The 123,755-nt window shown below is 46.4% G+C and overlaps 2 protein-coding genes across 3 annotated transcripts; one reads left to right on the top strand and one right to left on the bottom strand.

The window, feature by feature from the left end:
• Window positions 1-18,624: 18,624 nt before the first annotated feature.
• On the top strand, window positions 18,625-76,689 carry PLCD1 (phospholipase C delta 1). 2 transcript variants are annotated; one of them, XM_059481860.1, is made up of 15 exons: window positions 18,625-18,802; window positions 31,288-31,452; window positions 45,302-45,530; window positions 50,969-51,098; window positions 55,227-55,455; window positions 56,647-56,848; window positions 58,668-58,812; window positions 59,811-59,960; window positions 68,362-68,523; window positions 69,852-70,008; window positions 70,296-70,412; window positions 72,105-72,283; window positions 73,176-73,308; window positions 75,006-75,155; window positions 75,470-76,689. In XM_059481860.1, exons 1-15 carry the CDS (start codon window positions 18,769-18,771, stop codon window positions 75,559-75,561), a joined length of 2,274 nt encoding a protein of 757 aa, XP_059337843.1. In that variant the 5' UTR covers window positions 18,625-18,768; the 3' UTR covers window positions 75,562-76,689. The 2 variants fall into 2 exon arrangements, with proteins under 2 accessions (XP_059337843.1, XP_059337833.1); XM_059481850.1 differs by lacking the exon at window positions 18,625-18,802 and adding an exon at window positions 26,981-27,183.
• A 3,036-nt stretch (window positions 76,690-79,725) lies between these two features.
• VILL (villin like) lies at window positions 79,726-117,360 on the bottom strand. Its single transcript, XM_059482651.1, has 20 exons — window positions 117,121-117,360; window positions 105,416-105,497; window positions 103,735-103,809; window positions 101,558-101,754; window positions 98,430-98,538; window positions 97,623-97,733; window positions 96,010-96,209; window positions 95,850-95,928; window positions 94,371-94,469; window positions 92,698-92,851; window positions 91,580-91,680; window positions 90,782-90,919; window positions 90,080-90,238; window positions 87,281-87,460; window positions 86,197-86,342; window positions 85,354-85,498; window positions 84,774-84,962; window positions 83,020-83,088; window positions 81,848-82,135; window positions 79,726-80,224 (listed from the first exon to the last, which is right to left on the bottom strand). The coding sequence occupies exons 2-20, from the start codon at window positions 105,482-105,484 to the stop codon at window positions 80,111-80,113; spliced, it is 2,622 nt and encodes an 873-aa protein (XP_059338634.1). The 5' UTR covers window positions 105,485-105,497; window positions 117,121-117,360; the 3' UTR covers window positions 79,726-80,110.
• Between the last annotated feature and the right edge of the window lie 6,395 nt (window positions 117,361-123,755).

The following is a 123,755-nucleotide window of genomic DNA, read 5'->3' as shown; positions in this document are numbered from 1 at the left end:
TCTTTCTTTCTTTCTTTCTTTCTTTCTTTCTTTCTTTCTTTCTTTCTTTCTTTCTTTCTTTCTTTCTTTCTTCCTTTCTTCCTTTCTTCCTTTCTTCCTTTCTTCCTTTCTTCCTTTCTTCCTTTCTTCCTTTCTTCCTTTCTTCCTTTCTTCCTTTCTTCCTTTCTTCCTTTCTTCCTTTCTTCCTTTCTTCCTTTCTTCCTTTCTTCCTTTCTTCCTTTCTTCCTTTCTTCCTTTCTTCCTTTCTTCCTTTCTTTCTTTCTTTCTTTCTTTCTTTCTTTCTTCCTTCCTTTCTTTCTTTCTTTCTTTCTTCCTTTCTTTCTTCCTTCCTTCCCTTCCCTTCCCTTCCCTTCCTTTCCTTTCCTTTCTCTCTCTCTTCCCTTTCTTTCCTTTCATTTCTTTTTCCTCCCCCTCCTCCACTCTTTTTGCTCAGTATGAAGGAAGCTGCTCCATCACTTATGGGGTCATTTGGCTCTGTTGGTGAAGTTGGGCAATGTTATACCCTGAACAGAAAATAACTATGGCAAAAATAATTGGAATTTACCAACAGGTGTTTTTCCACCAGCAGATAAGCCAAAGGCTGTGGGTGTAAACCCCACAGCAGCCATGGGGGTGGTTGAAATTCAACTTGGGGTTTTTTTTAGGTATATGGCACATGGGCTTGAGACTACAGAGTGTCACAAGCTTCAGGTCCTCAGCTCTCCAGAGTCTGCATTTGGAATAAACCACCAAATTAAAGCCAGAGACATTGATGTGGTTTTAATTTCCCTGTGAAAAAGGAAAGCTTGCCCAAGAGAAGGCTTGGCAAATCTGCAATATCCTGTTCCAAAGATTAAGGCAGAGAAATCACAGATGTCTGACGAGGACAGGACAAGGTTCACAGCTTTCATAGAATCACAGAATCACTAAGGGTGAAAAGATCTCTAAGATCATTGACTCCTACCATTACTCCACCTTTGCTGAGATCACCACTAAAGCCTGTCACCACGTGCCACATCTACACACTTTTTCAAGTGGGTTTTGAAGTCTTCCAAGGGATGGTGACTCCCCCACTAGCATGAGCAGCCTATTCCAATGCTTGATAAACCCTTCAGCAGAGATATTTTCCCGAATATTCAACCTAAACCTTCCCTGGTGCAACTCAAGACCATTTCCTCTGGTCCTGCCCTTATTCCCTGGGACCAGAGCCTGACACCCCGACTGTCGCCTCCTGTCAGGAGTTGTGCAGAACCAAAAGGTCCCCCCTGAACCTCCTTTTCTCCAGGCTGAGACCCTTTCCCAGCTCCCTCAGCTGCTCCTTGTTCCAGCTTGTGTTCTCAAACAATTTTGTTTCTGTGCAGGCTTGTAGGTTCTCGCCTTTAAAATTCACTGCATGCACATTTTAACACATTTCCATATTAGAAGTCCAACTTTTCTCATCATGTGCTATTACAGTTGATTTTAACATCTGTTTGCTAACTGGAACATTAGTAAAATCCAGCATTTTAAAAAAGAATTCTTTCCCAGCCTTTAAAATGGTGACAGTAAAGCAGATGTTTTTGTTTAAAACAGTATATAGAAGCACATGAAATCTGACCGTGGAAAAAACTTTCTGTACTTTCATCTTTACTGTCTTTCAGTAACTTGCCAAGCACATCATCTCAGCTTAGAGGCCGGATTTTGTTTTTCTAACTACAGTCTATAAAATCTGGAAGTGAAGGTGAGATCCATCTGCCCAGAAGCCAACTTTAGGATTAGAAGGAGGGGTGTAAACCACTGCAATGCACAATTGTTTCCCATATGACAATGGGATATTTTTCCTTGGATTTCCATTTTTATGCCATCATCATTTACTCAGATAAACTTAAAAAATAAATGCCACAGTTCCTATTGTAAACCTGTTTAATTCACATATCTATATGTCACAGACACACATTTTCATAAACATATGATGAACATTAAGAACAATTTGCATCTATTTTTATCTATATCATCATTATAAAATATTTAAGTTCCAAAGGCTGAAGAGAGACTCATGCATGAAGGGAATGGAAAAAAAAAAACAAAAAAAACTCAAACAACAACTTTATAGGTACAACATGTATAGGTATAAATATTTATATGTGTAAATGTACACACCTTCTCTAACTGCTATGTATGACTTCTAACAGGTGTTTCACCTTGGATTTCCCCTCTGTACCATGTAAGGCTGAATTTTATGGTGGGTTTTAGGTTTGGATTGGGTATGTGGATCTGAACAGACTCCCAAAGGCCCCACCTTGATGTTTGTTGCAGCGTGGAGCACAGGGGGATTTTTCTTGGAGGAAATTAATCTGAAACTGAACTGTCCAGGATCACCTGACCTGCTCCATCAGCAAATGGGCTCAGTCTACAGGACCAGGAACAAGCTAATTTGAAATAAAATATGCCCAAATGCCTGCCACAGACCTCAGAGAAATAATAAATTTTGCTAAAATACAGATTATTCCACTTTTTAAGTGGAATCAGACTTTTGTCTTGTCAAGATCATATTGCTTTTCTGTATTTATTTTCACACTCCCCAGGTGGTCCCTACACATTCTTTGTTCTCCCATGGGGACTGTTCAAAGTTCCTCTGTTGTCCAAACTCCTTCTTTCTTCTGGTAGCCACATGATCATAAAAAGTCATTCCACTTGTAATGTAACAAAATCAGAGTCCAGGAGGTGATTTGTTCAGGCACCCAGGTACCAAATGACACCATGATAGGACAAGCCCAGCTCCTTCTTTCTCCTTGTTCTAAGACTGAAAATAACAGAACATTTTTGCCTATAAAATAGCTGGATGTGATTTAAATACAAACTGGGAGCTCAGTTACTGAGCAAGAGGTTATGTGTACATAACAGAATTGCAGAGTAGAACTGTAGCTTACATTTTTTACAAAAATATCAAGTTTTATTTACCTTACTCCTCTTTTATCAAAAATATAGATAGGTGTTATGTCCTGGATCTGTAAGTCAGCCAGTACATTTCTTATTATTTCTGTATTTATAACCAATGGACTACTATGTCTAACTAGAATCTTAAATTATTGTGAACATGTATTCCTTAAATGTACAAACACTGGACTAATAATAACATTCTTTCTATGCTTGGGGAAGAGTTCATACATTTATTTTCCTAGTGATCCCAAAATCTTCACTAATATCAGTGGACCTCTTTAGAGAGGGACCACTCATTATACTGATTCCACTCAGTGTTTGAAAAGTTTCTTTGAAATGATTAAATTTATGACACTTAAAAATAAAAATCAAATATTTGCCCCCTTTGTGTTAATACGACAGTATGGATTAATTTAGAAATATGTACCTATCTCAAATGTAAACATAATTCAAATTTATTTATATATATATATATATATATATATATATTTATTTATTTATACACATATACGTATATACAAAGATATACAAAATAGCCTTCGCTTGTATATTGATTTTTTAAAAAAACACAAATTCTTGGAGTTCAGAATGCATCAAGACTCCACTTTTTTTTAAATATATTTTTAGCATTTTCTGGCATCAAGACAAGTCCTGTAGGCTTCAGGTGGCATTCTTTAGAAGTGAAAAATCAAAGGAACTGACACTGCAGTGCTGCCTTTTGCTCTGGAGGCATTGCCCTGATTTGCATACTTGCATCTGGGCAGCAGAAAATAATTATTCCTAATTATTTATATTTTTTGCCAAGGTTTTTTTTGGGGGGGGTGGTTCACGAAGTAATTCCTAAAAGTGCAATGATGAATGATTCACTTTGACATTGCTGCCCTCCAGTGGTCCTGTTAAGGTTTCCATGTTTTCAGGAAAGCCTTTAAAAACAAACATTGCATTAAATCTTTGTTTTGCTCAGGCAACTGAGCAGGCATTAATATTTCCATCTATGCAATCTGGCACATTCTCTTACAGGGTATTGGGTAAAATGCTTTTCACTGGCAGAACTATGTATTAACTTGTAATTACTGCAGATGCAGCCAAACAGGTATCACTGGAATGCAGTTCTCCTTTGCATGTTACCCTGGAAGTCACTCCTTCTTCCTTCTTCTTGAAGAAGAGCTAAAGCCAACATCCACAGAATGACTTTAAAACCCAAATAAAATTTGCAGATAAGGAAAATGGAGAAATAACCTTTCACTTTTAGGTGAAAAGTGATAAAGAGCTCAGTTTCTAAAAGCTAGCTTCTCCCAGTGCACTGTTTTCCTGTCCTGCTAAAGTTGTTTTTTTCTTCACGTGTCCTGGTATGGAGACAGTCTGTACCTTACAGATGTGACCTTGCTGGATGTGCTGTGGTCATTTCCAGTTCTTCTGGAGGCAGTCTGAAGTAACCTGCAACTGGAAGTTCCCCCTGGATATTTTTCATTATTTTGTCACTCTTTCCTGACATAAGCCAACCATATCACTTGCTTCCAGTTTACATTTCCTGATTTTAAGCATTCCTGTGTTTCCTGCACTTCTTTCCTGTACCTAGAAGTCAGTCCCTCTCTAAAACATGTCAGTGGATATTGCTGTGCTTCTGCTGAAATACTTATGCTGTAATTTCACTCAGGCCACATGGGATTTACAAGCCAGACACACCCAGCAAGTAGGAGAAGCATGTGGAAAATGCATACACAAAGGGCCAGTCATCCCTTTTTGGCAGTGTCTGGGCAGATACATCACTCTAATTAAACTGGAAATGGGCTACGCCTCCACACAGAGATCCTGGGATCCTGCATGAAACCATTCCATGCAGAGATCTGGATCCCCATGAAACCTCTCCATGCAGAGATCCTGGGATCCTCCCTGAAGCCACTCCTTGCAGAGATCCTGGGATCCATGAGACCATGCAGAGATCCTGGGATCCTCCCTGAAACCACTCCACGCAGAGATCCTGGGATCCTCTGTGAAACCTCTCCACACAGAGATCCTGGGATCCTCCATGAAATCACTCCACGCAGAGATCCTGGGATCCTCCATGAAACCACTCCACACAGAGATCCTGTGATCCTCCACACTCCCCTCCACACAGAGATCCTGGGATCCTCTGTGAAACCTCTCCATGCAGAGATCCTGGGATCCTTCATGAAACCTCTCCACACAGAGATCCTGGGATCCTCCATGAAACCATTTCACATAGAGATCCTGGATCCTCCGTGAAACCTCTCCATGCAGAGATCCTGGGATCCTCCATGAAACCGCTCCACACAGAGATCCTGAGATCCTCCATGAAACCTCTCCATGCAGAGATCCTGAGATCCTCCATGAAACCACTCCATGCAGAGATCCTGGGATCCTCCATGAAACCTCTCCACACAGAGATCCTGGGATCCTCCATGAAGCCTCTCCACGCAGAGATCCTGGGATCCTCCATGAAACCTCTCCACGCAGAGATCCTGGGATCCTCCATGAAACCTCTCCATGCAGAGATCCTGGGATCCTCCATGAAACCTCTCCATGCAGAGATCCTGGGATCCTCCATGAAACCTCTCCACGCAGAGATCCTGGGGTCCTCCACACTCCTCTCCACACAAAGATCCTGTGATCCTCCATGAAGCCTCTCCACACAGAGATCCTGGGATCCTCCATGAAACCATTTCACATAGAGATCCTGGATCCTCCGTGAAACCATTTCACATAGAGATCCTGAGATCCTCCATGAAACCTCTCCATGCAGAGATCCTGGATCCTCCATGAAACCTCTCCACACAGAGATCCTGAGATCCTCCATGAAACCTCTCCATGCAGAGATCCTGAGATCCTCCATGAAACCACTCCATGCAGAGATACTGGAATCCTCCATGAAACCTCTCCACACAGAGATCCTGGGGTCCTCCACACTCCTCTCCACACAAAGATCCTGTGATCCTCCATGAAGCCTCTCCACACAGAGATCCTGGGATCCTCTATGAAACCTCTCCACACAGAGATCCTGGGATCCTCCATGAAACCATTTCACATAGAGATCCTGGATCCTCCATGAAACCTCTCCACACAGAGATGCTGAGATCCTCCCTGAAACCTCTCCACACAGAGATCCTGAGATCCTCCATGAAACCACTCCATGCAGAGATCCTGGGATCCTCCATGAAACCACTCCATGCAGAGATCCTGGGATCCTCCATGAAACCACTCCATGCAGAGATCCTGGGATCCTCCATGAAACCACTCCATGCAGAAATCCTGGATCCTCCATGAAACCACTCCATGCAGAGATCCTGGGATCCTCCATGAAACCACTCCACACAGAGATCCTGGATCCTCCATGAAACCACTCCATGCAGAGATCCTGGGATCCTCAATTAAACCACTGCATGCAGAGTCCCTGGATCCTCCATGAAACCTCTCCATGCAGAGATCCTGGGATCCTCCATGAAGCCTCTCCACGCAGAGATCCTGGGATCCTCAATGAAACCACTGCATGCAGAGTCCCTGGATCCTCCATGAAACCTCTCCATGCAGAGATCCTGGGCTGCTTCACACTCCCCTCCACACAGAGATCCTGAGATCCTCCATGAAACCACTCCTTGCAGAGATCCTGGGATCCTTCACACTGCCCTCCACACAGGGGTCCAGCTGGAGGATGCAGTGCAGGTGTGACACTGTTGGTTTCAGGCAGAGCAGAACAAGGGGTTCCCACTCCACTGACACGTCCCCCAGATCCCTGGGTCAGAGAGGGTTATTGGATTACAGAGTCTAACCTCCTTTTCTCAAAAGTTATTACCTCTAACCCAAGACAATTTAACCCAGTGACATCTTTTGTTAAAATTAGAGATTTTCATCTTGTGGTCCCATGACAATATTGAGTTCCATCAATTATTTATAAGGAGTCATGAAAACTAACAAGGAAATAGATTTAAAAGCTAGTATTTGGCTTCTTCTTACAGATACACCTTTTGTCCCCAAATTGAAGAATAAGGTTAGCATTTTCACACTCCAGAAAATTTTCCCCTGTGATCATAGAGGCTCTACTTAGTGCTAGTTTTGATAGAAATCAATTTCTTGGCACCTGGTGTGGAGGATCACAGCCTTTATCTATCCAGATCTTAAAGATTTTGCTGTAGAAAAATGTTTAACTGATACTTAATAGTATTCATCCACCCTTCAGGGGCATCCCTGGGGAGCTGTATGTTCCCAGATTCCAAGTTTGCACATATATATATATATATATATATATATATATACATACATACACACATATACATGGATTAGGTTTGTATGAAGCTCTTTTGTCCTCGAAGCAATCTGACATGCCATGGCAGAACTCCACAGGAGCTAATTTATGCTGCTGGGAATAACCCAATGATTGACACTTTTTTGTAGGAAATATGGTCTTTTCTTCCTTTCTGGGTTTCATTTCCTTTGGAAGTTCTTTCTACACAGCAGCCAAGATTTCTATAAATGCAAAAATAAACCTTGGAAGAGGAGAAACTTGCAGTCTGTTCCTTCTGCTTTTCTCATCACCCTTGGGAGCTCCTGTCTGAAATCACTCTGCTACTTACTTTTTATCCTCTTGTGATTTACCTGTCTGGGCTCATTCACCCAGGCTGTGGCTGTCACAAAACCATGGCTTGGGCCTGTCTTGTGCTGTGCCAGTGCCTCAGTACTTTACCAGATTTCCCCTCTTGTCTTGTCATCTTGTGCACAAGGAATTAAACTTCTTTTTTCTTACCTTTATCTGGCAAGTGTTTTCTCAGCAAACTGTCAGACACAATTGATTTGCAGATATTCCCCTGCTCTCCTGGTTTGGGTAAGTGAATCAGGTGAATTAGAGGGAAAAATGCAAATCATTCTTCTATGCCTGATTGTGCTCCAGGTGTCTGTAATGTGCCCTCAGTTGGTAAAGGATGGGTTGAGGTCTGACTATTTGGAGTAGGAGATGGAGAAAACTCAAAATCTGCCTCCTGTAAAGTGCAGAGCAATGAGGAACTGCCACCTAACTCAGAAGGGAAAGGAATCTCAACCCTTCTAAGAACATCTGGAAAAAATCTTTTTTACATTTTACCTTGAGTTATTTTCAGCTCCCAGAAAACTGCTAATTTAGGCAAAGCTCCAAACAATATCTTTCCTGGTGATGTTGTTTCAGGGTGATGAATAGGGTAGATTTAAATGGATTTTTATCCCTTTATCCCCAGGAACCTGGGCACAGATGAATGACCCAGAAGGCCAGCTGAGTTAGGGCTGCACAACTGATCAAGAATATCTTGCTCTATTTCAAAACATCATCTCAAGGAGGCTTTTAATTCACTTTTGGACAACATGGGTATGGCTTGCTAGAGCTATTTCTAAAAGCCCTTGCAAGGGTAGGTTGAAGCATAAGTAAATTCATCCCAGGAAACACAATGTCACCTGCTGCAAAGGGTTGGAGTGCAAGGAGAGGACAAGGGGAAGGTATGAATCTGTTGCAATCTGGAATTGGTGACAGGAATGAAAAGGAAGGGATTTGAATTTGCTAAAGAGGCCTGGTTTCATTTTTAATTTCTCCAAACTGTGCCTTAGCTCCTGTGGATTGGGAGGAATCTCACTGGAAAGTGTTTGTAGCAGTCAAGATAACTCTGTATGACAGAAAGAAAATCCATCCCACTGGGATGGGAGAGAGTGAGAGGTGGTGATGTCCTGAGGGCAGGCAGAGCCTGTCATCAGCAGAATGCACAGCTGTGTTATCACCTTGCTTTCCCAGTGTATTATTTCATTTTTGCTGGTAGGGGAAGATAAGGCTGGCTCAGCCAAACCTCCAGGCTTGTATGTGCTTTTCCATGTGGGCCCTGCAGCAGATCAAAGGCAGTGAGTTCACCAGCCAGAGGAACTGGGACCTGCCTAGAAAATCAGCATCTTCTTTCCTGCCCAGGATAGCAGGACACAATCAGTGGTACCCTTTTACCATGCCCAGGAAATCATGAACAAGGTATATGTAGATGTCATTTTCCTTAATTTATTGCCACCTAATTGGCCTTCACTGCAGGCACTGGGACAAGGAACAGCCCCGGTGTGGAGGTCCCAAAATGACTGATTTTCTCCCCATTATGCTTTGCCCACACCTAACAACCTATCTGTTAAGCTGATTATGTTTGTATCATAACATATCTCTGGGCAGGCTACTCTAGGAGATACTTACATCATATTTTAACATTTTAAGGCTTATTTCTAACACAGGAGTTCCCTTAGGGGTCTGAGTAAGGAAAGGTCTCCCAAGGGAAGGTTTTGCTCTTGGGACAGCGCTGTCTACAGTTGCCCCCATGTCATGTAAGGTGCCCAAAGATAGATACATGTACCAGGGTCTGGCACAATCCATACATTGATCCAGCCTCTGTAGGGATTGGCAGCCTTGAGGAATAAAATCAGGTGGCCAGCTGGGACAACCTGCAGCACTTGAAATGACACAGAGACTTTTGTGTTTACACAGCCAAGTACTGTTTTTACAGTTGTTAAGTTTGAGGATCAGCACTTTTCCCCCCTCCAGGAGCACTCAGAAACTGTCAGCAACTGATTAAAATCAAAGTATGACCTAAAGTTCTACACTTTCACATTAAATTCACTACAGTGTTGATTTTCACCTGGAAAGAGCCAGTTACCTAATACAAGATGAAATTTTTGCATTTGGAGGCTCCTCCATTTTTTTATTATTCGATAGAATGGACAAATTCTTTTTTGATAGCACTTGGCCTTAAAAATACAAACTCCTGCATCCCCCCAGCAGCACAGAATTATGCCTGATGCATTAGAAAGTGTGAAAAACCCTTCAAAAGCTCATTTTAACCCAAACTGCAGCTGGCACCTTGGAATGAAATGCATCAGGTCTTCATCCTGATTGGAGTTGAAGAATACAAGGCACAAACCAGTGAGAGCAGGTCCCATCACGTCCTCCTGGCATGGTGGTGTGCTGAAACTCCACAGGCTTTCAACACTTTAAAGTGAAACTGTTCATTAAGCAGCCAAAGCTGGTTTGTTGGGTTGTCTTATGCTTTGGCAGGGCAGCCCTTTTTACCTTTCATCCAAAGGAGATCCAACACTGATAAAAAGCAGGAGTCTGTCTGCTGTCACCATCATATTTTCTGAAAAATCTCTTTGCCCAGGATTCTTCTCCTGGGAAGCTGAGAAGCTCAGAGAAAAAGGAAAACAATATAATCTCATTTGCTTCTCCTGTGTTTTGCTGCTTTGGAATGTGGTTTGGAGATTGTTTACCCAACAGGTGGTTGGTTGATTGGTTTCATGTGATTTGTTTCAACTTAAGGACCAATCACAATCAGGCTCTGTCAGGACTCTGGAAGGAGTCACGACTTTTTTATTATTATCTTTTAGCCTTCTGTCTGTATCCTTTCTCTATTCTTTAGTATAGTTTTGTATAGTATTCCATAATATGATATGGTATGATGTGATATGATATAATATAATATAATATAATATAATATAATATAATATAATATAATATAATATAATATAATATAATATAAGCCTTCTAAGAACATGGAGTCAGATTCATCATTCCTCCCAATGATGGGGGACTCAGAAAATACCACACAAACTATTTCTATAGAAAAATAGATGTCTGATGGGGATTCTCCCCTTCTGCTCCACCAAGCAAGTGGCCAGAGACAGCAAGGAGGGTGAAGCTTTCCCAATTCAAGCATCACACGGTGGGCATAAGGGTAGGTAAGAGCATAATTCATACTAGGTGGATGAGGGAAGCCCTGAGGAGCTTAGGGAGGTGCCTGAGGTGCCACAAACTCCAAGGCAAAGCCCAGACAGCAGTTCCAGGGTTGTATCCTCTGGTTCTTTTGCAGCCCACGGGCTCAGAGCTGGGATCCCACAGCAATGCTCCCAGCAGTGGGGCAGCTCTGAGTGTGACTTTCCGGGAATTGTTCCCGAGGCACGTCTGCGTGCATTGCACAAACCAGGGCTCCTCCAGCCACAGGGGGGACGTGTCTGTGGGAAGCTTCGATGGTTGAGGTGCCTGACAACAGGAGCAGGAAGGAAATGAGTCATTCAACCTTTCTGCTTTGGCTGCACCGGGCTTGCAAAACTGATGAGGAGGCACCAAAAGCCAATAAAATACTTTCTCAGTGGGCAACTTGTGTGGTTCTTTCTATATCCTGATATCCCCTCAGTGTTTTCTTTTCCAAAACCCAAATAACACCACTGGCCAGAGGAATGAGGCTGCATTTCACTCTAGCAGGTGTATGAATGTGTGATTTTGGAAGTGGCAGTTGTACTTTTATATATAAACTTTAGTTGTACTTTTATATATAAACTGAGTTCTACTTTGCCCTTAAAGCAAAGGTTCATTATTCCCTTTGTAAGAAAGATACAGAGTGTGATCTCAGACTTAAATTACCACCTTTCTGAAGGGTATTCACTCTATTTTGAGATACTTCAGCATCTTAATTTGGTCTGCTTCATCCTTTTCAAAGGCTCCTCTCTCTTCAGTGACAGTTTATTGAACTGTGCTCCTAACCTTCATCTTATGAAATGAAACTAGATCCAATAAGAAGCTAAATCAGAGGTGATGAATACTCTTTTTGAATGCACTTGATGAGATTTTACAAGTCCATCCTTTTATTAATTTAGAAAATATCTTAATTGAAAAATTAATCTAGTAATAAATTGCCATCTAGTCTGGGTTGTTGGGTTTTTTTGGCTGAAGTTTCAGGTTGTGTTGTTCTCTTCATCTCATGTTTGGCTGTTCAAAGAGCATGGCTGATTATAAATTAACACAAAAAATGCTGGCTGACAATTAGGACCAGGGAGACACAGGAATTCCTTGCATACCTTCTGCATATGCATCTGCTCTTGAGATGTTAGGAGCTCAAGAACATTTTCTGATTCTGTATGACTTATTCAGATGGAGGTGGAGGCAAGTCTGATGTCACTGTGTTTTTATGTCATGCATAGTTTTAACTCTTTAGAATCAGAAATAAAAGTGCATTACTTGTAACATCCCTGACTACCCATGTTGCACACTCTGGAATCACAAGATCCTCATGTGCAGTTTAAACTTGTGGGGCATTCTTATATCTCGTAGAATTTTCCATAATATACGTGTAATTCAGACTTTCCATCTTTTCTGCAAATTTAAAAGTCACATGAACCGGTTACAGGGAAAAAAGCTGCAATTAGGTAATGATCTGAACAATTGCATCTAATTATTGTGATTATCCCAGTTGCAGGGAATTAAGCTGACAGATGAAGTATATTAAAAGGAGCCATTATGACATTAATCATCAGCCCTCCCCTATACTTAACCTGTATACCCCAGTGCTGTGGGCTGGAAAGAGGCCATGGTACAAGAAAGAAGAGACACATGTCAAGCATTCCTGACAGCAGATGTTTGGCCTAAGGACTGTGATCTTTAAAGGTCAGAAATCAGTTTGCTGACCTGGATATCAGTGGCTGTGGAGCTTGGGGTCTGTGCTCAGGTGTGATCTGGGATCAGAGAATCAAAGAATCACTAAGGGTGGAAAAGCCTCCAAGATCATTGAGCCCAACACTGTGTCCACCCCTAAACCCTGTCCCTGCCCCCTGCTGCACATCCACATGGCTTTTGAACACTTGCAGGAATGCTGATTGCACAGCTTCCCTGGGGAGTCTGCTCCAGTGCCTCACCACCCTTTAAGTGAAGGATTTTTTCCTTATATCTAATCTGAACCTCCCCTGGTGGAACCTGAGGCCATTTCCTCTCATCCTGTCAAACACCAGAATCAGCCATTAATGGATAAAAGTGGCAGGACCCTGGGGCCCATCTCCTGCTGTTCTTTCCAAACAAGAGATAATCACTCCATGTCATGTTTTCATTGCAGCAAGTCTAGTACATCATTAGTTTCCCCAATTAGGTTATTGTTTCTCATTCATGCAACAATAACTTCATGTTAATGGTCAGATTCACACGCTCATTCTCACAGTTATAAATGATAGCATTGTGGGGCTGATCCGTGGTGTTTACTGATGCACGGAACTGAGAGGCTGATGAAGTGAATGCACCATGTTTGCTTTGAGCTTCTCATTCACTGTTCATAGATGAGCTTTTCAGAGCTTTAAAAGAGGTCTCTGGTGTTCCCTTCCCCCAAAAAGTCTTCCTATAAGTGTTTTAGACTAAATGTACTTTTCTGTAGAACTCTCTGGTAAAGACATTTTTGTTCTCCCAGAATCAAAATATTTAAAGCCAGGGAATTTAACATAAGAGAGTCTACTTAAACCTACATTTGTTAAAGCATGGAAATGCATAACTATTACTCTCAGAGACTCAAAATCTGTTCTGTATTGGGAGAAATGAGGTAAACAAATGTGAAATAAAACTTTCAGCACAAAATTAGTCTGAAGACAAAATTGGAGAGATGTCCAAATACCAAGCACTGGCAAACTGATGTAAAATTTTTTAACTGTCTCCTTTCTACTGAAATTCCAAGAGTTATAAAGAACTCCTTGGAATAAGCAGAGGAACCTAGGGCTTTAATTTGTAAATCTTATGCATAATTGTGCTTTTATTTCTATTTTCCTATATTTTTTTAACCTGAAGTCAATGTGAAACTTGTTGAACTGGCAACTCTCTAAGTATTTAATTGTGACCATACAGTAATAAATTACTCCTTTGACTGATTTATTGCTTTATTTGGTGGTTAGAACTGCTCTTGATTACTTAGTCTAAGTGGAGGGAAAACCCTTCGAGATACTTGAGATACAGTAAGTCAGGTAGGTGTATTTCTGGCTTAGCAAGTCAAATTTATCTTCTGCTCAAGCAGAAATACCTCATTAATTTTAATGGGGCTCGTACAGGATTCTGCCAGCAGCAGGTTTAGCTTTGCACATCCCGGCATCTGTTGCATCCTTTACCTGTGGCCATGTAGAGCTCTCCTAAATGGGAGTAACTGCTGCAATAAATGGTTTAAATGCAGATGTATACATCAATATAATTTACTCTGAAGGTACTTTGGCACAGCAGTGCATGGTGATAAACAAGGCATCTGCCTGCCTTTGCCATTCCCTGAGCTGCATGGTACTGCTGGTAATTCCATTCCAGCTTAGTTTATAAACTACAGTGAATTAATCTGTCCCGTGACTTGTCCATAAACTAAATCATCTCACTGTTCTTACAGTCATGAATCCCATTCATGAGCTTTTTTTCAATTTATCTCCTAAGGGAAGCTGATTTGCAGAGGTGCTGATCTCCACCAGCTCCTGCAGACCCACGAGGCTGCTCTTATCCACAATTCTGTGTGTTCCCTGCAAGTGAGAGACCTGCACCTGCTGCAAACTGGGAGTGCTGGGAAAATGTACAGACAAGTAAATATTGGGTGGAGCAGACTCAGGGGCAGGATCAGTCCTAGGAACCCCAGGTCTTGCATGGGCAGAGAAATTTTAGCAACAAGAGCTGTGTCCACCTAATGAAAGACAGCGCTGATAACCAAAGAGTAATGATTGCCTTTGTGGCAGGTGAGTCACCAGGGCACTGGAGCTGCCTCCATAGGGGTGTTCAGGCTCCTTGGTGAGAGTTCTGGCTGTTCCCAAAATGTAAAAGGCAATTGACAATTTGATATTTTGCTGTCTATCCACTATAGACTCATTTATTCAGCCTAGTGGGAGGTGTCCCTGCCCATGACCAGAGGTTGGAATGAGATGAGCTTTAAGGTCTCTTCCAACCCAAACTATTCTGTGATTCTGTTAATCTATTTATATGAGAGTAGGATTTAGAGAGACCTGATGATCTGAGGATAGTAGCACACCTCATCTAAACCAGTAAACAGACTGGGAAAAGACATAAAAACCTCCATTTCAGTGAACAGACAGACCATAAGTAAAGTGTTTGAGAATTCCTGTCCCACTTCTGCATTGACATGAACTCTATCTAATATGACATTTTCTTTTGTGTTGGTTTTTGTAGTTCTCCTGCTGACAAAAACAGCCCCACGTGGCTGCCAAAGCTCCCTGCTGGCCCTACAACCCCCAAATGCTTCTCACACTGTGTAACCATGGCAGGAATCCTGAGTCCTTTCTGCAGAGCAAACAAAGACCTTTGCTGTTATCCTTTGGAGAGGTGCTTGGGAACATTTCAGTGGGGTGAGGAGGGTGTGTGTGAGATTCTGAAGGGCAGAGGGAGCCAGGAGGCATCTTCTCCATTGGAAACACTCGGTGTTGGGGCGGTGCAGCATTCCTCTGAGGTGAAAAGCTGCTCCTTCCACTGTGTGCAATTAAGTCAACACTTGAGTCATGCTTTCAGAGTGGAGACAGGTAAACTGCTGTGCTTTAGTTTTGCTGTGATTTGTGGTTCACTGTGGAATTGAACCCTGCAAACATTTTTGCCTCTGAGCTCTGTAACTGCTCTTTGCTGCCTGGGCTGGGCTGTGTGTGCAAAGCAGAGAATGAAAAGGGGTGTAGGAGTGTGAGAAATGGGAGAGCTCCTTGACTTTGCAGGGCTCCAGCTCAGCTGATGATCTTGGCACCTTTGCATATGGACATCTGTGTTGGAGGGTGTGTTACAGAGGCTCCTCACCCAGCCTGCCTGACATTTAACTCCTTCCAGCCTCACCTCTCTGGCTGGAGAGCAAAGGGGATAGTCAGGATGTGTCCTGGCTTTAGGCCTTGTCCCTCAGTGAAATATCACAGCTCTGACCTTGTACTTTTGGGAAGGCAATGCCAACCCCCAGCCCATCTCCAGGCCTAGAAAAGCCTTGACTTTGCTTCTCTGTGAGCACAGTAGTGATGGTGTGGACAAGAAAAAAATGCAGATTCACATGACATTCTTAAATTGTTATATTATTCTTAGAATATTTTTAATTAGTAGGATTTCTGCAGCTCACAGAAGCTCACGTCCCTTTGGTTTCATTGTTATTGTGGATGTATATTGTTTTCAGCAATGCAAAGGAAAGGGAATTCAAACACATGCAAAATACAACTCAAAGGACTGCAGCTTTCTGAAACAAAGCTGTGATGAGACCTGTGCTGTGGGATCTCCAGTTCTGGGTGTCTGCTGCAGCATATCAGTGCTCTGATGGGGACTGCTGGACTTGCTGATGAATGCAAGAAGTGCAAGACTGCCTGGCTTGAATGCAAGAAGTGTCTGTTACTGCCTGGCTTGCTCTGAGCACACACACAGCTCAAGCCCATCAAGGATTTAGAAATGGTGATGACTTAGTTTAGGGTGGCAGAAATGTCCCCAGGTGCTCCCAGCAGACTAAGTGGTGATGCTTCTGGATGTGCACAGAAGCAGGGAGAGTAAACAGAATTGCAAAAAGTGGAAAGCACAACAAGGTTTTGTGAGACCTCCTGACAGGCACCACTTGGATGTGGCACTTGGGGATATGGTTTAGTGGTGAACATGGTGGTACTGGGTTAATGGTTAACTTGATGATCTTGGGAGGTCTTTTCCACCCTTAGTGATCCTATGGCTCCAGCTTCTGCTTCAGCTGTGACCATGGAAAAGGCAGCACAAGGAGATACAGTGGGCTCTCATGAAGGGTAAATGCAGGGGATGATCTTCAAGTCTCAAGGGATGATGGCAGAGAAGCTCAGTTGTGTTTTCCTGGTGAAACCCTGTCCAGCCTGAGGTAATGATGGCTGTGTTCACAGCACGGTGATGGTGCCATTGTACCCCTTGCTGCTGTGAAGAGGTTCTAACCACAGATGGTCCATGTCATTTCTGGGAGTGATGGAGCTCTCTCACCCTGTCCCCTTGGCCACAGGGGACACAGGGACACTGACCAGTCCATCTCTAAGGATGGATTTGTGCCAGGCAGTGTGAGGGCACAATGGGGTGTGACCCAGAGAACAGGGAAGGAGTTACTACAATGCCATTTTGTGTCACCACTTTCAAACTGCCCTTCTCTCCTTTTCCTCTCTTGTGAAAACCATCATGTCCTCACCACCTCAGCCTTACTGGAGTTTCCAGTCTGGCTGGCTCCTCCAGCAGCCTTCCTGTACACTCCCTCCAGAACTCTTCCCTATCAGCTGAAAGGGTGACAGGCTGTGAAATCCTCCCAAAATCCCTCTACCTTGAAGCTTTTAGGGCTGCGCCAGGAATTTTCTGGTCCTGCCTGCCAGCAGCTCCCAGTTTGCCCGATCTGAATCAATGTCTGTGGGTTTGAAACAGGAATGTTCCTTCCTGGGTCCTTTGGAAAGTGTCTAGCAGGAGATGAGCCCTCCCCATGCCAAGCTGGTGACTGTGAGGTAGAAGAGTGGACTTGGGAGGAGTCATGGGGTGAAATCTCTGCTCTTTTATTGCTCCACTTGTCTGGCTTTGTAAGTTTTGTCCTGGCATGAAGACTTTTGCTATTTTAGGGCTGTTTTCCTTGGGTGGTGGCAGCAGCCTTGTATTTGTGGACTGTAAAACTCTCTGAGAGCAAGGTCTGGTCTCTCAGAGGAGCAGCCCAGTTCCTGGCAGGGAGGGACAAACTCTCCCAAAGTATTTTTCAACACATCTTTTCTAGATCTGTCACCATCAGGAAGAGACTTCTCTGTTCTGTCAGTGGAGCTGCTGAGGAGAGAGGGCTTTGAATCTGCCAATAACTCCATTAAGTGTTTGCATCAGGATAACCTAAATAACCAGAAACATACATAAACAATAACAAACCAATTACTAAAAACATTCAAGTAGACGGAAACTTTACTTTCCCACACTTGCTTCCTTTCCTTTTCCTCTCCCTGTTTGCCATCACCATCTTTCTACCCTTCAAAGATACCTAATTCAGGAGGAGGGAACAGAGTGGAAGAAATCAGTTCCACTCACTAAAAGCCTCAGGACAGTGCAGTTTTTTCTGTCCCTCTGTCTCAAATGCAAAGCTCAACTTTTTTTTTCTGCCCTAAGCTCATGCCTTTGTGAGCGTTTGTGGTTACAGTTTCTATTTCTGCACTGGCAAGTTCTGACTGGGTTCTTTTTTAGTTTGGGTTTTTTTTTTTTTTTTTTTTTTTTTTAACTTGTGTAGAGAATTATGAAAAGAATTATTACCTAAAATAATAGGTAATAATTAAACTCTGACCTGTGGCATCTCCTTAAGACCCCTTCCTTGATTTGCGGACCACCGAGGACGGACTCAGAGCAGAAAAATGCGGCAGCCACAGGAAAAGCAGCATCGCCGGGAAGCTCCAGGGGCAGGAGGAGGCCGGGCCAGCGGCGGAGACGCCAAACCCGAGCAGGGAGGAGCCAGGAGCGCTCGGCCGCGCTCGGGGCGCGGGGCAGGCAGCGGCGGCGGCTGCGATAAATGAGGAGGCACAGCCGGGACGGGATTCCAGCCACGGGCACGGAGCTGCCCCTGCCGAGGGAGCTGCCTCCCCTGGCGGGCACCGCTGCGGCGAGGAGCGGGGGCAGCCGGGCGGCTCCGGCCCCGCAGCAGCGCTGATCCCGGGCACGGCTGCTGCCCCAGCCCCGATCCCGGGCACGGCGCTGCCCCGGCCCCGATCCCGGGCACGGCGCTGCCCCGGCCCCGATCCCGGGCACGGCTGCTGCCCCAGCCCCGATCCCGGGCACGGCTGCTGCCCCGGCCCCGATCCCGGGCACGGCGCTGCCCCGGCCCCGATCCCGGGCACGGCTGCTGCCCCGGCCCCGATCCCGGGCACGGCTGCTGCCCCAGCCCCGATCCCGGGCACGGCTGCTGCCCCGGCCCCGATCCCGGGCACGGCGCTGCCCCGGCCCCGATCCCGGGCACGGCTGCTGCCCCAGCCCCGATCCCGGGCACGGCGCTGCCCCGGCCCCGATCCCGGGCACGGCGCTGCCCCGGCCCCGATCCCGGGTACGGCGCTGCCCCGACCCCGCTGCTGCTCCTGCTGCTGCTCCTGCTGCTGGCGGCTCCCGCTGCAGCCATGGCATCCAATGGCACTTTCCTCGCCTGCAACAGTAAGTTTGGACGAGCCTTCTTGTGTTTCAGCTCTCTTATCTTGTCCAAAAGCTTTATTTTCCCTCCTCTCTTCTCCTCCCTTCTCCGCTTCCCCATTCTCTCGTTTGGATGTAATGGGGCATTTCAGCGCTGGTGCAGAGAGAGGTGGCGGAGTCACCATGCCTCGATGTGTTTAAAAAAAGACTGGATGTGGCACTTGGTGCCATGATCTAGTTGAGGTGTTAGAACATGGGTTGGACTCGATGATCTCAGAGGTCTCTTCCAACCTAGAAATTCTGTGATTCTGTGATTTTTCTCTGGTAATCTGTGGTGTCTTGGCTGGATAAGCATCTGCAAGTTCAGAAAAGTGGATCCAGATCTCCTCCCCTTTATGGGAAGCCGAGAGCGGGATGGGTGCTCTGCTGGATAAACTCTGGTGGAGCCAACAGAGCCTGGATAAACACCTGGGCTCAGGGACTGTCCCCAAGCACAAAAGTACAAAATAAGTACAAAATAAGTGCGTTTCTAAAAAATTATTATCTAAAATATTATTGCAAAATTATTATTAAGTACAAAATAAGTACTGTTTCTAAAAAAAGAAGTTCTCTCTGCCCTTGCAACAAGTGAGATTTAGGGAGGTTCTGTTGATGCCAAGCTGGGGAGGCTTGTCTGATGGGGTAATAAAATATCCCCCTTTATTCCCTCACCTGACTTTATGTATTACTTTCTTACCACTTCATTGTATTTTACTTTGAGGAGCAGAAACAACTCAGGGCTGTGACAGCTACAGGTTGAACACCTGGGCTCAGGGGCTGTCCCCGAGCACAAAAGTACAAAATAAGCACAAAATAAGTATGTTTCTAAAAGGATTATTACAAAATTATTATTAAGTACAAAATAAGTAATGTTTCTAAAAAAAGAAGTTCTCTCTGCCCTTGCAACAAGTGAGATTTAGGAAGGTTCTGTTGGTGCCAAGTCTGGGAGGCTTGTCTGATAGGCAGGGTAATAAAATATCCCCCTTTACTCCCTCATCTGACTTTATGTATTACTTTTTTACCGCTTTGTTGTATTTTACTTACTCGGAGGAGCAGAAACACCTCAGGGCTGTGACAGCTACAGGTTGAAATGGAATATTTTGATCCCCAAGAAATGGGAAAAGCCTCCAATATTTCTTTTATTCCGTTAAATGGGTGCTTTCTTACTACAGATAAGCTATAAACAAAAATAAACGGATAGAGCAATAAGTGATTACCCATGAACAAAAATCATTTTAGTGTTAGCAGCAGAAATGTGAAAAGATTCCCCCAGGCTGATGAAATCTTCACTCTGATTTTCCCAGATGGTAGAAATCTGACAGGAGGGTGAACCAGAGGTTAATGTTCTACTTTTTGTAGGTATCTCATTCATTATACAGCCACTGGGAAAAGAAAGCTAAGAAACACATCTGGAACTGTTAAAACATTTCCCATTTTGGCCTGTGGGTTATTTTTCAGTGAATATTATTTAGTCCTCTGGGTTTAGGAACCAAGAAGAATTCAGTGGCTGGTAATCTATTATTTTGTCTGAAGCTGAAAAACACACAAATGTTGAATGAGCCAAGAATTGTAAAAAGTATTTACTGAAATTCCTTGACATGTAACACACACACAAATGCCAGGGTCACTGCAAATGCCAGACTACTTAGATAAGAGGGGTTGTTCATATGTGGAGCAGAGTTTGCTATGTAGTTTGTCAGAAATTTCTGATACTGTGAGTTGTGGATATGCTTTGTCCCTGGCTCTGTGTTGAAACTCAGCTTTCTTGAGGTTGAAACCTTTCTTTCAGGTTCTCTCTTCCCCCCGCCAAAAAGAAACCCCACATAAAACAACAGCTGTGTTTTCCATGTCAGAACTAATGTGGGCTATTAATACTCTTTCTCTTGCCTCATGAAGTTGGTTTGTTTCTGAACTGGGAGCCCTTGTGCTCATAGATTGTAGAATAGCTGATTTGTACTATGCCTTATTCTTATACACTGACTTTTCACCCAAGACACTGTGTGCATTGTGAGAGGAATGCTCTCTGCCACAGTCCAGGGGGAGAATCAGCTTGTAAAATCCCACAAGACAGTCCATTTCCTTGTTTGCTCTGCCAGAAAGTCCTCAGGATTAACATCTATATTGAAATTTCCAAATGAATCATCTCCACCTGCCCTTGTGAGCACTGAGGAGGCTCCTCCTGCACTTCATGCTAGGAGCTAACACAGCTGGGATCTGCTCTGGAGCACTTGGTGACTTTGATCTCCTTTCCTAGGAACAAAATGCTCCCAGCGCACACCTTTGATCTTTGATGCAGGCTGTGCTTGATCCACCATGTGGGAGTTTTGTGAGCCACAGCTCCCCATAGTCCAGGGAAATTTGGGATACTGCACATCCCATTGCACTGAACATTGAACACGTCCCTTTCTCAGACAGGACAAGTAAAATTCACTCTGGATCATTTTTTTTTACACAAAAGCTGCTAAATTTTCCATCTGAGCTATGTATTTTAGTAAAACTAAAGCCCACAGTTGGTTCTGAGATTGTTGCCAGTGTGTAAAGCCCCATCAGGCCCAAAAGTAACTAAGACAGGGCCAGAGGATGCTTGAGGAAAAATAGATTTTAATGGGGAAATGAGAAAGAAAGAAGAGGGAAATGCAGTCACTTGGAAAAGTGCTGCAGGTAGCAGAGATGAAAGGATTCAACCAACCACAGAGAAAAGCAGGAGAGAGAGGTGTGTGGGGAAGAGATGGTTTGTGTAGGAATGGAAACTCAGCTGCCTGGATAGGCACTGGGAGCCAAAGTTACCAATAATTTGTGAGCAGGGTAGAGTTTCCTGTACAGGGACATCAATTAAAAAAGGTATTTTGGAAGGAAAGCTGCAGATAAACACTTGGTGATCACACAGGGTGGGATTCAGCTGCGTCAGCACCAGTATCTTAAGAAATTTTAGGTTTGTAGGGATCTAGGCAGGAGGATTGTATCCTACACAAACAATCTCTTCTCCTGGCCCCTTGCTGGCACTGTAGATAATGAAATCCTGCAGACTGACCCTCAGCCATGTGTCTCTGAGTGGGTGGAAGGACTGAGTCCTCACCAGCCAAGCCACCACACCAGAAGGCTGCAGACCTTGGTCAGACACAGAGGTTTCTTTTTTCCTTTGTGCAGGAAAAGATTTTGACATAGTTTCTTCTAAACTGAAATACTTCCACACCTTAAATGAGCCAGCCTAAACACTGTGTGTGGGGAAATTCTCACACCTCAGGCTTTCCCTCACATGGTACATTTTAAAGCCCTGTACCATGGTGCCTTTTAAAGCCCACACAACAAGTCTCAATGGCTGGTTTTGGCTAGAGTTATAGAAATTCCAGATAAATCTCTTTGGGGGAAAAAAAAATTCCCTAGTTTTGCATAATTCAGTTGTGCAATTTAATTATTGCACAAATTTTGCCCTGCTGCAGAATGTTGAGAATGACCTGTGTTTTGTCTATGGAAGAAATTTCAGCTCCTGAAGAAAATGTGGAGGAAAAGCTGTTAAGTGGCTTTTAAAAAATGAGGTTGGGACCCACCTACAACTGACTTTGGGTTTATGAAGAGAACATCTTCATCTGCATGTTCCCAGAAATGTGACCTGGGAGTTGGGCAGCTGAGCTGCTCGAGTGCTCCTGGCTGCTGGTCCTGGTCCTATCCATCAAGTTGATATCCTTCTTTTCAATTATTTTATTTCCACACCAGCTACTGGAAAAGCTGTAATTTATTGCAAGCCAGTATTTTTTTTTACACTTTCTTTGCAGCCAAATCTCTCTGTGCACTGTGATGAAGGGGCCAGTGGAAGCAGCAAACCAAACCTTCAGTCTGGTTTTGTGTTTCCAGTTTTAGCTGGGTGTTCTGTTTTACCTGGATTTCATCAAGAGCTCGGGGCAGCAGCTTTTGATGGGTCACAGCCTGTTCCCTGCACTGATCCAAGCTCCCTGGGAGGGACCTGGACTGGCAGGAAGATGTATGAAGGTTTTCACTAATAAAGGTCAAGATTTGTCTGTCTGTGAAGTGTCTGAGCAGGCAGCCTGGCTTTGTTTACACCACACAGGGCCAGGGCTCTGCACTGTTTAATTTCCAGCACATTCCCCAGCCTGGTTTTGATCCACAGCAAGCTGGCAGATGGCATGGCCTGGGTGATGGGCTTGCAGCCCTTCCCAGTGGGCACTGTGATATAACCACATTAATACTCTTTCTCTTGCCTCATGAAGTTGGTTTGTTTCTGAACTGGGAACCCTGTTTTGGGGAAAGATGGGCTGGATGGACATGTCAGAGATGGAGGTGGGACCATTCTCCTCCCAGAGACTGTAGAGACAAAATGAGACAGCCAAAGGATACAAAATGGGCTGAGAAATGCTGGGCAGTGCTGATCCCATCCCACAGCTCCTGGCCAGACTGCAGGCAGTGGGGGGGAGGCTTTAGGCAGCGATCTGGAGGAGAGCAAGACTTGGGAGAACTCCTCCTGTATGAAATTTAAGGTTTAATGTGTATGGTTTCTGCCCCAGCTCAGCAGGACCTCTCAGCACTCAAAGGGAGAGGGCCAGAAAAGCCAGTGTAAGGTTTGCTGCTGGAGAATCCCGTTCTCAGTGTGACCACAAGGTGGAACTTGGTACATACCACATGCTCTGCAGAGGCACCTGCTGGGAACCAGCAGCAGCATCCTTGCCCAGGGATGCATCTGGACTCAGCCCCCACTCCCTGACCTCACTTCCCCACAGGGGGAAAGAGGGAAAATGCTGGTGTAGAGGATCCACAGGCATTTTTTTGCTGGAGGTGAGAAGCTGTGCCAACAGCAGGGCTTGGTTCCCAGAGGATGTGAGGGGTCACTGGGGAGAGTAAGCTGAGAGCAGTGAGTGGTGTCCTGGAGGAGAAGGAGGAAAGAGGTTTCTGCAGGTGGAATTTGTCAGGGCATGGATGAAGTGAGGAATGGATTCCAGAGGGAAGCACAGGGCAGGTGGGACCCTGCAGATGTGGAAGGCAGCTTTCTGTCACATTCTTTAGTAAGAAGAATGACATTATGTAAAATGGACCATTTTTTTCTCCTCTTGGTAACAAATACAGGGCAAGACACAGCCTTTAACCTCTTTAAAGGGAAAATCTCCCCTAAACATAACATTTATTGATATGTAGTTCCCATAGGCATTACTAGTTCTAATTTGCATCATGTGCATGATGTGATGGGGAAATGGTGAGGTCATCACCAGCACAGGTATTTTTATTCTAAATTATCACAAGTCTGGGCAAATCAGCAGCTGACTTTTGTCATGTCATTTTTGTCAATGTGCCCTAAAGAGACTGTGATCAGAATTAGGGTTGCATCACTTTTGGTGTTGCCTAAATATGATGGTGGTGAGAGAACAAGTGCAGCCCTAATAAAGAACTCAAAAGCCAACCTGCTTCCCCCAGTGTGAAGTGGTAATAGTGTTTCCTTAGCTCCCATGTGAAATAATGTGATGGAGATTAATTAATTTTGGAAAATCATCTGAAGAGCAGCCTGTGGACTGTAGTGTTCTCACACAGCCCATTTCCTACCAGACACTGCAGCCACTCCATCTGTAAGTGCCTGTTTCCTGGATATTCCCTTTCCTGGATATTCACATCACTCAAACCCTTTTCTAACTTTGGGACCATGTTCTGCCATCCTCATTCCCACTGATTTCCATTTGCTCTGTGAGTAATCCAGCTGGAATCAATAGGGGGATGAGCACAGCAAATCCTGGGCATGGGGACGTGGATAACTTCACTCATGTGACCAGGGCCATTTATTTAATTGGGATTGGTCACATGGGTAAAATTGCACGACCCACTGAGGTGCAGTTACCTGCAGTGAATAAGGCTTGAAGAATTTTTCCACGAGCCATTTACAGGAATCACTTCCTCCCATGCCAGAGTGTGACAGCAGCATGGTGTCACAATACCCATGTCATCCTTGCCCATCAGGCTTCTTTTGTGAGATGTGACATTGTCTTTAAATTACCTCAAGACTACAATAAATCCAGCTCAGTCATTTCCCAAAGCAGGGAATTTCTGTCCCGATAATCTCATCTTCATTTTAAAAACAAAGTGATTTGAACTGCTTTGCATCTCTGAAGCCTTCACAACAGCAGAACTTGCACATTGCTGTTCTGGAGAGGTAGCTAAACTCATTGCATGCTGACCCTGTGCTTAGTCTGTGAGCAAACTTCAGGGCTAAAATGCTCTCCCAAGGGCATGGAAGGCTTTGAGCAGAGCTGTCACTGGCACTGCAATTAGAAATTAATGAGAAAGTGAAGCACAGGGCCTCTGTGTGTTCCCAGATCAGTCCCTATGGGATGCTGGTTGCTGCTGGACAGGAGAGCTGGTGCATAGAAGAAAATTGTTTTGCTAAGGCAATTACAGGAGACTTCCCCACTCCTTTAATTAGATCAGTCCTCTCCAAAGTGCACAATGTGAAATATGGATGTGCTCAGAGACTGATAGCTAATAAATATCATCTAGCCATTACATCATGGTGCTCACCTACTTGCCAGGGCAAAACAAAGCTCCCAGCTCCCAGGGGAGTGCTATGGAGATTACAGCTCTGAATCCAGCCCCTGGATGTTGTTCTTGTTCCCGATGCCTGTCTGTGCAGGGGGCCCAGAGAGGCTGGAGGTGTTTCCCAAACACCCACTGACAATCTGGCTAACATGTTCAGCAATGTCCCATCCAGAAACTGCCTTTATTCTCCTTTGCTGTCTGTGATCTGCAATGGCTGTGTCTAAATAAAGAGTTATTAGATGCACTGCTGTTCAAGGCCATGCAATGGCACTCTCTTGTCCCCTGAGAGTCTCTCACCTGTGGTGTATGGCAGTGATTAATGACTCTGACCCTGTCCTTGTGCTGGTCAAACAACCCAGTGCTCTCTGAGGGCTGGTAGGGCTTCCTTCAAACTGCTGAGAAAGAAGGGGAAGATGTCTGGATTGATAGACACCAGAAACAGAGATAATGTTTATAAAACCTATATTGACTGTGATGAGGGGCTGGTGATGGACAGCCTTCATTTAGGTTGAAAACAGTGGCTAAAACAGTGTGGTTTGATATCAAGTTTATTGGATATGTGCTGATTCTGCAGTAAGGGACATTCACCCCTGTTTGACCCATGTCCCTGCAGTACCTTCACCTTTACAGCAGCAGCTTGCAAAGGCAATGACAAAAAAAAAAAAAAAGACCAAAAAGAAAAAAAACCAGTATGTGACAAAGTGTGTGTGTATAGCTGCTGTTTTTCTCTTCAGAAAAGGTCATGGCTAGGGAAGCAATGGATTTTAGCCCCAGCCATTGCCAGGACAATGGGGAATGGCTGTCAGTTTCAGCAAAGGAAATGTATATTGGTCATAACATAGAAATTCTTCTGAAAACATCTGAGCTCTTGTGTGGGTATGCGAATTGGTTTTGGAGTCTCTGTCCCTAGAGATATCCAAACTCACCTGGACAAGGCTGCAAGCAACCAGATCTACCTTTGAAGGTGACTTCACTTTGAATGGGTGGTTGAACAAGAGAGCCCCAGAGGTTCATTCCAACCTGAATTATTCCGTGATTCTGTGTAATCAGTCACTTGTTAAATCCCTGAAGAGTCTTGTTCTTATACTAGAGTGCAGGGCAAATCTGAATGACAATAATACACCCAAAGCTATGCAGAAATGTGGGGTCAGTGATTCACCCAAGTCACACACAGGAAATCGGTGGCAGAGAAGCCGCTCTCCGCACTCTTAGGAAACCACTCTTTCGTTGGTGGAAAAGGAAGAGGATTAAAACTGAGTTTCCGAGCATCGTTTGGGTCCCGTGTGCCCTGGCTAGGAGGTGTTTTAGGCACCCATTCAGTGCTGGGCAGCTGCTCAGAAGAGAAAGGTGGAGCCAGGCTCGCTGCGGGCAGCACACGCTGACAAGCCCAGGACACTGATTAGGAGCCGCAAACAATATCCGCGATTTCTCCACCCTCTGGAAAAGATGCGTAAAATCCCGCTGGTGGAAAACTTGTTCCCGATACCTGGGCAGCTGCCGGCAGGCTCCTCGGCTTGAGTTTGCGTCCAGCGTGTGCAGCAGGAGGAGAGACTCGCCCGGTCCCACCCCCAGCCGGACTCTGCCCTGCCCTGCCCGCCCGCGCTGCCGCTGTCCCGCTGGCCGCTCCTCGGAGCCCCGTGTGACACCGCCGGAGCTCCTGGATGAGCAGGGACCCCCGCAGGGGTGGCACGGCCCCCCCAGCCCTCCCGACGGCCGCCGAGCCCCAGGCTGGATCATGCAGTGCATCTGCAGGCAGCCCAAGCGCACCGCGTCCCAGGAGAACATCCTGCTGGAGCAGAGCCGCAGAGTGGCCGCGCTGAACGGCATCAGGCTGGGTAAGGGACAGGGACAGGGACAGGGACAGGACAGCGTGGGCACACCCGGCAGCCGCTTCCCTTCTCTCTTCCCTGCGCAGTTGAGTGCTCCGCCCTGAATCCAGCGTTATTTTTAAATTCCCAAGGTTTCCTTTGTTTTCGTTTGCTTGTAATCACACGCCAGATGTGTGAACAGCTTCGTTGGAGGCATCAAAATGTGGGCAAAGGCTTGGTTCCCAAATCTCTTGCTGGGTTTCTGCCCTGCCTCTGATTGAGGGTGTTTGGGGCGGGCAGTGCCATTCTCCTGCCCGGTTTCAGCCCTCGTTGCTGTAAGAGCCCAGGGAAGCAGGCAGAGGCTGCCGGTGAAAGAGGAAACCCGGGGAGTTTCATAACTTGTGTGCCTGGCTATGAACTCACTGCTGGTTCCTGCTCTCCGGAGGCGCAGCCCGAGTGGATGCCAGTGGGACGTACAGGGTGGATGCAAGTGGGAAATAGCCATTTACTCACCCGAGTTCCTTAGATTTTACAAGAAGGGCTTTCTGCCCTTTTAAACCAGCAAGCTTGAGTTAAGTCTGGTCTGTAAGCAGGCAGGAGGAGACTTGTTTTATAGCAACTGTAATTAAGTTCTATCAGATCAGCAGATTTGTGAGAACGGTGCAACAATACAGATTAACACTGCCATCCTAACGAGCTCCTCAGTGAGCTCCTAGCATGACAGCTATTGTTTTATTGGGCTTCCTGCTTGCTGTAAGCCTGAGCTACATAAACCAAAGGTTAACATTTCTGATATCTCAGTGGCTGAAGCTTCCTAGTGCAGTGTATCAACACGATGGTTATTGTGGTGCTGTGTGTGCTCAAGGCACTCCTACCTTGGCCAAACATGATTTTTGCTGTGAACATCACTGTGTGCTGAATATATTCTGTTCAGAAAGTGTTTGATTGATGTTTTGTAAGTAGGGGGGGTCCTGACCCTTGAAAGGCACTCTGGAATTTTGCATGCTAAGTGTGTATTTGGTATTTTACAGAGGATGCTAAGCAAGACACAGTCTTGCCACATGCTTCAGGCAGGATTTGCATGTCTATTTTAGTGCAGAGATTGTGCTTCTTATGCTAAGTATTGTTATATAGTTGGGAGTCAATATCCCTGTCCTGCTGCACAGTGTTTTTAACATTTACATGATGCATGTGTATAGTATGTATGAGTCTGGTTTTCATTGCTGTGAGATGGAGCTCTGGACCACAAACCTCCTCAGCTTCAGGCTTTGAGCAGTCTGGTCTAGTGGAAGTGTCCCTGCCCATGGCAGGAGGGTGGAATGGGATGACCTGTAAGCTTCATTCCAACCCAAAACATTCCATGATTCTCCATGGGGTTGTTAGGAAGAAATGTTCAGGTTTCTGCTGGGAAAAGGTGGTTTGTTTGTTTTTTTTTCTACTGGAAAGCAGTTTAAATAACCAGCTGAGAGAGTAATGTCCCACTGACACATCAGGGTGTGTTTGTGGTATCAGCAGATCAGAGTGTCTTATGCTGCACTATGGCCCAACAAAAAGCAGGTAGGAACACAGAAGTTAAGTGACTCACCCAAGGAAAGAGTCAGTGCCAGTGCTTGCTTGGGCATGGGAGGCAGAGCCTGAAGCACTGAGGAAGAAGAAGGGGAGTTTTGACCATGCTGTTACATTGACTGGGCTGTGCTGCTGAACAGGATGAAGGGCTCTGAGCTCCAGCTTGTGTCTGAACTCTGTAGTTCAAGCCTGGAGGAGAGGAATCTACCCTTGGCCTCCACCTGTGCCCATCCAGATTTGTGTTTATTGCATTGGTGCAGCTCTTTGGGATGTCCTGGTAGCAGGACACATTACAGATGCTGCACACAGGGTCTGTGGAACAAAACATGCCCTGGTTAAATGGAGTCCTCATTCCACACTTACAAACATCAGCATCCAAAGGATTTGGTGGGTTTCCTGCTCTCCTGGTCATTCCACCCCAGGATGACTTGTCCTCCTCCTAGTCCTGTAATGACTGACAGTGGCTGGGATCTGAAGGAAAAGAAGGAATTGAGCTGGGAGCTGGGATAGAAATGTGGGTGAATATGGAGAAGGGAGAAGTTGGTTTCCTCTCCAGGGATGTTAGTGAGGCTGCAGTCTGTGCACTTGGAGGACATTTGCCTTAGAGCAGAGCTCTAAGCCAGCTCAGGAGACCAAGAACCTGTGAAGCTCTTGTGGTGTGTCTCCTTCTTCCAGATGATCTGGCCTCTCATCAGCCCCTGGGAATGCTGTCCCAGGTCCCATAGCTGGCCTCACCTTGTCACCCTTCTGTGCTTTGCAGGATTCAGATTTTTTTCTTCTCTCCATTAATTTTTTTCTGAGGTTTTCTGTGGGGGAATCATTAAAATTCCCCTCTTAGGAACCTCCAGACCACTCCTGAGCTGGGGAGCCAAGCAGTGCTGTAGCAGGGAAGACAATTAATGAGATACCTATTTTAACTTTGAGGAGAGATAGAAGCTAAAACCACCTTTGCAGGATCTCCAGCTTCTACTCTGATGCTTTCAACTCTGGATGTTTCAGCCTGGCTCCGCTGTGGGCATATTCCTTGAGCTCTGCAAAACCAATAAACAGTGTGACCTGCTCACAAAGTGGACAATGGACACCCCTAATATTTTTCTCTGGTGTAAATCTTAGGCTTTGGCAGCCTAAAGTGCTCTCTTTAGGCCAGTGTATCCCAGTTACAAACTCACAGTGTAAAATGCTCTCTTTAGGCCAGTGTATCCCAGTTACAAACTCTCAGTGCTGGTTTTTGCTGCTGCCACCATGACCCACACTGGTGCTTTGCAGCACCTGGCACTTCAGTTTCCTGTGTGGAATGTCAGGAGACTGGGAATTTGGCCACTTGGATCTCAATTGGATTTTGTTTTCCAAGCAGGACTGAAGCGATACCTGGTAGTTTCTTGTCTTGTCTTAAGATCCAGTGATTCAAAGCAACTGTGTCTCCCAGAGAAGAACCAGCCCAACGTCACAGGGGGCACTGCACTGAAAAAATGTTATTTGTGAGACTCCACATTATATTTGTGTAATGAGGAATGTCCCTGGAGTTGAGTGTCAGGTGGCCAAGTGGCTCCCTGCGCTGTCAAGGTGAGGTAAGAGAAGTTTTTCCTGAGTTGAGAAGTGCATGGTCAGCTCTGCAGAGTGAAATGCTGCTTCACCAGCTCTGAGCCAGCCTCTCGTGCAGTGCCACAGAGCTGCAAGGTGCCTGTTACAGACAGCCCAGGATGTGTTTCTTGTGTTTCCTGCTCTCTCCCTTCTCAGCCTGCATGCTTCAGAGCTGTAATTAATGGTTGGTTTGGGGGACAGATTCTCCAAGGTATTTAGGTATGTGGAAGTCATGCACTGCTAGGACACTTAAAACCATGTAGAGTGTCAAATCTGTTTTCAGAGTCTCAGTAGGTGTCTGTTTCCTCTCTAGATGTCTCAAGTGCCTTCCTAAATCTAGGCTAAGTTGTGAAATCTGAAGTTCCCACAACCAGAAGGTTTGGTTGCTATTTCTTGACATTGCATTGGCCTCGTAGTGTAACAAAGACAAAGACCCTTTGGATGGTTGAGCAATGAGGATGAGCAACTGGCTGATCCTTGCTGCTGTCTTAGTGATCTGCTGCTGCCTGTCACCAAATCAAGCTTCATCTGATCTGCAGAATTCCTACATGGATAGGAAGGCACTGCTTGCCAGAGGAGGATGAGAGATATCTTTGTGTATTCCTGTTTCCGCAAAGGAAATTTTGTTGCAGAAGAGATTTGAAATCACTTGAAAGTTCCTGACAGCATTCCAGTTACAAGTTATGCAATTTTCCTTTCTCTGCTTTTACTTCTCTGTTGTTGGTTTTGTTGTAATTTTTTTGCATCCTAACAGTATTTTACCTTTGTAAAACACCTGAGAATTACAACACAAAGTATTCAGACTCAGTCTGAGAAGCACACAAGGCTTCAACCTCTTTTGTGATCATGAAATGGTGTGGAGGATTTCTGGGTCTCTGCTCTGCTCTCCTCCCCAGACCTCGCTGCCCTTGTGGAAGGGAAAACTCTTTGAGCATCATTTCTTGAGCTGTCTCTTAAAACATTCCCACTTCTGTTTCTCCACAGGCCTCAAAGATGACAAGGACCTGAAGTTCCTCCTGAAAGGCAGCCAGCTGCTAAAAGTGAAGTCAAGCTCCTGGAGAAAGGAGCGGTTCTACAAGCTCCAGGAGGACTGCAAAACCATATGGCAGGAATCAAAGAAGGTGCTGAGGTCCCCAGAGTCACAGATCTGTGAGTAAAGTTTGCTTTGTCAGAGGTGCCTGGGGTGAACCAGAACCATTATGTGTTGTGGAGGGAGGGTTTGGAGCATGTGGAAACCCAGGGCACTGGGAATGTTTCTGTGTCTGCTCTGGGATGCCCTGACCCCCAGGGCAGCACTTACTCTGACCCTCATCCATGGAGAAAGTCTCCCAGACTTCAAGACAGACTGGAATCCACAAAAGTGTGAAATAGATTATAGAGAGTAGTGTAGATGCATCACTTGCTGAGAGGTTTTGGGATTTTTAGTGTGTTGTGGATGGCAGCAAGATGGAGGGCACAGGGTGTCATCCTGGGTTTCTTCTTCATGCTTCTTCTTCCTCCTTCTCCATGGGTTTGGGTGGCATTTTGTAATTGGGCAGAAAAGTCCCCATTGCAGCTCTGTGGGATCAGTTATTGGGTTAAAAGGGAAAATAATCCAGGTGTCAGTTCTTAATGGGATAGTTTAGTCTGAAAAGACCTTGTAAGAAAAGATTGTTGGCCATTTTGTGCCTTGCTGCCAAGCTCATGGTTGTGAGACTGTTTTACTGATAAGGAATAATAAACACTTGAGTCTGAACATGACCTATTGTCACAAGTGCCTTCAATTCAGACCCAGAGAAACCCAGAACTGGTCCTGCCACAGGAGCAATGGGAGCAGGTCCTTCTTTCCTCCTGTGATACACACACTGAGTGATGCCGTCACCCCTGGGACAGCCAGGAGGAATCTGCCGTGTCAGGAATGGTCACATTGCCCAAGCTCAGGAGCTGCTGCCTCAGGTGGTTGTGGGGTGGGTTGTGCTGGTCTCAGCAGCCCTGCCTGCCTTGTTTCCTCCCCAAATTGTTCAGGTCACTCAGGTGCCTGAGCCCTGATGCTCAGTGTGAGCACTTGTGGTGTGGTGTGTGGCTGCTGCTCCTTTCCTGCCTGCAGCCCCAGGGAAAAATTGGCATTTCAGCCTCACAAGGGAACTGCAGAGATGTGGAAATCCAAGGGCTGACAGGAGATGTCTCTGGGAAGGACAGCCTATTCTCATCCTTATCTTGGAAACCAAGGATCTGCCCTATTATAAAAAGTCCAGATACTACAATCACCATTGTATGGCACAGGAAGAACCATTCTGTTCCAGCAGCACCCAGCTTGGCACCATAACTGGGACCCCAGTTGAACCCAATTGTGCAGTCAAAGTGGAATCAGGCAGGGTGTGTCTGTTTATATCTTTTTTTTCCCTTCTCATTCCATGTTTTTCTGACACATTTCTCTATATTTTCTGACTTTTTTTCTCTCTTATTTCACTAATCATTGTGATGTTGTAAATCCAGGAGATAAATTAGCAACATGGAAGATGCTTTATGGCATGTTGAAATGTGCTAATTACACAGGTTTTTTTTTTGTAATGATCACAATTAACTAAATGAAGGGTGGGTCTTTGAAAGTACCTCCCTTCCTCCCTCAAGCAGTGATAAGATTTCCAGTAGGAGGAGTAAAGTAACAGGGTAAAATATGTTTGGTTTGTAACCAAAGTTTTCTCACATGACCTTGGGCACCTCATTTAATCTTTTTGTGCATCCTTCTCCACACAGTTTCTTTCTCTTCCCTTGTCATGGTTTAGGCCTGGCAAAGCCAGAGCCCCTATGAAAATACACCTTCTCTGGTGTCTGCTGTGAGATTTTGACCAGGAATAAACAAAGCAGGCTCTCACTTGAAAAAAAGAAAAGTTTATTAACTAAACTACAAAAACAATTACTAAACTACACACAAAAGAAAAAAAAAAAGAAAACACAAGGAAAATGAAAACCTCACAAAAAACACTCGCCTCCTCCTCCCCCCTAAATTCCCAATACAATACATCTTCCAAAATCACCAGTTCTGGGTCCAGCACCACCCTTTAGAATGCTCAACTTTCAGTTCCTCAAGAGGAGAGGGAGTCCTTCCATGTGTCGTGGTGGCCTTTTCCGTCCTTGTTCTGGTGCTCTCACCACTGAACAAGAATCAGGGCTGCTTCCAGGGTTGTCTTTTTAAGGATGCTTTGCCCAGTTCCTGAAAAGCACAGCATGTCACCTTTGGGACATCTGTCCCCCCCATATTTTATATACCCCCTGGGGCCAAGGGGTACCCACACTGAATCTTCTTTGGCTCTGGGACATTTCTCCCCCTGGACTCAGTCTCTGTATCACACGGAAACATGGCTCTGTCCATGGCTACACAAAAGAGTCCAGCATAAAATGCCACTCCATCTTCTCCATTTTCCCAACATCTCTCACTCTCTCTCCCTCTGGTCCAGACCTTCATCACTCGTCTAGGAAGGGTTAATGTTCTGTAAGGTTTTCATTGTCCAAGAAGGGTTAAAACTCCTCCAAGCGGCTGGACTCCTGGCTGCACCCCCCCCATCTCCTCAGCCGGGCTGCCTGCTGCCAGCACATGTTTACTAAATTTCAAGGTAACGGCCACAAACACAGGCTGCACTCTCTCTCTGTCTGTCTGTCTCCAAGGGGGGGGAACAGGCTGCCCATTGCTTCCTGGCATTTCTTTACTTCTTCCTTCCACCCTTGGGGGGGCCAGGCCTACCTCTCCCGGGCCGGGCCGCATGGCTTTTCCCCTGCCCCCGCCCAGCCAGCAACTGGGCCGGGGGAGAGACCCAACTCCTTCCCGCCGGAAATCCAAAGAGAAACTGCCAGGGGGAGAGCCCTGCTTTCACCCTGTGTTCTTGGAGGTGGATCCAATGCCCAGTGGTTGGGCCAGATGGCAATATTCAAATCTGAGCACTCATTGGCCCCATCCACAGCATCCTAGAAATCCTGTTTCCGGGTCAAACCATGACATTCCTCTAACTGTAAAAGGCTTTGGATCATAGAATCAGAAAGGTTTGGGCTGAAAGGGACATTAAAGATCATGGATCAGGGAGTTCCAACTCCCTGCCATGGGCAAGGACACCTGGACCAGGTTGCTCCAAGTCCCATCCAGCCTGGCCATGGACATTTCCAGGAATGGGGCATCCACAGCTTCCTTGAGCAACCTGTGCCAGTGTCTTGTCACACTCTGAGAAAAGAATTTCATATTAACATCTCATCTAAATTTCTCCTTTTTTAGTTTAAGATAGTTCCCCCTTGTCCATCACTATCTGCCCTTGTAAAAAGTCCCTGTGGCTCCTTTTTTACAAAAGGGGAAGGCTGCAGTGAGACCTCTCCTGAGGCTTTGGGCTGGAGGCTGTCCCCTCCTTGGTGTTTGGGTCTCAGCCTGGTGGGGTCCTGAGCTCAGCTGGGCTCTTCAGGTCCCCCAGGCCAATAACCCATCATAACAACAGCAAACAGAAAGTCCTCAGTGGATGTTTGCTCCTGCTCTGCTGAGCTCTGTCCCATATAAAACCAAAGTCCTTTGCCACATAATATATATCTTTCTCTATATAATTTATCTTGCTAATATATCTCACTCTAAATCAAATAAAGGTGTGAATTGAGAAGAATGACTTTCAGAGCTCCCTTTCCTGTGCTCTGAGCCAGCAGTTTCCAAATTATGGGGTCTGAGAGCCCCTACAGGAACAGTCCTGACCCCACCCAGTCCTTGGAAGTGAATGGGAAGGATCCTTGTGGCTCCAGGTATTCTGATGTTTGTCTGGAGGAGCCCTGGAGGATCCATGGCTGTGGAGCTGGCAGGGAGAAGAGCTGCAGCTCCATGAGGGGTTGTTTTATGAAGAAGAGTGAGATAAATCCTTTGAGTGACCCTGATATAGTTTAGAAAGTCTCTTTTCCCAGTCTGGTGGTCAAAGAAGGAGTCAGAGCTCTTAATTTCTCAGTCTTAAGGTTGTTTTTTATTTCTTATCTATAAAATTCTTTCTCCTGTCCAGCTGAGGTCCGTCCAGCAGGACAGTTCCAGGCACTCTCCCTGCCCCCGGGGCAGTGTTATCTTTTTATACTAAAAACTACCTGTACAATATTTACAGTTACTTTCCAATACCTATCACCTATGTTAGACAGTGAGCTTCTACTCTAAACCAATCTAAAAGTGCCACCATCACAGCAGAAGATGGAGGCCAAGAAGAAGAAGGAGAAAGGCTGGACACACCCAGATTCCTCCATCTTGCCCCCTAAACCCCCATTCTAAAAACCCCAAAAAATCTATTTTTCCACCCCGTGATAAATTCACTATCATTCTACTTAAACTTTCGTGGGTTGTAATTCTTCATATAAAAGTTGGTAATTGTTTTTTCCAAGGGCTAAATCAAAGGCACAGGGGGGTCTCAGGGTCTGTGCCAAGGTCTCTGAGCCCCCTGAGAGGGTCTCACATCCTCCAGGGCAGCCAGAGGAGTTTCCTGGGTTCCCAGAGGCTCTGAGCACAGGCTGGGGCTGTGCCTGAGTGGGTGTGGATTTACAGCACTCTGATGCACTTCGGTAGCTGGATGCAGCCAGCATTGCCACACTGTGGTGCCAAGCTCTTGGCAGGGGTGGAGGGATACCTGTAGGTGCTCTGAACACATCTGACCTGGAAGTCAATGAGAGAGATGAGTAAAAAGTACTCCTAAAAAGTCCTAACCCATGACATCCAAGAGGTCCATTTCCATAAAATCATCGAATGGTTTGGGTTGGAAGGGACTTGACCATTTCCCGGGATGGGGCAGCCATGGTTTCTGTGGGCAGCCTGTGCCAGGGCCTCACCACCCTCACTGTAAGGAATCCCTGCCTTGTAGCTAATCTAAACCTGCCTTCTGGCAGTGTGAAACCTTCCCCTGTGTCACGTCACTCCAGGCCCTTTGACAAAAGTCCCTCCCCAGATCTCCTGAAGGCCCTGGGAGGAGCTCTGATGTCTCCTGGAGCTTCTCTTCAGCTTGAGCACCCCCAGCTCCCCCAGCCTGTCCCCAGAACAGAGGGCTCCAGCCCTTGGAGCAGCTTTGTGGAATATCTTCATTTGTGGTGTCCTCTGGGCTTGCTCCAGCAGATTCACATCCTTGGAGGCACTGGAGCTGCTGTGCTGCAGGTGCTGATCATGAGAGCAGAGGAGAGGGACAAAATCACTTCCCTCAACCTTCTGGTCATGTTTCTCCTTGCCTTTCTCTTTTATTGATCCTCTGAGACCTTCCATTCATGAGCTTTCAGAGTGATTGCTGTGCTTGAGTTTCATTCTGGAGCTTTTGACTTTACCAGGCTGCTCTGGGTCCAGGTGCAGGGTGGGTTACCCCTGGCTCGTGCTGTGGCCTCTGGCAGGCTCTGTCACCCCATTTTTCTTCTCCCTTGGTCCAGTGAAGGCTGTCACAGCGGAGGAGGAGTGCAGGGTCATGGTTTGAGACCCAAAATCAGGGTGAGTCTCTGCAGAGGGTCGCCCTTCCTTGCTTACAAACACTGACTTTGCTCTCCAGGACAAAGCCTTTCCAAAGCTGCAGATAAATTCCCTTTTCAGGATGGAAAAAAGGATGAGCAGAATGGAAACTGGGAGATTTAGCAGCAGGTTTAATCTTATCTGCAGCATTGCTGACAGCAGTGGATGCACCTCAGAGGAGGGAAGTCTGGGTAATCTAAGGGTTATGGGTTTTTTTTTTTTTGTTTGGATAATTTCTTGTTATTCCTGTTGTTATTCTTATGACCATGTGGAAAAGCTATTTGTAAACCATTATGTGATGGAGTACAGTAGATAAAGCTGGGGACTGCCAGGGTTAGACAGGAGAATCTCAGATGTTTGAAGTTCAAAAAACCCCACTTATCAGGGTTGTGACGGGAACAGATGTTGCCTGGATCAGATACATGGGGTACAAGCAGTACCTTCCTCTGTTGTCTTTATTTTAAACAACTGGGAATTTAAATTAGATACTGTCTTCATAGCTGCATCCCCCTTTGGGGATAAGCTGTCCTTCCAAAATGGTTTCTCCTCTGGTAGAATAATCAATTTTTTCCTTATTGTCAATAATTCCTTATTTTTCAGTATGTTCCATTTAGGCCCCAGGGCAGTTTTTTTTCCCTCACCCTCAAAAGCCCTTGAAGCATCTTAAGCCAGTTTTCCAGCTAGCATGTTGTGCCCTGTGTGTACTCTCTGGTTGCCTCCAGCAGTGCTGGGCACCAAGGGCAGCTCAAAAGCACCTTTAAAAATCCATTTTTCACCACAGGTTGTTCTTTCTGTGGCTGAGCTGCAGCAGACCCACAAACACACTGCTGCTCTTGTTATCCTGGCTGATGTGTAGGGCCATGGGAGGGTGGAGGCTTCTTTGGCCCATGAGGCTTTCACACTGCTTTCTCCCTGGCCTCCAGAAACAGAGTTAAAGTGGCTGGATTAACAGTTTTGGGGGCAAAGAAAAGATTTATGTGAGGGAGCTGGAAAACAGTTCATTCTGGGGCAGATCACTGTGGTGTGAGGGAGGATAGCCTGTCACTAGCACTGTCTAATTTAGCTGTGGTCAAATACCAGAACTCATGTAGGTGAAAAAAAAAAAAAAAAAAAAAAAGAGCAAAAAGGCACTTGCTGCTTTCAGTGAAATTGATTTTTGAAAGTATTTTCTTAAACCAGCTGTAATCCCTAGTGTGAGCTCATTTAAGCCAGACTCAATCCCTTTAAAAACTCTCTCAACTTGGGGATTTGTGGGAATGGTTGAAAACTTTCCAGTGAATCATCCTTTTGAGCAGCTGGTGGAGAAACAGACGGTTCAAAGGCAGAAGGAAAAGGCTGAATGAGTCTGTTAGGCTTAGGGGTGCTGCAGTGGGGCCCCAGGGGTGGTGCTTTGGTACCTCCTGCACTGTGTCTCTCCTGGAGACCCAGGAGGTGATGTTTTCCATGAAAAGCTTCACACACTGGAGCAGGGATGATTCACTGGGGCTGTGCTGTTGAGTCACGAGCAGTGAAGTCAGGAGAGAACGTCAAGAGTTGTAGATGAAATGTTTCCCTTTCTGGCCAAAAGCTTTACGTAAGAACTTCTATTGTTGGGTTATTTCTTTTTCTGTTTTTTGATTAAAATAATCGGTTTTGGGAGGTGAGCTAAACTCGGTTGGACTGCTTGTTGCAAGTGATGACTATGTTATTGCTTAAAGTCATGAAATAAATCTTTTGATCTGATGATTAGTTAGTCTCACTATTAAAAATGCACAGCATTTGCTTCTGTTCCTCTGCTTTCTGGCACAGTTATAGGATATTTTTTGCTTGGTTTAAACATAGTACAAAAGGTTTATGTTTATAGCCTAGTACCAGTGTTCAGCAGAAAACTTCCTCCTTTGCTTTTGGCTTGCTGGGAAATCTATGAATATCCTTAAAATATCATGCAGTGAACATATCATACCACTTTTGTAGAAGAATATTGTCTCCATTGAATTAATGTCCTGAACTCGCTTGCAGAAGAACAGGAAGGATGTAATATTGCTTTGTGTTTGCTGGAGTCACACAGCAAAAGCTTGAAATTGTTCCTGGTAAGTGTCTAAAGTCAACAGAAACTCTCAGCAACCTGTGTGCACACAGCAGGTAGCTGGCTGCACCAACAGCTTCCTTCTGCAGCTCCTTGAGGAATCATTGCTTTCATGGTCAGACAGGTATTTATCCCTGGAAAAATATTTGCTGATGCCAATCAGTTATGCAAGGCAGCCATCAGCTGTGAAAAAAAAACTGTCTGTGGGTCCCATCAGTTTTTATCAGAATCACTCAAGCCATCACCCACACCATTTCAGATGCAGAGCTGCTGTCTCTTCGACTGAATTTTCAATCAGGCCACCATGGGCATTGCTGGGACAGTTTTCATCACAGGCTGACAAATATTGACCTTATTCTCCCTTGCATATGTTAAATGCAAAGGCAGAAGTGTTGAGAGCCTCAGATCCAAATTTAGCAGTGCTGTGATGGCAGGGCAAGTAGGAACCAGTCACCAAAATAGTTTGTGGGGCCCTGGTTGTGTGGAAGGAATGTAAATAGAGATCATTCTCTTTGCTTCAGTGCCCCAAGTCATGATGGGCAGACTGAAAGGCTGGGTGAAGTCCTTATATGAAAGGGTATTTCCAAACAACCTGTAAAATTGCATGTGCATTGCATCACTGGTTGTCAGCTGGTAAACACACTCCAGCAGTGAGGGCAGGCTGCTGTGCTGCAGATCTCGAGTCAGAACAACCTGCTGAGCGTGTCTGTGGAGGGGAGAAGGGAATGGGTGAGGAATCAGCAGCTGGGACCTGCCACAACTCACAGGGAGATGAAAGGGCAGTGGCTGGGAGGGCATTGTCACAGACATATTTTATGAAAAATCCTTTCATTAGGATCTTTTCTTCTGAGAAGCTGAGAAGCTTCAGCTTCTCCATGTTTTGCTGCTTTGGAATGTGATTTGGAGAATTGTTTACCCAGCATGTGAAATTGTTTTTACTTGATGACCAATGACAGCCACCTGTGTCGAGGCTGTGAGTAGTCCCAGGATTTGATCATCATTCCATTCTTTCCATTCCTTGCTAGCCTTCTGATGAAATCCTTTATTCTATTCCTTTAGTATAGTTCTAATATATATTTTTCTTTTAATATAATATATATCATAAAATAATAAATCGGCTTTCTGAAACATGGAGTCAAGATTCTCATCTCTTCCCTCATCCTGGGACCCCTGTGAACACCGCCACATTTGGTGAGCCCTGAGTGAGGAACATTGCCACAGCAGGGCTCATGCTGAGCCCACCCTGAGCCATGGTGTTAAAGCATCCCTCAGGGATGAGGGTGATGGATAGCCTTTGGTATTCCCAGCCTGGGGGACTGACAGTGCTCCAGCTCCTGCTGCTTCCAAAGGTCCTGATCCCAGCTGCAGGCCCTGATCCCCGCTGTGTGTGGCCATTAGCATCAGCCACCTCTGGTGAAACCAAAATGAGCTGAATGGCACTTGTCAGAACCCAGGAAATTCCTCTGGCTGCCCTGGAGGACTTGAGACCCTTCCCAGGGGGCTCAGAGACCTTGGCACAGAGCCCCGGACCCCTGTGCCTTTGATTTAGCCCTTGGAAAAAACAATTACCAACCTTTATAAGAAGAATTACAAGTCAGGAGAGTTTAGGTAGAATGATAGTGAATTTATCACAGGGTGAAAAATAGATTTTTGAGGTTTTTAGAATGGGGGATTGGGGTCCCAAGATGGAGGAATTTGGGTGTGCCTTGTCCTTTTTCCTTCTTCTTCCTAGCCTCCATCTTCTGTGTGATGTTGGCACTTTTAGATTGGTTTAGAGTAGAAGCTCACTGTCTAACATAGGTGATGGGTATTGGGAAGTTATGGTAAATAATGTACATGTAGTTTTTAGTATAAAAAGTTAACACTGCCCCGAGGGCAGGCAGAGTGCATCAACCCAACCTGCGAGACAGACCTCGGTGGGTCAGAGAAAGAATTTTATAAATAAGATACAATAAACAACCTTGAGGGCGAGAACAGAAAAGTCCTGATTCCTTCTTTCACTGCCGGGCTGGGAAAAAGAAGTTTGTACATATCTCAGAGTCACTCTGAGCAGCAGAGATCTGAGAGGCTATTCCTGGGGTGAAACCAGAGCGAGGAGCAGCACACAGGGCACACTCAGGTGCTGTGAAATCCATGGGGTGTCTCTGCAGGATGGTCCTGGGGTCAGCTTTCATCTGCTCCTCACAAGAAGCTGAGCTGAGGTGCAGCTGGTGAGGGTCTGGCCTCTCTGTAGATGTGCAGGATGAGATGTGCAGGTGTCTGACCTCTCTGCAGATGTGCAGGATGGTGTGCAGGCTCTGCAGGGCTGAGCACGTTTCTCATCTGCATTTCTTGACAGTAAACAGAAGTGACTTACTGAGCTAATTAGAGTGGGATGGATTAATTCAATGTGACTGAGTGCCACATGGCACAGACCGCCTGTCACTGACAGGGGTGGGATAAGGAAGGGATCTGAGGAGCTGTTCTTCAAGGGAGGCTGTTTTGGCAGTGCCCACACAGTGACCCTCCTCTCCCCTTCATCAGCAAAGGCACAAGAAAGGAGAGACACCTGCCACTCCTTGTCCTTTACATGCTAAGTAGTTTGCAGGAGGTGCAGGTTCAATTTCATACTTTCTCTCTTGACAAATACTCTTGGCAAAATGTCTCATCTCAAAGGCCTATCAAGCAGGAGGAAAACAAAGGGGTTGTTGTCTACCTTTGTTCCTCCTTTCCCTCTATTCCTCAGGATTAGCAAAGAGTTTAATTTTACTGCTCATGCTCCCAGCACAGTCTGGACATTTCAGTTGTGGAGCAGTGATGAGAGAAGAGATGGAGAGGCCAGGGCTCCTCTCTGACAAGTGCTTTCATCATTAGGAATGTTGTCAGGCTCACCCAGAATCATAGAGTTGCTTGGGTTGGAAGGCACCTTAAAGATCCTCCAGCTGATTTCCTTTAAGAGGTGTTCCTTCTGCATGAAGAGATGAGTTTGCAAATGTAACACCAAGCTTCTTGAAAGCCATGCGGAGAGAAATCCAAATCAAGAGAGATACCCAAAATTTACACGTTGGTTGCTTGAAAATACCATGGGCTGTCAAAAGAATCCTGAGGGCCTGAGTCATCCCTGCCAGGAGTAAAAGAGGAGAAGGGTGCTGGGCTGAAAATCAGCAAGGGAGAAGCACAAGAGCAGGAGCCAGTGATGAAAACTGAAAAGAGGGCTAGAAAGAAAGTTCTCAACATCTCCCTGAGAGTGGTTCAGACAGGAGGAATTCCACTGGCTCCAGGGAAGGCTGCTGTGTGTCCGTGTCAGTGGGGAGCCTCTGGCTGTGTGAGCAGCATCCAGAGCAGCCAGGAAGGCTGACCAGGATGTAACCTGTGTGAGTTGGTGTCTGGAGGTCAGGAGGAACACAGGCTGCCTTGTGCTGTGCGTCATCTTTTGGGCTCTCTACAAACCACCTCCTCAGCAGACGCAAACACTCCAAAGGAGATGCAAACTTTCCAAATTCTCTTCTGCTTGTGGTTATCTCCTCGCTGTGGCGTGATGGAGAAGGAGCAGGGAGGCTGCAGGGAGCTGTGATTGATGGCTGTTTGCTGGGAGTGCTCCTCTGCTGTGAAACATCTCTGTGCCCCAGTTATTTTTGATTTCTCCTTGCAGATACACACAGTTTGGGACTCCTAATAGAGTACAGTCGCTGCCTGGGAGCAGCTGATAAAGTACTCATGCTGGGTTAAGATTTTCCAGAAAAGAGATAACTTTAGCAGATGGCTTGGGCTGAGTACTTTGGCTTCAGCTTTTTTATTGATAGATGAAAACAGTACACACAACCAAGCTATGGAAAGCTATAAAAAGTGTCCTTCCTTACCCTGCTTTTTAACAGTTCCTGTGGTGATAGTTTCTCTCCTCTCTTGTGTGACTACAATAGACACCAGTTGTGCTCTTCAGCCTTCCTTGTACCCTTTGTGTACTGAGCAGCTCTTTTATCTCCATCATCCTCTGAAAAGATCAAGGCAGCCCTTCCAGACACAGGTTTTCAATCTTTTTTTTCCTCCCACACAGCTCTCTTTTCCAGTGGATTCATGCAGCCACGTCATGGTTTCCAAAGAATCCATTCTAAATTTCCAATATTTAACATCAGATTTTCTGGTCTTGGAAACAGGAGGCTGTTGCCAGCCCCAAGTTTAGGGGCTGATTGCACAAGCAGACTGAGGAGCCATTCTGCAGGACAATAACTCTTGTGAGCCAAGCAGTGGTGAGCAGCTGGCAGGTGGAGAGGAATAACAGGATGAGATGATCCTTCCACTTCACTGCCATAAGCAGAAGAGATCTGGAGAGGAGGAGAGTCCCACATTTAAGGACAGTCTGCATATGAGATGCTCAGATTGCACTTCCCTTCTGGTCAAGGGTCCACTGTAGCCATGGGTTAAGGGTATAACTTATCCTGAATCTTTTGTTTGAATAGGACAGAACAGCTGTGTTCCAAAAGCTGTTTTATTTCCCACTGGCTATAAAAGAAACCTAAATAAACTTTAGACTTTTTGATTGAACTGAATCTGGCCAAACATAGTAAGATGCTTTACATTAAAGGTGAAGTTCCACCTTAGGCACAACCACTATAATTTGATTAATGTCCTGGTTAAAGGGCAAGATCACCAGGAAGGTTCAGCTGTGGGGGAATTGCAGCCCTTTTTAATCTGATTTTAGTACTCAAACCCATAAACTTTCACTCAGAGGTAAATTGGCCAGATATCATAATTCCACAGCAGCCCATCCCAACCCAACCTTTTCCTCCCCTCCCCTCAGCCGATCAAATGTTGGCCTTTGCAAAGTGATAATCAAAGACCACACAGAGCTAACAGCTCATTATTGTCAGGGAAGAGCTTTGCCAGCTCCAGGGAGCTCCTGGTGTGTTCTTGTATAGGAACCAAACCAGCAAAGTGCTGTGGAGGGTGTTTGACCACCCCAGCATCTGGTGAGAACTTGAAGCAAATGTGAAGTGTTGCTTTTGGAAAGTCACTGATTTTTGAAGACTGAAATTTTGGGTGGTTTTTTTGCAGTTTGTTTTTTTTTTTTTTTTTCCCAGCAGCTGAGCATTATCATGACTGCTCTGGGAAAACAAGGAAAGTTTTCAAACCTCTAATGAGCATCTGATGAATTTTGAATAATCCCAAGCCAAGCCAAAAATGTGCAGGTGGATGCTGAGTTGGGTCTTTCTACAGTGTTGACTTTGAATAAACTGGGCATTTTAATGGTGAGATAGATGTTTAAAGGCAATTTTCTCCTATTCAGCTAAACTTTGAGGGTATTTCATACTCATGCACTGTTTTTTAACAAAGCTCCAGACCAGGTTGCTCCAAGCCCCATCTGACAAGGCCTTGAACACTTCCAGGGATGGGGCACCCACAACTCAGGGCAACCTGTGGCAGTGTTGTGTAAATGTATTAAGTGACCCATGAAAGACAAAAAGAGGCTGTGGGTGCTGCTGGGAGCTCATCTGATTTCAGCCCAGTTTGAGGGCTCTGCTCTCAAGAGCATTTTTAGGACCATCTCTGTTACTTGCATTTGTTTAATAAAAGTCTCTTCATGCACTGCTCCTTCTGGATTGCCTTGTGTGTGCACTTTGCAAACTTGGAGCAACTTCAGGGTTCATTTCCACCAGCTGAAGGGCAGAGATGGAAGTGGGGAAGGATGATCTTGAAGACAGTGTTTTGATTTCTTACAGCAAGGACAATAAATTCTACCCTTGACAGGGGTTAGGACTGAGTATGGGTGACACCAGACTGCTGTGAAACTTTGGTCTTTGCCTCCTTAATTTGCACTGCTGTGGCTGAGAGGAACGGATGGGATCTTAAATTTTTCCTTCTCACTGTTTTTGCAACCTAAAGAAGGACAGTTTTTTCCCTTACCCTCCTCTTATTGAAGTCGCCTCTTATTTTGCCCAGAGGGACTGTGGACTTCTCATCCCTGGAATTGTTCAGGGCCAGCTGGATGGGGCTTGGAGCAACCTGATATCATGGAAGGCATCTCTGTCCATTTCGGGGGTTGGTCTTTAAGGTCCCTTCCAACCCAAAGCATTCAGTGCTTTTAGGATTTTCCTGTGGGTGATGTTCACAGGGAGGCACAGCTCCACCGTCCCCATTCTCAGGGGGAATGAGTCAAGGGATGTTCAAATCAGGGATGCTCCAAGGACTTGGAGCCAAATCTTGGCCATGATTTCTGGCTCATAAAGAGGACATCACAGCATGGCACCTATGGCATATTCTGTGTCTTTATTAAATAAAGAACATAGGGAAAGAGATTTTAATATTTCTTGCTCTTTCTAGCCCTTTTGAGTTGAGTTTTCTTTAGTACCAAAGCCTGGAGAAGAGAGGGAGAGGAAGGGAACCTCCAGAGGCTTCAGGAAAAGGAAAAAGAGTAATTTTTTAATACCCCTCACCAAGGAGAGATAAGGCTGAGTGAACCCCTGCTGACAGCAGGCTCTGCTTTCTTTCCACAGTCTCCATTGAAGATATCCGGGATGTGAGGTCAGGCCATAAAACAGAAGGGATGGAAAAATACGCCAAGGATGTCCCAGAGTATCGCTGCTTTTCCATCATCTTCAAAGACCAGAGGAAAAACCTGGACCTCATTGCGAGCTCAGAGGATGATGCCAACCACTGGATTGCTGGCCTTGGGAAAATCATAGCCCACAGCAACTCCATGAACCAGAAACAGAAACTCCAACAGTATCCTTTGCCTTATAAAGTGATTAATCACGGACAAAGATGCACTTGTCTTTCCATGTGGGTGGGGATAGTAGACTAACCTCCTTTTTTCCCTGTTCTGGGTTTTCTCTTGCATTCATTTTGCACCCAGGCAAGCTCCCTGGTTTCCAGTGCTTTTCCCCCCTGTTTTACAATGATACCAGCAAGAGTGGAGTCAGGCTTAGTGTGGCTCCTTAAGCGAAGAATTCCCTCTTTCATGGAGCTCCAGATAAAACAATCATTATTTTTTTGTGTTCTTCAGGGGTCTGTTTCACTTGCAATGCAGTAAACTCCAGGACAGGCACTTCTTGGCAAGGCATGAAAAGCCCTCACTGTTTACCGTGATTCTCAGTAATACAAGGAGAGGGAACTGATTCTCCTCTTCTCACTGCCAAATTTACTCCAGGGTAGCTCCACTGACTTGAGTGAAATTACTCCTTATTAGCCTCAGCATGAGAGGAAGTTTTGCCCTGAAAAACTAGTTGCTCTAGTGACAATGCAGAGAGCAGAAAGGAAAAGGCACAGAGCAGGAAAGGAGAGTGAATTCATTATGAAATGGAGAGAGGGTGGTTATTGGGTGAAATCCTGGCTCTGTTGAATTCACAGGGAATTCTCCCTGAGGCTGCATTTCACTCAATAAGTTGCTTTGCAAGCAGAGGTCTCATGTATAAAGAGAAGATATCTGTGGGTGGAATTTTTGGGTGGATTTTCTTCAGTCCCTGTGGAGACTCTGACCATGACATCTGAAGCTGTTGGCTGATTTCACCCTGATTTGACAAAGCCACAGTAATGGTAAAATATTAGGTTCCTTTAAGCTTCCCAAAGGGAGATATTCAGCTATCAGAGAGGAAAACAGATACCACTCTTGGGGAGAGAAAGCTGCTTGGGCTTCATGGCCTGTGTGACACCAAACATCAGAGAGGAGGGGAGATGCAAAATCCTCAGCTGGGAAAAACCACAAAGCGGGAGCTCAAATCTGAGAAGGCATCAGGAATGTTGCCCTCAGTTAAGTGGGTTCTCTGCTGGGTAATAATGCACTGATGGAGAAGGAGATGGTGCATAAATGCTGAACTTTTATCAGGCTTTACTCCTCTGTGGATTCTCTGAAGCTTGAGAAGCATTTTCACAGCCACAGTGCTGTTCCCTTAAAGGAATCAGACTCCATTAGTTCTGTTGTGCTTGGGATGTCCTGTTTATCTCCTGCATTATGAATGTCTTTTTTTGGAGGATTTTTCAAGCTCTGGGCTGTAAGGTCACTCCTCAGCCACCCCACAGTGTGTAGGGGAAAATCTGGGCTACAGAAAGTTGTCCCAGGAGCATATCAAGTTAAATATATTGCTGAAAAACTTGCCTGTAAGAAGAGACAAGATTTTTTAAGGGGGGGAAAATAACAATGACATTTGCAAAGGAAGAAAGCTGTAAATTTCCAGCATGGAAAAGTGCCTTTCTGTCTTTGGAAAGCAGAATTGAAGCTAAATAGGGTGGGTAGGCAAACCATATTTCTGGAAGAATAATTACTGTGCAGTGCTGGCTTCCAATCTGGGCTTGTCTCAGGCCATTTAACGTAACCTGGAATTACAGAACAGCATGATTTCTCATTTGAAATTTGATGATGTTTAATTAAAGCCTGGGATTTTAAATTTAGTCTGCCTTCACTGGGTTTGCTTGGCAGCGTGGGCTTGCTCAGATCTTCCTTAAACCTCAGGAGTGTTCTCAGCATCTGTGAGCACAGAGGGGGAAGAGTCAGGGCATGAGAAGTGTTGTGTCCCCTGCCTGTCCCCCATGACTGGAGAGTTGCCTTGCAGGGTATCTTTTTCAGCCTCCCAAACCCTTGCAAAACAAGTAAGGAATGTGCAAGTTTTTGAAAACAAAGATTGAAAGCAAAAAACTCTGCTAGTTTCAGATGGGGCTCGTTCAGTTTGGAATTCAGTGGAGTTGCCTGTGATAGAAAGGGACTGGGATCAGTGTCTTATGTATTTTTCCAGTCCTATATTTCTACACAGATAAAACTCCCACATGCTTGATGAGCATGTCTAATGTTCTTACACACAGAGCTCTGTTTTATTAAGCCTCAGATTCAACCTTGCAGCAGGCTGGCATGTGTAGTTTAGCAAATATTGCAGGTATGTGTGCAGGGAAGGCTTCAGACCAGAAAACACAGAGGACTTTTCATTTGAGCAGGGTGGCACTGTCTGCTTTGGTTCTGGGGTTTATGTGTGAGCTTTTCTTCTGGTTTGAAAGCAATTACCAGAAGTTCTGCAGCATTTCTGTTCTGAGCACACTCATGGGATATCTGCCAGATAGAAACCAGAGGGGGATGACTGAAACTGAGAGAAAGCTGGTAGCCCTGGAGCTGGCACAGCCTTTAAAAGCCAGAGGCTCTCCCTGGATGCACAGAAATGGGAGAAGCTTTCCCAGAGAAATGGGAGCAGCTGCTGCCCAGTGCACTCAGGCCCACAGAGGGGCACAAGGTGAAAGGAATGCCCACAGCCAGGGCTGGAAAATGGTGTTTGTACCAGATGAGAGGACTTCCAGTTGGAGTGTTTTGTTCATCCAGCTCCTCCAACCTCTCCCAAAGCTGAGGGGATGCAGATGCACGGGGAGCTTGGGTGTTTTGGGGGCAGAATGCTGCTGTTCACTGAGATTCCAGTTGTCTGTACCCTCCTTTTTATCTCTTTGCTGCTTGCCCTTGCAGCAAGAGGACCCACTGTGTGTGCCTGGACTTTTCCTGGGCTCTCTGATTTCCGTCCTGCATTTCTCAGCCTCCTGGGAAGGCATCTAAGAGAAAAACATCCTCCATTAACAGGTAGGACCTGGGCATACTCTCTTGCAGATGCATTTACTGCCCACATTTTGCCTTCCAGAGAGGAGTTTGGGTGTGTGCATGACCTCTGGGTGCCCATTATCAGAGGAAATTATGCAGACTTTTAAAGAAATGTGGTTTTTTTGCAGTGGTCAGCACAAAAGCAGTAGTTTCAATGCTCAAGAGTAGTTTCTATCCACCCTTACTGCTCACCTCTGGCTGTGGCAGGCTGGATTTCCTTTTGGCTCACCACAGTTGGGTTTTCCTCCTGCTTGTTGTTTTTAGGGAAGGCTGGGAAGGGGACCTGAGGTGCAGGGTCAGGTGTGAGTGGGTGGCACGAGGGTGACATTCTGACAGTCTGGTGACAGTCTGGTGACAGTGTGACAGACCTTGTCTGGAGCAGAGCTTGTGGAGGCTTGTCTTGGTTTGGAAAGACGGGAGTCTGCTAAGGAAGGCAGGAGCCCCCCCTGAAATGGAGAATATAAACCCTCCCCACCCCTCCAAATTGCTATAAATTTTAAATAAAGGGGCTCTCAGGCAAAAATATGGAAGCAGGAAATAACAGTTCTTTAATAGGGAAAAGAAAAAAAAAATAAAAGGATAAAATAACCAATGCAGTACACTAGAACAACACTGACAGAGTCAGAACCCAACCTGACACCCTGTGGGTCAGGGTGTTGGTGGCAGTCCCATTGGAATTGTGGCTCAGCCCTCCTGCAGTGTCAGGGGTGGTTCTGCTGGAGCAGGGATCCTGTAGAGAAGGATGGATTCTTCCTCTGAAGATCCAGTGGAAGGAGAGGCAGCTGCTGTTCCTCTGGGGAATCCAGTGGAGAAGCTGTGCTGGTGTCTCAAAAACCTCTGGATTATATCTGGGTAGGAATGTTTGGCTCCTCCCTCTGGGCTCACATCTTCCAATGGGATGCTGTAGTTCTTATCAGCCATGCAGTGACATTCAATAGCTGTTATCAGCAGATGTCCCCTCCCGAGGGAGGAGTGATTGTGGTCACTCAAAGAGAGAGATAAGGCAAACTGCCCACTTGACAAAGGTAATCTGCCATACAGATGGTAATGGAAAACAACTTGCATTGCAATCTTCACCAAGAGGTTGTTCCGCACCCCAGGGTAGGTGTGGTGCCAGCACAGCATCCTCTCCTCTCGGGAGCTTCATGATTCAAACTGGGTTTTCTGGGAAGATTCAGGCCAAGCCAGACCCTGGTTCATGGCTCTGGAGTGTCCTTGGGAAATGCAGCCTCTCTTTATTTTGGTTTCCATGTCTAAAGAAGAGGAATATTAATATTACCAGGCTGAGACGGATGTGGGGTGAGGTCATTGCTCAGCACCTGCCAAGATTTTTAAAGTCAGAAAGTTCAACTTTCCATGAGACAAACAATTCTCACTAACAGTTTACAGATATCTCCATCACTGGGAAATACTTCAGTGCAGGGTAGCTCTGGCAAACACTGTTTCAGGGCTATGTTTACAGCCCCTAAGGCTGTTAATGCCCTTTTCTGGGGTCATTTTGAAAGGCCCTGTTTAAATGTTATAGCACTATATGCCTCAGCTGGTTTGGCTGATCCTGAGCTTTACTCTGATTAGCATTCATATTGGGCATTTTTTTGGAAGTTTTTCTGGAATTTGGAAGCATTGTTTCCTATGTGAGACATGGAAGGTTATTATTAGAGATCAAATTCTCACTTTGATCATTATTTTTCCTGTTGAAAAGCAGATATTTTTCTGGATGACCTTTCTTATTTGACAGTAAAACAAATTAGACAGACAGTTCCATGATGCAAAAAGCGGGGTTTTTTTTTTTTGGTGTTTAAAACTGCAGTGTGTCCCAACTGTCTAACATGATTTTAGAGACTGAAAGAAAATAGAAGTCTCAGTTCAAAATATCTGACATCACATTAAGATCATTCTTGTAGCAGCTACTCCTGATCCAGATACGCTGAAGTGATTAAAACCCAAGCTGTTATGAAATATTATCACAGTGCAGCATAGTAACAGACCCTGTGCATTTCATCAGGGGAAGAAGGCAAGACCCACAAAGTTTGGTTTGATTCTACTCACAAGAAATTCTTAGGAGATATTGGTAGAAATCCCTAAAAATATGCTGATGATGAGTTCAAAAATTATTATTGATACTTCTTCTGGAGTTCAGTGTTCACCATGACACACTGAATATTGAGCAAATCCATGACAATGAGTTTACCAAGCTTCTCTTGGGAGCTTTTTTCATTCTTTCCTTTATCCCCTTTTTAACCATCTGGAGCAGAATGTACTTTCTGTCATAAAAGAGAAATCAAACTGTTTCTGGCTGTGGCCAGGAACTCCTACAGGGTAAAGAGAGCTGCTCCAGCCTTGGCCAGATGGTGAAAAGCTTCTCCCAGGTCAGCATCAGTTGTATCCCAGCACATTTTCCTCCTGCCAAGGCTCCATTGTGCTCCGTGGGAGCAGGAGGTGAGGTGGTGGCAGCTGCTCAGGGTGATTTGCAGCAGCTGGAGAGGTGGCTCAGAGCCTTTAGGAGAGGATTTCCCCCCTGCCACGTGCAGCAGAAGGTGTTTGGGTGTTCAGGCTAGGCAGTGACCTGGACAGGTTTCCTTACATCGCCCTGCAGCTGGATTCACACCTGCCTGCGCAAAGCTGACAAAAACAAGGACAACAAGATGAGCCTGAAGGAGCTCAAAGACTTCCTGAAAGAAGTGAACATTGAAGTGGATGACTACCATGCCAAGAAGATTTTCCAGGTAATGGGAGCAAGCAGAAGAAGGGTTTGCTCATTGGTGAGGTCAGGGTGTCCCACAGCTTTCAGCTTGGCTTGGAGACCTCACCTAAAGTGAACTCCTGGTTTCTTTTCCTGTACCAAGGAAGGGCTCTCAGGTTTTGGTGCTCAGTAATTTATTGCCCAGAATAATTGATTCCCACTGAGTTAGGCCAGCACAATGCTTTTGATGAGGGTGTGTTAAGATCTTTATTCATAATCAATGACTAATTCTGCCATGAAGCAGAAAATAAGATGCAAACATGGATAATGCAAGAAAAAGGGAAACAAAATTGAAGTCTCAGGGGTCTCAGGAGTTTTGTGTGCCACAGCTGCATGTCAGTGCCTAAGTCTGGCAGAATTTTGTTTGGTTACAATTGTGAACCCAGATCCTCACCTTCTCAGAGGAGAGGGTTGCAAAATATCAGGTATAAACAAACAAACAAAAAATACAGTACAAATTAAGAAAAAAAACCTTTCCAGATTCATGATAGATACACAACATTGCACCCAAGCCTGGACTAGTCTGATTGATTTAATACTCCCAAGGCACATTTAATCTGGTCAGGGATGTACACTTCTAAATTCTCAAGATTCAGCTTGTTGGCTGAGCCTATCAGAAGATAAGAAAGGGATGAAAATTTCTCAGTTGTTAAGCTTTGGGTTTCTCTCTAGAGAATCCATCCTGCTGAGGTGAGATAAAACATCTGGATAATTTCCAAACTTCCATCCTGTCTGAAGCAGGATTTGAATTAATGTGTGTGCAGTTTCAGAAATGTTTTTTTCTGATCAGTGGTAAACACGTGGGTGGTTTTGGGCACCAGGCAGGAGTTCTCCTGCTCCTCCATGTGGGCAGGCAGCCTTCCCCAAAGGAGGTCCAAATTTCCTTGTCTTTGCTTTTTAGACATCTCTCTACTCTTCAGGAATCAGGGGGAAGGTCATCAGCACATCTTAAAGAATTTCAGCTCACAAAATATTCCAGTTGTTGCCTTCTTTGGCTGGTGGATTCCATCCCATCCTTTATTCTCAGGAAGGTTCTGGAAGAGTGGAAATAAGGCTGGGAATCCCCTGGTTGAGCTGCATGTGTCCACTGGAAGGAGTTGCCAACACTTCCTTTGCAGTCTGTGCAGGTGAAGCCAGTGGGGAGCAGGGTGTGAATCTCCTCACCCCGAAGGATACATCTCACATATAGGAGATGAAAAATTCCCACATCTTCACACATCAACAACCTGAAAAAAAATCACCATTGTTTTGGGTTTTTTTTTAAATTTTCCTTTTTTTTTATTTTAGAGGCACAGTCTCCTCTTATTTAATGAACCTCTTCTGCTGTCCCAATAGTTACAAGGGAGCTCCAGGAGAGGAAACTTGATTAAATTAATCCTTTTTGCTTAAAGGCTCCAAGTAATTGCTAAACCTTGATTCAGCCCGTGGAAATGCAGGGAATTAGTTGAAGTACCATCATTAAGCAAGTAATTTAAAGTTTCCTGTATAGCCCCTGGAAAGAGAGGCACTTTGGAGGTTAATTCAGATCTCCTGAGGGCTGATTTGCCTCCAGGAAGGGTCTGTCCTGCTCTTAAAGCAATTACATTTTCAGTTTGCATCCTGCCTCAGCCTGGATGGACCAGGGCATTACAGCCCATTAAAGGGTGATCTTTTCTGTCTCACAGAGTTTTTCTTCATTTAGTCACAGGAAGGAAGGGTGAGCAGGGGCTCAAGTGGGGGCTGCAGGGCATGTTCTCACATTATTTTTGCCTTTCCTCTCGTGACTCTGTGTCCACATCCAGGTTTGGGACACTGGAGTAAAACATATTGCAATGCAACCAGAAATGATGCAAAGCTGCTGCCATTGCTCACTTCATTTCAACCTGTACATTCATTCTGATGCATCAGAAAGGTGTTTTTGCTGCCAGGCCAAGGGTCATGCAGGGCTCATGGCTTGTGATGCATACATGGGAGGTAAAACACACTATTTTGGGTTGAGATTCTCTAATTTGGACCTCTTGTAGCCAAAGCAGAAATAACCCACTTTTTTACTGAGCATCTGATCTGTCCTGGAGTTTGACTCTGGTGCTGTTGCCCTGTTTTCATCACAGCCTTTAATGGCAACTAATGAATAAACTTCCCCAGGCACACACCACTTAAAATGCCAGTTTTCTAGGACGAATATCTTGTCATTTTCCCTGTCATGTCTTAAAGAAAAGAACATTTGTAATTCACAACATCCCTGCTGTCTCCACCAGCTGCTTTCCCTCTTTATATTCCTTTTGCAGTTGCTAAGCATCATGCTCAGCTCAGCTTGGGGGATCTGCCAGAGCCACAGAGCAGGATCACAGACATGGGAGGCAGTGAGGGAAAGGCAGTTCTTGAACTCTCAAACCTATTTTGGAGGTGCTTGTAGTACTGAGCGTGTCACAGGTTGTCCCATCCCTGAGATGAGCCTGTAGCTCCTGCCCAGCAGGTTCTGAAGTCAGGACAAGTTGAACTCTGTCACTTCAATTTGTGAAATGCTAGGCATCATGATAATGTTCTTTGGTTTTGTATGTGCTCCTTAAACAGATAGTGAAAGATTTGCAGGGGATGAAAGTCCCTTCTTATCATCTTGGGACACTGCCAAAGCCACTGTGACCATTGCTGAGATCACTGGCAGGGCTAGGCTGAGATTAGTGTGATTACTGGTTAAACTGAGACAGGCATTTTCATCATAAAAGCCAGGAAAATAGCTCTGTCACAGGGGATCAAAGATGGAAAGCAATTTAACTCCTCTGGTTTGACAAGCTGAAGAATTCTGCTAGGAACAAACAACAAAATTAATATCGGGATTTGCCACAGGGAAAAAAAAAAAAAAAAAGCTGTTTCTGATGAAAAATTGAACCTGGGAGTATTTAAAATAAACTAGAACAGCTTGTTATTGGAAAAGCTGTGTCCTTGATGGAGACACTAACATGTCTATCTCAAGCTCCCCATCTTTCATGGTCAATCAAGTCCTTGGCTGTGGTGCTCTGTCACAGATGGTATCTACTGGAAAAGTTCAAACCCCAGAGGAAGATGGAGAACCTGAATTACAGCTCCTTGTGAGAAGATTATATCTGATTTGAAATCTGTGGGGATTTTGTTACCTGGCAGGTTTTGGATGAGAATGGAAAATTTCCATGCAGAGGTGGATTTTTTCATACCTAAACATGCACATTTGGGGGTTTTAAGTTGTTTTTGATGCCATCTTTGCAAACAGCCCTACTGTGAGTCTCGACAGCCTCTTGAGGCCTGAGCCACTAAGGTCAAAGGAAGGGTTCTTTTCACTTCCTGCATTTTTGGCTATACTCTCTGTCATTATTTAATAGAATTAATTGTTTACCTTTGTTTCCCCTAAGATTAAGATTCTTTTGACCCTTGATTTGTGCTTGGATTATTTTGAGCTGTCCTGACTGAAGCCCACCAAATTATGGAACTCGAAGCTGGTTCTTTTGAGCACATTGCCAATGTATAAATAACTGTGATTTTTATGACTATTGGCCTTGCCAATGAGAACCATTGTCATTGACCACGTACCCCTCAATGGCTTGCCAGTAACTGGATTTTTTCATACCTAAACATGCACATGTTTATCAGTTGTGGGGGGGTTTTAGTTCTTTTTGATGCCATCTTTGCAAACAGCCCTACTGTGAGTCTTGACAGCGTCTTGAGCTCTGAGCCACTAAAGTCAGAGTTCTTTTCACTTCCTGCATTTTTGGCTATACTCTCTATCATTATTGAATGGAATTAATTGTTTCCCTTTGTTCCCCCTGAGATTAAGATTCTTTTGACCCTTTATTTGTGCTTGGATTATTTTGAGCTGTCCTGACTGAAGCCCACCAGATGATGGAACTCGAGGCTGTTGCTTTTGAGCTCACTGACAATGTATAAATACCAATAACACTGACAATGTATAAATACCAATAACTGTAATTTTTATGACTATTGGCCTTGTCAATGAGAACCATTGTCATTGACCACGTGCTGGCCAGTAACTCTCTGCAATTATTTTGTGTTCTGCGTTGTGTAGCCCTGGTGCAGATTACGGCTGGCCTATGCCAGAAGGAAAGAAGGTTTTCACTCCTTCTCCCCTCTACGTTTACAGCACTGTGACAAGTCCAAAACAGAGGCTCTGGAGGATGATGAGATAGAGGAATTTTACAAGATACTGACAGAGAGGAAGGAAATAGACAGCATCTTCCAAGTGTACTCGGACCCAGAGGGGTTCATGTCCTGCCAGAACCTGGTGAGGTTTCTCTATGAGGTGCAGCAGGAAGAAGATGCTGTTGTTGCTGCGCCTGCCTTAATTCAGAGATATGAGCCCAATGAAAGAGGTAAGTTGAAAACCCTGGCTGGTTTGCCTCAAAATCTTGCTTTTATTGATGAACTATGAATTGCATTGCTGTTGCTTTTTTCCCTGCAGTTGTGTGCATTATTTTCTCCCCACAGCTGCTTCTGAAAAACCACTCTCCTAGGGGAGCATTAACATATTTATTTATTAAAATAAAATTGAAGAGAGAGATTTCCTAGCCTCTCCTCTGCTCTCCTCTCCTAGCATCTCTAGGAGGGGAGGGCAGAGGAGAGGCTGGGAAATCTCTCTCTTCAATTTTATTTTGGGTGCACTGAACAGCAGAAGGGGGATTGATACACGTTTGACAAGAGGATGATGAAAACCCCGAGGGAAAGACTCACATGGGTTATTCAGGTGCCCAGACCTCCTATGGCTTTTCAAGGCTGAGAATGGAGCAATATTTATGTTCTCCAGAAGCTGGGGTGGAGGCAGATGTCCTTGATGGTGGGCACCTGTGAAGCCATCTGCAGATGGGATCTCTGAGCAGAGGCCAAGGGGGTGACAGCTGTTCAGGAGGCAGACACTGAGCTGTCTGTCTGCTCAGATTGTGGGTGAATCATCAGTCTGGAGCACCTTGGAGGATGGGTTCCAAGAGCCAACTCAGAATCTTGGGCTGGTTTTCCACTATCCTGATATTCCTTCAGGAGGGGGACAAGGCTTTGCAACTGTCAGGCTTTAGGATTAGGCTGAGATCTAGTTCAGTCCCTCAAAATGGGGAGTAATTTTGTAATTCCTCTTTGCAAATCATGTATTTAGTTGGATAATCTAGACAGGATTTATCTGGCTGTGTTTAGACATCTGACAGCTTCTCTGGGTTGGTGCAAAGAAACCTTGAAATGCTCAAGCAGAGATTTTCATGCTGTAAATCTCTGGAGACAGATGAGGTAAGGTCTGTCTTTGACACTTTTAAGATGTTATCAAGGACAAGGAAAGTGTAATGAAAAGCCACGTAAGTGTCATAAAAATCTGTGCTTGGGAAGGGCTTTGAAAGCATTTTCAGGCAGCTGAAGGTGTCATCCTTGTCTGGAGAACATTGAGGTCTTTGCTTGCACTGAATTCCTGGGGATCACATTTTGCCTCTGGGGTCTCCTGGAGGGCAGCATGGTGAAGGTGGCAGCACAACCTGGTGGCATCTCATTTTCACTGTGGGTTGTTCTGTCTGTGTGTCTGACAGCCAAGAGGGGCAATGCCATGACCAAGGATGGCTTCCTGATGTACCTGCTGTCAGATGAGGGGAACATCTTCAACCCCTCCCACAGGAAAGTTTACCAGGACATGACCCAACCTCTCAGCCACTACCTGGTGTCATCCTCACACAACACCTATCTCATGGAAGACCAGATCACAGGGCCAAGCAGCACCGAGGCCTATATCAGGTAAAGAGAGTGGGTGTTTCTGTGTGTTTGGGAGTTAATCTCTTTCTTTCAGAAGACATAAGTGTCTGTGCTGATGGATGCAAGGATCAAGAAAATTCCCACCAGACCAGGTAATATGGACTGGCCCATGTTTCCAGGGTGAGCTGTTTCCAAACCAGCTCCTTGTCACAGCTCTTTGACCTGAGTCTCATCTGGTGTCCACCTGAGTGTAGATGTATAATTACTGCATTTGGAAGCAGAATAAAATATCTGCAGTCACTGGAGGCTGGAGTACAGCTCCCTGGCCTGGTGTTTTCTAAGCATGATGCTGAGGGGGTGTTGCATTCCCCAAAATATGGCACAAGAGAGTGCAAGGAGCTTACAAGATGGAAAGATTCCTCCTGGGATAGGGCTGCAGGTCTGGGAGAAGCCAAAATGATGCATAGTGCCATGGTGCTTGTGCTCTGTGCTGCCTTTTGGGAGAGGCCCATGGCAGGGACTGTCCCCACAACCATGCTGGGGTTTATTTTGGAGAGTCCTCATTGGAGGTGGAATATGAGCAGGGGGAGTGATCAACAGAATTTACACCTGATGCCTTTTTATCATCTCAGATATTCCCACAGCACCCTTGCACTTTAGGTGTTGTTTAGAGCTTTAGGTGTTGCCTGTGTCTGCCTTTAACAGCATCTGATGTCTCACGGCCAGAGGGGTGCAGTGACCTTTAGTAATTTGCACACCCACAATACATTACTGCCTGTTTTTATCAGGTGAGACAGTGTTTCCTCATGAGCCAGTCAATGGCTGCAGTTCTGCCTTTGTTTATGACTTATTCTCAGGAGCAACCTGACTGGAGTCACAAGGTCAAAAGTGTTGAGAGTGAAATCTGGCACAGGTTACTTCTCAGTAACTCTTTGAATTCATCCTACACAGTCTTAAAATTATAAATGTATGGATTGTAGAAAAAAAAAATCCCATTATTCTGGAACAGGTTTCCCAGAGATGCTGTGGATGCTCCATCCCTGGAAGTGTTCAAGGCCAGGTTGGGCAGGGCTCTGTCCCTTCCCATGGCAGGGGGTTGGAACTGGATGATCTTTAAGGTCCCTTCCAACCCAAACCATTCTGTGATTCTATTGCAATGAGTTAAAGGAATTGTGTGATCTGAAATGTTTAGGGAATTACTGTAAGAGAGACAAGATCACCTCCTAGATAGATGTGAGGGAATCTACATTTGAAAATAAGTTTAAATGGAAGTATGGATATGTAGAGGGAGGAATTTCACATGGAAATTTAGTCTGTAGACTTGGTTTAGGAAACTGGCCCTCAGCAGTCTCCTCATCCACGGTGGAGTTCCCAAAACTCCCTCCTTGCCTCTCTCCCAGCTCTGAGGATTGATGTCATATCAGATCTAGATGAAGAAATCACATCACCTAAACTTTGTGACCTGGCTTCTAAGGCTGACTGTCATTCTTCCACTGCAGCCTCTCTGGATTTTCTCTTCTCTTCACCATCTTTGGGGAAAGGCTTGGGGCACAGTCATCAGTGTCCTTTCTCATCTGACACTCACTCTATCTTACTCTTTGGATAATTCTACCTTGGACTTTCACTACCTTATTTCTCAGATCCTTCTGTGCTTTCCTTGCTCAGGCTTGAGCTCTCCTTGCTGACACCAATTCCACCTGATCCCATCCTTTATCTCTTTCCTGCTTTTCCAATCTCCTTTCTTCTCCCTTGCTCCTGAACTTCCCTCCAGTGTTCCCAGGCAGTGCCTGTGCCTGATGTAGCCTCACCTGGAGATGGAGCAGAAGGTGTGGAACCCAACCAGTCCCTTCTTTGTTTCCAGAGCCCTGACCAAAGGCTGTCGCTGTGTGGAGCTGGATTGCTGGGACGGCCCCAACTCGGAGCCGGTCATTTATCACGGCTACACCCTCACCTCCAAGATCCTCTTCAGTGATGTCATTAAGGCCATCAAGAACTATGCATTCCAAGTAAGGAGGAGGGACTTTGTCTCATGTTGCACAAGCAGTAGAGCTCTTTCCTCCCAGCAGAGAGCAGAAGCAATGACAGCTTCACCTCATGGGGACAAGAGAAATTCCTGCTCCTTCTGTCTGAGCATCCATGCTCTGCTTCCTGCAGAGATCCATCCCTGGGGTTTTTGGACAGGGAGAGCCCCATCCAAGGATGAGTTTGAACCTGTGCCAGCACAGCTTCATCCTGGACCGTCCTGTGCATTTTCACTACAATGAAAATTATGCTCATAATCTTGAGCATACCTGGTGGGAAACGCCAGCAAGCCCATGATTTGTGTGGCTTTGATGTGTAAGGGTCTGTTTCTTGTTTAGAGGAACCCTTGTGCATGTTTTAGATGTGAAGGGCTGCTTTTATTCTGCTTTAAAAGGGATGAACAGGGCTGGATTCTTGTATGGCAGCAGGCTTCAGAAAATCTTAGGTCTGTCCAGACTCACTGGACTCTGCTGTTTTCCTTCAGTGCACTGGGGAGCTGGTGCCAAGTTTTGTTTGGGCCATAAAGGAGTGACAGTGACAATAATGACAATGCCTTCAGCACACAGAATGACCTGGGGAGCACAGGGAACTAGACCAGGCCTATGCAGGAATGAAAGATTGATATCATTTAAGGGTTTGAGCAAACCCTGTGATTTCAAACCCCCTTCCCAGTTCTTCCTCTGAAGGTGAGTAGGAAGGTGCTCTGGCCCATAGTGGAAAATGGAGGCACAGGGGCTGTGAGAGGCAATCCTGACCCATCCTGGTGCCTTCTCCATTGGACCATCATCTCTGGAAGGCATCAGTACAGATCTGAGTAACTACTTTAACAAATTCCATTTTTAACAAATCCTTGCTTTAGGAGAATATCAGACCCTCCTGTTGACATCCCAGAGACAGCAGCACTGGGGTTCAAACCTGTTGCTGTAGACTGGTGAAAGCACAGGGTTCACTGATGGTGTGTGTTGCTCTCTTGCTGTTCCAGACCTCCCCATACCCTGTCATCATCTCCCTGGAGAACCACTGCAGCGTGGAGCAGCAGAAGGTCATGGCCCAGCACATGACCACCATCCTGCAGGACATGCTCTTGGTCGCCCCGGTCGATGGAAACAAGTCCCAGTTCCCCTCCCCAGAGGTAAGCAAGGCCACTCCAGCACTTTCTGCCTTCTGAGGGTTGGGCAAGAGGGGAAGTTTTTCTTCTTGCTGAGTGCAAAGCTCAAAACTCAAGGGGAAAACCACTGCAAGGAGCCTGAAGGTGTACTAAAAACAAAGTGTCCTGCCATTGAGAGTGTCCTGGGGGAGTTACTGGGAATGGCCTGGGTTGGTGGGGATGGAGTTGTCCATGGACGAAAAAGGGAAGCAGGAATCTGCCTAGAGATGCCCCTTTTATTCCCAGGAATAAAATATTCCCTGGCAGCTGACAGGCTGGGAGCTGAGACCTGGCCTTGCAAGAGGAAAGAGATACACACACTCAACAGTGGTTCACCAGTATAAATCATTAGAAATCGTTAGCTGACAGAAAAAACTGGAAATGGAATCTTGATATGGAAAATATGTCTCCAAAACAGGAGCCAAAAGGAAACACTAATCTATTTCCACCCATGTGGTTTGTGCTTGCTTTTCTTTCTTTCTTTCTTTCTTTCTTTCTTTCTTTCTTTCTTTCTTTCTTTTTCTTTCTTTCTTTCTTTCTTTCTTTCTTTCTTTCTTTCTTTCTTTCTTTCTTTCTTTCTTTCTTTCTTTCTTTCTTTCTTTCTTTCTTTCTTTCTTTCTTTCTTTCTTTCTTTCTTTCTTTCTTTCTTTCTTTCTTTCTTTCTTTCTTTCTTTCTTTCTTTCTTTCTTTCTTTCTTTCTTTCTTTCTTTCTTTCTTTCTTTCTTTCTTTCTTTCTTTCTTTCTTTCTTTCTTTCTTTCTTTCTTTCTTTCTTTCTTTCTTTCTTTCTTTCTTTCTTTCTTTCTTTCTTTCTTTCTTTCTTTCTTTCTTTCTTTCTTTCTTTCTTTCTTTCTTTCTTTCTTTCTTTCTTTCTTTCTTTCTTTCTTTCTTTCTTTCTTTCTTTCTCTCTGTCTTTCTCTCTGTCTTTCTCTCTGTCTTTCTCTCTTTCTTGTCAAGTCTTTCTGTCTTTCTTTCTGTCTGTCTGTCTGTTTTCCTTAGCACTTAGCAGAAACAGACTCCTGTAGGGTTAGCTGTAGGTTAGTTCCCTTTAAATTGCATTTCTTTGCTCGTTCCCCAAAACTTGGATGAACATGCCTAGTCAGACTTGGAAGGAGTTTGTGGGTGAGATAAAGCTGGCAGTCAGCAGGGGAGAAAGGAGAGGAAAACAATCCACCCAGAATATTTTCTATATTATTTCTCCTTCCTTTATCTCCTTTCTCTTTCTGACTTTCCCCTTTTCTTTAGGAGTGTCATGCCTCATTTGATGCAATGCCTGGCACAGAGGGAAGCTGCTCTGGGCTGGTCCCTAAGCACCAGGGCAATAAATTAGGATGAATTGTAGTTTTTAATGCTGCTGCTTCAGCAGGATCTTGGCTCTGGCACAGACAAGGTGCCTCCATGGGAGAAGTGACTCTGCCAGGGTGAGGACTCTCCCAGCACAGAGATCAATCTTTGCGGGCTCTCACTGAGCTGGAAAAGCACGTCTTGAGTGTCCCCTTCTGACTTGTTTTTTATCCTGGTGCAGGATCAGGAAAAGTGCTGATGGCTTTTCAGCTGATGGCACTGATAGGATGAGAGAAAGGAGAAACACCAAGCGAAGCAATGTGTGATTTGTGAGTGGAAGGGGATGACCCCAGCTTCCCAAAGATGTTTTTTCCATGCCTGTGCTCATCTAACCTGATTGTGATTGCCAAAAAGACACTTGGCCCCAGCTGAACACAGTGCCCAGATCCACCCTAGGGGATGGATTGGGGCTGATCTGCTCCATTGCAGGGATTGATCCATTTAGTTTAAACACAGAAAAATTGCCAATGTTGCAACACCTATCCTTTTCCTTCTGGTACTTTTCCTCTGCCTTCATGCTGTGTGAAGTAGGACAGTGCGAAGGGCTGAAATGCTGATTATTTGGGGGTGTAAAATACATTGAAACTGAAATATGAGGGAAAAAACAAACAAACAAACCAGGAACCTCTTGGCTTTTCCCTCCCTTGTTGACAGGAGGAAACCAGGGACAACAAGGGTATTTTTTATATCAGGAAAAGGGTGGGATCTGCCACTGGGCAAAGGGCTGGAGGTTGTAAACACAAACAGTCGAAGGATTGCTGCCGATTGTGTCAGCAGGGCAAGGTTAGTAATTAAAGCAAGATTGACACGGTTTGGATTGGTGCTAACGATTCACACCACAGCCCGGGGCAGGAATCTGATTTATTCAGCTCCATTCAGGAGCAGCGTTGGGCTACACAGATTATCTAAATACCTCCCCCAGGCTGCTGTCTTTGGGTCCCAGTAGTGAATTATGTGAAAAACCACAGACAGGCAGCACCAGGGTTGGAGGGAGGAGCTGCTGGTGGGTTCTTGTCCTTCTGTCCCATCCCTGATCTTCACAGGGGTGTGCCAGGGCCCCTTGGCCCTGTCCCTACATTCCAGCTAGAAATGCTGCAAAGTCACAGTCCTAGAATGAGACTAAAACTGCTCCCAGTGCTGGAACTATTCAGTGTATCCACGTGTCTGAAACCCCTACAGTTCTGTGTTCCTGGAATTCCTTGTTTATGAGGGCAGTGGCTTTGGGCATTACCCACACATTTTGTGTCAATGTGGCTTCAGGTCCATCTGCACATCTCTGTTTCTCCATCTTTAGCCCAGTTTGTCTGCAGTGCATCTTCCTGCATAAGTTCTTGAGCAAAACCTCCTTCAGTAATGTGTTTGTTCCCCTTTTCCTGGAGTCTCTCTTCATCCTCTGGTGCCACTCAGTGCTGGTGCAACACCTCAGTTTGCAGCTGAAGGACAAGCACAGATGGAGATGTGACACCAGTTAGTGCATCTGATTCTCCTCAGGAATGTGAACATGTTATTCCTCACAGCTTCCAGAAGTCTGCAGAGGTGGATATCCTGGTGAGGAAAATTAATCCACAAACACCAGAAGTTTATGTCCAAAAAGGAGACAGAGGAGTCCTTTTACTTTATTTGAATAAAGGGAGAGGCCATGGGGCATTCCTCTGGGATCTCTCAAATTTTTGGAGATCCCTTCTAATCCCGATTTCCTGGCAGCATTTCCCTTCTCTCTTTCCTCATTTCTGAGGTACTTGAGAGGTACAGACTTCCCAATACACCTGATACCAGAGATTCCCCTCTAATGTAAAACCCTCCCTTTTAATTTTTAATTCTTATGGAATTTAGGGATTTTTCTTCTCCATTGTTTCTTTCATCTTTCAATGTCTAATTTCATTTATCAGCAAACCTAAAGGTTATTTGTAAAAGCAAATATCTTTTTCCATTCGTCAATCAGTGGAATCCTTCCCATTGTTTTTTTTTATCTCCTAGTGCTAGTTTTATCTACCACAGCTTGTTTGTAAAGACAAATCCATGATTCTTCTCATCCTCATCCTGAGGGTGGGATGTCAGTGCTGACCCTGTGTATCCATGTACCTCACTTAGGGCTCCTTTGGAGAAACAGTCTGAGGAGTTGGAGGTGTGGTCAGCCTCCTCCTCCTCAGTGTTTGTCCAAACAGAGGAGGAATCACACCCTGGGACTGTTTGGTTTTCTCTGTTGACTCTAAAGGAGGTGCTGAAGCCACAGAAAGTTTGCTGAGATGGATCACTTTACAAATCCTCCATTCCCACTGAGGTGAAAACTGCAGCTCTCAGGGTGCTCCTAGGGGCAGGAAGCTTTCAGGTGGGATAAATCTCTGTATGCATGACTTTTAAAATCCTCTGCTCATTACAGCTCTGCTGCTTCTGATAAAGTCAGTGTTTCCTTTAAGATGGTTTCCATATCCCAGTGTTGTCAGAACCGTTTCACCTGCAGAGCTGAGCTTGTTCAGTGTGCACTGGAAGAGGTGGGAGAGCAGATGAGCTCCACTTCAGGGGGACCAAGGAATGCCATTCATAGGGCAAGAGCTGCATCTGCTCCAGCAGCCCCTCCACTGTGTGTTCTCAGTGCAGTCCAATGTCCTTGTAGCCCTTCCTGAGGTTGTACTTCACCTTGGGCTTCCCACAGACAGCTGGAATGGCTTTATGGTCCACTTGGAGAATGTTTATTGGGTATTTCAGCTATTGCTTCCTCCTAAGACAAGGGATCTGCTCAGCAGAGCTGAATTGATGAGCTGAGTGTGTTTTGCCTCAGGCCAGAAATACTTAATATCACATGAAGGGGAACCAGGAGAGATGGAGCAAAGGCACTGTGTATTTGTGACTGTCTATATCAGCTTATTGAAAACCTCAGTAAAGAAGATAAACTTGCAGATTTAGGATTTTACTTCCTCTGCAGGGGGAATTCACTGCAGTGCTGCTACAGGATAGCAGCTTTTGCAGGAGATTGGGATGAAAATGCCTCTCTTTGGGGTGAGACTCACCCTTTTTTTTGACAAATAAGCAAATGGATCTCCTCTGAGTTAGGTGGCACATTGCCTGCTCTCCCTTGTAGGCATAGGAGCAGTGCCCATGGGGAGCATCTGCCCCATATCCAAGGTTTCCCAGAGGAACCAGAGGCTGGATAGGATAAACAGCAGCACTGAGGACCTGCTGCTGCAGCCCTGGAATGGGTTGTGGTGAGGAGACACAGAGGAGGATGTATTGCTGTGCCTTCCCTCGTGATGTTCTTCAGCCCTGTAGGGTTGGTCTGTGCCAGGAATTGCACCTCCCACTTGTGTGCAGGCTGAATGGGAGTGATGCCTTGAGAAGGCTGGCCTAGAACAGAGCCTACACAGAGCTAAAGAGTAAGTTAGGTATTTATTAAATGGCCTCAATGGATCCACCCTGGGCAGCACAAGAGCCCAGCCCAAAGTGAACCAAAATGGTCCCAAAATGCACGAGCGCTCCCGGGGTCTCTCCCTGGGATCAGTTCTGCTCCATTTGCACCTTGCAGTTCATTGTCCCATTCCAGCTTTAGCCCATGAAGTCCCATCCTTGTTTTCTCTCTTCAGTTCACGTTGTTGGTGCTCTTGGGCCTGAAACTTGTATTGGTTGTCCTTGGTTCCCACCAAGAGCAGGAATTGTTTTGTCTCCCTACTCTGTGCAGAGAGCCCACCATCCCCTAAAATGAAGCTCAGAACTACACACTAAAGCAGCACAGAATCTGGAAAACATGGAAGCTAAAACTTAAGGCATCATTTTCCCCCTTCAGGGGCTTGACAAGATTTAAAAAGGTTAATTACCTGCTGGTAATTAAGAATCAAGTGGGCTGACCCAAATACCTTATCCCTAGTTCTCCACTGCTGAGCTGTTTGGGGAGGCAGTAACATTTCTTTCAGGGCATTAGAAAGCAGAGTAAGATAAAACATTAAACACCAGGATGGATAATATACTAAATACCAGGATGGTATCTGCAGCCTGCAGGGGACAAGAGGGGCTGCTCTCAGCTTCTCCTGATGCTTTGCCAAGGCTGACCTAGAACAGAGACTAGATAGAGTTAAATTATAAAATAGGGATTTCTAAAAAGGCCCCCATGGATGTACCTTGGGCAGCACCAGAGCCCAGCCAGGGCTGCACCCAAGATGAACCAAAATGGCCCCAAAATGCACGAGCGCTGCCGGGGTCTGTCCCTGGGATCAGTTCTGCTCCATTTGCACCTTGCAGTTCATTGTCCCATTGCAGCTTTAGCCCAGGCAGTCCCACCCTGCTTGTTTTTCTCTCTCCAGCCCACGGTGTTTGTGCTCCTGGGCTGAGATTTGGGTCATTTGTCCTTGGTGCCCAGCTGGAGCAGGAATTGTTTTGTCTCCCTGCTCTGTGCACAGAGCTCACCATGCCCCGATGTGAAGCTCAGAACTGCACACTAAAGCAGCACAGAATCTGAAAAATAGAAAAGCTAAAACTTCTAGGCATCACTCCTTACTGTCCCCAATGCAATCCTTCCAGGCTTCTCCATCCCAAGTGCTGAGCTGAGCCCAAAAGCTCACCCAGAACTGGATTTTGTGGTGGAAGAACAGAGCAGAGCTGGGTGTTGAGGCAGGAGGGTGGAACATGAGAGCAGCAGGCTGAAGTCAGGCTCTGAAGCTGAGCCAGCTCATCTCCCAGCCATGGATGTGGAGAAGCAGAGCACAGCCCTGCCTGGGAGGGGGCGGTGGGGACTGGGAGGAGGACATTGCTGTGCTCTGAGTGCTCCTTTTGAGTGACAGGGAAAGTGCCCCACTGTGAACAGCCCATTTATAGCTGAATAAAAATGCTCTCAGCTGCTGCCTCAGGGGCCAGGGTTGGATTTCTGCTCAAGCCCAGCTTCACCCACAGCTTGGCCAGGTGGTGAGGAGTGGGGCTGCTCTCTGTAAGGACATGATGCAATTTGCCTGAACCCACAAAGGGTGCAAAAGGGGGAATTGTGTCCTTTGAAAAAGATTCAAATTTCCCCTGTGTTCTTTCATAAAAGATTCTTGGTTTTTCACAGTCCTCTCATTTGAATGTGGTGGGGTTTTGTTGCTTTTACTGCTGCAGAAAGGGTAAATATAGGGTTGCTGAGGAAAGGGGAACGTGCTACACAGACTGAGGGGCTGTACTGCCTAATTCCAAGATAGCATTTTTCTGGAATAACTCATACCCTCCAAAGCCAGGAGTACCAAACACATCCAGGTGGCAGCAAATCTCCTGTTCCTGGAAGCTGCCAGGCCTGGTGGTGCTCTTGATTTTGAGGCATAACCCACACACCTGGAGATCACCCCCAGTCACCTTTCCCAATACTTCTCCCTGCTCCAAACATTGCTGTTGCCTTGTCTGGGCTCTGTCATCCCTGCCCAGGCTCCAGCCTTCCTCCCACAGCCAGGGCTTGTGCAAAGGATACACCAGTGGTCAGGGGTTGTGGATTCTTTGCTTCTTTTTTTGCCAAGGTCAGGATTAAATGTGTGAGGTGGTATTTCTTGTTCAGATTCAGATGTTTATTAGTTCTTATCTGTGTCACAGTCTCACAAACCCCGAGTTCTGCAGCACTGCACTCCAACAAACTAAAAATGGAGCCCCATCTCTCTCTACAAGGCCTTTGAAGGATAAACTGTCCAATTAAGAAATGACACCTAAATTATTTTTACTTTTAACCCAATAACCAACCACACATGGCTGCAATGGGGACTTTTTTATCCAATTACACAAAACCACCCAAACCCGTGGAGAAGAAGGTGAAGGAGAAGATGAAGAAGACGAAGAAGATGAAGAAGGTGAAGACGAAGAAGGAGAAGGAGAAGGAGGAGAAGACGAAGGAGGAGAAGAAGAAGAGGAAGGAGAAGAAGAAGAAGAAGAAGAAGAACCAGCCTCCACCCCAAACCTCCATCTTGCTTTATATCTATTACTGTGTTCTAAACCCTGAAACTCAAAGTTTCCCACCCTGTGATATCACACACTTCTATCCAAACTCCACACCCACAATCCCAGTTCTGTCATTCCATTTTGGAAGCTTCTCCACGGCCTCAGGTCAATGCAGTGTTCTCCTGGGGGCCAGTGCCTGGCAGCACAGAAATCTGAAATTCTCACCAGCCAGGGCTACAACAAGGGCTTTCATGTGCACCTTGAAAGAGGCTGGAGAGAATTAATTCAGCTCCCTGGACTCGCTGTGCACCCAGCTGTGGTGCACTGGCCCATGCTGCTGGCTGTGCTCAGTGTTCTACCATCAGAGCAGGGGCAGGAGAAGCTGTTCCTGAAGAGGAGGCAGCTTTGGAAAGGGTCTGGGAAATCCTCCTGAGACTGTCAGCACCCTAAGGCTTCGCCTACAAAATGCCAAATGTAATAAAATTCCGTGTCTGCTGTGCAGAACTTACTGGAGCTCCATCCACATTAAAATGTCTGTGGAGCAGAGGCTGCAGTGCCTCAGTCCCTGTTGGATCTCAAACAGTTTCCAGAGTTTGAGATCCAGATTCCAGAGTTCCAGTGCACAGGTTTATAACCACACACTGCAGAGTGAGCGGTGATTCATAAATTTATTAATAATTTTATTTTTTAATATATAATATATATATAATTTTATTAAATAAATTATAATTAATAAATTTATTAAATAACAGGCTACACAGAGGGGTAAAAATGGTGCCACAAATTTCTTCCAGCAGCCCAGACCTCCAGGCTCAGCCTTGTTTGCTGAGCAACATTTCAGTCATGGCGGGGGGGAAAAGTCTATTTTAATTGTCTTTAACAGCGCAACTGTTTGGGTTGTCTGGTTGAGGGGATGGTCAGGTCTATAGCAGAGGGGAATCACTGAGCTCTCTGGGGTTTTCATGGCTTGTGGTCTCAGAGGCTGGGCAGGGCCCCAGTGTAAAAATAGACTTATTTTTACCTGACTTATTATCACTTTATTATTACCTTTGTGTAATAACCAGTCACTGATGCAACTGTCAAAGCACTGGTTACTGAGGGACTTTTTCAGGATGGGCCAGAACCTTCTCTAATCAGGTATTTTGTCCCATTTTCCTTGTGCAGCAATTGAAAGGGAAGATCCTGGTGAAAGGCAAGAAGCTGAGCAGGCAGGAGGACCCCACCAATGGGAACAACAACCTGGAGGCTGAGGATGTCTCTGATGAAGATGAAGCAGCTGAAATTGAAGATGAATCTGTGAAGACCAAGGTAGAGCAGAAGGGAAAGGTGAGTGAAAGAAGAAATCACTGAGAAATCACTTTTTTTAGGTGGGTTTTGTACCACACCTAAAAAAATAAATAAAGAAAAGCAGTTGAAATACAAATTTTCATGTGCTCCCAGCCAAGACAGGTCTCAGTGTGGTTTCAGCTACTCAGCTGGGGATATGTAAGGGTGAATTGTTGAAATTGCTGGGGCTGAGGATCCTGGTGCTTGCTCAGCTTAATGATCTCTGTCCCAAGCACAAACAGAGATCTTGCAGAGCCAGCCAAGCACAAAGCTTGGCTTCTTTCTCTAAAATGAGACTGGAGGACCTTGCAGCAAGGGCAGACTGTGGAAGCAGTGGAAAGGCACATGTTCATTCTCTGTCTTATTTCCAGAAATCTGTTTGTCATGGGACAGTCATGACTTTGGCTTTTCCAGTCACATTTTGGGATATGCCTGCAGCCTCTCTGGCTGTTTGTTTCTGACATGGAGGAGGCAGGGAGGGAGGGAGGATCTATGGGGAAGGGGTGGCCAGTTACTAAAGCAATTTGTATGATGATTGCTGGAAGGAAAAGGCTGACCTTTACACAAGTGTTCTGCCCCTTCATGTGAGGAAATGGATTTTTCCAGCGTGCAGGTCCTTGTGAAGACCATATCTGTCACAGGGTGGCTTCACAGGTGACACAGACATTCAGCCCCACTGAGGGGCAAAGATGTTTGGTGTTACCTCTGTATCAGGACTGACCTACATTTCCCTTTGATGAGCTGCTGACTCTTTGCAGTTCTTATTTATTTCTCTGATCTCTTGTCAGTAATGTGTACATGATTTTGACATTCTGACATCTTTTGACTTTCTTTTCTTGCCCTTGATGGGAGCTGGGGACTCTCACTTGCACCAATGAATGTGGCTGTGGAGTTAGAGTCATCAAAGCATTGTGACAACTTCCTAATTAAAGGGGAAAAAAAGCCCAAGCTTGTGGAGGCCAAAACACCCTTTTATTCCCTTTATTTCCAGGTTTGCATGCCTGGGACCAGGACAGTATGGAAAAGTCATTGCTAAGGCTCTGCTGTAAAGTTTAGCACCTGGAGACAGACGTGGGTGCTGAAATAGAAATGATCTTGCAGGGAGCAGCAAGGAATGGTGTCCCACCAACAAAGGGGGAATTCTTTTCCAGCCTTTCCTGCACAGGGTGACACAGAGGGCACACCAGCAGCCACTGAGAGTTTGCATCTTTTCCTGGTGGAAGTGATGGAAAAGAGAAGTCCCAGGGGTCCTATAGGGAAAACACAATTGCCACTTTTGAGCACGACAGCAAAACCTCCCCACAAACCTCTCGCTGTCCTGTTTTTAGAGTGACACCTTGAAGCTGGCCAAGGAGCTGTCAGACACAGTTGTCTACTGCAAGAGTGTCCACTTTGAGGGCTTTGATGACCCCAGCCATCCTCGGGCTTTCTACGAGATGTCGTCGTTCTCGGAGAGCAAAGCTCTGAAACTGGCCCAGGAGTCTGGTGAGTGTGTCCTGCCCTCCTCTGTCCCTGCTCCCCAGAAAGGGACAGCTGCTGGTGGAAAAGGCAGCCCAAAGACATGGGTTATGATCTCTTTGGTCAAGCATATCACTGAGAAAAGTGGGAAGAACTTAATATCCTCAGGAAAGGCATTTTTGCAGGTGGTTCCCATTCAGCCAGACTTGCCAGGCAGAGGAGAACACACAGCAGCAGCAAGAAGAGATAAAAGCAGCCCCACCACTGAAAGGGATGGGGGAAAAAAATCCTGATTTTTTTCCCTGTCTCTGTAGGAACCAGTTTTATCCATCACAACATCAGGCACCTGAGCCGTATCTACCCCGCAGGCTGGAGGACGGATTCTTCCAACTACAGCCCCGTGGACCTGTGGAATGTTGGCTGCCAGATTGGTGGGTGTCTCTGGGGCTGGAGGGGGTCACCTGGCTGGGGAGGGGCTCCAGCTGAGGCAGAATCTCAGCCCTTTGCAGCCAGAGGCTCAGCAGCCACTGGGAGACACCAGTTTTCCAAATAATGCCCAGTGTTGTGGTGTTGTGAGGTCCCCAGGATGAGGTGAGAGATGAGGATTTGACTCCATTTTGCCTCTCAGAAGGCTGATTTATTATTATATGATATTAAAAGAAAATTATATACTAAAACTGTACTAAACTATAGAGAAAGGGTACAGACAGAAGACTAAAAAAAATTATAATGAAAACTCATGACTTAGAGAGTCTGACACAGCTGGACTGTGATTGATCATTAAATTAAAGCAATTCACATGCTGGGTAAACAATTCTCCAGATCACATTTCAAAGCAGCAAAATGGGGAGAAGCTGAAGCTTCCCACCTTCCCAGGAGAAGAAATCCTGGCCGAGGGAGTTTTCATAAAATATCGCAGTGACACAGTGACTTCCCATGGACCATCTTCTGTCTCACAAATCCATCAGGAGAGATTTTTCTGCACATTAATGTGCAAACCCCTGCAGTTTCACTGTCAGCAGAGTTATTGCCATGTAACAAAGGAGGAGGGAGTATGAGCTCCTTGGGTCCTTCAGCCCCATGGGGACACAGGTAGCACCCCTTGTCCTGTCTGGCCTCAGGACAGTCCTTGGGAGGCACCATCAGTTCCCTTGGTGTACACAAGGCCAGACCTGAATCCACTATTTGGGCACTCAAAATAAGATTTTCTAGAAGCCCTGAGTACCTCCAGCTCCCAGGAAAACCAGCGTGCTGCAGTTATCAAAGTCTTGGCTGCAGGTGGAAAAATAGGGGAGGGCCTTAAAATGTTCTCAGCCTTCAAGCATGACCAGATATGAAGGACATGCAACCAGGATAAATTTCTGTGTCTTAAGAGATGTCTTAGGTGTTGCTAAAGAGTTTAAAATCATCCTTGAGGAAATCAAGGGATCACTGAGGAGCTGCTGGGTCCATGTGCACTCCCTGAGGTTTCAGTGAGGCTGTTCCAGGTTTTACATCAATGCCTTTAAAAAAAGGTATTGACAAATTGGGAAAAATACAAGGAATGTGCCTGGTGTTAGGACAGCAGTGAGGCTTAATCTGTTTTGGGCAGTAGACAGTAAAGAGGTGATTTAATCACAGCTTCTGTGCTGCCACCTGAGGAGTTCAGACAGTGAGGAGCTCTGCAGTCCAAACAGCAGAGGCATCAATGCCCCTCAGGATGGCAAATGAAAACAGGCAGCTCTGGGCTGGAAAGGAGATTTTATAATGAGGCTAAGTAGCCAGAGAAATGATCTGAGATGGATTTGCTGGCCTCACTGCAGGAGAGAGCTCCTTCAGCATAGAAATGAAGAGGTTTATCTAAAAGCTGCACTTGTTCTAGGTGGCATAAATTCCTTGCAGGACAATTTTTGATCATGGGAAGAGCAGAACGGCTGCAATGGCTCCTCCTGTCTCTGTCATCTCTGAATGCAAGAAATCCTCAGGGCTAGCAGGCTGTGAGGGTCAGAGTTTACCACTGCTCTTTGAAGCGTGGAAAAGCCAATGTTTATGTCCATGAAGTGCAGTTTCATGTGAACAGAATTAGCATGAAAAGATTCCTATTGATTTCTCTGAGTGACTGAAGTTATTTATTTATGTTGCAGTTGCCCTGAATTTCCAGACAGCAGGCACAGAAATGGATGTGTACCAGGGCCGCTTCCAGGACAATGGGTTTTCTGGCTATGTCCTAAAGCCAGAATTCCTTCGGGATGAACAAACCAAATTCAATCCAAAATCCATCACAGAAGGAACTTGGGGGACAAAGAAGAAGCTGCTGCTTAGAGTAAGAATAGAAATTGGGAAACATCTCAGTAACATCCACTTCTTGGGGGGTGTGGAGGTTGTACCTTCTCCTTCTTCTGCTCCTGCCTTCAATGTTGTCTAACCCTACTGATTTCTCACATCTGGGGGCTCTCATGGACTTGGATCCTCCAGGGACCTGCTCACATGTTTAATGTTGAGTGTGACGGTGTTCACAGGGGTCCCAGGATGAGGGAAGAGAAGAGGATCTGACTCCCTGTTTCAGAAGGCTTGATTTATTATTTTATGATATATATTATATTAAAACTATACTAAGAGAGTAGAAGATAGGATTTCATCAGAAGGCTAGCTAAGAATAGAAAAAGAAAGAATGATAACAAAGGTTTGTGGCTCAGCTCTCTGTCCGAGCCAGCTGGGCTGTGATTGGCCATTAATTACAAACATCCAACATGGGCCAATCTCAGATGCACCTGTTGCATTCCACAGCAGCAGATAATCAATGTTTACATTTTGTTCCTAGGGCCTCTCAGCTTCTCAGGAGGAAAAATCCTGAGGAAAGGATTTTTCATAAAAGATGTCTGTGACAGTTGGGTAACAGGTTAATGACAATATTTGCTGTCCTTCCAGAACTGTGCAGGCAGACATGCAGCCATCTCTGGTGTTCCCAAGCACCAGCTGAGCACTCTGGGGACACTCAGAAAAGTTGTCTGTCCCAAAGGCAGCTGGCTGGGCTGAAGCAAGGTTCCTTTGGTGCATCATGACAGCTTCCTCTGGAGGATGTCACAGCAGCAGCTCTGAAAGGGCAGCACCAGCCTCTCACAGCAGATCCTGCACCCCTGGGGACGGAGAGGAAATCCTCCAGGGAGCCCCCTGTCCCAGTGATGTCCTGACCTCCTCCCCTGTTCCCTCCACAGATAATCTCTGGCCAGCAGCTGCCAAAGGTGAACAAAAGCAAGAACTCCATTGTGGATCCCAAGGTGACGATAGAGATCCACGGGGTCCAGCAGGACAACAACAAGAAGCAGACCAAAGTCATCGAGAACAACGGTGAGGGGCTTTCCTCCCAGCTCTGCTCCCATGAGCAGGAACCTTTTCTGGTCCTTGGCAAGGCTGCTGCCCTGTGGACAGACCCACCCAGGGCATCCAATCCTGCCCACACTAAGCAGATACTTGAGGTGTTGCTATTCTTCTGTTTGGAGACAGAAATTCCCTTTAAAACAACATCAACCATGTGGGTTGTTTGGGGCTGGCTGCCAAATTTGCAGAGCTAGAGCTTTGGAAGTGCTCTTTACCTCCATGCAGTTGGGTTTGAGCTGATGTGTAGGGGTTCTCACCAGGATCTTCCCAGAGGAAGCTTCTTGTGGGGCTGATTGTACTCCAAAAGTGTGACAAACTCACAAAAGATTGATGCAAGGAAGTTCAGAGGTGTCTGTTCCAGCCTCTGCCTAAAGTAGGGCCACACAAAGTTTATTCAAGCTGCTCAGGGTATTGCCCAGATGAATTTTGAGTATCTCAGAAGCTGAAGAACCATTTCTTACCAGTCAGACATGGCTGTGACTTCCCTCTGTGCACTGAGGGTTTGATATCATGGCCTTCTGCACAAACACACTCTGCTTTTCTGTGTGGAGTAAGAGCCAAGCACTGCAAAGCTGGTGCATATTTTCCTGCCTGCTAACAATGTTTTCCTTTTCCTCTTTCCTGTTTGAATAAATCTGGCCTGGCTCCTAAAGCTCGTGGCCATTTCCGTCACCTACAATAATTTTTACGGCCTGTCAAGTGAAAGTTGTGTAGGGAACATTTCAGCCCTGCCAGGCCTTTTCCTCAGGGCTGCTGAGCACTCCCAGCCCCTTGGCCAGCCCTTCCCTAGCTGGAACAATACTGGAATGATGCTGAAATTATAAGTGCTGCCTTGTGGAAAGCAGATCAAACAATAAAGACACCCCAGGCCCATCTCAGCACCTCCAGATGAAAGATCCCTTTCTCCTGCTGAATTCCTCACAAACCCTGCAGGACCAGCAGGCCCCAGGTGACATTTTGCTGTCCTTGGTCCCTGCTCTGCACAGGCAGTAGGGTTTTTAACAGGATCTCCTCTCCTGTTTGCTCCTGGGGAGTGGTTTATTGACACTGCACTGCCGTGGCCTGGAGAGAGGGCGCTGAGCTTGCTCTGCATTTCATGTGTGTCGGTCTCAGCTTTGTTTGCTTTGTGATTCTGGACCACGTGACCCTTATCCAGACTTGATTATGCTTTTTGTAATCAGACACTCCTCATTAACTTTTCTTGCAGACAGGGAAATTGGGGCACAGAGTGGTGCTTAGATGGATTATCTCAAGCAGTTGAAGAGGCTTAAGGCCCCAGAAGGCTGTCTCAGCACAAAAGCACAGCTTTCCTCTTCCCTCTCTTGGTTTAGGGCTATAAAAGTTTGCATCTGGTCCAGTGGCAACCAAAGACATCCATGCACCACCCAGCAAGAGCCTGTGGAGCAGAGCTGAGTTCCTCTCCTGCTCCTCCCTCCTTGCTAGGACCAAGGTCTGCAGTGAACAGCCCAGGCTGAAGGATTTATTAATTCCAGGCGGTGGCAAATCACAGTATCAAAGCTGGGAACAAGGCTCTTGGCACCTCCTCAGAGCCTTGGTCTAGGTCACATTAGATTGACAGGCAGGAAAAGTCTCCATCCATGTGCAAACACCTCAGACTACCATTACTGCTGACATCTCTGACCTCCATCCTTGTCTGTGTTGCCCAGGCTTTAACCCAAACTGGAATGAAGAGTTTACATTTGACATAGAGATCCCTGCACTCGCCCTGGTCCGGTTTGTGGTGGAGGACTTTGACATGTCGACCAAGAATGACTTCATTGGGCAGTACACCCTTCCCTTCACGAGTCTGAAGCAAGGTAAGGCCCTGCTGCCAGCTCCTCACAGCCACTGAGCCCTTTGGGAAGCTCCAGTGTCCTGGATGAGTGGTCCAGATCCATCAGAGTTGGGGTCAGAGTGGATTTTTGGTCACCTGTGGTCACCAAGGCCTTGGGCACGCTGTGTTACCCAAGCTCAGAGCTGTGCCTCTGGACCTGCCTGTTCAGCACCCTGTGGGAAATGGGGACAGAATGCTCTGAGACAGGGAGATGTTTCTGCGGGATCTTGGCAAACATCAGCAAACACTTTTCCAGATGGACTAAAGGCCATTTTCCATCTGTGTCTCTGCTCCCAGGTTATCGCCACATCCATCTCCTGACCAAGAACGGAGACCCCTACTCCTCCTCCACCCTCTTTGTCTTCGTCAACATCCAGGACTGTGAGTAGCAGCCTGGCTCCCCCAGGCCACAGAGAGCCTCCCTACGGACCTGGAAGGAATTCAGTGTGTGAGAGCCCTGCCAGTGCCAGGGTCAGTCCCCAGCACCTGCCCTGGAGCAGCACTCGGTGCTCCATAGGATCCCTGGTGTGAGACAGCCATCGACCTTCTCCCTGCTGCTGGAAACATCCTGATGCTGCTGATGAGATTAATCCTTTTGTACCTGTTCAACCGATCCAGCTGTGGTTTTAGTTCACTTTATTTCACTTTTATTTTTATTTTTTTAACGTTGCTTTTAGCGAGAGGACAGGGACTCCTTTTTTAGCGAAGTACAGCTCTTGGGTTGGGCTCGGTCAGGCATCTGGGCAAAGCACCCAACATCTGTGCAAGGAAAAGTCTCCCTCAGCACTGCAATCAGTGGCCAGATGGCTCCTTGCAGCTGCAGGTGTCACCCATCTTTCACCATATGAAGCCCTAAACGGGGACACCATTCCCCTCCTTTCTGTTACTGATTAAAAAAGAAAGCTGCACTACAAAGCCCCGTGTTATGTAACCTGAGTTTCCTTTTGTGTTGTAATAAAAAATACATGAGCACTACTCTGCCTGTGTGCCTGGCTCCCAGCCAGGCCACTTTGCATTCAAAGCCTAGCTCTCATTCTGTGAAGGAGAAAGAAGCTGCTGAACAGCAGATTTCCCTCTGACCCAAAGTGAAACCCACTCAAAGGGACTTCAGAGAAGGTCTTGTGCCAAAGACAGAGGGAGCAGGCTCAACTGCCAGCAGGGCTTTTTTGTTTTGTTTTTTAAATACAGTAAAACTTTGTGTTTTTACAGAAAAATGTCATTTTCTAACAGACAGGAAGTAGATGTTGGTCCCAGTTGCACTGTAGAGGTAACCCAGCATGAGAATGTTTTGAGAACAACACAGTATTTATGGCAACGAGTGACTTGTCTTCAAGTAGAGCTACAGAGTTAAGGGAATATTGTTGAAATAAAATAATATATATTTTGAAGTGCCAACTGTGTTGCTAACAGTATGTTAGACTATTAAAAGTTTAAAACAAGTTCTGGAAGCGTTCAAGTACTTGTCACTATTTGCTTCTTTGTCCTACTTGAATGCAACATGCATGAATCTGGAGATAGACCTGCTTGATTTCTTAAATTATCAGGATTCCTGGGGGTTCTGATCCCTGGTGGTGAAGACAAGGGGCTGATACCAAAGATGTTAATGTCCTTTTAAACATACTCTGGTCATCTTAATTTTTAGTCCAAAATAGCCTGGATTTAGTGATTTTTAGGCCCTCTGCAAAGCTGGGACTCTTTTAGCCCTCCCTGGAGTTTGTTATGCTGCAGTAAACATTGGACACATTGATTTTTCCTCTTGACTACAGTACTGTGTGATGTTGTAAACCACTGCCAGATTAAATGTGAATTAAACCCACACCTCAAGGGCTGATATTGCATTAACCACCAGCCAGCTGGAAGAGCTCAGGAGTGGCCAGCGAGGCAGAGCAGTGACACAGTCTCTCCAGGTCACCTCTGGGATGGGGCACATTGTTGGGGACACATTTGAAGGCCAAGGATGGAACATCCTGGACTCCCACCCAGGGACAGCCTGAGTTTGGTCCCTGCTCTCAGCACTTTGTTTTAGGGAGCCATGGGATGAAAAGCAGAGGTGAGGGTGATAAGAAGTGCTCCTGCCCCCTCACTTGTACCACCACCAGCTCATGTGGGGCAAATTAGAAAGAAATTCTTCCCTGTGAGGGCAGTGAGGCACTGGAAGAGGTTTCCCAGAGAAGCTGTGGATTCCCCATTGGTGGGAATGTCCAAGGCCACTTTTGGGGCTCTGAGCAGCCTGGGACAGTGGAAGGTGTCCCTGTCCATGGCAGGAGGTTGGAACTGGATGATCTTTAAGGTCCCTCCCAATGCAAACCATTCTGTGATTCTGTTCCTCTGTGAGTCAGATCAGCCTGCTGGGTTGGCTGTGAACTTATTACTTGCATTTTTTGGGCGGCAGGATTAGATTTCAGTTGGATTATTGAGCTAAAGCCCTCACCTGCCTGCTGTGGCCAGCACCAGAGAAGTGGGGGACCAGGTGGCCAAGGTCAGGGTGGGCTTGGAGCACTGCACAGAGAGGCTGGGGTTTCCTCTGCCTGTTTTGCACTTAAAGGTAGGCAAGATCCATGGGATGAAAAAACATCCTTTATCAAACAGAAACAGCTGGGGAAAGCTGCTATAGCCAGGTGGGAAAGGAGCTGAGATGGAGATGGGGTGGGCAGAGCATGATGACAATGCTGCAAGGTCTCTCTCCCCAAAGGAAGAGACATGTCCATGTTGTTACCACTTGAGCTTATCTCTGAACAGATCAGGAAGTGCTGCAGCCCCACAGGAGGGAAGAGCAGCAGAAACAGGACATGGCCACTGACATCACAGCAAAAGGCACCAAAGGAGGAGTGGGAGAGGAACTTTCTTTCAGAAATCAGAGGTGGGGAGTAAAAGCAACTCCCCCATGAGGAGTGCAGCAGCAATTTCCATCAGGCCCAGGTATCAGAAGGCTCTATGGGCTGTGAAATCCCAGGCTGGTTCCTGAGTGCTGGCAGGAGCACTCCACTTATGCTGGTGAGCGTGGTGGCCACAGGAATTAAAGCAAATTGCAGCAAACTGACCTAATCTCTGTAATTTCTCTGTATTTTGGCTGGTCTTCATCTGACTGTGTGGAGCTGGTCAGGCCCACAGGTAGGTGGCATTCCTGCATCTTACTGAGGAGCACATACAATTCTTCCATTTGGGAGCTGGCAGCAGCACTCCTCAGCAAGGCAAGGCAAATATTGCTGATTCCAGCAGGGCCAACAAAGGTTGAAATGTGGGTAATGTGCACTGATTGCATCTCTTGTGAACACAACAGGAGCAATCACACAGGTAATTCAGCTGATTTGTGTCTCTGCTTGATGCTTAACTTACTCTGCACAGGGCATTCCAGTGGGTTTTGGGCTGTGCCCTCAAGCAGAAATGGGATGAAGTGGTGGTAGGAACAGGGAGAAAACAATGGGGTTGGGGTTTATTTGAGTTAACTACCAATTCTTAAACACAAAGTTCTGCAGCCCAGCCAGACTGTGACACTTCTGCAGAATGATGTGGTCCTGGATGTGAATGAAAACTCTTTTCCCCTCAATCCACAGCCTGGAGCTCCCCAGCTCCATCCCACATCAGGGCAGGGCAGTCAGGCGAGGTACTGCTGCTCACTGCCACTGGGGCTCCAGGAGCAGGGTACATGGGCTTGGGGGACAAATGGCCTGAGCTATGTGGAGCTTGGGAAGAGAAGGGGCCCCACTTCCTCAGTTTGTTCCTTTCTTTTTAAAAAAATCCAAAATTCCATTGATGACCAGGTGTTTGAAGGATCTGTGGCCCTGCAGAGCTTTTATCTGCTGCCATCCTACCCCCCCATGCTGATGAAGGACACTTACAGTGCTGCTGCTGGATGTTTATTTGGAATCACTGATCAGGTTGGAAATGGAGTAAAGCTGCAAACCCACACTGTCTGAGTTTTTAAAGGTGGTGTTTCTTCCTTTAGTTTACAGTTTTGTCCTGTAGTCACTGATTGCTCACATTTCCCACTGCCCTCCCCAGTCAGACTGATCCCACAGTGTGGAACCAGCACTCTCATGGACATCACAGGGATGGAGTCCTGGTAAAAGCTTCGGTAGGACACCCTCTGCCTCAGGTCACACCCAAACCCCCCTTGGCTTCCTCAAGACTCTGGTCTGTGGCCAGGTGGACTCTGACATTCACCTGGCCACAGTCAGGGAGGCCAGGTGAGATTGCAGATGCTGTCTGAATGAGGAAAAAAATAGAGTCTTATCTGGCAGTGAAAAATCAATATTTGTGTCTAGCCTTCAGTGTCATCATCCTCTGGAAACATCAGCTAATAAATATGCTCATAATAAGTGCTTTTATCCCCCAAACCAGGTTCTCATGTGTTTTACCTGCCCTGGGCTATGCATGTCAATCTGGACATGATTCTTGCTGGTTTTTTTGTGAGAAGGGGCAGAACTGTCTGGTGTCACTCCCCAGAGTATCTCATCAGGCATCTGGCTTGTTCCTGACCTCAAGGCTCCCCCTCCATCCTCTGAGGGCTTCCCCCTCCTCTCCCCACCCAGAATTCACACAGCAGCTGCAAATGGCCTTTGTCTTGACTAATTTTAAACTTGTACAAATGAAGGAAGATCATGGCCTGGTGCACGTGGCAATTTGCAAAAGGGAGAGGAAAGATGAGGCTACAATGCAGATGTGGCACACACTTGTCTTCATGGCTATCAGAAATAAAGTGTTTCAGGAAGAGGCAAAAAACATCTTGTCAAGAAGCTGTTCCTGAAAAAGATTTTTCCTCCTGGGGTTCTGGGTCTGCAGGGAGAAAGGAGCCATCCCCTGAACAGTGGCTGCTGGAATAACTGAGCTGGACTGGGCTGCTGGGTTGGGATCACTGAGGAAATGCCTGCACTTCTTTCCTGCCGCTCCTAAGGGAGCAGGGGTTGGTCCCAGAGTCATCAGATGCCCCCTGCAGTCTCAGAAGAGTCCAAATTGCTTCTTCTCGTTCTGCTGCTTCCATTTGGGCATCTGGTAGAACTCGTCCTTGGACTTCCCAAAGATATCGTGGAAATCAGCATCGGAGAGATAGCACTGCAGTGAGGAGAGAGAAAGGACAGGTCAGCTTTGGCTTTTGCAGAGCCTGGGACACCCCCATGGCTGCATCCCCTCCCCACTGTGCCAGAGCTGACCTCTGACTCCAGACCAACAGCTCCTGCTCAGCTCCCTGTCCTCGTGCTGGGAAATGCAACATCCCAGCCCACTGCTCCTCATCCCACTTCCCAAAGCACCAGGGAATAAAAGCCCCCCAGCCCAAAGAGGTGTTCCAGTTTTGAGGAGTTAGCATGCTCTGGCTGGAATTTAGCCCCTGCTGATCACACTGTGGCCAGGACACTTTATGGCCCACCAGGGAAGCTCTGCTGGCCAGAGTTATGGGCAGTGATTCACAGTGAAAGCATCTCCCCCTGCTCAGTCCCTTCCCCTAAAATATTCACTGGAATTGTTCACTCCCATTGCTGGAAAGAAGGGTTTGCAGAAAGAGGGCTCATCAGAGATGCTGACAAAGGTCCTGTGGGAATGGGAGGTTGAGTTTTTTCCTGGTATTTTGGGTAGAAGAACCCATGTAGAGCCCAGCTGTGGGTCATGGCTCTGGCCATGGGTGCTGGCCTTTGCCAGATCTGTTGGGCAAGACATTGGTCAAACAAGGATTACAGAGGGTAGAGGGAATCAATCCTCTGTCCCTTCCATCAGCTTGCTTGGATTCAGCTGAAGACACTGCCAAAATCCTTGGGCTGACTGGAAATCCAGGATATGAAATTTCTTCTGAAATTGAAAATTGCTGAAATGCAAACTTTCTGACAATAAAAAAAAACCCCAAACCATCCCTTCTGGGAGGAGTTTCAAATGAAAACATTCACCTAAGCTTGAGTAAAATGCAAATTCTGGCTTAGTTCTCAGCTGTGTCACCTTGTCCCCCTTTCCCTCTGAGGACAGAAGTTGGATGGCAGAGCAAAACAATTCCACCAGAAGAAAACATTTTTTAAAAATTACTACTTTTATTTTTTCTGCCCTAGAAACCCCATAATTACTTCAACTAGGCTAAAAGCACCACAAGGCGTCCCTGTCCACAGCAGAGGGTTGGAACTAGACCACCTTTGAGCTCCCTTCCAACCCAACCATTCTATGGTCCTATGAACTTCCTCACACAAAGCTCTTGCTTTTGGTGACACCTGGTTGTCGCACACATCTTTTCATGAAAAATCCTTTCCTTAGGATTTTTCCTCCTGAGAAGCTGAGAGGCCTCAGGAACAAAATTTAAACAATGATTATCTGCTGCTGTGGAATGCAACAGGTGGATCTGTGATTGGTCCATGTTGGTTTGTTTGTAATTAATGGCCAACCACAGTCAGCTGGCTTGGACTCTGTCGTAGACAGAAGCTTTGTTATCATTCTTTGCTATAATTAACTGGCCTTCTGATGAAACCTTTTCTTCTATTCTTTTAGTATAGTTTTAATATAATATATATCATAAAATAATAAATCAGCCTTCTGAAACATGGAGTCAGATTCTCGTCTCTTGCCTCATCCAAGAACCCCTGCGAACACTGTCACACCTGTGTGTCCTGCCAGTGTCCCCTTGAGTCTGAGCAGGACTTGGTGGTCTAAAGCCCACTTAGCCAGCTGCAGGTCAAGTTAGAAAGGCATCAATGCTGTCACCTCTTTTTTAGTGGGATCCACGCCTTCGGGAAGCTCATCCACGGTCCTGTGCATCAGCACCTCTCGGGAGTAAATCCCTTCCCCGTTGGGCACCATGGCAGGGCTGCTGTGGCTGTTGTTGCTGTTGTAGTTGTTGCTGTTGCTGTTGTAGTTGTTGCTGTAGCTGTTGCTGTTGCTGTCACTGTGGCTGAAGTGAGATTTGTACTCCGAGGAGGCATTGGCTGCAGCTGAACCAGCCAGGTTGGTGGTGCTGAGGGTTCTCTTGTTCAGGCTGAGGTTGTTCAGGTCCTGCCAAATGGAGGAAAACATGTCATGATGAGATGCTCTGGCAGAGCAAGTTGGGGATGATGCCAGGATCTTTCTGCTGGGGTTGTGGGGGACTATTTCTGGCACAGGCTATCTGTAGCTCCAAAGCAGCAAGGGGAAAGTCCCAAATGAAGTGTTAGTGCAGTGCCTCCATAAATGCTACACCTTGGTGTTAGGACTGCTAAAAGCACAAACTAGTGAGAGCTCTTACAAAGAACTGAAGATACTTACAGCAGTCTCATTCTTCTCAAGATAACATCAGGGGAAGGCACATGTGGGACGACAGAAGGTGAGGTTAGATGTCTACCATGTCTAAAACATCTAAATTACCTGCACACCCCTCCTTGATGAGCCATCTCTCCTCACCCAAACCTGCCACTTCCTTCCAGCCCTCATCCTGACCCTGCCCAGGGCAGAACTGACCCTGTGACAATGGCATTTGGGAATGTTGGGACATCATTAACTTTGGAGGATCCCCCACTGGACCATGCCCCTCTTGACCAGGGGACTCATGTTTGAGTTCTCAGGGACTCCACTGCTGTAAACTATTCACAAAACACTTAACTACACCCTCTTAGAGCTGCACACACCTTAATTTGTTCTGCATTAGAGCAGCTGTGTCCTGCTCACAGATGCCTCTGGGCAGGACTGGAAAAAGTCCAGAAGGTCTAGGTGTATTTATGGGTAATTCATCACATCTCCCTCTGCTCCCACAGAGCAGCACAGCTCTGATGCTGGCAGCCTGAGGTTCCCATCCCTGCCCTAATCCTGATCCTGGTGTCCCCTCCTTGGTGCAAACAGGCTGGGGGATGTGGAGGTGTGTGAACCCAGGTGTTTCCTACTTGCATGGCCAAGACACAACTCACCACTTTGATCTCGGATATGGCCGACACATCTCCCAAGCTGTTCTTCATTTCCTCGTAGGATTTGCCATCCTAAAGGGAAAGAGAGAGCTGTGAGAGCCATGGGCTGCCTTTAGCCCACACTCCTGGGTCAGGAGATCCCGAATTTTAAAGCCCAGTGATGGCCACTGATGTGGCAGCTCCTGCAAACCTCAGCCCCTGCAGTCAGAAAAATTTGAGCTTTCACTTGAAAACAAAGAAAAAAAAACAACTGGACTTCAGCCTTTGCAGTTGTACAATAACAGGTGGAACTAGGAAATTTAAAGACTTTGGAGCAGAAGGAAAATGGAGAGAAATAATATTTACTGCTGGATTTAAATTTTTACATTTTGTTGAATCTTGCAATGCCTGAAAGTACTCCTTTTTTCCAACTTTCCTACTTCATTTAGCTAAAATAACATATTTTTTCAAAGCCTCGAGTCCTTACTTCTTGTAATTAGGTGCCATGTATTACCAGATACCTCTTATTTTCTATTAAAAAATAAATGGAAGATGCTAGATAAATTGGCAAAGCTCATGACTGTGTTTTCCTAAGCAGCCAGGAGATGTCAGTTCTTAACAGAAACACCCAACAAAGTTTCCCAACAAGAACAAGCAACATAAACACATGGACTGCAGAGAAAACAGATTTAGACCCAAAACTGAGCGAAGAACACACACCAGATGTTTCTGGGATGTCAACAGTTTGGATGGCTTGTCTGTAGTTGCTGAAGCTGCCTACAGGGGATATTTTTAGAGGCACATATTTTATGAGCTGTATCCTTGTTTTTCAGCAGTTCCCCGGGAAAAAAAAATAAAACAAACCCACAAGTTTTGACCTTTGTTCTAAGCATCAACATATTTTAAGGGTCACTGTGAGTTGCTGTCTTATCTCTGCAGATCCAGCTGTCAAGACTGCATCCACCACCACATGGATTGGGAAGAAAGACAATGCAAACCCAGATACAGGAAATAAAATATCTCTGTAATAGTTTTCCTGCAGTGTGGAGTCCTGGGGAAAGAGGGGAGAAAGGAATTTTTCCTTCCCAGTCATCTCTGGGAGCAGGTTTCCATTTCTACATAGGGAGGAGATGGTATTTGCAACTCTGGTTTTGAAGGCTGGTGTGCAGGGACCAAGGGTGACCTTGCTCAGGAGCTCCTGAGCCCTGATGGGCTTTCCACAAACCTGAACATGAGACCTGTCTGCTCACATATTTCTTTTCACCACAGTTTGCCCTTAAAGCTGGCTCATAAATTTGCCTCTGTGCCTGCACTTTCAACAAAGAACTTCTGTTGCTTTGGTTTGTTTTCTTTTTTTCCTTTATGATGTGGGTGGGTCTTTTTTCCCTCTGAACTTGATTTTTACTACTCACAGTCCCCACCTCTGTCTGGCTGAAATCAAAAACTTGATTTGGAACGTAATATTTATGAAAATATGAACATTGTGAATTTAAGCACATTTGCAAAAGCCTCTGCTTCACCAAACAGGGTCTTTTTTATTGGTGAAGGAGCTTCAGTCAGCACCAGGAACTCATGTCCTCATATTTTGAAGGACCCTGCACATGGCAGGGGGTCGGAACTGGATGATCTTTAAGGCTCCTTCCAACCTAAACCATTCCATGATTTTGTGAAGCTCAGGACATTTCCTAGTGAGGTTTCACTCCATGCACCCTATATTCACTGACAATAACACCCTCCAGGCCCCCCTGAGTAGCCTCAGGGCTTTTCCAGCAACTTACACTCCATTTGTAGGGGTCCCAGGCGTTGAACCACCCTGTGAAGTTGAGGGGTTCATAGCCCTGCTTCACTAGGATGATGGGAGTTGCCAGGTCCCTCCCAGCTGGATGGGTCTTGAGATACTCCTTGGCTGAGGCAACGGCCTCGTTCCTCTCCTGTGTGTTGGAGGCTTTGCCAACCCAAAGGAAAATCTGCAAGGGGAGGAGTTGAAGGTCAGTGAGGCATCAGAACCTGTGCAGACACAGCTGTTTTTTCTCCCCTCCAGTGGAAGCAAAGACAAGACTGGAAATGTGTTTTCCCAACAGTCCCCTGTGATTCTGAGCCCAAATTTACCCCCAAACAAGGAAGATTTTGCTTTTGAGACAGGCATGGAGCATAAATATTTCTGGGGTAAAACCTGAAATGGTTTTTTGGAATGGAGCATAAATATTTCTGGGGTAAACTCCAAAAGGTGACAGCTCTTGTACATTTCAAGGAAGCTGAACCCAGTCACAGGCCAAGACCCAACTCAATAACCACCAACAAAAGCCATAACCTGCTTTAAAACATGTCTGAGGAGAAAGGGAGGAGGCTTTTTCTGACCTCTTCCCATGTGTCCAGCAGCATGACATCATCTTCATCCAGGTCCTCCTGGCAGAACCCGACCACCTCCGTCATGATGAAGCGACCTGTCTGGTTGGAGCACTCAAAGAGGCGAGGCTGGTAGTGTGTGACCTGCTCCTGGAACCTGCCTCGTGCATGGCAGGGCAGGGAAAAGCAAGAAATGTGGAAATCTTTCCCTCCTGGCTTACTGCAGGGCCCTGAAGGTGCTTGTTGTGGCCTTGAGGGGAGAGGTGGAACATGGCAACACCCATCTAAAGGCCTGGAAGCCAGCAATGTCAGGTATCAGGGGATTCTCGGACCATTTTAATGCTTTTCAAAGGTAATTTTTTTTTCTCCACCCAAAAAGGCAAAAGCAGAACCCTTCCCTCATTGTGGCAATGAGTTTCATGTCAGGTGAAAGCCACACCAGATCACTTTTTGCAGAGGAAACCACCACCAACCCAGAGGGCTGGAGAAATCCATGTTGTCCAAAAGCAGATTTGGTCTCATGATTCTCCTGGGGCTGCGGCTGGTAATGGAACTGGAAATGGAGCATGTGGTTCCTGCAGCCCTCAGGACAAGATACGGGATAGTTTTACTGGGCAGAAAGGAGGATGTAGCACACCCTTGTCTGCAGGCTTTGGACCTGTAGCTCCCACTTCAGGAGAACCCCTGGCCCAAAAGCCAGGAAAGAAACACCTTGGTGTGGTTTCTGACCAAGGCCTTGCTGATATTCTGGCCTCGTGCTCCCTTTATTGAGGACACAAAGTATTCACTTTCCTGCAAAGTTTTGACCCCTTGCCTAATGTCCCCTGGCCAGAAGAACAAGCAGGCCACTATTACCTCTTTTCACTGGCATAAGGTGCTTTGCCTCCCAGAGCTTCCCAGAACTCTGCAGGTTCCTGTCCTTCCAGGATGGTGTGTTTGTCCCTTCTGGAAACGATGTCAGCCACCATTTTTGCCATCTCCCGCTCATCTCCGCTGCATCCCTGTGCCCAGGATAAAAGATACAGGTGCAGTTAGGGGCAGACTGGCAAAAATTATCCATGGGGAAAAGCTGACTTGGTCCTCTGGAGAGCTTCAGACCTGCTTGAGTGCTCTTGAGCTGATCACTCATGATCAGAATAATTTCTAGTCCTTGAAGGGACATTTAGTGCAGCCAATGGCACCTAGAGCAAAACTGACAGAATGACAAAATGATTTGGGTTAGGAGGGACTTTAAAGATTATCAGGAACACCTGATAATCTTTATCAAACAGGATGCTCCAAGCCATATCCAACATGGCTCTGAACACTTCCAGGGATGGAACATTGACAAATTCTCTGCTTTGGTTTGATGTGCCATCTCATCCTGACACACAACTGACACAAGATAAATGAATTTGCTCTCACCCTGATTTCTTACAGCCGGAAAATCTGGGATGATTTATTGATCTGAATGAAAGTTGTATGAACACCTACAATGAGGTGAGGTGAACCCCAACATGGGTTACATTTGTAGAGAAGGCTTTTACTGCTGACCCTCCACAGACAGAGCCCTTTCCTGGGTGCAGTTTCCTCACAGAATCATTGAATCATTAAGGGTGAAAAAGACCTTTAGTATCATGAAGTCAAACCATCAGCCCATCACAAAATCATCAAGTGATGGTCATCAAGTGCCGCATCCACACATTTTTGAATACTTTTGACTCCACCATTGCCCTGGGCAGCCTGTTCCAGTGCTTGACATCCCCTTCTGTGATGAAAATTTTTTTAGTATGTACTATTAACCTCCCCTGGCACAACCTGAAGCCATTTCTCCACTGAATTAACGGGCCACCTGCCCAAGGATTCATCTCCATGACCTAGCAGAGGCAGGAGACTCAAGCCCCACATCACCATTTTCAGATCCTTTTGGCTGCCCCCTCGTGTGTCTCTGCAGACTCACCTTCCCACACCACAGGTAGCAGACCTGGCTGGTGCTCAGCAGGAAGACATCGTTGGAGTTGAGGGAGGAGGCTCGGGCTGGCACCTCTGTGGCCTTGGTGTTCACCTCATCTGTGCCCCTCACCTGGAAGAGGCGGATCGCTGGCTCGGGGCTGCTCTGCTGAGCCCGGCTGGTGCCGCCCTGCAAGGAGAGAGGGAAGGGCAGCCGTTGTGTTGTGATTTCAGGGTTTACCCCAGAACCTCAGGTTTACCTGAGTTTACCCTCCCTGATAATTCCTTGCCAAGTGTGTCAGTCACCTCTCCTTCCCCCTCCCTTGCTCCCTGCCGAGCACTGTCTGTCCATCCTGGCATTCCAGAAGGGCATGGAGTGATTTGCAGATTCAAAGGATGCCCTCCACCCGAGGGGGCATTGGGCCATCCAAGTGTCCTTTGTCCCTTGAGACCTCCTCTCCTGTACCTGGTTGGTGGCTCCCTACCCCTTCCCTCCCCGTCTTCCCCAGGTAAAAGGAACAGCAACCATGCTGTGGTTCAGGAGTTCTGTTGGAGCTGTTGCTGGATTCAGAGGCCTGTGGGCCAGTATAAACCTCTGGATCAAAACCCTCCATCAGAACCGACTCCTTTCCTTCACCATCATCTTAAATCTTCTCCACCAGAGGTAAATCTGAGCTCCTGCAAGCCTGGACTTGCCCCCAAGCCCCCACCTGCAGCATCCAGCCAGCCAAAGGTGTCTCTGGGGTAAAATACCACAGTTGCTGCTATTTGGGTTCAGCACCAAGGGCCAGACAAACTCAGGCTCATCCTGTCCAGCTATATTGGGATTATTCCAATAGGTAGCACTGAGAGGTGAGGAGGACACACAGATCCAGGATGTGACTGATCTGAGGAAGGCTCTGGGCAACCCTGCCCACTTGCAATTATGTGTTACTGTCATATTTACTGAAAAATCCCTTCACCAGGATTTCCTCTCCTGGGAAGATGAGAAGCCTCAGAGAAAAATGAAAACAGTAACTATCTGATTTGCTTCTCCTGTATTTTGTTGCTTTGGAAAGTAGTCTGGAGGTTGTTTATCAAAAAGGTGATTGTTTGATTGGTTTCATGTGAATTGTTTTTACTTAATAACCAATCACAGCCAGCTGTGTCGGGACTTTGGAAGAGGGAGTCACGAGTTTTCCTTATTCACTCTTTTTCAAGCCTTCTGTCTGTATCTTTTCTCTATTCTATAGTATAGTTTTAGTATAGCATTCTATACTATACTATACTATACTATACTATACTCTAATTATAATATAATGTAATATAATATAATATACTATACTATACTCTAATTATAATATAATATAATATATCATAATAAATTAGCCTTCTAAGAACATGGAGTCAGATTCATCATTCCTCCCCTCGTCAGAGTTGCTTACAAATTCAACAATAATGAAGCATGGTTCTGCACTGAGCAGGTAAGGAAATACAAGTATCTTCTGATTCCAGGTCAGAATGAAACCTACATGGCACAACTCCCACATTTCTCCCTGATTATGGAGTCCTGACCAGCTCCCATCAAGATGCTCAAGGTCCATGTGACCAGATCTTGATGTCTGTAGAGGATGTGCCATGCAAACTGGGCAGGGCATCTGTACCCTGATTTCCAGCTGTGCTCATCTTAACTGAACACCTGCCATGGAAACCAAATGGTGGGACCAACACCGAGAGCTGAGGGCAATTCCCCTCTCCCACAGCCACAGGTGGAATTTCTCCACCACATATGTCAGCAGGCAAGGCAGCAAGTGAAGTGGGTTGGTAGTTATGTGATGTGATTGAGGCAAGGACAATGCAAATCTTGTTTGTAGGATAATTTGAAGGACCCTCTCTGGATAGCAGCACTGGTAATTCACAGGATGACTGCCTTATTCTAACTCTGCAAAATATTTTGGGACAGAGTCGTAATGAACTCCATACATCACTGCTGAAGCTCAGGGGTGGAGAGCTCAGTTGAGTTGGGTCAGTCCAGGTCTGTGTTTACTCCAACAGTGCTCAGACTGCTTGAGGAGTACTAGAATGTCCAGTCTGCCAGTCTGGGCAGGGCTGGCAGGCTCCTTTCCTGAATATCAGCCCATTTTTATTGGGCTATTTCCACTGCAGGGGCCAAGCCACCATTGGTGCTCCCACCCCCCAAAGCCAGGTTGTTGGAGCCCAGGACATTCCTCTGGCTGCCCTGGAGGACTCAGACCCTGGCAGGGGGCTCAGAGACCTGGGCATGGAGTCAAAGACACCTGTGACCTTGATTTTAGCCCATGGAAACAATTAGCAAATTTATGTGCAGAGTTACAAGCCACAAGAGTTTGAGTAGAATGATAGTTAATTTGTCACAGGGTGAAAAAGTAGAATTTTGGGGTTTTAGAATGTGGGTTCAAGAGGCAAGATGGAGGGATATGGGTGTATCCTGTCCTTCTTCTTCTTTTTGTCCTCCATCTTCTGCTGTGATGGTGACATTTTAGGATTGGTTTAAAGTAGAGACAGACTGTCTAACATAGGTGATAGGTACTGGAAAATTATTGTAAATAAAGTGCACGTAGGTTTTAGTATAAAAAACTAACACCATCCCAAGGGCGGTCAGTGTGCCACAGCCCAACCTGCTGGACAGATCTCAGCAGGTCAGAGAAAGAATATATTAGATAAGAGAAAATAAACAACCTTGAAAACCAGAGCTGAGGAATCCTGACTTCTTTGGTCACAGGTCTGGGAAAAAAGACTCTTTAACACCTCAGGAGCCATTTCAGCAACACCAAACCTGAGAGCAGGTTACCTCGTAGATGACCAGCTTGCCCTTGAAGATGGCCAGGAAGTGCCTGGGCTCCTTGCCCATGGTCACCCGCACCTGCACGGCCTCGTCCCCGTATTTCCTGTCCAGCTCGATGGCATTGAGGGCACAGGCAGTGATCTCATCCACGGAGGCGTGGCGGCCCTGGGGGACAGGGGGTGACACACACAGCGTGATGAGAGCAAGGGTACAAACCTACAAACCTCTTCACAATTCAACACCTGCCAGTCCCAAAGTGTGTAATACCATGAGATCAGAGTTAAAACCTCCAGATATTTAGATTTCACTGGCATTCTGGTTTTGCAGACTTGAGAGTCCCATTTTGAAGCTTCTCTCTGCATGAAGATATACTTCAAAAAGGGAAGCAGAGATATCCATATAACTACAGAACTCTAAGAACTGAGGCTTTAAGGGACAATCCCACTCCAAACTTTGACCTCAGCACTGTAAGCCCCACCATTCTCCACTCTTTCTGTCTGATTTTGCTGATGCTCAGGCTGATGCCACTTTGGGATCAGTGTCCATGCTACCTACAAAGGACAGCTTGGGATGTTTGAAATTGATGAGCAAAGTGTATCTGAGTTCTTCTGGGTGCTTGGGTTGGGATTTTTGTGTGCAATTGCTTCCTTCAGCTTTAGGCTTGTACAGCAGGCACAGCACAGTGCCCTCTGCTCTGCTTTGACCTACCTGCCACATGTAGATGATGTAGTGGGGTCTGCCTGACCTCAGGTAGGTGTACAGGACCAGGTAGCAATCACCCCCATAGAACTGCCCATACATCTTGGGATTCACTGGCTGCATTTCCAAGTTCTCAATCCTCCACACCTAGGGAACAAAAAACATCTTGGTGAGCAGCTGTGGAGTCAAGGTGAGGACAGAGCACAACCTTTTGGCTACCACACCACTGAAGCTTCAGGTGTTCCCTCAGGTCCCACCATTGGAGGGAAGAGATCAGTGCCTGTCTGTGACCGTGTTCACAGGGGTCTCAGGTTGAGGGAAGAGATGAGAATCTGACTCCATATTTCAGAAGGTTTGATTTATTATTTTATTATATATATATATATTACATCAAAACTATACTAAAAGAATAGAAGAAAGGATTTCATCAAAAGGCTGGCTATGAATAGAATAGGAAAGAATGATAACAAAGGTTTGTGGCTCGGCTCTCTGTCTGAGCCAGCTGGGCTGTGATTGGCCACTAACCACAAACATTTAACATGGGCCAATCACAGATGCCCCTGTTGCATTCCACAGCAGCAGATAATCATTGTTTACATTTTGTTCTTGAAGCCTCTCAGCTTCCCAGAAGGAAAAATCTTAAAGAAAAGATTTTTCATAAAAGATGTTTGTGACACCTGCCCCTCATGAGGAAGGTGTGAAGAGCCATGAGCTCCATCCTCAGCCTCTCCCAAGCTGAACAAACCAAGAAATGCTTGGAAAGAGGCTGATCACTGCACCCTCTGCCAGCCAAAGGAGCTGTCTCACCTCGATCTCCCCAGAGGCATCATCGACCATCCTCTGCTCAGCCGCCAGCTCAGGCCTGGCGTGGAGCTGGGTGGTGTCAAACTTCACCTGCTCCACCTTGGCTGCGTCAGACAAAACAAAAACAAGAACAAAAACAGAATAAAACAAGAATCCAGTGACTGCACCACACAAACCCTTCCCATCCTCACCCACAACCACTGTACAGCAAGCAAAACCCAGTCCAGGTTTGCAAAAAGCCACTCCTGCCCCCAGTAAACCAATGCTGATTTTGGAATATGCAAGAGCAAACCCACTTCAGTGTTGACCTATGACAGGCTGGAATTGGCCACACAGCATGTTCCAGTGACAGCTAGCTGGTAAAAATATTACTAGTCTCCTGACTGAAAAATCTCAATTTTTTTCCAAATCTATAAATATCTTCCTCCTTTTAAAATGCTGATTTCAGAAATAAAATGCCTACATTTCTCCAGTTCATGCCAAAGAAAGAGAGCATTTACAGACAGCACAGAGAGAAACAGAGATGGAGAGAAAAGAACTTCCAAGGGAAAGAGATTCGTGGCTCTCAGGCTGTTATTGATGGAGATGTTCAGCATCTCTGTCACCTTCCCATCATTCATCAACAAATTCTCTCTATTTGGAATTGTTTAGTCTTTGGGGTTAATGCATTGTAATATTCCCTTCAGCAGTGTGATAAATACACCATTTACACCCTGTGTAAATACAGCATCATTCCACTGACGTCAGGAGGGGACTGGATGGATGCCAGTGTAAATGAAAGCAGAGCTCCTTATCAGGCTCAGCATTAGCCCTTTATAAAGGAAATTTGGGAGATTTGCAAGATGGAAATTTTGCATACAATTCTTCAGAGAGGAGTGATTCTCTCACATTTATATTCAAAGTGGCAATTTGGTTCATAGAAGAAAATTCAGCAGAGCTGAATGTCCTTCAGTTCATGAATCCTTTCCATCAACTGAAGAAGATGGAAAATAGAAGGCACCAGGAGAGTGTACATTAGATTTTTGAGATCCTGAAGGCAGGAGACAGTTGATGTGAATGATGTTCCCTCAGCTATTGCTTAGCACAGGTAGGAAAGACAAACCCAGGACCAACATGCTCACCAATTTTGCCTGTAGTGTAGACCTTGCCCAGCCCTTGTGTTTCGTTCTTTTCTGTCCACCTCTGGAAGAGCTGTTTGAACATGGCTGACTCTGCTCCATCATTGATCACCTCCACGTTGGTGGATGAAGGATAGCCTTTGGCTTGGATAAAACCCTGGTGGGGTTCACAAAGGTCATTAGTGAGCTTTTTGCTTTTTACAGACATGATAAGAGGGGTGTGGACCTGGACCAGCCTAAAGAGTGTCCCTCACTGAACACAGGGTGGGATTCAGTCCAAGATTTGCATTTGCACTAATCAGAAGTAACTGAAGACTCTTGCTGTAGTACGATGTTTACTTCTGTCTTTAGGGGACTGAACCCTACTCCTATCTCTTTTCTCCAAACGTTTTGTCCCTCTCTAAGTCAGGAAAACTGCTCTTCCTGGTAGAGAGCATGGGAGTGAAGGGGTGGAGGCAGCTCAGCACGCCCAGAGCATGAAGTCTGTTTTGAAGGGACTCACAAACATTTTTTCTTCTTTTTTTCTATTTCTTTCCTTAAACCTGTATTATTTCTTTGTAATAGTGCTACCATCAAGTTAAAAGATTATTTCAACAGAGGTGCTTGATACAATATGAGTGGGAAGAAAATGTTCTGTGTTCAGCCACAATGCCAAAATCCTCGTTCAGTTTTGGGAACTGCTCCTGTGTTTATCTCAGAAGGCTCCAGGATGACCCGAGGTGCAGTGCTGGCAGCTGTGGGAAGGAGCCTGATTGTGGCTTTCTGAGCATCCAACTTGTGCTGTAAAAGCTGCAGCCACACACTGCCCTCAGGGAAAAGCAGAGCAGATGGTTCTCCCGTCCCTCCCACCTGCCACACTGAAAGACAGACATATCTTTTGTTCTACATGTGTAGCTCAGGGCCAGAATTTGCAGAGATGATTGCCTACTGAAATGAGTCTGAGTCAAGCTCTTGAAAGGAGCACAGAGGACAGTGAGATAAGTTTTAAGGCATTTTTAAGCTTTTCTTCTCTGAGACAATAGATGCAATCCTATTGAGGCTGGAGTCCCCAGGTAGGACCTTACTGAAGGTGGACCCACTGAAGTTCAGTATGTCCTAGTTAGGTCTCATGGAAGATGAAGCCATTTATGGTCTTCCCATAAGTAAATGTCTAAATAAAAGCCGTGTTCCCTCATAGTCTTCACTTCAACATGCTAACTTGTAAAAAAATACCAAATTCCTTACTTGCTCAGGCTCCCTTGAGGCTAATTTTTTTCTGAGAGGAAGAGCTGGTGAATGCTCTGAAAATAACACATGGATGTCAGAGCCCCTTTATTATCTGTTTATGCACCTTTTTTGGTCAAATTATTGACCCTGCTGATCCTCTCTGATTCCACCATCCCTTGAACCAACAGTTCCCAGAAGTTCACTATTTACCACTTAGAAAAGTATTTTCTTTTATACTTGATTTTCTTTATCCGTTTTTTTCTTCGTTTTAGTGGCAGGTCTTAGTCCTAGCACAATTTGATGACTAACAATTTTGTATTTATGTCATCATGCTTCCCCTAGACACTCAACTTCTCTGTTATTACACAGGCCAGCTCCCCAAGAGCTACACTTAATTGTAATTAGTGGTCAGATCTAGATCAGCACATATCAACCGCCCACGACATCATTTGCACTCTATTACAACTCACCACAGCTCGAGTGAATGCTGCTTTTTTCTCTTCTGGGCTGGAGGCCTTTCCTCTCCAGACATAAATTTTGAAGCCACCTTGGTCTAAAATGTAGCAGTCCTGAGGTTAAACCAAAAAAACAGGAAACAGAAAAAAAACCAAAAGTGAAAAACTCTGTGCAGGAAAAGCTCATCATTTGTAGCCCAATCAGGTGGATCCTTGTTGTAGATTTAAGTCAGATGCATATCCAGCTCATTTCTCTGCTTTGCAGAGCTCTAATCCTGGTGCAGCCATTATCAGAGGTGACAGAGAAATAATTTCTTGGTATATACATGGAGTACAACTATTAATTAATTCATTTCCATAGTTTATAAATGGAGTGCAACTACCACCAACCCCACAGGGTAGAGGTTCACAGGTGTGGGCACACCTGGCCCAGGCTGTTGATTTATAATTTTAACTAGCTAAAGTATGTATTTTTCTTAGGCATTGCTCAAAACTGCCTATTACCGCCTCAGAGGATGTGTTCTCAAACCAAAAGCTCCAAAAGGGGCCAGGAGAAGTGTACACTGAAATATCTACCCTACCCTGCTGCTCCCTGCATTTATGCCCAAATCTGCTTCTAAAGGAGCAGGAAAGGTCTGAGTTAGACATGTTCTGCATGAATATTTTGTCCTCATTGATATCCCTGATCTGGAACTCAGTGTTGCATTGCTGTGAATGCAGCAGGATCCCAAACCCAAAGGGGATGAGGGGTGTGCTGAGCCCATCCCCACCGCAGACAGCTCCAAACACACTGTGGGACCAAAGGCTGCTCCTTTTTCAAACTGAACTATGAAAGAAGAAAAAGGGCTTCACATGTCTGCAAAGGGAGGCTGAGATTTTAACAAGGCTGACATCAGGATGCAAAGGGGAGTGGGAGCCTTGTGGCACAGTGCTGTGCTGGAATAGGCTGCTCTGCACTGCAGAGAATTAAGGATGAGCAATTCTCTGCCAAATTTCAGTCAGAGGAAAAGCCTCTGTTTTCTGAAAAACTCCGCACAGAGGGTCTGTCAGGAAATCTCCTTCCAGGGTGGGTCACTGAGACCAGCCACTTGCTATGGCAGGAAAACAAATCTCCCTGGTTTCGTGAGCAGAATATTTATTTGCTCTGGAGTCAGCAGAGGGAAGGCTATCCTTGAACATCAGGTATTAAGAAGCCTTCATTCCATCTGGAATTTATTCCTGGTATGCAGCTCTCCCTCACTGTGATTGCCAAGCTAATATAATCCTTGGCTCAGAGCACCAATTTGCCATCTCTTCTTGGAACAGCTTCAGCACACCACCTACCTCCGGCTGCTGAGATTGTAGCAGGGCTAAGCTGTCCTAACCTAACAGCAGGGCAAAGCTCTCCTAGTGATGGAAGGCCTGATAATTTTCAGGAAACAGGTGCTCAGCTGAAAACAAAGTGAGCCACAGCCTCCTTTTCTGGCTGCAAAGGCCACTCTGGCATTGTCTCACCTCGTGCTGGAGCAGATCCTGCGTCAGGGGCCGGGTGGCGATCTCCTGCACCACCAGGTCATTGTCCTTCTCATAGACACTGCAAGACAGAGCCACCGAGCTGAGTTAGACCCCACAGAGCCCCTGGGACAAGGGACAGGGTTGGGAGCACAGGACTCACTGGTAGAGCCTGACGTTGGCTTTCTGCAGCTCGTCGGCTTTGGTGTCGGGGACGGCGTCGCGGAGCTCCCCGCGCCTCTCGCCCAGCACCATCCTCATGATCTGCATCAGGTCTGGCGAATCCCTCTCGTTGTCAATGATGCCAATCTGAGCACGGCCGCCCCTCTCGCTGTCCCTGATGCTCCGAGCCAGAGCAAGACCCTGCACAAGGACCCACAGGGGTAAGTCCTGACACACACCCCACACCCAGCGAGCTCCAAGCAGTGACTGAGAACCAACAGCCCCAGCCACGTTACCACAGCTCCCTGAAGCTCCTAGTGCCTTCCAAATTTAGCTATTAAAGAAGCAGATATGTTTGTAATGCCTGATTATTAACTAACTCGTAGGAAAATACTGCTAATTGCAGTCGCTGTTGATGCTGCTCCCACAGGGCACATGGGAGGAGGCATGTGGGAGCCACAGGCGTGTGGGAGCCACAACAGGCACTGCCTGCATGGGACTGTGCACCAGCAGGTCCAGTGGTCCTCTGGGATGGTCTGGGGGACAGATGAACACATGCTGAGGCCAACGAGGCAGGATGTACAGAGCTGCAGGACCCCGGCCACCCCACGGTGGCATTTTACATTTAAATGTTTTAAGTGTTCAAAAAACGTGGATGTCTTCTGTGAAAAAAGCAGCATGAAATGTCAAGCAGCTAATTAGGCTGAAATCTCCATCTTCAATTGATTTTTTTTTTGTTCCCATGACTCCTACTGCAATAGCTTTGAAAGACTCCTCTCTTTATCTCCTGTCTCTTTATCAGACATGGGAGATGACCTGCTTGAGGCCTGAGATGAACCCAGCAGCCACAAACCTGCTCCCCCTCCCGTGTTGAGGATTGCTTTGTACCTTCTTCAGCATCCACAGGATCTCCACTGTGCCCCAAAAATGGCATTCCCTGGGGAGATTCCGCCTCTCCCAGTTCATCAGGGGACACCACACACAGAGCAGACCCATCTGCCTTTTAATACTATAATGACCACAAGTTGGCCACCAGCTTTGCTGATGACCTGTTGCTGTATCTTGCTTTATTAGATCTCTGTATCTTGGTTCCTGTATTAGTAAAATAAGGGTAATGATCCCTTTGCAAAGTGCATTAAGAGCTGTAGATGTGACCTATCAGCACTTGGGTTATGTATTCCTGCTTGTCTCATACTGACCAAGCCAGAATTCCCTGTTGATGCTGTAAACAAAAAATTAAAATTAATCTACCCTGGGGTGGCTACTGCAGCTAAACCTACTGGAGCTGCTGACTTTCTAATCCTATGCCATGCAAACAACAGGGCACAGAGGGATGGAGATGAGCTCCAGAGGGAGCTGGATGACTTTCTGGGGCTGGAACTAGTGATGTGCCCTTGGCTGCCTGTGAAATGCAACCTGAGGCCAGGTCTGAAGTGGAGCAAAGCAATTCCATGGGCCTCTAAAACCAACAGATGGGCAAGTATAAAATTTATTATTATTTGGTCATATCTATGTTGTTGGTCATAAGATTTTCACTGTGAAAACACTGTGAATTTTTTTCCCCCAAGCATCAAATATGCCACTTAAGGCCAAGTGTCTTTTGCCTGTACTCACCCTGGATTTCTCAGCAATGCTGCAGCTGGGTCCATTCCACTGGATCAGCACTTTACCAAGGTCCAGCAAGAACACATCTCCCTTGTTGAAGCTGTCCCAGGAGAGTGCTACCTGTCACAGGGAAATGAGAGAGTTTGGACAAGGAAAGCTGCAGGTGACAAGTGCCAGCCATGGCAAACCTGTCCCTGGGGATGTAAAAACAGGTTTGCAGTGACTCCTCATTCTGCTGGCACTCAGCTCCTCACTGAGTACAGTGCTAACACCAAACCCTCAAGTGAGGACTTGAAAACTGTCCCGAAATAGAAGTTCTTGAGCAGAAATGAGATACCCTGTCGCAGACATTTCTCCACAGAAATCCTTTCTTTCAGATTTCTGCGTCTTCGGGAGGCCAGAGGCCCCCGAAGAGAAGGTAAACAATTATTATCAGCTGCTGGGGAATGCAACAGGAACACCTTGATTGGCTCATTTTCTATGTTTATAATTAAGAGCCAATCACCAGTGCAAGCTAGGGAACTGAGTCCTTGAACACAACTTTGTTGTAGATTCTTCTTTTCTATCACTTCTTAGCTTAGCTAGCAGCTCTGCAAACCTCTCTCTATATTCTTTTTAGTATAACTATAATGTATTATATCATATATTAATAAATTCAGCCTTCTGATCAAGATACAAGATTCACCGTCTCTCTCTCACCAGCCGCACCCACTCAGGGCGCTGTAATAATACCCACCTGTAAATCTGCTCAAAAATGAGTGTAGGAGGAAGGGGAAGGAGAAATGACCCATAAGAAGAGCAAGGTCTTCTTCTTACCTCTGTGGCTGACACGTGCTTCTTGCCCTTGACGTGAAGGAGACGCTTGATGTTGTACATGTTGGTCTCCACGTGCTTAAATCCTGAAGCCACTCCTCCCTTCTTGTAGCTGTTGTGCAGCAGAGAATGAAGAGTTAGACCTCATTAGAAAATACCTTCCCCTCTATCCTCTGAGAACATCCCAACATTTTGGTGGCAACTAAAAAATCTAGAGGAAAAATAACCTCAAAATCCTAAAATTGCAGTGGCAAATGCTGTGTTCCTTACTGCTGTTCATGGTCCTTATCAAGGTGTCTGTCTGCCTCTTATGGGCGTTGTGTTGCTGCTGTGCACACAATTATAGAATCATAAAATCATTTATGTTGGACAAGACTTTCAAGATCATCGATTCCAAGCATTAAACACCCTGGGAGAAGATGAACAGGCAGGTCAGGGATGGAAATGGAATTGTAACACAACCAAACTGAAAATCCTACTGATCATGGCAGTGGCATCCCAAAATTGAAATATTCCATAAGCATTCAATTAGAATATGAAACAGACTTGGCAGAAAACAAACTTCCTGCTAGAATTTTGTTTTCTTCAAAATAGCTATTTTATTAAAAGCAGCCTAGACAGGAAACTGTGGCCAGAAGCAGAACAAAACTGTAAACACTTACAGGACACTATGTTTCTCTCAGGTTTTACCTCCCAAATTTTTTCTTCCATCCCTGAATACACACTGTGCAGCAGCCACTCTCAGCACTGTTATCACCTCACGCCACAATGTCATCTCCTCTCTTGGGGCAACTTTGCACAATCATGAGAGGGCACAACCCCCCACAGAAGTTCCACAGCATTTTTAATGGTTTTGGGGTGAGTTTAATCCACTCTTACATATCCTAGACCATTTTAGAAAACAGATCCCTTGTTCACACTGCAGTAATAACTGACACAATGCTATTTAGGGGGAAAAAGGGGACAATTGTTGACTGTAATTTTTGCCATGTGGGTAATAGAGTGTATTTTAGGTGGAAGGGTACTGGCTATTGTAGGTGGAAACTTTCCACTATTTTAGGTGGAAAGGTACTGGCTAATGTGGTCAGAAATGTGACTCACAGCACTCTAGACTTGTTTGGCCCAGCTTAAGATACCCACAGAAGGATGCTGTGGTGATGAGTCCACCTGCCAAGATGTGGAAAGAGCTTCCTTTAATTTCTCATTCTGCCTCAGACTTCCTCACTGACCACAGGGATGTGGTTTAGACCCAGATGAATTCTAATCCATGCTGATTTCAGACAGGTTTCCAAACAGACTGGTTTTGAGGGTCTGATTTTCAGTCCTTCACTGTTGCCTACTCATCTTCAAGATGAGGCTAAAAGCACTTTTCTCTCTCAGAAAAGTTCTGAGGAGATTCATGAGAGGTTGTTGAGATGCACAAGACAGAGATATCCAGCCAGACTGGGATGGAGAATATTGACCCAGGATTTCTGAGTTTCCTTCAGCTGTTTGAAACCAAAGCACTCAGGCTGTTTATTGCCAATGAAGATCTTCCTTGGAGGACAGTAACTGGAGTCCTTCCAAAAACCCCAGAGTGAGCAAAGACCCTGGGATTGGATTCAACATATCAACATATCATATATTCAACATTATCTTTTAGATGACAAAAGTGCAGTCACTTTTTCCTTCCACTTCAGGAATATTACACCCACTATGAGCCAAATCAGCACTTCACTGCAAGGTGGATATTAGTCTGAAGTGCTCTGAATGGGCACTTGAAAGTCTGTGGAGGAGAGGAACGAAGACCCTGAGGTGAACAAAAGGGAGGTTAAGATTAATTTACTGCAAAAATCTGGGAAAATGACCAGTGGAACAGAATGCCACGGCTCCAGACTGAATAAGTAATTCCTTCAAAATGGGAATTCTTTGTTCTGAATTTTAACTAGCATCAGTGCTGATCCAGGGAGGTCATTCTGTCCCTCTACTTGGCATTGGTGAGGTCCCACCTTGAGTGCTGTGCCCAGCTCTGGCCCCTCAGCTTGGGAAGGACCTTGGGACACTGAGCACATCCAGAGGGGACAGCGAGGCTGGAGAGGGGCTGGGAACACAAACCCTGTGAGGAGCCCCTGAGGGAGCTGGGGGTGCTCAGCCTGGAGAAAAGGAGACTCAGGGGTTGTCAGAACCCAGGTCATTCCTCTGGCTGCCCTGGAGGACTGGAGATCCTGGCAGGGGGCTCAGAAACCTTGGCATGGAGTCAGACACCTGTGCCTTCGATTTTAGCCCATGGAAACAATTACCAACTTTGTGTGAGGAGTTAAAAGCCACAAGGGTTTGAATAGAATGATAGTGAATTTATCATAGGGTGAAAAAGTAGAATTTTGGGGATTTAGAATGGGGGTTCAAGAGGCAAGATGGAGGAATATGGGTGTATCCTGTCCTTCTTCTTCTTGCCCTCCATCTTCTGATGTGATGGTGACACTTTTGGATTGGTTTAGAGTAGAGACAGACTGTCTAACATAGGTGATAGGTATTGGAAAATTATTGTAAATAATTTTCAGACCTCAGCAGGTCAGAAAGACACTGTATTAGATAAGAGAAAACAAACAGCCTTGAGAATGAGAGCTGAGGAATCCTGTCTTCTTCTTTGGTCTTGGGACTGAGAAAAGAGACTTTATAACACCTCAAGGTCATCTTGACACCAGAGGCCTCGTCAAGGGGTGCCCTCATCACTCTCTGCAGCTCCTGAAAGGTGCCTGTTCTCAGCTGGGGTTGGGCTCTTTCTCCAGGAAGCACTGACAGAACCAGAGCACACAGCCTCAAGCTGCACCAAGGGAAATACCAGTTGGATATTAGCAGAAAGTTTTTTATAGAAAGAGTGATAAAGTTCTGGAATGGCTGCCCAGGGAGGTGTTGGAGTCCCCATCCCTGGGTGTGTTTATAAACAGACTGGATGTGGTGAGATGGTTTAGTTGAGGTGTTGGGGCTGGGTTGGACTGGATGATCTTGAAGGTCTCATCCAACCCGCTCATTCCGTGCATTCTAGATTTCCCACATTTTTGAGATATGGATGTCTCTGAGACTTAGAGAGAAGCAGAGGGAACCCCAGGGGCCACAGCCCAGCTCTCTGTGGGTCACTCGGTGCCACTCACATGATGCCGTGTCGGAAGTAGCTCTGGAAGGTCTCGGACTCGTGTCCCTGCACCTCGCGGTGCTGCACGGGGCTGCCCCCGAGCGCCGCGTCCAGCTGCGTCACGTACACGGCCGCGGCGCCCTGCTCGTCCTGGGAGGAGTCCTGGCCAATCCAGTAGTGCAGATCCACAGCCGAGCCACGGGAGCTCCTTTTGGTCTGCAAGAGAGGGGAAGGACAGGTCCAGGTGAAGGCACAGCCCGTTTTTGTGTTGGAAAACAGAGTGACCATGGAATTTCCCAGTTCTGCCTTTCTCCTGGGCAAGAGGAGAGAGGACACAGCCTCAGGTACTCCCTGCTCTCCTCATTCAGCAGAGCAATTTATGGGTTTTATAAACCAAACTAAGGATGTTTCTCTTTAATATTCTTTCATAACTCCCATTATCAAGGAAAACTGAGCACCCATGCAATTAATGTGTTCAGATTGTTCTACTGTTGTACATTTTGATATTAAGACTTAAAGGAGATTCTTCTCATAGGATATCTTTTGAAATACAAGGCACACTGCTATTTATTTGCCTGGAGATGCTACCCTTGCTTTCTTGTTGTTGTTCTCACAGCACATAACAGAGCAGCACAAACTGCCTCAGAATTCCTGCTGACTTGCAAAATAGACATAACTCCAAATGAAGCTGAGCCAGTGTGTGCATGCTGGGATTCATCTTATTACAGAAAACCCCAGCAGCCTAGAAAAAGGAGGCAAGCAGGCTGAGAAGAAGGTGTGCTCAGTGTTATTTGAGTTGTGCCAGTTATCTTCCTGCACCCACTGTGTTAAATCCCATTGTGGACACCTGGGAAAGGTAATAAAAGCTCATTTCATAAGCTGGATTTGACACTAAATTCTGTTTATTTGCTTTGTGCAGTGATACCACAGTGAAACACAGCAGAAGGAGTTGAATAAAACACAGCTCTGTTCCTCAGGCACAGATAATTAATTTGTGGAAAAATCACTCAATTTAATACATTGCTTTTGAAGATGATCAAAGTCCCATTGTCCTACGGACAATCATTATTTGGAAAGGCTCCAATAAAGAAGCAGAATGCACAGATGAGTGTTTTTACCCTCCTGTCTTCCAGGGAAAAGGAGAATAGTGGGCTGATGAAGGGCTCTTCTGCCTGGGGATGTTGTTGTAACAGAAGTTGAGCATCAAAATCCATATTTACACTGCCAGCTCCCTGCAAGAACTATAGTATTGTGTTCTAAACTCTAGTTTAGACTCTAGTATTCTGTTCTGTTCATGGGCCTGTAACTCAGGCTTTCAGCAATCTGAAGGGACCCTAGAGGCATGTGTGTGGGGCATTTGAGCAGGAGACACATCCTGTGCTGCTATCCCAGCCTGCCTTCCCATCCTGGCACATGGGGGATGTACAGTTGGGCATTGTGGGGCACTGGAGGTGTTGCTGCCTCTCCACCAACAGAGATGTTTGCAGGAGGCACACTCAGACCCAGGAAGTGGGAAATGCTTCTGGTGTCCACCCTATGATGGGTTTGGGTTCAATGAGACCTGGGTTGCTCCACGCAGATAAAGAGATTTGGAAGGGATTTTAGGAGGTGAGTGTAACACATCATCCTCCTGCCGAAATCTGAGACCACCAGGCAGTTTGCACAGAGCACAGCTGGTTCTCAGCACTCCTTCACAACCAGCTCAGGTAGCTCTGCACCAAATTTGGGTGGGGCTGAAGTGTCCTTATGGGGACATGGGATGGGCTGCAGAGCCTCTGCTGCTTACGTGACACACGACATGGAGCATCCTCATGGCCTACATCACCTGCTAAAAATGAGACCCTCCAGCTGGTCACATCCCACATCCCCCAAGGACTCCCACAAATCATTTAAATGTGAGCCTTGATTGAGTTTTCCAGGGATGTACTGGTCATTTTGCCATGCCTGGGCATGACTCAGTTGATTGGAAGATAAACACTTTTAATGAATTACTAAGTTAACTGCTCCTCTGAACTTCTGATTTACTAAACAGGCAGTGTTGTCACAACAGCCACGTGAAATTCAGATCCATGATTAGATGGTGAGCACACATGCAAAACAGTGCTTTTTCCACAGGACAGGTACACCAAGGCAAATCTAAATAAAAAGGGTTGAACCAGTTGCCCAACAGAGAGCAGTGTTTGCTGTCTTACTTACGTGCAAGATGATGTAACAGTCTCCTTCAAAAAAAGTCCCATAAGCTTTTTCAGGTACAGGAACCATCTTCATGTTCTGTAAGGAAATCAGAGTTGGGGTCACTGCTAAAAGTGAAGAGCCAGAAGTTGGTGTGTATGAAACAGGACAGGCTGGGCTGCACAAAGCACTGAGGTGACAATCAGGGTTTGGAGGAGGAAGAATCAGGGCTGAGTTTCTGAGCTGGGAAAAGCCACTTCTGGAGGAAATATCCAAAATACTAAGGAGTGAGAATGGAAAATGATGATTTTTCTCAGAGAGACTGACAAGTACATTTTAGTGTCCTTGCCCTTGTGCAATCCTGTAGATATACACCTGGGGCTCAGGCTGAAATGCTCCAGAGCTTGCATTTATAGGGAATTTCCCTACAATTTTTTTTTAATTTACAAATTTTATTTAATTTCCCTACAAATTTTTTATTTGTGGGAATATTTGTGGGAATTCCCCAGGAGAGTGAGCACATCTCAGCCTAGGTTTAATTTTGGGCAGTTCTTTGCTCAGTGAGTTTGCCCGTGAGTTTGAGGAAAACTTTCAGCACTTTGTGAGGATAACCCCTCTGTTAGGGGCTCAGGGCAACCAGCTGAGAAAAAACAGAGCTGAGGACACTGATGGTCCCTCGCCCCTCCAGACCCTAATTGCAGATTTCCTCTGGCACAAGTGCATAATTGAGCGTGCATAATTAGCCATGCCTGCCCAGCACAGGTGCCTGGCTGTGCCACCCAGCAGTCCCCACGCAGCTCCTGGGATGGAGCTGGCTCTGAGGTACCCTGAAATTAGAGCCATGCATTCTTCTGCTGGCCTGACTTGTCTCCCAGCATACCAGCCTGACCCTTGTGAACCCACACAGCTCTAATTACAGATCCTCTGAAAGCAGCTCAGCGCAGTGCTTTGCAGAGAAATGGAAAGGTGAAGGCTCTGTGATATTTGGAACATGGTTGTGACCTGCTGAATATCACTTGGAGATGTTGGAGACTCTTCCCTCTGCTCCCCTGAGGGGATTCTGCACCTCAGTCTAAACCCACTCTCATTGCAGGGGAATGTTCTGGGTGAATTGGGGCAGAAAAAGCAGAGTTGAGCAAGCTTGGGTCCAATCCAAAATCAGATACCACCACCAGCAAAAAGGCAAAATCACAAGCTGCAGGGTCTCTCCTTGCAGTGACACAGAGTAGGAAAGGCAAGGAAGAAGTATAAATAGGCAGAAAGAAAGAAGTACAAATAGACTCCATGGAATGCCTTTGCTGCAAAAATCTGTCTTCCCCATGGCATCTGCTGGTGTGGACTAAGGATCACCCATCTTGGTGAAGCAAGGAATTTCTCTGTGTTAAAGCAGCCTTGCACTGATTCCAAAAAGGAATGAGAAAAGCCTCCAGTACTGGAGGAATTACTTCAGTCCCACCACATTCCCGTTTCCTTTGTAAACATTATCATCTCAGTTTTACAGAGCAGGAAACCAAAACAATAACATGTTGAACATTTCATGGGGAAATACTCAGTCTGTTTCCCACTCTATCTTATCTTTAGGACTCTCTTTTCCCACACAGATTACTGCAAGAATTAATCTTCCTTGAAACATAAACACACAGATGTGCAGAGGAACATGTGCCATGACTATGACAGAGGACATGTGCCATCTCTCTTGTCCTACCTCTATGCCCCATATCTGCAGTCCCAGCTTCCTCTCGATGCTTGGGAGGTTTGTGTCACCTTCTGTCATTCTGCAGGCTGAGCTAGAAGGCAAAGGAAGAAAAAAAGTAGTAAATAATTATATAATTAGATGCAACAGTGAGTGTGCTGGTCAGCTGGGCTCCTCTTGCCATCAGAGCAGGTTTAACACAGAAAATCCATGTTTTGAAGTATCTCTATATCTGCTATAAACAGTTAGGTGGGATGAACCCCCATTCCCAGGCTATCCATGCTCATGAAGGGCCAAGCAAAGTGCAGGATCCCAGCCCAGCAAAAACTGATAGGACAGTGTGGTTTGGGTGAGGCATTATTTTCCCTGGATTTGAAGAGGTGGAAAGGATCCATTGGGGATTATTTTGCCTGGATTTGAACACATGAAAAGGATCCATTGGGGATCATTTTCCCTGGATTTGAAGAGGTGGAAAGGATCCATTGGGGATCATTTTCCCTGGATTTGAAGAGGTGGAAAGGATCCATTGGGGATCATTTCCCCTGGATTTGAAGAGGTGGAAAGGATCCATTGGGGATAATTTTCCCTGGATTTGCACACATGGAAAGGATCCATTGGGGATCATTTCCCCTGGATTTGATCAGGTGGAAAGGATCCATTTGGGATCATTTTCCCTGGATTTGAACACATGGAAAGGATCCACTGGGCTGTTGGACCCGACACCAGTACTGGTTTGTTCCCACCAAGGCACGAGGGGTGGAGGAGACACAAGAGGACCTCCAGGAGTCCTGTGCCCCCCTGGGCCAGTCACTGCACGTCAGGACAGGTCAGGTGAGGTCTCCTGGCCTTGGGGGAGCCCAAGGAATGAAGCCCTTCTACTTCAGGCCAATATTCAGCTGTAAATTCAGACAGGGATCTCAGGGCAGGGCACCATGCTCCCAGGTCCATGCAGGCACAGCAGCACACAGAGTGATCCAATTAATAACCAGAATGTCTATTTTACACAAATCTCAGCATTTCTCCAAGCTCTGCTGCCTCCATGGGGAAGAACCAGGTTTCAGATTGCCCACACAAAGGTGTCTGAGAATATCTGAGATGGTTTTTGCGTCGTCTTCCTTGTGATGGGTGGAGGTCTCCCATCCATCCTCTACCATACCCACCAGTTGTGGGGGAAAAATTCTTAGCTATGCTCCCTGATCCTACTGCCAAGATTTTTGCTCAAGAAACAACTTTAGAACCCAGCTTGTTTACAGGGCAACTTCCAGCAACAAATGAAATCCCAAAGTAATGTCCATAAAAACATGGAGTTAGATCCTATTGGAGCCAGCTCCACTGCAGCAGCCACGGGACAGGCTGTGTTTGTGCAGGGCCACAACCCACACCAGCCTTTCTGTGAGCCAGTCCTGCTCACAAATCCAGGCCCAGCCTCCAGAGAAAACACAGCTCAGTGTTCTTCTGAAGGTGGGGAAGAGCGGAGCTGTGATCCCTGCCAGAGGTTTTTATTGCTCGTGTTACGAGCAACAAGTGCTGGTCACCCTGAAGAGGTTGAACACTCAGGAAGAGCACAAAAAATGCACAAAAAATGCCACAGGCAGGAACATTGGTCCATCCAGGCATCCCAGACCCTGGCTCAGGCAGCAGGGAGGTGCAGGTGTTTCCTGGGGTGTTTTGAGCACAGCCCCAGCACCTCTCTGCTCCCTGAGCAGGCACAGCCTGGCAGGGCTCAGCAGCAGGAGTCAGAGGTGCTCATTCCTTCCTGAACACACAAGGACCGCTGGAGACCGAGTCCATGAGGCCTCAGGAACACATTCAGCAACTTTCAGCTCCCTCTCTGGTCCTCCAGAGAGCTTCCAGGCAGGAAAACAAACAGCAAGCACAAAATAAGATATTTTTTACTTCAATTCCCAGAAAGGTGATTGACACCCACACAGATTAAAAGCCAGATCCAAGAAGATATTTCGGTGTCCACAGAGGAGACAGACACTGCTCTAAATGGTGTCCTGACTCACCTACAGCCCTGAAGTACAGGGCTATCAGGAACTAAATAAAAAACATGGTCTTAGTTCAGATCTTTAGTCAAAAACCTCTCCTTTCTTTTAATATCATATTCGAAAGTTCCCTATCAAAGAAAAACCCAAGTGAAGCCTCCTTCTCTCAGCTATCTTTTTAATTTATTTAGGGGTTTTTCTTTCCAGCATCAAAACAGGAAGAACCTGAAACCAAAGCCAGTAAAGATAGTTTATATTTGAGGGCAGTGGAGGTTTTTAGCACTGCTGACACTTCTCCCTGTGGAAGGCAGCAGGCACCTTGCTCTCCTGCTCACTGCTCAGGAAAGCAGCAGCTGGCCAGCTGTGAGACACAGCTGGATCCCTGCTCCTCTTAGCATCCCAACCTCTCCTGGAAAAATTAAGCCAAAGGATGCTGAGATTCCTCTGGCCACAGGCAGTGCCCTCTGAGAGCCAGCAGTGCTCCACAGATCCCAAATCAAACTTAATTGACTAAAAACAAGGGTCTTGGATCTCCTTCACTCCTGGGGATCCTTTCTCCATCTGAAACATCACAATCAGTGCTGAGTCCCCACTTTTCTGAGAAATGGTGTCCCTCCCTTCCTCCTAAGTGCTTTAGCTGGGGGAGTGTGAATCATAGACAAGGTTGGCTGTTTCTTTGGAATTTCCAGCTTCTTTCAGCCAGTGGCCAAGTTAGAAATAATAGGAATATGACTTATATAATCAAGCAGCTCATTTCATTAATGATTTAATGTGGGGTTTTAATCAGATGATCTCATAATTCAACTCCTGTCCAGACATGAAATCTGGTATTTATGGAGTGAAATCTTCCCATCTGTGCTGGAATTATAAAGGGCAGAAACTTTTAGAATTTAAAAAGGAAGAAAAAAAAGGGATGTTAAGAGTCTTGGGGCATTCACTGTGGGGTTTCAACAGCAGTGTCTGGGGCAGCCCTTATCTCAGTCAAATCAGTTTTGCCCAGCATTAGGTGAAATGCAAATTGGCAAGAAGTGTGAGTCAACCACCTCAGGGGCAGAAATTCACCAGGGAAAATCACTGGTTATGGGGATGGATTTGCCTCCTCGGGCAGACACAGCTCTACCTGTGAGGGGAGGAGAGAAACAGCTCTAGCTCATCTCTCTGCCCCCACATTAATAACATGCAACTACTCAGTTTCCACCTCCAGGGCCAGCCTCTCCCATTGCCACCATTTCCAGGGAAATCTTCCTCTCTGCATGGGAAGAGGAGAAAAGTTCACCCCTTGAATGTGGGCTGGGAGTGGTCACTGCGGAGCAAAGGCAGCTTCTGGCTTGGAGCTGCTCTGCTGGGTCATCCCCACTTGTAAAGGTGCTATAAATAAAATTGCAAAGGTGTCCTAGGTTGACTATATGATGCTTTTATCCCCAATCATCTTGTTCTGTTATGCTGAATAATAAGTTTTGCACCTTTAAGACTTGCTCCAGAGAGTGAAGGGGGGACAGAAGAAGCACAGTTTGTTTTCAGACACTGCACTCACTCCTCCACATTCCTGCTCCTGGGCTGTGTTGTCTGTGGAAGGACAGACAGCGGGACAGAGCTCTCCTTTGCTTTTAGTTAGTTTAGCTAGCTGAGGCAAAGAAGTTCCCTGGACTGAGGTTTTTTCCCTTTTCTTTGGCCCTGTTTAAACCTGCTCTGGCCTGAACACCAGCAGAGCACCGGCAGCTGCACCTGAGGCCCACCGGGCCAGGCCTGGCCTGCGACATTTCCAGCACTGAGGGACTGACCAGAGACTGAGTGAGCTGAGCTGCAACCCGGGGAGGGACTTTCTCAGTTTGTCATCTCTTTTGGAGCAGCAAGGGGTTTGATTGGTTAATATTGTTTAGGTTTTATTGTTTAATCAACAGTTTTTTTCCACTTTTCTCCAAGGAGGTAGTTTCTCCCGGACCAGTTGAGGGGAGGGGCCGATTGAATCTGCTTTCCTATCACAGCCCCTTTGGGGGTTCTCTCCCAAATTTGCCCTGAACCAGGACAAAAGATCAAATGCTGCTCTTGACTGAGGGCAGAGAACCTGGAAACCCAACATCAGTGGCTGGCCCTTGAGTAGATGCTACAGCCAGGGGCATCTGGAGCCTCCAGAGCTAAAATCAAAGCTTTTCCTGGCACAGCCCAGGCAGCAAAGCTGGTGGGTGAAGGTGGATGGGTTCCCCTTACACCCACTGGCCTTTGTGCACTGCCAAAATTGTCACTATAGGACACAAAACAATACAAGTGCACACACTGCTGCTCTCAAGGTGAAGAAAAGAGAATTTTATTTTTTGACTCCAACATTTATAGTTTTCTAAAAGTTGACAGTGGATTGGAGGGTGAAAGTGCCACCTCTACAATGACGCTGGACAAACCAATAGTCCATCAAATTTTTCTTCCTCTATAAAATAATGTAAAACAATAAGTTATTTATATAAAGTATGTGAGGCAGTTTGCTACAAGAATGTAAACATCAGAAGGCTTAGAAAATCTTAAAAAATCAGGGTGACACAAAACCACAGCAGCACTCCTGCTTGCTGAATCCAGCCCTCATCCCCTCTCCAAGCAGCACAGCATGAGGAAAAGCTTCACCTACATGACTAATTGAGTGTCAAGGTCACTCCCAAGGCTGGTTAATGAATAATGGCTGGGGTGGCAGTGCCACCATCCCTGGGTCAGCTCGGTCCATGATGGAACCCAGGCCCTGCAGCACATTGCTCCAGGCAGTCCTGGGCTGTTTGGGTGGGGAGGAAAAAGCCAGGACTCAGAAAGGGGACAGGGGAGCATTTCCAGCTCCTGAAGCACATTCTGAATTCAGACTGGCCTGGGTTCTGGCTGTAGTCACAGTAATAAAACAGCCCCAGTGAAATGACTAATGCTCTGTACAGCTCTGAGAAAATAGGAAGCAGCTGTGGCTCCAGCCTTTCCAGGCTGAAAGGCCTAATTATTGGGAATACTTGGACTGGCATTAGATGAGGTAAAGCAGGGGCTGTTGAATTGCTTTCATTGTCTCCACTAGAGTTGGGCATCTGGGCCCAAGTAGGTGCCATTTTTTGTTTGAGGACAGTGGTTAACTCTTGTTTTGCCCAGAGGAGTGAAATTCAACACTGGAGTTCCATCCTGTGGCTCATCAGCTCCAGCTCAGGAACAGGACTGTGCAGAAGTTCAGCACTCAGCCTGGATAAGCTGTCTTTTATTTCTCTGTTGCAAGAGGAGAAAAAGCAGCTTTTATACCACAGGAAAATCATGGCTAGGGAGGGCCAGCTATGGGGCTTGTCTGTTCTCTCATGCTGTCACATTTAAAGCTGTAATACCTTCCTCCAAGCCATGCTGGATGTGCTGAAGCCTGGTAGGGAGGGCAAGGAACAGGATATGCATGGTGGGGATGGGAAAAGAGGAAAAAGCACAGCTCAGCTCATCCTCCTGCTCCAAGTCCTGTGAGATCCAGGTTCAGGAGCTCAGTGTGGCCCCTAAGCCAAGGCCAGGGCTCTGCCCAGACACGCCTGGGTGACCACAGAGAGCACTTCAGCCTTCTTGGAAAGAGCTGTTGCCTGGCAGCTAAAATTACGTAAAGCAGGCCTTAAAATAAGATGCTATTTCTGATCATGGTGGGCAATTAAACATTGGAACAGCTTATTAGGGAAGCTGGCAGGCTTGGCTTTACTTAATGTCTTTGAAATGAGATGGGTGAGTGGCTGGGCTCAGCTCCTCAGGCTCTGTGGCCAGGAGCTGCTGCTCAGGTGCTGCATTTCCAGCAAGCTGCTCCTTCCCATGGCTCTGGCAATAAAACAAATATTGGAGTGGCCCTCGTGCTTCAGCCATCTCCACTGGGCAGAACAGATCCCCTGTCCATGCTACAGGATCATCAGGATGGATCCTGAAATGGTTTGAAACCTGAGGTGAGGCATTGGATGGGATGAGCCGAGATTGGGCTCCTCTCCTCAGGGCTGGAGATAAGAGGGGACTTCACTGGTTCAAGTGGGGCAGGATTTCCCCTTTTTCCATGAATGGCTGCCAGGGATCCCCACACCAGGAGCTGCCTGACACCACAGCAGACTGGTGTTTTCTGTTCTTTTCTCCTGGGCTGGGATGCTGAGGTTAATGTGAGTGAGGATGTAAGGGCATGGGATGAAGAGAGGGTTTAATGTTAATAATGGCCTCTCAAACTGTAAGTGCTCTACAGCCCAGCAGAGGTTTCAATTCCCTATTCAGTGAATTCAAAGGATGCAGAAAGCTGGATTCACCTAGCCAAGGAATCCCTCAGGCTCTGAAAGAGCAATAACTATTTTGCCCTGTCTGAAAAGAAGCTGACCTGTGTTTCTGGAACCCAGTTGCTCTGTCCCTTGAACCCTGGAAATTTACCCCATCTCCAACTACCAACCCACTCCCTACAAGAAACAAACCTCTGGCTCAGTGTGACTTCTTACAACTTGTGCCTTCACCACCTGGCCACTTCTGGCATCTCAGACTTAGCAGCGGATACTTGGTCATTCCCAGAAAAGCACTGAGGCTGTGAGCTTCACCTTTCAGCTCCCTGTGAGGATGGACTTTGCACTAATCTTCCAGTCCCCCCATTGTTCCTAGCATAAAAGCAAAGAGCACAAGGAAATATCAGGCTGCTGGGAAATAGCCACCTTCCCAACTGCACCAGCCCTCAGTCTGGATCTCATCTCCTTCTCTGAATTCCTGCTGATTTAGAAGGGAAAGCATCTCATTATTTATCTCTGACTTTGACCAGTCCCTGCAGCTGCATTTGCACCTGCCCTAAATTCCAGCTCAACACCTCACTCCATCCAGGAAATGCTGTTCATCTCTCCACACCTCTCTTCATGATCTCCCTTGTCCCCCTCTGTTTATCTCACTGCTGGTGCAGTTCCAGCAGCCTGATCTTTAAGCAGATGGTCTTGGGAAACTGATTTCTAAGAGCAGATTGTTTTTTTTCCCCTCAAACTGCTGCTATTTCTGAGTATCCCCTCTAAAATTTTACCAGCTGAGTGCTTGTCCTGGGAACTAAGGAGCTGCATTGTCCCAGCAAACTTCTCACAATGCTGGAACAATATACTGACAATTAAATCAGAACTTTGACTTCAGCCCCAGCTCCCAAGTCATGTGGTCTGAGTTTCCACATTCATCAGGCTGGCTGTGGAGCCCAGAGCTCAGCTCTGGCCAAGGTGGGGCTGGCAGGATCCCCTTGGTGTCCTACAGAAGGTCACAGCACCCACGCAGCTCCTGTTGAATTCTTTCCCAGCAAGTCCCTTCTCCCCCAGGATGTCTTGGAAAGCAGGAGGCTCTTCCAGGCAGGCAGGCAGGATCTCTGCAGGCTGAGGGCAGCCCTAAAAGACTCAAAGCATTCCCAAGCAGCTGCAGGAAGCTCTCCCTGAGAGAGCTGTGACCGATAACAAACTCATTGCTGTGCAAACCCACCTCTCTGAAGATCCATGAGAGAAAAAAAAAAAACAGGCACAAGAAGCTGTTAAAACCTTTCTGCATTGTGCTGGTGTGCTGCCAGGTGCATTTTTGCCAAATAATAAATTTCAGCTTGGTGCACACCTCCTTCAGAGGTATCCATTGCACCTCCAGCCCCTCTCCGTGGGGTTTGTGAGTCAGCAGCAGCACGGAGCCATCCCAAGGGAAAGGTGAGCAGGCAGCTCGCCAATTCATCAGGAACAAATCTCCCCTTTCTTTTAGCTCTTTCTCCTCATGAAAGGGAGAGATTCCTGGCTCAGGACCAGCCCTGCATCCAAAGGGGCAGGGCTTCACGCAGGAGATGGACACAGAAGGAAAGCAAAGCCATTTTAATTGCTCTTCCTGGTTTCCAGGGAAGGGGTTCAGGTTCTAACTAACTCCTAACTTACTCACCACCTCCACAAAAAAAAGTCACCACCCTCTCCTACATCAGCATTTTAACAGAGCATTATTTAACCCCATAGCTGCAGGTTAAATAAAACCAGAGCTGAGACATCAGGGAGGAGAGAAAGTGTGTTTGTTCACAGGGGAGCCCCTGCTCTTCAAAAGCTTACAGGAAGGAGAAAACCTCAAAAAATTACATTTTCCCAGGTGAAACTGAGGGAAAGGCCACAGCAGCTTCCAATGCAGAGCTGGGACTAAGGAGAGGAGAGGGGGTTAGAGACTGGGATTTATCCACCTTCTCCTGGGTGTCAGCTGCACAAGTCTGAGGAGAGCTTCCCCTGGGTGGTTCCCCTCATCCTGGTGTTTGTTCTAGGGCAGATCCAGTGAATCCTGGACAGGAAGGACTTGCTGTTCCCTTGGCCTAACAGGAAAACCCCTGGGGGAGAGCCCAGCTTGCCACACCTCCCTCCTGCTCCCCCAGAGTTTGGGGCTCAGTCCCATCCACTGTAACCCAACATTCTGCCAGCATAAACTGAGGGAAATGCCATAAATAAAATTTCCTTTAAACCCAGCTGCCAGTGTCCACCAGGCCCATCCTTCTCAAAAAACAAGCCTGAGAGTAAGGATTTTTGCTGCTGCATGTGACAGTTTTATATTTATTGTAAGAATTCACACGTGTGTATATGTGGAAGATCAAAAGCAGCTTTTCCCTGGTGCACAGTTTAATGAGTGCACTTGAATAAGCCCTTAGGACCTTTTTTGGTGGTGATGAAGCAGGGGAGATGCTCTGCCTCCACTCAGACCAGCTGGAGAACTGGTTCCAGAGCATTGGCTTCACAGTGGAAAGTGGAAGCAGGTTTCAGTTTTGTCCCAGTTCAGATCTGCAAGCATGACATCAAGCTTGGGAAGAGAAACCCAGGACTTCCATTAAAAAACAAAAAACAAAAACAAAAGCCCAAGCAGGTTTCCATTTTGGATTGCAAGTGAAAAGCCCTGGACCTCAGCAGGTGCTCTGTGGGTGACTCTGCCCTTCCATCTCTGGCCCAGTGAGGTGGAAAAGGTTTATTCAGGGGGAAGTTTTGTTTCTCAAGCAGCAAAGGGGAGCTCATCCCTTGTGAGTGCTGGCTAACACAGCTCTAACTAAAGACAGCTGACCTGTGTCAGAACAGAAGGGGACCAACTAACCCAGGCCAAAATTCCACTGGGATGTGTGTTGGGCCAGGCTGCGAGTTGCCTTTTCTGAGCTTTAAGGTCACAGAGTCACTCATCCTGGACAACTTTTCTCACCTGGAGCTGACATGGGGAGTTTTGTGTGAGCAGCAGGAAGGGAACCAGGCATCTGACAGCCTGGGATGGGTGGGATAGCAACAAAGGGCAGTAATTCAGGCTCTGCACACTCCCAAAGGAAAGATGGGTACCCAGACAACCTCTCTAACCCAAAAAAGAACACAATTTCCAGCCCTGCCTGTTTCCTACCCTGTGCAGCTGTTTTTAAAAAACAGTTTTAAATAAAGGGCCAGGCACAAACCTCTCCTTTCATCCCAGGGCATGGCAACAGGACATTTTTAGGTAGAAGAGGTCAAGTGATGTGAATAGCTCCTTCCACAGGAGCTGCCCAGGATGGAGCCCAACCATGCAATTTAAGGTCAGTGTCACATCCCTGACGTGGATATAAGGTAATAACAAGTTCCACTGTCACTGTACCCAGCTCTGCCTCAGATAAGCCTGAAGAGGCTCAGATAAAGGCAGATAACAAATGAGAGGGTTTCTGTTACAAGCAGAGATCCTTGGAAATCAAGGCAACTGAATTGGATGCACATCACCTGATGTGCCTGGACTTTTCAGGGTGAAAGATGCCAAGGCTTTAAATGATATTCTCCCCTTAAATTATAATATCACCCCTTTCTGCAACACTTTCACACCCAGAATGGGTGGAAATACAGTAGAAATGTAAAATCATCGAGGATAAACCATAATTAGGCCCATTTGCAGGGTTGTATTGTATGGCGAGAGAGCTCATGGGAGGAGAGGTTTTACTGAGCTGTGGGAGAGTGTTTCCCTTTGTGACTGAAGGATCTGCTCCTCTGAGGGGACAACAGAGGCTGAAGAATGTATGTGAATAAACAAAGAGATATTTTGGGTGTGGTGTGGCTACCCTGGGGTCCTTCCTTGGCAGATGGACATTTCACATTGGGAAAGCCCAACCTGTGCCTTACGTCAGCCCAGTGAGAGCCTCACAAGGCTGACACAAAAATGTCCTGAAGGAGGGACTCTGAGGAGGGTCAGTGGTGGCACAAGGGCTCCCCAGGGGTGACAAAAACGCAGCTGGGGCAGCACCAAGGTTTTGGCTGTGCCCTGAGCTCTCTTCACTGCTCTGAGCATTTCAGGGCTCTGCTTCCAAGTGGGTCACCACACATTTAACTCTGTGGAAACTGAGGGAGGGCTTTTGGTCCAGCAGGATGTGCCCAACACAGAGCAGAGCCCCAAGCATGGGGCAGGTGTCCAAGCTCCAAGCCAGCCTCCTCCTCAGCTGGAGATGGATCACCACAGGATGGGCGCTCCATAACAGAAGAGACAACAACTTCCATGCTCAAAGTGCAGAAAAACTTGCACAGCTCTGTGGAAAAGGCCAGGAAGACACTGTGAACATCTTCAGCATCCCTGGCCATGCAAGAGCAGGGATTTATTGACTCAACCTAAGCAGAAGATACAGGAGGAGGCAGGAGATCAGGGTGGCACTGCTCACAGCCACGGCACAAAACCTTTGCTCCCAGCTGGGAGACTTTGGCAAGTTCTGCCTCAAAGTCGTGCCTGGGAAAAAAACATCATGAGACCTCTGTGTCTGCTGGAGGAGGATAAAGGCATCCTGTTTGCGCAGGGAGGAGGAGGAGGAGGAGGGGAGGCTCACCTGGCTGTGCCAGGAGGAAGGTGAGGCAATTCGGTTTTTTCTGATTTGCCTGTCCTTGCATTGCCTTCCACCTGGCATCGCGGGGGAACGGTAAAACCCCGCGGAAGAGGGAAGCCAGTGCCCTCTGATTGTCTAATCTGCACTTCGCAGGCTCTAATCAGCACATTTCGCTCACTGTGTAAAAAGCACCTGGATGATTCACCATCCAAGCGCTGCTCTGGCGGGGCTAGTTTGCTTCAGCTGCTCTAACACTTGTTTACATCTGCGTTAGGGCAGTCTTGAATAAGCGTGAACCTCCCACAGATGCTAATTCATATCAGCTCTCCTTTGTGTTAAATATTTATGTTCCTAATAGGCACGCCTAAGAAAAATACTGGCAAGTGAGCCTGCAGCTCAACTGCATTACAACTCAATTTTATCTGAGTGCAGCTCGCATCTGGAACGAGCAGGATGAGAAAACATTCTATTTGCAGAGCACAGCAGCCTGGCCATTAGCAATCTGTCGATGAGATGACAATAAAACCCATCCATGAGAACTTCCAAAGACTTTCCCTGGCTGCCCGGACCCATAACTGCACCCCAAAGGCAGCAGAGCTTTTGGAAATCCCCACGGCAGCAAAACACAAAACAATCCAGGCCCAGACAAAGGTTATGCATGAAATCAAAGCCAGTCTGTGCAGAGGCTGAAGGAAAAGTTGTGTCCTCAGAGCTGACAGGGAACCCGGACAGGTTCTTGGCAAGCTCAGAGCTGCTCGTTCCATCCCCAAACGATGTAAATCAGGGTGGGCTCCTTCCAGCAGACACATCCTGCTTTGTAACAGGGCAGGATCTTTATTTTTTATTTTTTTAAGTATGAAGCATATTAATTTTTTGTTTGTTACCATCCCAGATAAAGTCATCAAACAGTTCTGGCCTCATTAAAACCAGCAAGGGTGCAGGAGCTCGCTTACCTTGCTGCAAAGTGCGCGCTGTCCTCGCAGGTGTCCCCTCTGCACCGAGCCCAGCGCCTCCTTCTCCCCGCCGAGCTTCAGGGCACTTTTGTTCACTGTTCTGCTACCTTGTCAGCCGGGGAACAGCACTGTTCGGAAATTCAATCCTCTACTTAACCGCAGAGACACTCCTACCCGGAGATCACACCCATTCCCAGGCTCACAGAGGGACAAAGAGGGAGCCGGTGCGGGAGAGTTTCAACCAACTCTGTTCGCATCCAATATCCCCTGCTCTGAATTCCCTGAATGGTGATTAAGTGCTGCTTTCATTAAAAACCTGTTTTGTCCAGGTTAGGAGGGCACAGGAGGGATTTTTTTCCTCTTTTCTCAGTCTCTGCAGGACAAAGCAAGGTGCGGTGCTGCTCAGTGTTAACCCTTGGGGACAAAGAGTTCCAGCTCCACTCTCTGGTTCTGACTGTCCCCAAAATTCTGAATTCTGAAGTCCCGAATTTTGGCAAAGCTGTTCCAAGGGGAAAAGTGCTCGGGGAAGATCTCTGCTCTTCTCTCCCTGCAAGGCCGAGCTGGGTGAGGATTGCCCCCAGGTTTAGGGGTGTAACAGAGCACTGGAGTGTTTAACTGGGCTGCCCTCCCAGGAGAGCAGTAATGATCAACCAGGCAGCCCCAGCAGGGTCTGCTGAGCCACCTTCAGCAGCACAAAGCTCTGTGTGTGGACACTTACAGCTCATTGCTGAGAAAAAAATTACCTGTGAAGGACGGCTGTAATACCATAGCCACTGGCTGGGGATGAGCTGAGGAAAAACCATCTCCTGGCATTCCCAGCTGCTCCTGCCTGCTGTGTGCTGGGTGCTGCTGACGGAGGAACATCCCTGTCTGGAGAAGGAACCATGTGGTACCTTGTCATCAGCCACCAGCTCTGCTTTGGGGGCACCCAGGGCTGTGTCCAGGAAATATCTGAGGATGGAGACCTTTGGGACACCCAGGGCTGTGTCCAGCTGTGCTCTGCACACCTCTGAGCATGGAGAATTTTGGGGCACCCAGGGCTGTGTCCAGATGTGTTCTGCACACCTCTGAGCATGGAGAATTTTGGGGGAGCCAGGGCTGTGTCAAGCTGTGCTCTGCACATCTCTGAGCATGAAGAATTTTGGGGCACTCAGGTCTGTGTCCAGCTGTGTCCTGCACATCTCTGAGGATGGAAACTACACACAACCTCTCAGGACTGGCAGCTGTCCAAGGCCTTCCCTTCAGATACATTTTTCCCTTGTCACTTCCTTAATTTTCTAGATTAGCCCCCACAATCTGAAAATAAATATGAATCAGCTAAACCAGATGGCCAAAGAGCTTTAAACCACAGTTCCCACACAGGTCCCATCCACTGGCCACTGTCAGACCTCAGGGAGCTGTAGTGGGAGGAGTGCCCAAAATACCAGTGACACTGCCTGCAGCCTGGTGTGCCACTGACCACAGAGAGCTGCAAACCAAGGTGTGGCTGGACCTGCTTGTTCAGCCTGGGTGTGCCCATTTCTGAGAGGATCAATGCAGAGGTCTCAGTTTCACAGTTTAAGATGCAAAACCAATTCCTCACAAGTGATTTCTCCCTTTATGTCTGCAGGCTATAGCTCATAAACCTGCAATAGCCTTCACCTTTCATTTTTCATTGTTTTCATGTCATTCTTTTCATTTCACCATGCTGAGAGTGTTTGTCTGTTGCAGGGGACAGAGGAACAAGGTTTTGTGTTTCCTCCAGTCCACAGAGGATGGGAACCTGAAGCAGGGTCTGCTTTTATCTTTGGAGCCCACCCTGAGCCCAGAGCTGTCCCAGCAGTGAGATCACACACCAGCAGATCTGATGGAATGGCTGTATTGTGTCCCTTGCTCTGTCCCTGTGAGCTCTGGCTGCAGGTTTTGCAGAGGGAAGCACAGCAGCAAGTTTTCCGAAATTACATTTGGGAGAACAGAGGATGGCGACCTGAAGCAGGCTCTGCTTTCATCTTTGGAGTCCACCCAGTGCTGGCCCAGTAGTGAGAGTCACACACCAGCAGATCTGGTGGGAGGTGTTGGAAGGTGGGGTGAAATCACCTGGAATCTTGGAGGATCAGCACCAATCCTGGTGTTTTCCCATTCCCTTTTTGCCTCATGGACTCATTCAGAACCAAGGATTTCATTAACAGTTGTGTATTTGGGTGAATTTTTGGTGCTGATGTAAATCAAGGCACTTTCATGGCTGTGGCTACACAAATTTGAGCTCTGGGATGGAATTTTCATTGCTATACCCAGAGCTTTGCTAATGCACTTCAGGCTCCCACACAGGTGATGCCTGAGCTGCCTGCCCTCTCCTCCTCTCCATTAGTGCCACAGTGAAAAAGCACTAAATTATCCTGGTGAGATTTTAAGGAGCCCAGCTCTGCAGAAATATGTGCAAAGCAGTTTAGAACAGTCAATGCCAAGGGAAAAAATAAAGATCTTCATCATAAAACGTGGGCTCATTTAGGGCTGAGCTGTAGGCACTTTTGCTTCCTGCTAATTCTGGTCATGCCATGGGGTTATAGAGCAGAAAACATTATTTCCAAGCAGTTTAACTCAGTAGTGGTGGAAAACAGCCTAGCCTGACTTTCAGAACTGAAACATGATCTGAGATGTCCCTGTCCAGCTGTGCTCAACCTGCTGCTCTCGTGTCCTGGCCCTAATCCTGGCCCTGCTATTCCCAGAGCTCACAGACCTTGTGGTTTGGGGTTTTTCTGTGCTTGCAGGTGGCAGATGAGGCTGTTGGCAGTGTCCCAGTGCAAGCCCAAGACACTGAGAGCATTGTCCCAGGTCCATGCTGGGGTAAATCAGAGGGAGGAAGAGAGCAGAGCTGCAAGCTCAGGGTCTGGCAGCAGAATGGGCCAACATCTGCCTCAGCCCGGGCCATCCCACCTTCCTGTGCACAAGGGTGACCTTGTGCATGGGGGAACAGGCTCTGCCAAGGATGTGTTTGCAAAGTGACACCTCCCAAAGGTATTTCCAGCCTGCTGCTGGGTTGGAGCTCTGGGAGGAAGAGGGAAGGGCCAAGCCCTGCAGATGAGATAACACAGCAGGGGCCTCCTGCCTTGGGAAAGCAAAGGAAGGAGTTAAAAAAACCTCACAAGCTGCTCAAAACACCATCAGTAGAGGTTAAACACCCTGACCTGTAACAGCAAAAGCACTGCATGAATTTCTGAGAAGCTTTCAGGAGAGCTTTCCTCGACCTACCACTCAACCAAGAGACATTTCCCTCCAATTCCCTCATGTAGCCTCACTCAAACTCCTCTCTGCCCTAAAAAACCATAATGTCCACATGAAAATCTGCACAGTGCCTCTTACAGGTGTAATAGCTGATCTGAAAGAGTAGGATTGGGTTATAACCTTCTGCTCCTTCACCTCCTGTGCCCCTGGGTGTGGGGGAAAAATTGAGAAGGCAATACAAATGCTTGTGTGGTGACTGCCAGATCATCTCTCAGATGACACCTTATCACTCCCTGCAGCTCCCTGACAGGAGCTGGGGTTGGTCTCCTCTCCCAGGTAACAAAAGCAAAGAGGAAGTGGCCCCAAGTTGTGCCAAAGGAGGTTCAGTTGGATATTAGGAGAAAAATTTCTTCCCCACAAGGGTTATCAGGCATTGGAACAGGCTGAGCAGGGAAGTGGTGGAGTCACAATCCTTGAAGGGATTTAAAAGATTGAGATGTGGCACTTGGGGACAGGGTTTAGTGGTGGCCTTGGCAGTGCTGGGTGTGACCGTGTTCACAGGGGTTCTTGGATAAGGGAAGAGATCAGGATCTGACTCCATGTTTCAGAAGCTGATTTATTATTTTATGATATATATTATATTAAAACTATACTAAAAGAATTGAAGAAAGGATGTCATCAGAAGGCTGGCTATGAATAGAATAGGAAAGAATGATAACAAAGGTTTGTGTCTCGGCTCTCTGTCCGAGCCAGCTGACTGTGATTGGCCATTAATTAGAAACAACCAACATGGGCCAATCACAGATGCACCTGTTGCATTCCACAGCAGCAGATAATAATTTTGTTTCTGAGGTCTCTCAGCTTCTCAGGAGGAAAAAATCCTAAGGAAAGGATTTTCCATAAAAGATGTCAGTGACAGCTGGGTTTACAGCTGGACTTGATTTTTGGATCTTTTTCCAACCTAAATGATCCTAAGTTATTCTGGAGCTCTGTGGGCAGTCCCTGACTGTCCTGGAACTGTCCTGCTGGACGGACCTCGGCAGGGCAGGAGAAAATTTTTTATAGATAAGGAACAATTAACAACCTTGAGACCAAGAACTGAAGAGTTCTGACTCCTTCTTCGACTGCTGGGCTGGGAAAAGAGACTTTCTAACACATCTTGGGGTCACTCTGACAAGCTAAAGATCCCAACACCCTGGCTGCCTTCCAGCCCCAGGAGGAATGCAGCAAATGGGCCCCAGGCCAGATCTGAATGTGTTCACCCCGCTGTTTTATCTGAGGAAACTTCCAGAAGCACCCAAATCCCCAAGACCCATCACCCCTTGTTGCTGTCAAACCCTGCTCCTAATGCTGATGGGCACAATTTGTTCTTTGGGTTATCTCACTGTCTGCAAAGATGGAGGAGGTTTGTGCTGGGAAAAACTTGGTTTTGCTGCTGCAGAAAATGAGCCAGCTTTTCCAGAATGCCAAGAAGCTTTAGGGAAGTGATGGTGGCAGTGAAGATTCAGCAGGAGCTGATCCTTTAGGGAAAGGGATGGAGTGTAAGAGGATGAGTTTGATGGCAGCTTCATAGAGTAACCATGGGGAACAACGTGCAGGAAAACAAAGCTGGGCTCTTCCTGGTCCTGGTCCAGAGGGTTTTCCTCAGTTGTACTCAAGCCACAGCTGGCTGAGCCATTTGGACTATCACCTGCTGATTCTTGATATTAAATTGCAATCTTCTAGAGACCTTAAATCCTGATTCAGGACTTAATCCCAGGTAAGGCATTGTGGGAGCTTTGCACTGAGACGTTTTCCTGTCCCAAGAAGGCAGCAGGGATTATTGCTTGATATTCTCATCCCTGACAGGGATGACAGCAAGGAGGCAGCACAGGATGCACACAGAGGTTTTCCAGCCAGGACCACTGGCAGGAACTGGGTAATAAAAGCAAAAAACCAAACCCAGATTGTAGTGTTGCTTGCAGGGATCCCAGGACGAGGGAAGAGATGAGAATCTTGACTCCATGTTTCAGAAGGCTGATTAATTATTTTATTATATATATTATATTGAAGGAAAATTATAGACTAACACTATGCTAAAAGAATAGAAGAAAGGATTTCATCAGGAGGCTAGCAAGGAATAGAAAGGAGTGATAATAAAATCTTGTGACAGAGCAGAGAGTCTGAGACAGCTGGACTGTGATTGGTCATTAAATAAAAACAACTACATGAGATTAATTAAAGGTGAACCTGTTGCATTCTACAGCAGCAGATAATTATTTACATTTCATTTCTGAGGCCTCTCAGCTTCTTAGGAGAAAAAAATCTTAGCAAAGGATTTTTCAGAAATATGTCTGTGACCCCCAGATCACCCAAACACGAGCCTGGGAACTTGGTAATGGTACCCAGCCTCCTCCTGATCATTCTGTCACTGCCCTGTCCCTCAGCCACAGAATCAATGAGGCTGGAAAAGCCCTCTCAGATCCCTGAGTCCAGCACTGCCAGGTCCTGCAGTAAACCCTGTCCCCAAGTGCCACATCCAGGTGGTTTTTGGACATTTCTAGGGATGGTGACTGCACCATTTCCCTGGGTGCCAATGCCTGACCACCCTTTCAGCCCCAGTGTGGATTAGATGTTTCCCTCTGAGCAATGTGTGCACCTTGAAGAGGGAGACAGTGGGAGAGGAAGACAAAAAAGCAGAGAGGATCAGGAAAAACCAACACTCCTGCAAAGAGAACAGTTTTGCAAATCGCTGTATGGATGGTTTAGGAGTTACACAAAACCTCAGGGGATCTCTCACAGCCCTAATGAAAACCTTATGAAACCCAGCAAATTCCAGCACACTTTGGTCAGGGTCATGAAGCAGAGCCTCTGCATTTCCAGCTGGATCCAGCAGAAAGGATTTCACAGGCAGGGGAGGCTCAGCCCCAGCGCTGGTTAATGGGTGTGGGAGCCTGGCAAAGGTCATCCCATGGCATCCTGGGCAGGAGGAAATCATTGTGCTGGGGCAGGGACAACCCCTGAGGTCCAGGATCCTAGGAACTGTCCTTTCATGGGAATCACACCACGAGCAAGCAAGATGAGGGATTAATACCTTGTTCTGACATGGGAGCTGAGGCAAACAGAGGTTATTTATGGCCTTTGGACAGGATTACCTGGGATGTCCATGCAGGAAGCAGAAAGTTGGCTCAGTTTCCCTGCAGGAGAGGTAGCCTGGTTTTCTCCCCTGCAGAGTACAAGGCTGCTCCTTTAGCACTGATAATCCAAGTGGGTTTTAATCCCAATGGTTTTACCATGGGTCAGGATCACTGGATGCTGAGGTAGCTGTGGAACATATTGGCTTCACTGGTGTAGGCAGCTGGAGCTCTCACCCTCACTGTTAATTTCCTTTTTTCTTATTTCCCTTTTTCCTCAGGCAGACCAGAAGTTTTCACAACTGTGGGAAACCTGGTTGC

Source organism: Ammospiza nelsoni, chromosome 1, assembly GCF_027579445.1.
Source record: "Ammospiza nelsoni isolate bAmmNel1 chromosome 1, bAmmNel1.pri, whole genome shotgun sequence".
Classification (NCBI taxonomy): Eukaryota; Metazoa; Chordata; class Aves; order Passeriformes; family Passerellidae; genus Ammospiza; species Ammospiza nelsoni.
Note: the sequence above shows the minus strand (reverse complement) of the source record. Positions and strands in the feature narration are given on the sequence as shown.

Bases quoted from the DNA above. Each gene is read 5' to 3' on its own strand.
- PLCD1 (XM_059481850.1), top strand. From the start codon at position 27,084: ATGCAGTGCATCTGCAGGCAGCCCAAGCGCACCGCGTCCCAGGAGAAC. The intron at 58,813-59,810 runs GTAAGGAGGAGG...TTGCTGTTCCAG, and splicing joins TCAAGAACTATGCATTCCAA to ACCTCCCCATACCCTGTCAT. The intron at 68,524-69,851 runs GTGAGTGAAAGA...TCCTGTTTTTAG, and splicing joins AGGTAGAGCAGAAGGGAAAG to AGTGACACCTTGAAGCTGGC.
- VILL (XM_059482651.1), bottom strand. From the start codon at position 105,484: ATGACAGAAGGTGACACAAACCTCCCAAGCATCGAGAGGAAGCTGGGA. The intron at 82,136-83,019 runs GTGAGTTGTGTC...TCCATTTGGCAG, and splicing joins CCATATCCGAGATCAAAGTG to GACCTGAACAACCTCAGCCT. The intron at 80,225-81,847 runs GTGACAGCATTG...TCCTCACTGCAG, and splicing joins TGGATCCCACTAAAAAAGAG to TGCTATCTCTCCGATGCTGA.